Below are 144,179 nucleotides of genomic sequence, written 5' to 3'. Positions count from 1 at the left end.
TTAGCAGTCTGGTCATTTTTTTTATCCTCAGATCTGCCATCATTACAGTTCACTGGAAACTCAAGAGATGGGTGTGAATTAAAATCTCAGAGGATCAGCAGTTCATCAGGACTGTGCTCATGAATCACACCCTTTTTTCAGATTTGCCAAAGTATTGTTTATTCTTTTCCAAGGAAAGATAAAAGTAATTTAAGCCATGTTTCACACCTGTGTTGTGCAGTGAAGCCAGACATATGGTCCCAAATATGGTGACACTCTTAATGAGGCCACTGCATAACGTAAATAAGCCATGACATTAGCTAAAGGCAAGAAACTAATTTATGCTTAAATGCTTTGGTTTCAATACTGATGTACCACCCTAATCTGAACAGTAGGATTGAAGTTAAAATATTCCATGTAGACACTTTCAAATAGAGCTCTAGTGGTACTAGGACACCTATATTTATCAGCTTTGGGCCACACATTAGCTTAATGTGACCTCGATAGGAGGTATAGAGCAAGAATGGTTTCTGGCTATTCAGCTCTCATTGGTGTTTCAAAAATTTTGCATTAATCCATCTTTTTTTGCAACGAGTCATAGTCGTTACAGTGGCTTAACATAGCCAGCAGAGAGATCTGCCACAACCAGAGCTTTCCATTTAATGCAGGCATAAAATTGTTTAAAATCCTTGATTTGTTCTATACAGTATGTTCTCTTACTTTCCTGACATACCAGCTGTAACAGGTTTATTTTACCTCTTCCCCACAGCATCGAGAGCATTTGACTACTCAGAATTTTAAAAGGCAATGAAATAAAAATGTATACAGAGTAACAGTTATAAAGCTTTTTGGGCAGTTCGCTCTAACCCAGACTAATGTGCCTCCATATGCCTTACTTGCTTGCTATTTCATCACGCACATTAGACGCTTTGCACAACACAATTTCTGATATTTACTGTTTTATTTATGTCTACAGCACCAAGATTCTTATAGGAGAATCACAAAGTTTTCATTTCATATGAAGTTGAAAAAGAAGACACACCAAGAAAAGATTCACTCACCGGTAAACAACTGTAAACGAGTTCAAATATCTGAGAAATACAAACCAGTATAGACTGTAGAAATGGAAACACTGCCAAAACACTTTCTTTATGAGAGTAAATGGACAAATATCGAAACGTCCTTTATAAAAGCAGAAGCACAAGTGCAATCCTAGCAGTAAATGCAGCAGAAACATCATAAAAAGTAACCGGATGTGCTTGGAATGTCAAAGACCATTGATATTTCTCCCAATCAACTCCAATGTCCTCCAGAGCTCTCCAACCTGTGAAAGTTTTTCATTTTAGCAGATGGGTAAATGAATTTGCTCTTTTTAATCTGAGCTGTAACCTCTGGTTACATAGCAGTTTAATTGAAGTCCTTTACATAAGTAAACAGTAAACATCATTTGCATATCATTAGGGATATGGTAATTAGAGGATGGATTTTTTTCTTCTTCTTCCAGGTCTGGACGCAAAAGGAGCTGTAGGAAAATGGATTGGAGGTCCCTTGTGAAAGACAAATGAGCTTAAGTGTGGGTTTAAATTAAATAAAACACTGTAGACACATTAAATATATTATTTTAGAAACTGGGATTGTCATTAAGATGCCTGATTAAAATGTACATGCATGTAGATGAGCACTGTAGCAGATTTAATCATTAAAGTGTTATTACATTTCAAGTTGCCATGGGATGGTGAAGGTGGCAGATGCAAGTGCAGATTATATAGAATGCAAACAAAACAGACAACAAATCATGAAAACAAAGCAATAGCATGGCACAAAGAGAAAGTACTACAAAAGCATGATTGTGAGACATGAAAGGACTGGAAAGTGAATAGTGGTTTTAAACAAAGCATAATGAGATTATTAAAGTATGTGACATGCTGGGGATGATGGGTAGAGTAGTTAAGTACCCATTCATGCTACTGTAATAGTGGGGTGTGTGGGTGTTAATGGCTTAATAATAAACTTCATGGACAATATAACAAACTCCACTTTAATCATTTTCTCCTTTTTATTTTGGTACTGCCAACTTCTAGAGACTGCCTAACCCCCAACTCAAATCAACTCAAATGTCCCCCTTTTCCAAAAAAAAAAACAACAGCATTTTCCCATTTAAATAACTGTCTGTCCGAATCTTTATAATATCAAAATAATACAATTCTATATATTAAATAATAAAAGTCTCTTCAAAAATACAATAGATATTCCATAAAAACACTGCTGTATGTTATTTAACTATGCAAGTCATATTTATCATGTTCAAGTTTTGTCTGTTTGACAGGACCATATAAATTTGTGTATCTTGTATTAGAGCAGTTAAAATGTGGTGTTTTGAATACAATTCTCTTATACTGACCACTGGATGTTCAACATGACACCTCATGGCAAAGACTCTCTGAGGATTTGGGAATTAGAATTGTTGCTCCCCAACAAAGATGGCCAAAGCTATAAGAAGATCGTTAACACCCTGAAACTGAGTTACACTACAATGGTCAGGGTCATACAGAGGTTTCAGTGACGGGTTCCACTTGGAACAGACCTCGCAAGAGTCCATCAAAGAAGTTGTGTCCTCGTGCTGTGCATCAGGTAAAGAAGCTGCTTCAAAAAACAGACGCATGAGCGCTGCCAGCATCGCTGTAGAGGTCCGCTTGTCAGTGCTCAGTCCAAACGCCGCACAATGCAACAAGTAGGTTTGCATGGCTGCAGTCCCAGAAGGAAGTTGGCTCACAAGAAAGCCTGCAAAAAGTTTGCTGAACACAACCTGTCCAAGAGCATGAATTACTGGAACCACGCCCTGTGCTCTGATGAGACTAAGATAAAGTTGTTTGGCTCAGGTGGTGTCCAGCATGTGTGGTGATGCTCTGCCAAGGAGAACCAAGAAAATTGTGTCTTGCCTACAGTCAAACATGATTGTTGTAGCATCATGGTCTGGGGCTGCATAAGTGCTGCTGGTACTGGGAAGCTGCTATAATGCTGCTAAAATGGTTGCTGAAATGTGAGGGGTGCACTCACTTTCGTGAAATACTGTATATTGCTATTTATGCACTTATAATTGATTTGTTTATAAAGAGAAGGTAAAATGAAGTCCAGTGTAGGAATGATTTTTTTTAATGAGCTATGCAGTTTACTATACTTGCAAACCTGGAAGTGGTGTTTTGAATGTTGGAAGGATATGATTTTAAATACCAGCACCACTAAGTTGCCAATTATGGGCCCTTGAGCAAGGCCCTTTGAGTGCTTTAAATAGATGTTTTAATATATTCAATGTTCTGAAGACTTCAGTAGAATCTATGCACCATTCTCAGACACTCAGCTGGAGAATTGAGGACAATATGCTTACTCTGCATGGCAGCATATCAAACAGACCTAGTGAATTAAGTGCCAGTAAATAAGATACTCGCGCCCCACTCATACAGTGCCTACTAATACCGAGTTGTTTTTCAGACTCGCAAAAGCAAGAGGAAAAATGCAACAAACGAAAAGAAGATGCATTAAGCAAGACATGAAATGAATTCATTTGTGCTTCACTGCTATTCTGAAATGAGTCAATTGTAGTTAGTAGGATCTTTATTGAACCACGTAAGCAGAATTAAAAAAACAATATGTATAAAAATACAATATTTGCATTTGCCTAGTACAAATTTAAACATGGGTGCTTGGTTTTATTATCTAGTATGTAACTTAATCACTTTACAATTCTAATGAAATGTTTATTGAAACGTTGGGCTGCTAAAAACAATATGTTTTTCTGGTTTTATTTTCATTCATATGTAGAAAAATGCTTTATGATATTGTTACCAATCTGATTTTATTCTCTGGTATTTTTTAGCAAGGTGTGATTCCAGCAGAATAATAAAAAGGTAGGACCTTTTTTTATCTGTCACCATGAGGAAGTATAATAATAAGTCAAATAAAGGCTAATAGAAGTAGAATGTGTCAAAAAAAATAAACATATAAAAGATAACAATTAGCATTATAAAAAAGCAAAAGTTTTAAACAATTAATATAGAAATGAAATATAGGAGCATACCACCCAATGCACAAGACAGATGATGATAAGGGAGAAAATAAATAAGAGCTAAAGTTTCGGTTTATTTCAGTTTCAGTGAAAGAGTTTTCGTAGTCCTGCCACCTCCGATAGCATTGTTTGGAAGCATTGTGTGAAACCTCTCCTGAGAGCCAACCCACAAAACACAGATTGTAAACTTCACCAAGTGTTGTTAAAACTATAATTGGAACCTCGTTTTGAGTTGAGGCTAAGAACACAATTTTGTTTTTTAGTTTTTTATTCTATAAAATGTGTGAACATGAGACATAGTGTAGTGTAGTGTAGCTTGTAGTGTCTTATATCGTACGTTGTGTAATCACATCACGTTCATATTATATTTTTAAAATGTTACTGTAGTGTGCAGGTTGATAACGCAGTTGATAACACAAGTGCAAAAACTCAGTGTGGCATTTATTAAGGTTAATCCAAGTATCACCATCAAAGTTCCAAAGAGGTATCAGAGCACAGGCAGACAAACTAGAGTGATCTAGATAATTGTAAATCTGGAAAAAAAAAATATGGCTGGAAAACAAGGCTTTGAAACACACAATCAACTCTGAGGAAAATTTTTGACAAAGCAAATAAACAGCAGGGTATAAATAGACATGAATCAAGTCCAAGAAACAGAACAGGATAGATGGGGCAGAGACTGTACTACAACAGATACACACATACACTACGATCGTTCCATTCTCATAAACCTAAACCTACTCTGTTAAAGGTATTAGCAATGTTTGCTCAGATAATGTGACAAGAAACCACTTAGTAGTGTCAGTATAGCACTATAGTACTAGAAAGGACTTTAGCTGATGTGTTCTGGACCAACAGGCCCACCCTTACCTTGTATATTTCAGAGACAAAAGAAAGCGATCCTAGTAATATAATGAGCTATAAATGAGAGACTGGAGTCAATAATAACTGGAGTCTTTTCCTGTCGAGCATGATGCGACTGATAGGCCATCCAGGCTTACAATGTAATTAGAAAGCTTGCTTCACTCTGCCTGTGGTGGAAATAAAACTAGTTTTATTTTTTTGTCTGAATTAAGTTTAAGGAATCTACTCAGCTTGCAATGTCAAATGTCCTTTACACGTTCCTTAAATGTGTCAAGCTGGTGTCTTTATAGGTTTGATACAACAATTAATTGTTATATATAAACCGATCAGGCATAACATCATGACCACCTGCCTAATATTGACAGGTCTGTGGCTACACAGCCCACATTGCAACAAACTGTGATGCACTGTGTATTCTGAATCTTTTCTATCAGACCCAGCATTCTGAGCTACAGTTGCTCATCTGTTCACATCAATGCATCAAAGAGCTTTGGCCATCCAGCCCACAAGAGCTGCAGTTTTGAAGTTGCTCAAGCCCAAATGTCCAGCCTTCACAATTTGGCTCTTGTCAAACTCACTCAAATCCTTACGTTTGCCCATTTTTCCTGCTTTTAACACATCAATGTTGAGAGCAAAATATTTACTTTGAGATAATCAGTGTTGTTTACTTCACCAGTCATAATGTTACAATATCATAATGTTATTCCTGGTCAGTGTGAATATATATATATAACTTTCTTTCAGCTTCTCCCTTAGGGGTCACCACAGCAGATCATCCATATTCATGATCCACATGTTTGATTTGGCACATGTTTTTACACTGGATGCCCTTCCTAACACAACCCTCCCCATTCACCCAGGCTTGGGACCAGCACTAAGAGTGCACTGGCTTGTGCAACCCTAATGGCTGGGGTTGGTTCCCTGAATCGAACCCGGGCCGCAGCGGTTAGAGCGCCGCATTTAAACCACTAGACCACCTGGGGTCTGTCTATATATATTTATTTATTTATTTGTTCCAAATTTACCTTAAATTATTACTTCTTAGGTTTTTAATACTCTAATAAACATGACCATGGACAAATATGGATGCAAATGTGTGTTCATTATTAGTGATACTCAAAATATTCAACATAGAGCATTAAGACAAAATATTCTTGTAAATTAAGTCATTATGGTGTTTTAAATACTATAAATCAGCAGGACACCAAACGGAACTTTGCTATATTTCCACACGGAGGGTTTTAATTGCTGGATGTGTACATTGGTGGATTTTGGTGCTTGATATGAGACTTGGCACATCAGTAAAAGAAATGTTTAGTGATTCAAAATAATTTTTCAGTGAAGTTGAATTTTTTAAATATTATTTTTTTTTATGAGTAAAGAAAGGATGTCTTGAATAAATGTGTGTTGCATTTAAGGTTTTAATTTAGCCTCTTTTATATTTCTTTTTTAATATTTTTTATAAAAATGGTCAAACAGAAATGCGCTGCATTAATCGTGTGTTAATAAAAAATTTGTGCTGTTAAAATTCATTTGTGTTAGTTTTGACTGCGATTATATTTATTTATATTAATGCAGTATATTTAAGTTGTATGATGAGGAATGGCAAACCTGAAAAGGCAGGTGGAAAAGTGAGGGCAAAAGGGTGTAAAAGAAAAAGAAAAAAGTGGACAACTGGAAACTAGAAGCCCGTCTTGGCCCATGATTTATATTGCAGATAAAGGCCCATTCCCATGATTAGACACTTTCAGCTATAAATTGCTTCTTAGGTTTAATGAGGCAGAACCGCAAGTTGGAGTTGGTTGTGTGTCACTTCTTTAAAAAAAGAATTACAAAATGGAAAGAAACTAATGTCTCTAATGGCATTTCTCTCTGACTGTGTTTTCTCCTTGGAAAAGTGTTTGTCACATTTTTTATTTAATTGTATTATGAATGTTTCTATCAGTGCATTTTAAACGAATTACTACAGGACAGACAAACAAACAAAGACAGAGAACCAAAGAGAGAGAGAGGTGTGTGTCTGACAGTGTGTGAACAAGATAGAAAGTGAGAGACGGAGAGAGAGCGTGAGTTAATTGATGTGTGTGTGCAATGAAGCATTCTGTGATCTGGAGTAAGAGCAGCAAGAATATACAATGATGTGGAAATTGCATTGGCTTACATCCTAATTGCATGCTGCATAGTTGAATAGTTACATTCAGAAACCTAAAACACCCGCTAAGCCTCTGCAGGATCTTCACAGAGAAAATGTGAGTCCCAACAAAGTTCTAATCTCTAAAGCAGTGACTCTGATTGACAGTTTAAAGACAGTGCTGACAACACTTAAAGTATTGCTCATACACCTAGATGCATATACACTATATTTCCAAAAGTATTGGGTCACCTGGTCATAAGTATGGTGTGATTTCTAAGCATTGCATTCCACATTTAGTCCTAATTTGCTCTCCACTCTTCTGGGAAGATGTTCCACTAGATTTTGGAGTGTGCTTATAGATATTTGTGTTCATCAGCCACAAGTGTATTATAAGGCAGGTACTGATGTAGGTGAGGAGACCTGGGGTGCAGTCAGCATTCCAATTTATCCCAAGGTTGTTCAGTAGGGATGAGATCAGAGCTCTATAGCAGACCACTCAGGATCCACATATAGCAGGAAAGGTCAGGTGACCCAATACTTTTGAAAATATAGTGTTGGTAAATTATTCCTAATTTTTCTTTTCAATTTTTATTTCTATGATAGATTTAGACATATCCTGATATCTGCTTTCACCGATCTGTCTACTGTCAGGTGAGGGATAGCTGCAAGGATTGGCCATGTCAGTATTCTGGCTGTGCACGAGATGCTTTTCTAGCCTTGCAAGGTCCTCTTGTATTTGGCCAAATCCATTCAAACTTACCTCATGGGGCAAAACTATGGTCAATCAGCTGCTCAAAAGCTCTAAAAAGCTAGGGTTAACATTTATTGTACTCCATCTTTGAAGCCACCAAATGTTGAAATCTCAATTGCATGCTCAATTGCTGTTTTCTGAGCTGAATGCCTGGTGGAATAAAAGAAAAATGCAGATCCGAAGCGTTTTCCACACTTCCCCACTTGCATGTTGGTCTCAATGAGCACTATTGTAGAATAAGAGCATGGATAATCATATGTACATGCCTTTCTTGTTCTTTCTTGATCCTGTTGTTTAATGTGTTGCCAGGGCCAGATTCTGACACTGCTGTGACCCTCCAGATCAGCTCTTCTTGAAGCTTTTTTTTTATGAGTTTTTGGTAGTAATCGAAATTATTTTTAATGATTTTTTACTTGACAGTTTACTCATCTTTGTAGTTTAATCCTTAAATAACTCCAAACGCACACAGGTATTGTGCAATTGATGCATGTCCAATGTGCAAGGAATGCATAAACATCTAGAAACATTTGTTTGTTTTAAAAAAATGGCATCAAAATCAGAATTTTTGTTCTGTAGATTTCTTCCTACTCTCTGTTGAGGCAGAGGAAGCCTATGTTTAGAGGGATGGGATTTTAGTGGTCACAGCCTCAATAAATAAATTATTTAATATTCATTCATTCATTCATTTTCTCCCGCTTATCCGTAATTCGGGTCGCGGGGGCAGGAGTCTAAGCAGGCCCCCGCCTTCGACTGCTGCCCAATCCTCACAGCACTGTCCCTTACGGTCCCTCCTGCAGGTGGTGAGCCCACGGGAAGGCGGCCCCACGTCACTCCGACGTTATGGACCTTGATATTTCCCTCGTAAGGGACCCCCGGAGCATAGAGGTATAAGGGCCTTGCTCAAGGGCCCAAGAGTGGCAGCTTGGCGATACTGGGGCTTGAACCCCAGACCTTCCGATCGGCAACCCAGCGCCTTAACCGCTGGAGCCACCACTCCCCCCAAATTATTTAATATCCTTCGCAAAAACATTTTATTGTATGTCCTGCATGCCAAGAAGTTGTGAATGACAGAGACCAAGTCACTTACAAACAATGTTACTAAACTCACTAATTCTATTTATGGGGCTTGACCTTACCTGATTTTCTGCTCATGATTACTTTCACTTCTTAAGAAAAAAAAAATTTTTTGTTAGAACTCAATCTCTTGACCAAATAAACGTATAAATTAATGATATCAATATCTGAGAGTTTAGATTTTGTGTTTCCACATTTGTTTCTATCTTTGGCTTGCCTATATAAGGAAAACTATAGATATTCCTGGCAAGTTTTGCCGTAATTCACGAGGGGGAAACACACCATATTAACTGTAATAACTAAAACAACCCTAAACTTGTTAGAACATTGTCTCAGTGGTGTCAATAATATTAAAATAAATGTTAAGCATCTGTTGGTTAGCCAACCTATTATACAGCAGATGTGAGTATTTACGTTCATGCCCTCCGGTAAGGGTAATGAAAAAATATGCAGTAAAAAACTCCTCGATTCAATGTCATTTTAAAATGACGAGAGGTTCAGAAAGCATTGGAAATATGGCAGAGCAATTGTTTTGTCAGCATTTTGTTAATAAATCATTTAGCTTGTTTTACCAGCAATCAGTAACATTGAATATATATAGTGTAATAGATATAGTGTGTACAGTGTACTTAGCACGAAAGATACATCAGGGAGACCACAAAAAGCTAGAACAGTTGCCAGTTGGCACAGTGTGTTGTTCTGGAATGTATCTATCATTACATAGCACTTATCTCTACACAAAACATACACAACTGTACAAATACGCCCAAAGATTCAGCACAAAGCCTAATTTCAAATTGAAAATACCTTGGATGATAAGAGTGCCATTCAGCTCACTAAACATAGCAGGACCTCAATTGGTTATTTTGAACAAAAGAACTTTCTTTCCATTTCTTACCATCTTTAATTGGTTTTTCTTCTTTATTTTTCCGTTCTATTCCAAAGGCACCACAATGCTTCTATCTATCTATCTATCTATCTATCTATCTATCTATCTATCTATCTATCTATCTATCTATCTATCTATCTATCTATCTATCTATCTATCTATCTATCTATCTATTTATTTATTTATTTTTGGTACAGTTCGGTACCAAATGCAGTTTTTTTATGTGTGGGAAATAGTTACAATCGGAGTTTCCCTCAGGAACGTATTACGTGGCGGACCTCAAGTTTGCTTAGTCTCCGCCTCGCACTTTGAGTGCATTTTTTAAATTATTATTTTTAGATTTGAAGCAAACACAACAATGCCAGGGGTATAAAATAGTAACTTGAGTTAGCGCAGTGTCACTGTGGCTACTCACTCCGTACTAGAAATAAGATTTGTTTCGCGCATGCATTAAAACGTTTAAGAATCCATATCGCTAGGGTAACGAGGGAGTGAATGAATGATGGATGAAAGGAATGAAAATATAGTATATAAATATAGTATATAGTATAATAAAGTATGCTGAAATATGTAGAACAGTTAAGTAGATCATATATTTACTGTTCAAATGTTAATAATGATATTAACTGCGTTAAAAAAACCTGCAAACGATTAATTGTGATTAATCGCATGAATGTCACAAGTGAATTCATGATTAATTGCAACTTAACATTGATATTTTCTCTGTTCCAAATGTAAATTAAAATAATAATTTTCAAGTTTTTAATATGCAATTGTATATTAATTATTAGTGAAACCAAACTCAACATAGAGCATGAAGACAAAATATTCTTTTAATTATGGTGATTTAAATTACCTGAATCATGAGGACAACAAACAGAACTTTTTTTTTTTTTTCCACACGGACCAAAAAGTGTTTTTTTATATCTGTGTAAAAAGATTATATACAGTGAGGAAAATAAGTATTTGAACACCCTGCTATTTTGCAAGTTCTCCCACTTAGAAATCATGGAGGGGTCTGAAATTGTCATCGTAGGTGCATGTCCACTGTGAGAGACATAATCTAAAAAAAGAAAATCCAGAAATCACAATATATGATTTTTTAACTATTTATTTGTATGATACAGCTGCAAATAAGTATTTGAACACCTGAGAAAGTCGATGTTAATATTTGGTACAGTAGCCTTTGTTTGCAATTACAGAGGTCAAACGTTTCCTGTAGTTTTTCACCAGGTTTGCACACACTGCAGGAGGGATTTTGGCCCACTCCTCCACACAGATCTTCTCTAGATCAGTCAGGTTTCTGGCCTGTCGCTGAGAAACACGGAGTTTGAGCTCCCTCCAAAGATTCTCTATTGGGTTTAGGTCTGGAGACTGGCTAGGCCACGCCAGAACCTTGATATGCTTCTTACAGAGCCACTCCTTGGTTATCCTGGCTGTGTGCTTCGGGTCATTGTCATGTTGGAAGACCCAGCCTCGACCCATCTTCAATGCTCTCACTGAGGGAAGGAGGTTGTTTCCCAAAATCTCGCAATACATGGCCCGGTCATCCTCTCCTTAATACAGTGCAGTCGCCCTGTCCCATGTGCAGAAAAACACCCCCAAAGCATGATGCTACCACCCCCATGCTTCACAGTAGGGATGGTGTTCTTGGGATGGTACTCATCATTCTTCTTCCTCCAAACACGTTTAGTGGAAATATGACCCAAAAGTTCTATTTTGGTCTCATCTGACCACATGACTTTCTCCCATGACTCCTCTGGATCATCCAAATGGTCATTGGCAAACTTAAGACGTGCCTGGACATGTGCTGGTTTAAGCAGGGGAACCTTCCGTGCCATGCATGATTTCAAACCATGACGTCTTAGTGTATTACCAACAGTAACCTTGGAAACGGTGGTCCCAGCTCTTTTCAGGTCATTGACCAGCTCCTCCCGTGTAGTTCTGGGCTGATTTCTCACCTTCCTTAGGATCATTGAGACCCCACGAGGTGAGATCTTGCATGGAGCCCCAGTCTGAGGGAGATTGACAGTCATGTTTAGCTTCTTCCATTTTCTAATGATTGCTCCAACAGTGGACCTTTTTTCACCAAGCTGCTTGGCAATTTCCCTGTAGCCCTTTCCAGCCTTGTGGAGGTGTACAATTTTGTCTCTAGTGTCTTTGGACAGCTCTTTGGTCTTGGCCATGTTAGTAGTTGGATTCTTACAGATTGTATGGGGTGGACAGGTGTCTTTATGCAGCTAACGACCCCAAACAGGTGCATCTAATTTAGGATAATAAATGTAGTGGAGGTGGACATTTTAAAGGCAGACTAACAGGTCTTTGAGGGTCAGAATTCTAGCTGATAGACAGGTGTTCAAATACTTATTTGCAGCTGTATCATACAAATAAATAGTTTAAAAATCATATATTGTGATTTCTGGATTTTTTATTTTAGATTATGTCTCTCACAGTGGACATGCACCTACGATGACCATTTCAGACCCCTCCATGATTTCTAAGTGGGAGAACTTGCAAAATAGCAGGGTGTTCAAATACTTATTTTCCTCACTGTATATATATATATATATATATATATATATATATATATATATATATATATATATAAATATATATGTATATATATATATATATATATATATATATATATATATATAACAGCTTTTCACAATAAAAATAAAGAAAAAACTTGAAAGAAAATGTGTCCAAACTTTTCCAAAGCTTGCTCTGTGCCTTTTATTCTTCCTAAACTGCACATTTTGCCTCAATAAATAGCATATCTTTATAGTTCGTCCAATAATATACTTTTTCATAGACTATAATCTTTCTTCACCACATATTTATATCCCTTTTAGAAACATTTCCCAACCCACTGGATTTAATGCCATATAACTGCCATTAACTTCCAGCTAAAACAGCCTACTCCAACTCAGCCTTTTTTGAAAATCATTTACTTTTCTGTTTTATACTATGTGGCTATTAGATTTTTATTAATTCCAAATACAATACATTACGACATACATCAAGGCAAGAAGCGTATTGTTTCCACCCGCTGACCTGGCGACATTTACAGAATTTACAGACAAGCAGGAAATAGTATTATTTATTGTTTTATTTATTGAGATCAATCGAGCTTATTTAATCTTCACCCATAACCACAAAACTCATTTCATTTCCTTTTGTTCTTTTAAATGTCAGATATTGCTGCACCCTGACCATGTCCCTGTTGCCTTGCACTTTGTCTGATAGGCAAAGTCAATTAAAACAAATCAGTACATAATGAGAAAATGATTCCTCTTGGTTCGATATAATTTTCTTTGAGGGTTCACAGAGTAGTCACAGTAATCTCAGAAGCTGTCATTGTTCATTATATTAATTAAGTAATCATTTCTTTGGATTGCTTTTTGTCGATCGTTTAGACTGATGTCCCAGTGTTGTATTTTAGGAAATATTAAATTAAATTAGCCACATAGATTCGCTATTATCTTCGATTGTTTTCCAAAACAAACAGCCACTGATGCTCTCAACTAAATCACTTTGATTAAATTAAATGTAATACTTGGAATGCGAATATAATCTAACAATATAATTATGCATGGCATATACTTTGTAAATTGTCCAAGAAGTCAGCTGATATTGTGTCCCTCACTGAGCAAGGATTAATAGGTGGTCATTTTCTCATCAGTCATAAGGCCTGATGGATGTAAATACTCTATGTGCAATGCATAAAAATCAAGCTCTCTCAGGACATGAGCTCTAGGCAATGTTCACATCAAACATCAAAATGGGATATTGGTTAATTTACCCGTTGCATGGTTGCTGGTGCTACATAATGAGGTATGAGTATGCTAATATTGGGGGATTGTCACAAACAGCAGTCTATAGTTTTTACACAGAGTGGTGCAGAAAACAAAAACACTTAATGGAAATGTCTTGTTGATTAGAGAAGTCTTAGAACACAGATCAAACTTTAAGATGGATGGGGCGGCAAAAGCTGAAGACCAATAAAGTTTCCATTACTGTGAGCCAAGAACAGGTTAAGATTTTTTTTCCAATCTTTCAATTTACACCATTCTATGTAAACACAATGTGAATGTGTATGTGTTTGGTGCACTATAATAGACTTGGCATCTCATCCAGGTTATAATCCCACTCTTAGGGGTGGAAAGTAATGAAGTAAATGTACTTTCTTACTGTACTTAAGTAGTTTTTTTCACATATCTGCATTTTACTCAAGTATTTTTGTTTTGGAAGACATCAACTTCACTACATTTCAAAGTATCATACTTTTTACTCAACTACATTTGATCAAATCAGTCATTCCTTTATATTAATAAGTGAATTAAAAACTTAACTTGTCAAGCATGCAGCAAGCCACCATTCAGTGTAGAACATGCGCTCTGTTTTAAATTAGTTTTGATTGCTTCTCGCAGTGGTGGATTTAGGCAGAGGCGATATGGGCAGCTGCCCAGGGCAGCATCCTGCTGGGAGGTCGCACCGAGCGTCCACTAAATCTTTACTGCTCATTTGCACGGTTGTCGTCAATTATTATATCATGTCACAGCCAATCAATCTGGTTGGGACTCGAAGTGTGCACCCACTGCCCGGAAAAGTTTCCTCAATCATAAACTCAGAAAGGAGAGGTGGGGGTTGGGTGACGTCACCTCAGCCTTCAGGGTTTCCAGTAGGAGCATATGTCTTTATATAGGTAATCACCTTGATTTTTTCAGTCCTTTTCAGTTGAAAGATATAATTTGTTACTATAAAAGTAAAACTAATATATCAGTGAATTACAGTGTTAACTTTTTTATTTTGTTTGTGAAATTTTTCATTTATAAACAAAAATTCTCAAAATATTTTTCACATTTCTTAATTGGAATTGACGTATTTAATAAATCTCTTAAACTGATTAAAAACAAGAAAGGTGACAGATTTTTTAAATCTTACGATTATTATATCGGTATTGTCACTGATACATACAGTAAGTCTTTCCTGTGCAGTTATTTATGTGATTTATTTTATTTCCTTTATTTATTTAATCAATTTTGTGTTCCCTGGTGGTCTAGTGGTTAGGATTCGGCGCTCTCACCGCTGCGGCCCGGGTTCGATCCCCGGTCAGGAAACCAACCCCAGCCATTAGGGTTGAACAAGCCTTAGTGCTGGTCTCAAGCCTGGATAAATGGGAAGGGTTGCGTTAGGAAGGGCATCCAGCGTAAAAACATGTGCCAAATCAAACATGCGGATGGTCTGCTGTAGCGACCCCTAACGGGAGAAGCCGAAAGAAAGTTTATTTATTTAATAAATTTCCATGTATTTTTATTTGTTATTTAATTATTATTATTATTTAATAATTAATATAATATAATAATATCATTTGATGTTTTGTAAAGTTTTTATTGTCATTATTGTTGTTATTATAATTTTCCTGTATAGGTTCTGTTTGTTTAATTTGTACATGTTAGTTCGTTGAAGCATTAATAAAATAATAAAAAAAAATAGATAAAAAAGGAAAAACTGACAAGATTTGTAGTGACGTCATGTCACTATTTAAATTATGGATGACCAAAAAAGGTCTAAACCCTCTTGAGCATAATTCAGAAAAGAAAAGAAACATGCAAAAGATAAAGGTGTGTATGCAGCTCTATCACTCATCTCGTTTTGAGAATAGTGTAAGCTAATGCATTTAATAAAAATAACTGTATATCACTAAGGTAATGCTGTGTTGTCTGCTATGCTTTTACGCACAGAGCAACAATATTTCTCTTAGCTTTCATAACGTTATAATTTATAGTATGTAGTTTATCAAAATATGTGTAGCAACAAAAAAATTACAGCCTAACTAGTCTAGTTGGATTGTAGTTAAATTATTGATTTGGTTACCTTTAACTGAGGTGGTCATGGTTTACTGTGTTTATACTGAATAGGTCCTGAACTGAGATCAGTAAGCGGGAATCTTCAGTAATATTTTATCTGCTGTATCTACTTTTAGTCAAGTACATGCTTTGTGTACTTCGTCCACCACTGCCCACCTTAGAGACACAGTTATCTGAAAAGCATAAAGTGTTTGATGAGGATGAATGAATATTTGAATAGAAAACTGAAAGAATGCAGTGCTGTTTTGTGCTGCATGAAATGAAAACTGCAAAACAGCTTTATCAAAATGTGCATCAATGCTGGAAATAACTTGTAAACAGAAATTCTGTAGAATGAAGCAACACATCATATATTTAGAAGCATTTCAAAGCACTAACACTGATAAACTGTCTCCATTTCAATAGCTATCATTAAAACTGCTGCTCTGAGGGAATGTTGTAAACCAAGATGATTAGCATTTAGTACAAGGGCTTGAAGCAGAATGATTCTTTGTTTATTACACGCAATACAAATTTTACAATATGTTTGTTCGTCTGTAGATTAATGCTGTATTGATCATAAAACCTGATCATAAACTGTGTATGTGCTTTGGAAAGAGTTTCATTTCCAGTTGCTTTAATAATAACCTTTTCTCTTCTGGGAAGATGTTCCATTAGATTTTGGAGTGTGTTTATAGAGATTTGTGCTCATTCAGTCACAAAGGCATTTGTAAAGTGCAGTCAGTGTTCCAATTCATCCCAAAGGTGTTCAATAGGGTTTAGATCAGAGCTCTTTAGCAGGCCACTCAAGATCCTCCACACCAACCAATGTAAAGCATATCAAAGCAATGCAAGAACAAGTTTAAGTCTTCTAGTTTAAGTTAAGGGTACATTTTATGATAGTGGATCCAATGACATCCTATACAATTGGAGACAGTTTAGGGAAGGAACACATATAGCTGGAAAAAGTTCATAATCTACATGGAGTGGGACATTTCAAAGATTAGAGAATCATCATACATAATATTAAGTGAGCATGTTAAGTCTATTAATTTGTAAAACCCCTAATCCAAAGCAAATTAGAAGGGAAGCAAACACATGTATATGGCTAGTGGTTGGAGATTAACAGGCTCCAATCTTTGCGATCTTACTATGTTTTCATTGGGTTCCTTCCAAGTTATATACTATAATCTCCACACTTGAAAAAGACACACCACAGTGGAAAGATTTGTGTATTGGCTTGTTTTGTGCATTTACACAGATTCACAATACGGACAAAACAATTGAAAAGCATTTCATTTCATGTCAAGCATACGTTCTTCTTGCTCCTCTGGTGTCATCTCTGGCTTACTCATTAGGGATTTTAATGTACATTATATGGCATATGATATATAAGTACTAAGACACCTGACATTTCCAGTCATTTTCCCCTCCCAACTAGGAGGCCCAAATCTTTTCCAGCATGACAATGTGCACAAAGATATGCTTTTCATGGGTCAGAGCAGAAAATCTTGAGTGGCCTGCTATAGAATGCTGTCTACAGCCTAGGCCTCCTATCCCTACATCAGAGTCTGACCTTACTAACACACTTGTAGCCAAATGAGCACAAATAACCACAACCACACTCCAAAATGCAGTGAGACATCTATCCCAGTAGAGTGGAGGTTTTTATAAGAGCAAAAATAGAATGAGGTGTCCAAAAATAACATTTACAATGTAGAAATTATGAGCTGATGTCCACAAACTCAAATGAATGGTACTCAAATTAACTACACTGGCATGGTTTTCCAATTTCACATTTCCACAACTGCGTGATTTATCTACACAAACCATAGTTGTATGAAGAGTCTCAAATTACAAAAGTTTAGATAGTAAACATAAAGTGGCATTAATTTGTTAAGTATTCTTTATAAAATATTCTCATAACATATGTGTACCACAGGATTTCTGTAGACACCATGTTAGAAAGAACTTTAAAACATTTCAAGGACATTTTCGAAATGGTCCATGGTAGTTTAGATTTTTTTTTTATGTTTTTTTAAAGGTGAAGCTAAGTGTACAAATCCTGTTCTCTAGCACAAAAGAGCAGACCACAAAAGTCACAAATGGAGCTCCTTTCTGCCTCTTTTACCGTATTGTTCAAGTGCCATTATTTATCATTACATAAAATTTTAGTGTGCTTCTGTTATTGCTTTTTTACCTGGTGTCAAAAAAATATGGGAACATTTTAGCATTCAGCTGCAAGAGATCCAATATATAACATTTCTGCCTTCAAAGCGTTGATGCCAGGTTGGTCATAAAAGGTACATTTGAAAAGCTTTCTTACAAGCATCAGTGCTCTTTTTAGAGCTGTGTGACAGGCTCTGATATGCTTTCTAAGTCAGGAAGAAAGTAAAAAGTTTACTGTAAAGCGAGAGGAAAAAAAACATTCCAACTAATTAAGCAGAGATGTATTCAAATCCAAGTAAAAAATGAGCATTGTAAGGAACTGCTGTAAGAAAACCGCCAAATTCCAACAGTAAAATAAATTTTTTCCCTTGAAACGGTATTGTACTGTAGAAAACAATGCAATTATGGGAAACATTAATGTGCAGCTCACTGGTACCCATAAAATACTGTAATATACTGTAAATAGCATTGCATTCTGGGAGTGATGTTGGAATCAACAGCAAAGATCCCACGCAACTACGAGATGCAGCATTTCTCAAAGTGGCATTCGGAACAGAGGTGAAGGCAACTCCGGACTTTCTTTTCGAGCATTATTTATCTGAATCGTCTACTTTAGGAGCACATTGCATGTAATGTAAAATACATTCTCTCTGCTTATTTCAAATAAGCTACTAAGAAACTGGAACCGACCAGTAACGTTAGCTTACAGTTAAAAATATATATATATAAATAAATATATAATCAAAAAGATAAATAGCTTGAGGTCCTCTTGCTGTGCTGTGACTGGCCAAAAACCTGCAGCACATTGACTTTTTTTTATTGTTTGCTAAGTAAAGCTGTTTACTGAAGTATTAACACAAGCTAGTCATGCTTGTTTGCGGCCAGAAGTTTTATTGTCCTTCAATTTTAGGTTTTTGTAGTTTTTCCCTTTTTTTGCACGTTTTCACGATAACACGTCTGGTCAGCTTTAGGTAGCACTGAAATTGTTTGGTGGTTACTTTGGGTTAGTTGTAAATCAAAAAGTAAAAAGTTATTTCCAGGAAACAATTGTTACAATGCTCTTCTGCTAAAGCCATTTTTTCTCTGTATTGATGTTTGTGAGTTGTGATAGGACACAAAGAACTAAAACGTTTTTGTTTTCGCATTAGCAGCTTTTCTTGCTATCGAAATGTTCCCAGGCCAGGTCTGTGTTGGTAAATGTACCACTGTATGGTCATATGTAAGGCACATGAGAATTCATAGGAATATTTCAAACTTGGTTTTCAAGTGTGCCTTGCGTAACTGCAAAAATACATTTTAAAAATTTGCAACGTTTAAATCCCATGCTTACAGACATCATCAACTATGTCAACTTGATGCTGAGCAAAGATTATTTGGTGTAACTAAGCTAATAATAATGTTGACTTCTGGGGTGCCACTTGTGAGACTTTTTTCCCTTATTTGAAAATGCATATTGAAGAAGGGAAAACTGTTGCTTGTCCATTTAGACAATGTGAAAAGTAAAAAACACAGAAACAGCTCCGAGGATTGTCTGGTTGACTGTTGTGGGAGATTTATTTGGAAAACACTGTACTTCCCAAGAGAGTCAGACATGGACATTAACGCTCCCAATGATGTCTGCCCAGAACATGCTGATGCAGCACAGTTTTGGAAAAATGTAGCCCTGTTTTACCGTAAACTGCAAGCTAAGTTGTTGCTCCCATCCTCTGTTATTCAAGCAATTATTGAAGATTTTTCAAGAAATACATATCAGCCAGTCACACTTACTTTTCAAATGAAAAGAAAAATTGGCTGCATTCAGGGTGCCAGAAGCTGATATAAGCAGAGTAATTGATGTGCTGAAAACTGAAGATTTTTTGAGGGATTGCCACACCAAGACACTGAAAACTGACCAAAGAAGGAAAACTGTGTTCAAAAATAGCTTTAATTATGTTGAGTCAGTGCCCATTTGCTTGGGAATAAATGAAGCAGACAAAATAGTGTTTTGCTTAGTATGTCCCAATCAAACAAACAATAGACAAAACTCTTGACCTGCCTGATGGACCAGTATGCAAAGGAACCATATGTGCAATCGCAGGTGACAACCTACTGTAGGTTCACACAACCTTGGGGGCTTTGTCGATAATTTTAGCAGGTGTCAGCATTTCTGCAGGCATTGTGAAATTGACAGAAAAACGTTTGAGAAAGATCCTCTTTTCATTGGTACTAGCTGGACCATACATAAGATACCAGAGTCATACATAATGGGGATACCACGTCTAGCAGAGGTGTCAAGTATGACTCTGTGTTCAATGAACTGGCATACTTTTATGTCTGTCAGCCAGGACTGCCTCCTTGTCTTGGCCATGATCTTTTTGAAGGCATTGTGTCATCTGCCCTTACATTGTACATAAAGCATTTTATCAGTGTAGACAAACAGTTAATTTTCTTAGTTGAATGGAACAATAAACCAATTAAACTATTTTGGAAATGATGCCAATCATAAACCCTGTAAAAGTTAATATTTGTTTAGAATATTGGCAGTCTTGGTTGGAGAAAAAATAGTAAGTCCAGATCATAATGAAGTATTGCAACTTATTTTACAACTGAGAGAAATTGTGGAGTTGATCTTTGCACCAGCCATTTCAACAGACCAGGCTAGATAAGAGTTCTTATTGATAAATATCTGTACTTCAGACATCAGGTGTTTCCTGATGACCCAATGAAAACATAATTATATCTATCATTATCCAGAGCTTATTCTGCCCTTTGGTCCACTCATTCGTTATTAAGATTTAAAAGCTAACATATATACTTTAAAGTGTTAAAGGAAGTTGCATTACTTCAAGAACCTCTCCTTAACTCTTGCAAAGAAGCATTAACTTCTTCAGACTTTTCTGAATGCTAGCAACTTCTTTCCACCAGCAGTTGTAGTAAAGAAGGGTAGAGAGTTTTTATTGGGGGACTACAATGACAACATTAGAGAATCAGTTGAGATCTGATTGATTGAATATAGAGAATGACTTGAAGTGTTTTCTATAAAGTATCTGGATTTATTGCATATTCAGATTTTCATCTAGAGCTAATATTTAACCTTCTGTATATCTGCATTTTTCTTACATCTGTACCCAAAATTAAATCTCTATGTGAAATAAGACTGTTATCTAGCTTTATGTTGTTTAATGTAGCACCAGGGTTCTGGAGGAACAATGTTTCATTTCACTGTGTACTGCATCAGCTATATATATGGTTGAAATTATAATAAAAGCTACTTGACTTGACTTGGTTCTTGGGATAAGAAGTGATCTAATTGGCTGTAGTTCCTGTCACTGTTTCTTAAGTGTTGTGACTTGCTGAAGGCATCTTTATTTTCTTTCTCGCCCTGATGGTGGAATATGATTGCGAAGTCATTATATGATCTCTTGCTGGTAAGATGTAGCCAATAGTATATAATGTACCAGTGCTTGTTCTGTTATTATTGATCTTGAAGGAGGTCTGAGGAACAAAACGTCATCCAGAAAAATTATTATGGAGCCAATATTTCCCCCTTATTCTCAAGTATATTTTCAATCTCACTACAACCCTTGGTGTGCGTTACTAAGCCCTACTTTCTATAATAATGTTTGTTTAACCTGTAAACTCTGACTATTGTGCTTTTCAAGCGATTCTTAGAATTCAACCAAGACAGGGACCAAGGCAGCGGTGGTAAGGTTGTCTCCAAAAGGAGAGGGAGAGTTGTTCAGAAGAAGTCTCTCACAGTCAACCCCCATGTCTCCACTCTTCTGAAGAACCTCATAGAATTTGAGTGGAATTTTATTAGTCAGTAAGTGCTTTCTACTCAGTTCACACTAACACAGCCATGGTTCACTCCCAATTTATGTTCCAGTTTTATGTTTATATCATTGTTTTCTGTCTACTAAACATGCTACACTCCACAAAAATGTTGGTATTTCAGCTGTAGAATGCTAAAGAAAAACTTTTGTTTAATGTAAACCAGAAGGGAATACACTTGTCCCAGGAGAGGATTTGTATGCACTTTGTATAATGGTCAGCAGAATCTTGGTAGACTTGGTAGACAAATAGACAAATTCTATTTGCTTAAAAATCTCAGTTTAAATTCTTTAAGAATGCTTGCTTCGAACATCTGAGTTAGGATAAGACCACTGCTCTAGTTCAAAGTGATAATATTGTCTTGACACTGTGTTGTGAAATGTATTATTGTGTTGTGATTTGTCAATTTGGGGCACTTTTTATTTTTTTTTAATTTGACTGAATTTTTTTATTTGGCTAAATTTTAATTTAGATAAAAAAGAAAAAAAAGAAAAGGTCAGAGTCTCTTTCCTTTTAGATTATGGATTGGACTGAAATTATTTTTTCAATCATTCATTCATTCATTTTCTCCCGCTTATCCGTAATTCGGGTCGCGGGGGCAGCAGTCTAAGAAGGCCCCCGCCTTCGACTGCTGCCCGATCCACACAGCATCGTCCCTTACGGTCCCTCCTGCAGGTGGTGAGCCCACGGGAATATTTTTTCAATCCCACTGACAAATTGTACCTTTTGTATTAAAAAGGCAGCAGCACTAACAGTGGTGGCAAAATACACCATTCCCCTAATATTACTAATAAAGATGATTATTTATGCATGTTATGTACGGTAATTTACAACTGTAATGGAAAAAAGTGTGAACAAATTAAGTACAGTTCTCAGTTGTTGCTGCCTGTTAAAAAAAATGTTGGGTTACATAATAAATTTTCATATTTTATGCCTCTTCTTTTTATATATTTTTAATCGCTGCATGGTTTTAATTGTTTAATTTATTGTAATTGGCTGTCAAGTGCCATTATTAATGGTCAGAAAAAAACAATAATATGGCAGCCTTGCCACTAGTAAACGGTAATTTTAATTAAATAATAACCTATACGCACTATACTGTATATTAGTACATTGTATTATAACATTAATACTGCTGAATTAAACAGTAATGTACTGTTAACCCTGCTGCCAGTAGTCTACTGTGAAATCAAGAAAATACAGTAATGTACTGTAATTTAGTATTCAGTATAATTACAGTAACATACTGTAAAATAGATAACAGTAGGAGAACTGTTAAATGAACAGTAAACTATTGGCAACCCCTGATGCCAGTATTTTACTGTTTTTTACATGACAATAATTTACAGTGTGTTTGTAATTTGGAGTTGCTTCAGCATTGTAGACTTAAAATGAAATTATTACTCAGCACCACTCCATCACCATCCTGACCAGGTTGAGGATGAATTTGTGACAATTATTCTGTATTATTTAATAGTATAATAGTATAATAGTAATCTGGTGAGTGAGAAGGCCACTTCAGGACACTCCAGCATCTTTTCCCCAACCAAGCTTTGGTTGATTTGGAGGTGTGCTTGGGATCATTGTCTTGCTGGAAGATCCAATGATCACCAAGGTTTAATTTGTCAACAGAATGACCTGGTATTTCTGGGAATCCATGATAGGTACACAATCAAGATTGCCAGTTCCTGCCGCAGAAAAACAGCCCCACATCATTATTGACCCACCTCCGTGCTTGACCGTGGGGATGGTATTCTTCTGGCCTTTTGCATGCCAGACATTCCACTAGTCCATATGTGCAAAAAGTTCCAGTTTGGTTTCATCAGTCCAGAGAACTGTCTCCCAGAACTATGTAGTTTTATCCAAATTCCTCCTGGCATATTCTAGTCGACTCCTAATGTTCCTTGAGGTCAAGAGTGGAGTGCGTCTTGGGGTCCAGCCATGAAGTCCTTGATTATTCAGTGCACGTCTTATAGTTGCCACTGAAGCACTTGTACCAGCCTTAATCATGTCATCATGTAGCTGTCTTGCAGTCACACAGGGGTTTTTCTTAGCTGTCCTGACTAAGTTGCTAAGGGCCCTTGATGAAATTGTGAGCTTTCTTCCATGGCCAGGCAGGTTTGCAGCTGTTCCATAAGTTTTAAACCTACTTATAATGCTCTTAATGGTGTCTCTTGGAATGTTAAATCTTTTGAAAATCTTCTTATACCCAAGGCCCGTCAGATGTAATAAAACAATCTTCTCTCTCAGCTTTTGTGGAAGCTCTTTTGTTTCCCATGATTGCAACTCACCTTGAACACCTTCATGGTCGGGGTTTATATATGCATCACAGCTGAAGAAAATTAAGGATCGTTATAGAGTTCCCAAAGGCTTAATGATGTTTCAGCTCCATTTCAGGCCATAAAAACTGTCAGAAAGCTTTAAAAACAACAATATTATATAGGGGTTAAATAATTGTGACATGGCGATCTTAACAAAATATACTGTTACACACAAATACTACACCATACATTTTCTGTGTTGATTTTATGTATCACTAAACTCATTAAGAAGCCATCCAAAGCAGAATCCTGCACTTTAAAAATATTTTTATTTATGAATCCTTAAAACTCTTTAGGGGTTGAATATTTCTGATTGCAAGTGTACATGCTGTACCTGTACTTTGCAATTACAATAAGGTTGTATCTATCTAAATGTGTTCAAACCAACGTACATCATAATTCTCCAAAAAAAGGAATTAATCATATGCAGAAATATGTAACCTTATATTTATTCATGTATTACTTTTTTTTTTTAATGGGATGTTACTTTTAAAGACTAAAGTGAACTGTTGAGCATGTGCCACATCAAAAACAATCAAAAACAATATATATATATATATATATATATATATATATATATATATATATATATATATATATATATATATATATACAGTACAGACCAAAAGTTTGGACACACCTGCTCATTTATTCACCCTATGAAAATTGTAGATTCACACTGAAGGCATCAAAACTATGAATTAACCCATGTGGAATTATATACATAACAAAAAAGTGAACTGAAAATATGTCATATTGTAGGTTCTTCAAAGTAGCCATCAAGAGAATGCCAAGAGTGTGTAAAGCAGTAATCTAAGCAAAAGGTGGCTACTTTGAAGAACCTACAATATGACATTTTTCAGTTGTTTCACACTTTTTTGTTATGTATATAATTCCATATATAATTCCACATGTGTTAATTCATAGTTTTGATGCCTTCAGTGTGAATCTACAATTTTCATAGTCATGAAAATAAAGAAAACTCTTTGAATGAGAAGGTGTGTCTTTTGGTCTGTACTGTATATATATATATATATATATATATATATATATATATATATATATATATATATATATATATATATATATATATATATATATATATATATATATATATATATATATTAACATTAATTTCAAGTAACAATATTCACTGCATATATTAAGGAATGAATAATATTTTAATACTATGCGAATAAAATCTTCAGAGAGAACTAAAGGCATGATTAATAGTTTTGATCTAAAGCCACTGCACAGGGTAAAGCAAGCCCTTATTTTTATTCTCAAATGGTGAATAAAATTTGCCTAATCCTATAAATCTAGATACTGTGCATATAAAAACTTTGGGTTCATCTTTTTCTTATTCTTGCTAAGCAGCTACACTAATATTTTTATATTGTATTACATTATATTATATTATATTATATTGTACATCAGTAGTAAATACATCATCATCATCAGACTCAACATCGTCAGTTTGTCTTTGTATTCCTCTTTCATTCGACTGGATATTCTCCAAATTCCTATCTGTCTTCTGCTTCAAATCCCACATCCCGACTGAATGGCATGCTTTGTTTTCAGCCAGCATTTCTTCGATTTTCGTCAGGAGTTCAGCGACCTGCGTGCTACTCCTCTGGTGCTTGTTGCTGAGAATATAAAACCTGTTTCCACATTGCTCAAGAATCCACTTTAGTGCCTCACCTTCACTCTCGATGTACAACTCAATGCTCCTGTCTCCCAACCAATCCCCACAAGTGAACAAAACCATGGTCTGGTCCCAGACTGTGTCTCCGAAAAGGTTCAAGTGATCCTTTACAGATCTTTTCTCTTCTTCTTGAAAAGAACAGTCTAGGCGGATGACCAGTAAAAAGCTGACTGGGCCTGGAGGGGTCAGGAAGACACTCTGTAGAATTTCCTGTTTGGTAAATTGTGGTGTTTCTTCTATTGGAAGACGTTTCCACCATCCTGGTGTGTCTATCACAGTTAGTAATCTTCCTTCTACATATTCTTTTTTCTTTACGCACCGGGAAGTTCTTTTGATTCCAAAATCTGTTGCGCCTAGAATGGTATTGCTTGCTGATGTTTTACCGGCTTCACCGTACCCCAGCAAAACGAGGCTGAGCTCAGTCAGATATTGTCCAGCACCTACCAGAACAGAATGATATGGACTAATCAGGAAACATACATGATCTACACTAGGGATGGAAGCAAATATAAATATGAATGCAGCAAATTAAACAGATTTTCTAAGCAGGTACAAATGCCAGGGGGGGAAAAGAAACTAAGGGAAACTAGAATTGTGCATCTGGGACACAGCAAAAATGTTTTTTTTATGTTTTTAATACAAATGCAGGCATAAAAAATGCATTGTCATCCTTAGTACCGATTCCACTGCTTTAAAATAGACTATTGATTTGTTAATATTTTGGGAATTAAAACCGAGCAAACTCATTAGAATATATCACAGGCAAGTGTGAACAACAATTCACTGCATGAACATCATAAACAGTCCCATGGGTTTTTCTAATCCATTGTTGACCATAGTAATCATTCCACCTCTATTTAGTCTTCCCAGGAAATTCAGGAACATGTTGGTAAGATTTGTATGTTATTAAAAAACTATCTAACCTATAAAACAAATCCTCCACTTTTAGGCCATGCCCACTTTTTCCCCCCCCTAACTCAAATATTTGCCATATATCAAATTTGCCTTATCTTTTAATATTTGCATACACATGAATCACAAACATACCTTTCACTGAGCTTATCGTCCTTCTATGTTTCGCCTTCACTTTTATCTTGGATTTTTTTTCTATTAATCTCCATTTCCGCCTCACTTCCTTAGAAGTCCTTGGGTGCATTTCATAATACCGGCCTTGATTTTCTGCCACCATCTCCTCGACCTTCTTAAACAGCTCTGTGACCTGACCGCCTTCGAGCAAATTCTTGTTATTGAGAACGTGATACCGGTTTCTACATTTTGCCGCGAGCAACTTTAAGTCGTTCCCTTCACCCTCAATGTACTGCTCAACCGTCAGGTCACAAAGCAAATCTCCATGAGTGAAGAGAAGGATAGTGTGGTTCCAAGCTTGTTCGCCAAGTAAGCCCACGTGTTCTTCTAATGATTTCATCTCTTCGTTTCTGAATTTCATATCTAAGCGCAGAGTCAAGAGTAATGCATGTGGTCCTGGTGGACACAGACAAGTGCTGCGTAATATTTCTTGCTTGTCCAGTTCTGCTGTATCTCTTGCTTCGAGAGTCTTCCACCATCCTGGGGTGTCCAGGACAGTGATAACTTTTCCAGCAACCTCACTCTGAGTTTTTACACATTGTGAAGTTCTCTTCAAGATAATGTTCTCTCTTCCAAATATATTATTCCTGACAGAACTTTTTCCAGATCTCCGAAAGCCCAACAATACTATTCTAATGTTGGACAGAGAGCAGTCCTGGCCTGGTAGACAAAAAAAGTAATATATAATAAGCTATTTTAGAAATATTACCTAAAAAAAAAAATGCAGATTTTTTAGATTCTTACCTTCATGCAAATTTCTATGTTCCTGTACCATTTTCCTGCTCTTCTCCGCTTTCTCCTCTGCCACCCTCCTTATATCTTTGACATCGCACAAACACTTTTGATCCATTTTATAACATGAGCCGCCATTTCCAGCCACCATATCCTCAATCATCTCAAGCAGCTCCTTCACCTGAGTACCATTGTATCGATCAATGTTCAAAATGTGATAGCGGTTCCCACATTTTCCAACAAGCCACCGCAGAAAGGTTTCTCCTTCACTGCTGACGTGCTGCTCAACTGCTTGATCCTGAAGACGATCACCGTAAGTAAAAACAACTACTGCGTGCTTCCAGACGTCCTTCCCAAGAAGCTCCATGTGTTGCTGCGCTGCTCTTTTGTTTTTGTCGGTGTATGATGCATCCACACGGATGACCAGAAGAACAGCATGGGGTCCTGGTTGACAATGAGCCACGCTTAACACCAGCTCCTGTTTTTGAAACTCAGGAGTCTCATGCAGAAGAAAGTTCTTCCACCAGCCAGGACTGTCAACTAAAGTGACCAGTCTTCCAGCTGCGACTCCACGGATCCTTGTGCACTGAGCTGTACTCTTTGGGGATGAGGTCTCTCTGCACAAAATCATGTTTGCCAAAGAGGTTTTTCCGGCTCCTTTATTCCCAAGCAGCACAATCCTGAACTCAGAGATAAACTGCACACCTGATGGAGCAGAAGATGAAATCATTTTAACCTCGTATTAATATTCAGAGCTTTTTCAAATATTCAGACCGCCAACCTACAGAATAAAGTTAACAAAGTACAGTTTCCTTCCTTAGTCTGCATATTCTATCCCTAATTCCCTAAAAACAGCTTGTAGGTAAGTGCTTGTATATAAAGGCTTCAGGCTATAAAAAAAGCACTGGTTTAGAAATTTGTATTTATATGAAGAAAGTGAGAAGTGGTAGCTCAGAGTTTAAGGCTCTGGGTTAGTGATCATAAGGTTGGGGGGGGTTAAGCCTCAGTAACATCAAGCTGCCACTTTTGGGCCCTTTAGCAAGGCCCTTAACCCTCTAGGGGTGCTGTATCATGGCTGAGGATGGTTCCATGATGTTACAAGTGAAACTCTGCTATAATGTACATATATGTAAAAAGCACCTTTACTTTTTACATACATTGATTGTAGACATTCTTATGATTATTTTTTGGTTAAATATTTTTTGAATATTGTAATGCAATCATTTCACAGGATCAATAAAGTATATCTAAGTCTAAGTCTAAGAGTGACATACAAAAATGCTTTGAAAACTCGACCACTAAATACATTTTGGTTCATTAGTACACAGACTAAGAATATAGATAGCCTGTTTGAATACTTTTGGACTTTCAGTAAACTGGACTTGGACTTAATTTACTAACTCTAAAAAGTCTCTTCAGAGAAGCATCATAGATTCTAATATAGAACTGTGCCTCAAACCTAAAATTCCAGTAGGTTGTATTTTTAAAGCTTATAAAGAGTCCTTGAGCCAACTACAAAAACATACAAAAATAACTGCAAGACACTTACCAAACTGAGGACTTGAACCAAATGAAGCCATTGCTCATACTTCGTCGTTATTCTCACTTATCCTGAGCATGCAGTTGAATATTCAATATTATTCAAATATAAAACAAATAAAAAACTTTTAAATACCTTGTTACAGCGAAGCAATATACGTGAATGCAATCATTTTAAATAAAAATCATAGAAAGGGATTATTTTGGGGGATTTTTCCAGTTACCCTTACTACTCAAGGATACATTAGGAAGTGAAGTAAAGCATGTATGCTTTCTGTACACAAACCACCTGAACCAGCAGGTTAGGTGATAAGATTTTTTTTTGCACATGCTCAGTAGGAAACTTTTATTTACCTAAACAGTTTTTTTGTTTAATGTTCAGCAAGGTCAATGCAAACAAGGCCCTTCAGCCATCACATAAAACATAATGAGTGTTTTGCTTGATAACCTTCAGCCCTCGTCCTCTGCTTGTCCTTTATGTTTTTTGTATGTTGGCAAAATAAATGAATGTTTTTAGCCTTGGTAAATGATGAAATGGCAGTGTTGTTGTTTTTTGTTTGTTTGATGCATTATTACGTGTAGTTATATACGTTCGCTGTTCAATATGATAAGAACACCTGTGCGCTTGCTTATTCATGCAACTATCCAATCATCCAATAATGCTGCACCAGCGCAATGCATTAAATCAGGTCAATTAGCGTCAAGAGCTTCAGTGACTTTGACTTTGTCATGGTGGTTGGTGCCAGTAGGTCTGGTTTGAGCAGTTTAGAAACAGCTGATCTAGGATTTTATCACAAATGCCAATCTGTGGGTGAAAATACCTTCCTGCTGAGGTTAAATGAGAATTGCTGGATTGTTTTAAATAGCTAGGAAACATCATTTACCACCATAGTGAGCAGAAAAGCATCTTGGAATGTCAGACCTGTTTCAGTAAGCCATTTATTGTTCAGCATAGGACTAGTTGAGGGAATTATGTCTCAATCAGGTTGTGTCTTAGATCTCCACCTCTGTTGAGAGAGGGATTTTACACCTAGACATAGATGGCCTCCTCTCTCAAACCATCTATCTTTTTTGTCAAAAAATGGTACCTTTCCGTCCTCAAAAGTGTGCTTCAGATGCAAGTACATGGCGGATTTTGGTCCTGAGGAGTTGCCTCTGCTCTGTTGGTACATCCTGCTATGTAGTGGTTATTTTGTCTCTCCAATGTAGAGCTCTGAACACTCTTTACTGCACTGGACTGAGTAAACTGTACATTTTAATGGCATGAAAAAACAACAAAATAACCTAATCATCGCTAAAAAAGGCTTTACCATATTACAGGTGCATCTTAATTAATTAGAACATCATTGATTTATTTTAGTAATTCAATACAAAAACAAGTGAAACTTGTATATTACATAGATTCATCACACACAGACTGATATATTTCAAGTGTTTATTTCTTTTAATTGTGATGATTTTGGCTCACATTTAACAAAAACCCATCAATTCTCTAAAAAAATTAGAAAACTTTATAAGACCAATTAAAAAAACTTTTGTAGTGAATTTGGTAGGGGCTCCTTTTGCGTTAATTACTGCCCTAATTCGGTGTGGCATGGAGGTGAACAGTCTGTGGCACTGCTGAGTATGTGGTATGGAAGCCCAGGGTTCTTTGACAGTGGCCTTCAGCTCATTTGCTCATTTTTCTTTTTGGTTTCTTGTTTCTCATTTTGCTCTTGACAATACACCATAGATTCTTTATGGGGTTCAGGTTCCGAGTTTGCTACCAGTCAAGCACACCAACACCATGGTCATTTAACCAACTTTTGGCAGTGTGGGCAGGTGCCAAATCCTCCTGGAAAATGAAATAAGCATCTCCATAAAGCTGGTCAGCTTAGGAAAGCATGAAGTGCTCTAAAACTTCCTGGTAGACGGCTGTACTGACCTTGGACTTGATAAAAACACAGTGGACCAACACCAGCAGATGAAATGACTCCCCAAACCACCACTGACTGCGCAAACTTTACACTGGACCTCAAGCAACTTGGATTCTGTGCCTCCCCTTTCTTCCTCCAGACTCTGTAACTTTTATTCCAAATGAAAGGCTAAATATTCTTTCCTTTCATCTGAAAAGACAACCTTGGCCCACTGAGCAACAGTCCAGTCCTTTTTGTCCTTTGCCCAGGTAGGACACCTGACGTTGTCTCTGATTCAGGAGTGGCTTGACACAGGGAATGCATCAGTTGTAGCTCATGAATACGTCTGTGTGGTGGCTTGAAGCACTGACTCCAGCTGCAATCCACTCTTTGTGAATCTTTCCCAAATTGTTGAATTGGTTTCATTTCACCTTTTTCTACCACATTTTTTTACTACCATTCAACTTTCCATTAATGTGCTTAGATGCAGTACTCTGTGAACAGCAGCTTCTTTAGCGATTACCTTTTGTGTCTTACCCTCCATGTGGAGGGTGTCAATGATCATCATCTAGGCAACTGTCAAGTCAGCAGTCTTCCCCCATGATTTTGGAGCCTGAACCAGACTGAGACACCATTTAAAGGCTCAACCTTTGCAGGTGTTTGGATTTAATGAGCTGATTAGAGTGTGACACCACGAGTCTCCAATATTTAAGTTTTTCACAATATTCTCATTTTCTCAGATACTGAATGTTGGGTTTTCATTAGCTGTAAGCCATAATCATCAAAATTAAAAAAATTAACACGAAATATATCAGTCTGTGTTGTCATGAATCTATATAATATACGAGTTTCACTTTTTGTATAAAATTACTATAAGAAATAAACTTTTTAATGATATTCTAATTTATTGAGATGCACCTGTATATACTATACAATACTATGGATTGTATTTTCAGTAACAAAAGAAGGGTTGGCTTCACCAGCCAGCAATTAATTGGGAACTTAAATGAGTCATACAGTCTAGCCTCAGTAATAGCTTTTATATTGCAAAGAAAGAATAACCATGCTGAGGACAGGACAGAGGACTTGGACCTTGAGAGAGTTTAGCATGATAATGAGGCAATAATGAAGTAATGCAAATACGGGCTTTCAGTAAAGCACACCATTTTTTTTCCCAACTCCCTGTATAACATTTGTTTTAAGACTCATTCATTCCATGGTAAAGAACAGTGTTTCGAATTATATTATATATATATATATATATATATATGGACTATATGGATAAAAGTTTCTGGGCACCTGAAAATAGATTTCGTATGTGCTTTATAAACATCCAATATTACATTTAGTCCTCATTTGCTGTTAGGAACTGATGTAGAGTGAGGATGCAGCCGGTGTTCCAATTCATCTCAAAGGTGTTCAATAGGCTTGAGGTCAGAGCTCTATAGCAGGCAATTAAAAATCCACTCTAACCCATGTAAACCAGTTCTTCATGGACCCCCGTAACAATTATATGGTAAATTATTTTACCATATAATTTATTCCTCTATTATATACTTATCCATAACATTTCACTGCTGTTTTCGTGGTATGTACAGTATAGTTATATACGTAACGTTTTCTTTGGCATGCCCTTAAGGGAATTAAATGTAGATTGGTGTAAAGCCACATTGTGAGTGTCTCTTGTATAAAACAGCTTATGGTATTAAACTAATAAGACTTGTGTTGTACTAAATAGAACTCATCCTTTTATGTCTTGGGATCTTGCTGCACTTTTATCCCCTCTTTTTGCTGCCTTCAATAAAAATAGATTAATTAGGAAGGGAATTAGCATTTGTTTGACAAATAATGGTATCATATGCATCAGATAAAAGATTGCAATCAGATAAAAGATTGTAATGATGATACAGTATATTTGATTAACAGAGACTTTTGTCATTATTAGCCTGATAGACACTTCTGAAAAGAAAAACACGAGAGTAGCAACTGATTTAAAAACCCTTTTTAATCCCTGGTGGCATTTCTGATCCATTGCATACATCCCACCATGAAAATATGTATAATCAGGAATACAAAATGACGAATAAAGTCACCATGTGATAAGAAATGTCAACAGATAACACTTTTATTGTCCTCGCTTTTTTTTTTCTTTCAAGAAACTTGACATGTCTGGATAAAAATATATCCATTCTTTCCTTTCTTTCTTCTGTACCTTCTTCTTTAAAAATGACGGGACAAACGAACGGTTGCCCGAATTGTCTGCGAAACCAGGATTTAAAACTGGACACAACAGAATACAAAGTAGAAAGGAACAAGAGACAGGAGTTAAATTATAGATTTGAACTCATTCAGTGCTCCATGGATTCATCATCATCATCTTCATCGTTATCCTCATCCTCACTGCACTGAATAAAGTCATCTCCGATGTCGTCAATCGAGGGCCCGGCTTCGTCCCCATCGTCTTCGGCGACTAATTCTCCTCCAAGTTCTTGTAAGAGCTGCTCGGTGTGCTCCAGCATGGGCGTATCCTCACAATGCAGCTTCGTGTAGAGCTGGAACACACACAGAGATTTTATTTTGAATCGATTTTTAATCAGTATGTTCATCACCAGACACCATACTGGCATAGATTCTGGAAGTCTATGGAATCCTAATGTTCATCAAGTGTTCTTCCCAAGATATTTCATCAGTTGGTGCTTTGAAAGGACACTCTAAATATCTTCAATAGAGGTACAACTAGGTTGAAATCTGGTCACCGTCAACCCACCGCTTCAGGTTTACATTATTTTCATCTACATCAGAGTATCGTGAGCTGTTGTGGCCAGTATATGGGGGTTTGTCAACCAGGAACTTCTATCAGGACGAAAGCGTATCATCAGGGCCTGAAGTAGGGACCTGCACGGGTACGGATTTTATTTAGTTCTGCCCTCTCCTGTAGAAAAACTTATTTTCCTTCTGCCCACAAAAGCCTGAAGGTAAAAAAAAGTAGTTTTATTTTTAATGCACTGAATGCTTCTTCTCACTACTCGGCTTTTTTTTGTTTCATGTGCTTCCCCATTTGAATATGAATTTAAAAAAATTTAATATTTGTTATAATATTTGTTGTTAGTAATTTCTAAAAAATAAAACCACACACACACACACACACACACACACACACACACACACACACACACACACACACACACATTCATTCGCAACCCGAACACACGAGTATTTTACCGCCCGCACCCACATTCACCCATCAAATCTTGGCCTGAGCCACACACAGTTTGCGTCGTGCGTTCTGCTTCAGGCTGAACACATTTTGAGAGCGTTCTAGTACTGGTTTCTCTGTATTGTTATATTGTTTGTACTAAAAAAAAAAAACTAATTTACTTATAAAAAAAAGTAACTCAGGACTTATATGACTCCTGAATTCTTATTAACACCAACCACTGTTCTTCTGACTGTTAGGGTGCAAGGAAGACATGTTTTCAGACTGTTGTACATTCTGGCACAGTAGGTGGTGGAATGAACTTCCACTTGATGTCAGAACAGCTGACTTCTGAAGACCTAACTCCGATCAGGCATAACATTACAACATTATGAGCATGAACAACTCTGATTATCTCTTCATCATGGCACCTGTTTGTGCGTGGAATATATTAGGCAGCAAGTGAACATTTTCTCCACAAAGTTAATGTGTTAGAAGCAGGAAAAATGGGCGAGCGTAGGGAATTGAGGCGAGTTTAACGAGGGCCAAATTGTGACCTCTAGACGACTGGTCAGAGCATCTCCAAAACTGTAGCTCTTGTGTTGTGTTTCTGGTATGCAGTGGTCAGTATCTATCAAAAGTGCTCCAAGGAAGGAACAGCAGTGAACCAGGAACAGGGTCATGGGCAGCCAAGGCTCATTGATGGTGAGCGAAGGCCTGTGTGTCCAACAGATGAGCTAATGTAGCCCAAAGTTTTAGATTGAAGGTATTAAACCAAACGAACCCCAATAAACCAGCATCGGAATTGCTACGTCTACAAGTGCCATAAATGAAAATTAATGAATGAATAACCACTTAATTGAACTTTCAATTAAAACAGAGATTTGTGGCATGAGATCTGGATGGCGGTAATTTAATAAAGAGTACCACCACTAACCAAATCAGAGTCACGCACCGTTGAAAAGCCCCCTACCAAGAGGCGTATGCAAGTATTATGCATAGATAGACCATGATTGATAAAAAGTAAAAAAAAAACGTTTTTGCTAACAAGTTCACTGGCTCTGCATGTTTAGATTTTTGTTACATTCAATGCTTTTGGCACAAATATAATTCCATATGTCCCTTTGCTCACACACATTTCACAGCACTAATGAATTTGGTTCCACATCAAGTCGCTGCCAAAATAAAGGGTATGCCGATTTTCCCTAGTGTGTCCTCTTAGAGCGTTTTTTGTTGAGATGGTAAAGAAACATAATTAACAAGTACAAAAATAATTAAGGGGTGACAGAATAAGAAATTCAGCACACACAAAAAAAATAAATACTCAAAACAGAACATTTCACAACAATCTGATGCACAGCAAAACTGGCTAAAAGAGTTACGACCAATTAGCCTTTAAGATCAAACACATGATTTAAACAGTCCAGTGATGAATGGGAGTGCCATACTGCAGAGTAATAAAACGATCATAAAGACACTCTCCGCTGATCAATCATAAGCAACTGCAGACATCGAGGCAACAGTCGCAGCGTCTCTCATTAGAAAGATTAAATAATGGATAAGGCTTCGAGTTTGCCAGAATGGAGCTACACTGAACACCCAGGTCATCGCTCAAACTCATACACACACACACACACCTGGTCAGAAGTAAAAACTCATCTGCTGTTCTTGCTCATCTGCCTTACTGCATGTTCCAAGGTGCTTTTCTGCTCACAATGGTTCTACTGAATGGTAATTATATATACAGTAATTCCACACTTTACCGCGGTTCGAATCTGGCGCCCCCCGTTTATCCTGGAATTGCATTTGCCACATTACGAATTTCTTTGCCTGATTTTCCCAGTCTCTCGTGGATAGACCAAAAAACATATAGGGAATAGTTTTAATGGAGTTTTATGTTGGAATAATAAAATGTATTAATAAAAATATAATAATTAATTATAAAATAAAGTTTTGGAACGTAACCACCACGATAAACAGGGAGTACTGTATATACGTATATATATATATATATATATATATATATATATATATAGTAGTTTCTTTTCGGCTTCTCCCGTTAGGGGTCGCCACAGCGGATCCTCCGCACGTTTGATTTGGCACATGTTTTACGCTGGATGCCCTTCCTAACGCAACCCTCCCCAATTTATCCGGGCTTGGGACCGGCACTAAGAGTGGCTGGGGATGGTTCCCTGACCGGGAATCGAACCCGGGTCGCAGCGGTGGGAGCGCTGCATCTTAACCACTAGACCACCAGGGGACCCTATATATATATATATATATATATAAAAATAACAGATATAAGGGACACATTATAAGAGACATTCTTTGTCAACTCTAGACAACAATGTGTGTGAAAATTCCAGGAAATGGTTTCTGAACTGGTCAAAACAGACCATATGACACCAACAAGCTCCCAACAGTTACTAATTTTACAGTCCCCCCCCCCCCCCCCCCCGTAATGTTTAATGTATCTTATCAAATGAAGTCATTGCCTGTTTTTGTCAAAATTTCCATACAAGCTTTAAACTTCTATGTATTATTATTATTATTATTATTATTATTATTATTATTATTATTATTAATCCTCAAAAAACGGCTTCACTCGCTCACACACATGCACATATACACACAAGGCCCTAAGGCCAAAGGAAAATTCGCCGATCATAAAGCCTCATACTGTGCATTTAAATGTGTAATTATCCACAGAGACAGCCAGCCCACGCACAAACACACTCAAGGTTCGGCCGACTTCAAAAAGCTTTTCTCGCACATCTGAACATAAAGGGTTAATTGAATACAGAAAGCAACATTTGCTGACATTTAGTGTTAAATTGAATTAGCAGAGAGAGAGAGAGAGAGAGAGAGAGAGAGAGAGAGAGAGAGAGAGAGAGCGAGAGAGATGAAGACCGAACCAGAGCCAAAAAGATTCATCTAACAAAGAGCAAATATTTTTGTAATGTAAGCAGCTTGAAGCAAATTGCCGAAAAATTAAAGCTAAATGTCTCTTCTGTTAATTCCTCAGCCAGTTTAGCTGTAATAAGTGACTTACTAATGGCTCCTGCAAATATCTCATCTCTTTAAACATGTGGATTTAAACTACAAACAGCTTTGTGTGTCTGTCCCACAAAGATAGGCATATTTCTTATATTTCTCATTTCTCAGGTCCTCATTATGAAAACAGCAAGATTGGAATGGAATGGAATAATATAGAATAGAATAGAATAGAATAGAATAGAATAGAATAGAATAGAATAGAATAGAATAATATGGAATAGAATGGAAAAAAATGAAATAGAATCGAATCGAATCGAATCGAATAATATGGAATGGAATGGAATGCAATAGAATGAAATAGAATAATATAGAATAGAATAGAATAGAATAGACTAGAATAATATGTAATGTAATGTAATGGAATAGAATAGAATAGAATAGAATAGAATAGAATAGAATAGAATAATATGGAATGCAATGCAATAGAATGAAATAGAATAATATAGAATAGAATAGAATAGAATAGAATAGAATAGAATAGAATAGAATAATATGTAATGTAATGTAATAGAATAGAATAGAATAGAATAGAATAGAATAGAATAGAATAGAATAGAATAGAATAGAATAATATGGAATGGAAAGGAAATCAATAGAATGAAATAGAATAATATAGAATAGAATGTTATGTAATGTAATGTAATGGAATAGAATGTAATGTAATGGAATAGAATAGAATAGAATGCAATGGAATGGAATATATGCTCTTTCCCCCTGATGGACTATTTGGCAGGAGATTCTTGATCTAAAGCTGACCGTAATGATCGTAATGTGATAATGCACCATCTCTCCCTTAAAGCTATTCTAAGAAGATTCAGATTGATCCTGTTTTCCTGTTCTTTCCTTTTTTTTTATAAACGCGTGTGTATATGCATTTAAAATGGCAAGAATAGAACATAATTAAATAAGAAAATCAGGTCAAATCATTGAAAATTTATATGATGGAATAAAATTTTTAAATTAAAATTAAATTAAATGAAAATAAATAAAAGCGGAAAAGTTTCTGGCTATTGTTTAAATGTACAAATATGGTAAATCTGCTGTATAACTACTTGCGTTAGTCGAGAGTTCTCACCAGGATAGTAATAAATTATATATATATATAAAAAGGTGTACACAGAGTACAGATGACCTTGGGGTTAGAATGCATGTGTAAATCTGTAGACAATGCTTTAAATCGGACACACTTCATTTAGCCGTTGCTATAGTGGTGATAGCTTACTGTGTCCAATTGAGTAATGGGAGCCTTTGTTCACTTTGCACGCCCTAATTCTCTCTGACAGGAGAAGGTCAGTGAAAGGGCTTGCCGTGGATTTAGAACAAGTGGGTGGAATAGAAAAACAGTGATAAATAAATAAATAAACAAAAACAAATTATCATAATTCCCACATTCTAATCACTCATGAGGCAATTTTTGATTTACGTTTTGCAATTTTCACATCAATTTCATTACATTTATTTTTTTGCAGACATTGATGCCTTTCTAAATATAGGTGATATTAATATAGGGATAGAAATAAGCTAGATAGAGAGAGAGCTTGGTACTTTACAAGTATAATTCTGTCATGTATATAAAGGAGATGATGTTTTGTGTATGCATGCTATCAGAGTGTACACTCTTGGATCTATCTCTACAAGCCGCCTGTAAAATTGTAATTTGTTTTTATTAAAGTTTTATACTTATTTAGTGTCTGGGTTGATTTACATAAGGCATTACAGATTTAGCAAAAGGTGTGTGTGTGTGTGTGTGTGTGTGTGTGTGTGTGTGTGTGTGTGTGTGTGTGTGTGTGTGTGTGTGAGAGAGACAGCGAGTGCTTTCAAAATAAAAGTGGTACAATTTTCAAAGAAGACAGCATTAAATTACATACAAGCGCAGCAGAACAATGTATTAATAGTAATAAACCTGATATATGAATTATATAAAAAAAAAATCTTTTTACAATATATTTGAACGTTTTTGATTTAATAGTTTCTTTTGTACTAGTGTACATCTGCATATCTAAACCATTACTGCATCATTATTATTGTTTACTGTGCTGGGCTGCTGTATGGAAGTGGGGAAAAAAAAGGAAAAAAAAAAATATTATTTAGGTAAAAAATAGAAAGAAAGAAATGAAATGACATTTACAGTCTGTGAAAGAAATAAAACTGTGTGTGAAAAGTTTCTCTGGCAGGATGACACCAAAACTGATCCTTTGGGCCTTGGCATAAAGCGTTACATTTACGCCATCTAGACCGTGAAGCATGGTGGTGGCGGTATCATGTTGTAGGGATGGATTTCGGAAAATGGCTGGGGATTTCTGCTTTTTCTCTTTGTGCCTTTCTCGCTGTATTAGGCATCTTGTTTATATAAAAAGATACTTTATGTCAAGTTCTAGTTTGTAAAAAAAATACATAAACATGTTTGAATTTGTAGCGGCTAAAATTGATCTTAAGACCAATAAAAGGAAATAACATTGATCTGATGGCAGCATTTCACTGAGCTCTTTGAGAACAGCAGGTTTAAACAATTTGTCATAGTTTTGAATGACCGCAAATGCAGCAATGCTGTTTAGTTTGGAGATTAAAATAAGGCTGTATTTTAATCTCCATTAAATACATACATCAAATACATTACTGCTCAGTGAAATTCTTAGAGCACAGGGTCAGCCACAATACAGCACCCCTGGAGCACAGAGGGTTAAGGGCCATGCTCAAGGGCCCAAGCGTGGTCAAGCCGATCAGTAACCCAGAGCCACCACCACGTGCCCATGCTAGGAACATGTTAGCAGTGATACTATTTTCTTTATATCCTAAAAACTCCTTTAGGCATTTTTAATAATAATAATAATAATAATAATAATAATAATAATAACTGATCACACCTGCAAGCCTAAAATAAACATATTTTTGCAGTGTCCGTTTTCCATCCTACTCTCTCTGCTTCGATCAATTAGATTAGATTATGATCAATGACTTGTCCCTGACATGTCTCCTCCCTAAATCACCATGTCCAAGCTTTTATCTCTGACTCTCAGCACCTTCCTTTATCGCATGCTCTTTCACTCCTCTACTGATGGACTACTTGGCAGGAGATGCTTGATCCAAAGCTGACCGTAACGTCATGCACCACATGTACACTGGTGTACAGGAAGTTATTCTAATAACACAGATTTCTCCTGTTCTCCTGGTCTTTCTTTCTTTTTTTAAACGAGTGTGTGCACTTAAACCTTAAGCAGAGTGTGTTTCCTAGAGATGCAGAGAAAATGATAAGACAAGATAAAGATCTTCGTTACTATTATTATTATCATTATTATTATTATTATTACCACTACTACTTTTAATACTGTTTTGATTTATTTGTTCATTTATTAATTTATTGATTTATTTGGTGTTGCCATTGTAAAATGTTGATATAATTATCATCATTTTATAATGTTTATGATCATTTAGACTTTTAAATTGTAAGAATTGTTAATAGGAAAAATGACAGTCTACTTTGAGTAATTAAAGTTGCAGTTTTTTAAGAAAACTTTCTGGATAAAAAAAATAAATAAACGGGGTAAACAGCATGTGCTCGCCTTTAATAAGAACATCTGTACACCTGCACATTAATGAAGTTTTCAAATATGCCAAACGTGGCAGCAATGCAATGCACAAGATCATGCAGATCCATGTGCCAGACTAGCTGGTTCGAGTATTTCGAGTAGAACTTCTCTCCAAGGATTTTCAGATGCAGAAATCTCTAGAGCTTCCACAGAAAAACATTTTCAGCAGTAGATCAACACATCTGGATTCATTCCAGTCAGAAAAAGAAGGAGGAATCTGATGCTAAAGCACAGGTTATCCAAAACAAGGCAGTTGAAGATTGTAAAAACATTACATGGCCGCCTTCTATTGTTCAGTCACTGTGCCCTAAAGCATTACAAAGCCCTAGTCTTGAAATTCTGTTACTGTGCACTGACTGATCATAAAAAAACCTGTGTAAGGGGAATATGGACACTAAGAATACATGTTAAAAAATCCTATATGTATATATTTGCAAGAACTTGCATTAAACGAATTATTTACTATATTATAGTATTTGGAGCAAATTATATTTATACAATTCTGTATTTAATTTGAGCAGTTGAGGGTTAAGGGCTTTTCTCAGGGGCACAGTATTGTCAGCTTTGAAGTTTTATCACAACTTCTCATCAGAAATCCAACATCTTAACCAGTAACCTGAAACCTTAAGAACCCTTATTCAAGAATTTCAAGAAACCTTAGCAATATTCTATAAAGGAAATGCACATTATTTGTAGTGTATATAACATTTAAATGTTTTTCTTCATTATGCAGTCTTATTAATAAACAAAAAATTTATTTTTAAATTTTTATTATTTTTACATTTTTTCTAGCATTTCTAGACTAATGGCCAATATCATTTAGATATTTACATAACCGTTGAGTGTCTCTTCTTATCTTCAGACTTTAACTTCTCACTTGCTGAAAGTCTAACAATAAATGCTACATTTTGTCCAACACATATCACATGCATTATCAGGCCAGTGAAGTTCACAAGAGAAGATTCCAACGTACGGACCTCATCATGCCCACTTGCAGCATGCATGCTACTGGCACATTTCACAACAGTTACGCCGACAAATTTCTCCGTTTGCCCAGAGAGCAAACGAGACATGGAGATGGAGAAAAAGAGACTTCAAAGTCGGTGTCGAGCAGGAGGCAGAAAATCAATGGCGGATAGCAACCGAAGTTGAATTTGAACTGCGCCGGGAGCCACAGACTGTGACGGAGAACAGAGAGAGCAGCGAAAAAAAAACGAGGAAACAGGAAGGGAAGGTACAAAGGCAAGGTGAGACATTGAATCTGTGGGGTGAAAAGAGAACTGGCAAAGAAAAAAAGAAAAAAGAAAAAGAAGACAGAGAGAAAGAAAAACGAAACATCAAATGAATATCACCATACCGCATACATGCTAAACGAAGTGGCATTGTTACCTGCCAAAATGATTACATTATACATTACATTATTATAATTGAAAAGATACGAAAGTATGCCATGAACACTGCTGAGTTCAATATACAATGGAGTTTAAAAGCTTGTAAAAACTTCAGAATGATCTAAATTTCTGCACAAATGCAATCTAATATGACCCCTAGTGTAGCATAGATGATTCTGAATGCTTCCTCTAGCTGTCCTGCACATTGGAGGAACTTTAGCCCATATCTCAGACTAGAAAAACAGCTTTTGATGCTGATGTATACGTGTTTAATTCTAGAGCGTTCACTAGCTTACAGGCACAAGCATATACAATCATCATAATAATCACTTTACTGTATAAGTAACTAAAATCACCATAATTTGACTCATAACCATTAACTGAGTACTGTGACAGTCAAGTGGAGTGCATTAAAAACGTGTGCTGCGCAGCCTGCTGTGGATTAAATCCTACACAGGGATGAAGTACTGCGATAAGATGACATTTTTATGAATGAATAATAATTCCTAGGGGAAAGAGAGAGAGAGAGAAAATTATGTGCATCTGTGCTACGTCTTTACTAGTAATTAAGCAGATGATGTTAATTCTTTGTGCCTTTTTTCTATTATTATTTATCTTCTTTAGTTTGTTACTAAAGTTGTGTGTGGCGGAGAGTACACGGTCAACCGGCAGCATCCTAAGTCACGGATGAAGGCAATATATAATCCTCATCGTGTGAAAATGATATCGTTTAATGAAGTGCTATTATGTAAACTGTGTGTTTGCTAACTTCGTTCTGCGGTGACTCAGTAACAGTACTATACGTTTAAATGGTTGTTTTTAATGTTTGTATATTTCATGTATGCACATATTTAATATTTTAACTTACACACTAATTTTTTAACCAACATTGTCAATACAATGTTGTATTATAATTTATATTGATTTTTTTTATGCATGGTTGTCATCTTGCAATGTGCAATTATCATTAAAAACAATACAAATGTTGATTTACACAAATTAGTTCACATTGCATACAACCCAGTATGAGGGGAAATCCAGCATGCACTCCTCAACAAGCAGCTACTATAAGCTTTATAAAATGTCAAAATCTATGAAATTTTAAGTCAATATGTGGCTTTAGCATTTTTTTTTTACATGCTTTTATACATAAATACCCTGAATTAGGGTTTTATATAGTTATAATAAGCAAAACATCGACCGTAATTTCCGGACTATGAAGCGCACCCATATATAAGCCACACCCACTGAATTTGACTAAGATTTTTATTTTGAACATAAATACGCCGCACCTGTCTATAAGCTGCAGGTGTCTACACTGAAACTAAAGAAAGTCATTGTTCACTGTCTTCCTTCTACCTTTCACTACAATTTCCCTCCAAAGTTTTTCTTTTCACAGTCCGAGTGAGCGTCAGGTCAAACGTTAAAGGAACCTTATCCATATTTATGATGTGGTGCGGCTCAATTCAGTGGGAGCGCATCTGATTTAATATAAAGAGTTTCATTGGTTCACCTGAACCTGTTCGGCAATTTCATTGGTCTAATGTTATGGGGCTCAGTTTTTTTGGCTTGAAGTTTGTGAAACCGGGAAAAATCCAGAAAAAATTCATATATTAGCCGCTTCATTGTTTAAGCCGCGGTGTTCAAAGAGTGGGGAAAAAAGTAGCGGCTTATAGCCTGGAAAATACGGTAATTAAATAAAAAATTTTATCCAGTTAAAGAAAATCCGGAAAAGATTCATCGTCCGCTTAATCGATTATCAAAACAATTGTTAGCAGTTAATTTCATATTAATAATGATGGCTCTGAAACATACACTATAAAATCACTCATATAAAAATATTTCAAAGAAGTATCGCCTCGATATCGACGATACTCGTCTTGATAGCACTCGGTATCGGATTGAAAATAAAATAATTGCCCTCCCTCCCACACACACACACAAAATTACACAAACCATTGCATAACCTTTTGCAAAGTTACCTTTATGTCTTTAATAGACATTGTTCCATTTTATAAGTCATTTTATAAAATTTTTTTATAGTTTTTGAACAAAACCCTTACAACATACAACGTTATGTATAAGATAAGGAAAATCAGGCTTTGTGCACTGAGGAATTCTCATGCTGGAACAGGTTTGGGCCTCAGAGTTCAAGTAAATGGGAATATTGAATGATACACATTCAAAGCCATGTAATACGGTTGTGTGCCTGCAACTCTGAGAAAGAAGCAAACATGGCTGGGAAAGTTTTTTCCATTATTTTTTATTCATGTAGTGTATTTGTCAATCTAATTGAACAATTATATGATCAAAACTATGAGAAAAATCAATAAGAACAGAAGCAACTTAGGTGCACATACCACAAATTTTGTTGTTACACTAATATCTTATTTCTGGTAAAAAGTTAACTGAACCCTTGCTTACTTTGCAAAGACTTTTGCCATTTAGTCTTCTTTCTGAAGGTCATGAGTTCTAAGTCAATTCTAGTTTGCACTGCTGGATGACTAACAATGCTTTGGCACACTATTAAAGTTGCTCTATTATTTTATTTTTTTTTCATCAAAACAAATGAAGGATGCCTTCCAGAGGAGTCGTAGGTCACTTAAAAAACGGTTGGAGTCTAGAGTCTAGAAATGGACATAGAAACACTATGTATGTGCCAGTGATTCATTGTATATGGCTCAAGGATAAGAAAGGAGCAAATCCTCCTTTAGAAAGACAGACGAGGTGAAACAGAGTGACGGAGCGAAGGACGGAGCATGACTGATCGTACAGGCGTAGGAAGTGAGGCAATCGAAGAAACAGAAAGGGGAGGAGGGGTGGGGGGTGGATATGTGAAAGACGAAGAGTGCACATGGTGTCTTCACAGGGAGCTGAACTCCAATAACATCAAAAGGCCATTACAGGAATTGAAAAGACGGAGAACAAGAGGAAGAAAATAAACTAGGCTTTCACTTTATATACCTCTCCCTAGAAACTCTCATTGCTTTTCTCCATCACCCCAACTTTTGATTTTCATTACCCATGTCTGTGTCTCTCGACTGCCAGCGGCGCGAGAGACATTTCACCACGGTGTGAAAACAAAGGAATCGAAAGAAGGCCAAGAAAAGTGCGTTAAAAAAATAAAAATAATAATAACACTACAAAGTGCAAATATCAGCTGAATAAAAAGAAAAAAAAAAGATGACCTCAGATGTTTTCGTCTGTGTGATTACCTTTTTTGCTTTTGTAAGGTAGATTCTGGAGGATTTTTTCAAGCTATCAGAGTCTTCTGTACTTCCAGGCTTGTCCAGCTGCAGATAATACAACCATCCTAACAAATACCACACCTGAAGAATGAAGAACCATAAAAAAAGAAAGTTATACAACGGTTTATAACCAAAATAATCCAAATTATTATCTCTTTAGCATGGTGTATTCAAATATGTGAATGTGTATAAGAACATGTACATTGTTGCTATAGCAACAGCTCATTTACAAGGACGTATGATGGCTAAGGCACATAATCTATGGCTATTAATAAACAAAATGTTTTTTCTATAAGGATATATTCAATAATTATAAATGGAGTCTCCAGTTGCAGCATTTTATAACTTCGCCATAGGGCACAGGGAGAAAAAAGGTGAAAAAATGTAAACAAATATCAGGAAGCATGTTGTTCATTAAAATAAAAAAAATAAATAAATAAATAAATAAAAAAAAAAGCAACATCACACTGGCACACTCGAATGATCTGAATAAAATAAAAGTAAAGCAAATTTAATGTTAAGTTTTGATTATTTTCAGAGACTAACAGTGGGTGGATTCTTTCCGGCTTGAACATTGATGGAATGCTTTTGAGCTTCAATTTGTCTTCATTAGGGAAAACTATGTATAGACAAATTTAAACAAAACAGAGACATACATTCTTCAACCATGCATCCATCCATCCAACCATCCATCCATCCAACCATCCATCAATTATATCATCAATCAATTAATACACCTGTACATCAATTAATTTATCCTTCCAATCATCCATCAAACTATTCAATCACCCATCCATCACCTAAACCATCCATCCATCCATCCATCACCTGAATCATGTACCCATCGTACAATTCATCCATCATATAATTAACTGATTAATCCATCAATCTGTCCATCAATTAATCCAACCATCCCTTAAATAATTCAATCATCCATCCATCCATCCATCTATCCATCCATCCATCCATCCATCCATCCATCCATCCATCCATCCAGCCATCAATCAATGAAATAATTAACTCATCCATCCATCAAAACATCTCACGGATCAATTAAATGATCAATTAATGATGAACCATTCACCCATCTATTCATCAATTAAAGCAACCATTTTCTTAGATTTTTAGGATGAGGTTTTCATGTCTCAATTTAACCCAAATTTTGGTAGCAATTGTTCGGTGTAATGTACAGTGGATATTTAGTTTTAAATCTTTTGTTTTTTACACACCATTTAAGCAGAATTTATTTATTTGGAATTGACTTGGTGATGTAAAGGTACATGAAAACAGTTAAGAACACACAAAACCATTAAACATAATAGAGAAAACAACAGTAGAGTAAAGAATATTGCTGATTTATGAGTGATGTCTTCCAGTGCTGGATCGCAGAGTGCGGTGATTCTGATTTTACATATTGTACATATTGCATATACGTAGTGATACACCAAGCAAGATCAATCACTAGGCCTAGAAGATAACTTTTCTTGACAAGAACACTAACTCATTTGTGCAGCAAAACAGGAGGGAAACGGGGTGCTGGAGGAGGGGGATTGCTCCACAGATAACCGACACTTGTAACAACGATTTAGTGCAGCAAGCAGTGAGCAATTCATCAATTTCCATTAAGACACACTAGATGCAAATCTCTCAACATCAGCATCATATCACTAAAGAGATATTTTTCAGACTCTGACTTGTGTTTTCAATTTCTGACATGTTTACGCTGCACATATTTGCTGAAATTTGATACATACTGCATTATTTCCACACAGAGAATAACTTAAACTGCATGTGTGTTCCTTGTACAATGCCTCATGGCGCAGGTCCACACATTATGTTATACCTCACATTTGGATACCTAAATACCTCACAACACAGTTGGACACCCGTATACCTCACAACAAATTTGGACACTCGTATACCTAACACAGTTGGACACTCATATACGTACATCCCAACACAGTTAGACACTAAAATACCTGACAACGAATTTAGACACTCGTATACCTAACACAGTCGGACACTCATATACGTACATCTCAACACAGTTGGACAGGGAAATACCTTGTTATGCATTTAGACACTTAAATACCTCACAACGCATTTGGACACTGATATATGTCTCAACAGTGTTAGACACTAAAATACCTGACAACGAATTTGGACACCCGTATACCTAACACAGTTGGACACTCAAATACCTCACAACGAATTTGGACACTCGTATACCTAACACAGTTGGACACTCAGATACCTCACAACGAATTTGGACACTCGTATACCTAACACAGATGGACACTCATATACGTACATCTCAACACAGTTAGACACTCAAACACCTCACAAAGAATTTGGACACTCGTATACCTAACACAGTTGGACACTCATATACGTACATCTGAACACAGTTGGACAGGGAAATACCTTGTAATGCATTTAGATGCTTAAATACCTCACAACGCATTTGGACACTGATATACGTTTCAATAGTGTTGGACACTGAAATACCTCACAACGAATTTGGACACTCGTATACATAACAGTGTTGGACACTCATACACGTCAACACATTTGGACACTCATACGTCTTAGCGCAGTTGGACATTGATATAGGTCTCAACAGTGTTGGACACTCAAATACCTCACAACGAATTTGAACACTCAAATGCACAAAGTTGGACACTCATATACATACATCTCAACACAGTTGGACACTTGATTACCTCACAACACAACTGGACAATTATTAGGTACACAATAATTTTTCTGTTTTTTTTATTTTACATCTTACACTAAAATAGAGTCCAAATCCTGCCAAAATCAAACAGACGAAGCTCAGATTATATGCTTACATTTGACTAAGGCAAAATGAATCTGTCCTAAAGGCAAGATTTCAGCAGGAAGTCATGTGACATGCTTTTCCCATTCATTTGGGTTTACAAGACTGTATATTTTTTTCAACAATTACCTCAGGGATGTTCTGTATGTATCATGGTCATAATCACAAGTGCTTTTTTTTACACAATAAAATAAATAATAATATACTAAGAAATATCAGTAAATAGGTTGTTATCAATGCATTATTTTCCCAGGAAACTTAGAAAATGAAAACAAATGTGGGAACATTTCAAACGATAGTAATAGCGTCGACTTCAGTGCAACTTACTCACCTGCACAACTTCATCGTCCTCCTCTAAGAGACCCTCCAACACGTCTGTGGCCATCTGCGGAGAGAAATCCCATTCGTCATCACAGAATAATCTCAGTCACATTAACATTAACATTATAACAACTCATGTAAGGTGACAGCTTTAAATACTCAATTCTGATTGGTCAAGCGGTGTATCGTTTTCTACAACTGCACAACTCCGGGAGCGATTCCAGCTAGCCAGGAAAGTCACATGGTTTATCAGTTTATAGTAAAAAGTTATCAACGTTTTTCAAGAAATGTTTAGTCAGCATTTTTAGAAGGCATCTCCAGTGACCTAACATTCAGAACTAAAAAAAAAAGGTCTGTACTTGGAAAACATTTATGGGATATTTGCAAAAACAATACGTGTTGTGATCTTGGGATTAACAATGTTTAAATTTAGAAATTAAGATAAAACAAATAAAGGGGAAAAAATTGCTTGGGCATACAACAGATTCCATAAACAACTGGTTATTGCTACAGGGAGGTGGAAGCTCAGTGGTTAAGGCTGTGGGTGACTGATCGAAATGTCAATGGTTTTAGCCCCGGCATCACCACCGCTGCCACCCTTGGGCCCTTGAGCAAGGCCCCTAACTCTGTGCTTCAGCGATGCTGTATCATGGCTGACCCTGTGCTCTGACCCCAGCTTCCTAACATCACTGAGGTATGCGGGGGAAAAAAATTCACCTTTACCTTTAATTAATCTGAAACAAAACTGAATATGAAGGTAAAATGAACAACGTTGATTTGTGGTCATTTACAGCTGATCTTTATCAGGAAAAAAAAAAAAAAGCACTAGTAAACTCTTTCCACTCTGCAGCCAACATGCATAGGCAGTTATTTATAATCATATATGACTAAACCCTATCTTCTGATGCTGATATTTTACACAAGCATTTAATATGATACGTTATATATTTTTTTTTTCTGTTGCCTCGAGCAGACATCTCTGGAACAAAAAAACGAGAAAAATCTTTGTAAGGCCAACCATCTTTACAAATCAGAATCAAATCCTCGAACCAGAAAGCAGGCTGAATTTAAAACAGTGTGCTGCCCGTTTAGTATTCGCTTTGCAACTCAATTTGGAGGCAAGCAGCCCTGAAGTTTTCACCGTCCTGGCTTTTAGATTCATGTTCAATGACGGTTCACAAATCCGTCTAAGCTAAAGATGTATTAGTCAATATATTAGCCAGGACTCTACCTGCTAAAGAATCAAGAACGTATGTGAAGCTGCTCTATTACATGCTTGGCTGTCTGGAGCTAATCCACTAGAAACCATATAGCCTGCTGATTATCGTAATGGAGAGGAAATTAAAGGATTAAAACTCTTATAAGGGTTTTTTTCATAATGAAAAAAGAACGGTAAAGAACTGGTCAGAACTGCAGCTGAAACAACTTCTGTGTCTGCATTAATCTAAGAATCTAAGCCATTGCTTTTCCTGTTTACACCTATGGGCATCTATTTGTTTGCCACCCTATTCTTTTTTCAATCACTTAACACTCACAACTGACTACTAAGTCTGGTTAAACAAGAAGGTATTACAGACCTCATTAAACTTATTTTTCAACTTCAGGATGACCAGTTTTGACCAGACACCCCTACCTAAACTGTCCAATTGTGCAGTATCTAATAAAACCAACTCCTTAAATCATGGCACTATGAGCAATATTTAAGTCCAATGGGGACTTTTAATTTTAGAGGAATAAAAACGCATGCTAGCATGCTAATGCCTCCTATTACTAATAGGCAGAGCACGTTATTCAAGATGGCAGCCATCTTTTGAAAGAAGGCATAAAACCACCGGATATCTACAGAAAACTTCATGCACAGTACGGAGATAAGACACTTGAATGGTGTAAACGTTTCAAAGATGGCCGTACGTCCATCAGTGCATATTCCGTTCAACGGATATCCGAAAATGGTTCAGGCGTACTGGCAAATCTTTCTGTCGGATCTTTCCAGGCATCAGTTAAACTCTGGGATACGTGTATAAATGTAGCAGGGGAGTATGCTGAAAAAAATGTTTTATTAAATGATAAATTCCACTCCCTCGTATATACAGTACCCTCCACTAATACTGGCACCTTCATTAAATGTGAGTAAAAATGGCTTTGAAAAGTTTTGTCTTTGTGCAAAATATATATGTCCCACAATTATTGGCACCTCTATGTGTTAATTGGAGTAAAATATATATGAAGCATCTTCCCATAAATTTTTTGATCGTTTTAGTACACCTTGGTTGTGATAGAAGAGTATCTGCAAGAATTAAAGGGAAAGTTTATAGGACGGTGGTGAGATCTGAGATGTTGTATGGTTTAGAGACAGTGGCATTGAGTAAAAGACAGGAGGTGGAGCTGGAGGTAACAGAGCTGAAGATGTTGAGGTTTTTTCGTTGGGAGTGATGAGGATGGACAGGATTAGAAACGGGTTTATTAGAGAGACAGCGCATGTAGGATGTTTTGGAGACAAGGTCAGGGAGGCGAGATTGAGATGGTTTAGACATGTGCAGAGGAGGGATGTTGAGTATATCGGTAGGAGAATGCTGAGGATGAAGCCACCAGGAAGGAGGAAAAGAGGAAGGCCAAGGAGGTGGTTTATGGATGTGGTGAAGGAAGACATGCAGGTAGTTGGGTTAAAAAAAGCAGAGGAAGGGGTGGGTATGGAGATGGATGATCCGCTGTGGCGACCCCTAATGGAAGAAGCCAAAAGAAGAAGAAGAAGCAGTACACCTGGTTGAATAGAAAAATATAAGTATAAGGTTATATCTTTTATATATATATCTTAGTTATTCATCAAAATGGACCACTGAAGAACTTCCATGAGCATACACCTGATGAGCTGAGGTAAATGCTTTTATAAGCTGCCGAATAATGAAGCCAAAGGAAGCCAAGGTAAACTCAATTTAGAAACCTGAACCACAGGTTGATGTAAAGAATATAGAGCCCAGAAAATCAACTTAAGTGCCCTTGCAAGGCATCCCTGAATAACTGCAATCTCTCCATGTATATACTAAGCTATCTTATGAACTAAGTACAGCCTTAGTTATTATATTTCCTATTAAAATTAGCAGCTTCCGGATGTCATTTTCTTTTTCTTCTTTAGACACAGCATACTTTTCATATGCACACGGGGTCGTTGGTTATAAGGGGAATTAGGGTAAAGTCTCACGGGCTGTTATTTAATTAAAATATTTTCATTCATATCGTGAATTAATTGCGATCCCCTAGAACTTGCAGCCAAAAATGAACAGTTCACGCAGTTCCTTCCTGTACGTTAATGCTGGTGTGAGGTCACCTCTACCGAATATCTACTTGACAGCAGCTGATTCACCGAAACGTGGAGGGAATGTCATTTTTTATACCATTGTGAAAAAAACTTTTACAATTTCAAAGACAGATGGAGAAAAGAGTGGGTAAGTGTGAATCAGTGAGGGATGCCGGAAAGAAGAACGAGAGCAGGGGACATCACTCAGTGGTTACCTAATTTAAAGTACTGACCAGCCAACTTACGATCCTGCAGGGCCATAAAATTTAGTCCGGGCTAAATAACAGCATATTTAATGTGACATTTCTGACAGATCCAATGTACCAAAACTGCACTATCAACCTCCCTGGTACGTGCTGGTTTAAGTCAATGTGTGTGTACGTGTGCAGGTGTGTAAGAACTTGTTCACAGCCATACGTGCAAGCTCATAACACAATGAATATTTTACATTACAACATTAATCAAAGACAACATGGCTACACGGCTGCCGCAAGAGAGCTCGGAAAATCTTCAATTAAATCTAGCCTTCGGAATTATAGCGACATAATAATTACTTTAGGGAATGATTTTTATTCACACACACTCTCGCAGGTCCCTGTGCTGTTACTCAAAAGATGTTGCTGATAAAAGCAGGAGAAAAAAAAAAAAATGTGCAAAGAGGCAGCAGGAAACTGATCATAAGAGACACCCAAATCGAATGTCTTAATCGGCTTTAAAAATGTATGTGGCTACAAATTTAACACTCAATTTCTTTCGGTATTGTCGGATTCGCGACTTCACATAATGAATTGCGAGTGTAGTCTCTGTGAGCCAGTAGAGATAAATATATTATATACTATTTATCTAAAATAAAGATTTAAGAGATGAGTTGCAAGGAGGTAGGTGGGGTTCCCAAATCTGAATGGTCACAACGTATTCTCAATTGTCTCCAATAGTATAATTTAATTGATATGTGTTTGCTGGGGATGTGTGATCTCCATAACTGAGGCTGATGCGATTTGCATCTCAATGCATAGCCAGCAATATAATACATCAATGACGCGTATGAAGCAGCTACCGATGCGATACGATTCACGATACAGTGATCCGATTTCAATTTTATTCCACACGATATGATTTAATGCAATACAATGCAAAAAAATATGATGCTTTGTGATTCAATATGGTACTGATAGTTCGCTTTTATTTCTTGGTTCAGACAGACAGCAAATCATAAATTTCCTTAAGACTTTTAACACATGGCCCTTTGACAAACAGGCCTGTTTAATACACAACAACAAAAAAAAAAAAAGAAAGAAATCCAGACCATATTTTTCTGTTGTGTCTACAGGAAGATGCAGCTCTACCTCTGCCATGTTAATCTATATTCTTTGTGACTCTCAGGACACGCCTCAGTAGTGTTGATACGTGATTCACGTAGCAGCAGCGGTGCTGGGAGAATGCGCTCGGGGAAAGGGTTAGCGAGGAGAAATCAATGTACATATAAAATTTGGTCACTTTAAATAAAGGTTATGGCATATTTACATTTACATTTGCGGCATTTAGCAGACTCCCTTATCCAGAGCAACGTACAAAAGTGCTTTGAGTCTCTAGTAATGAATACATTTACACTGGTACGCAAGATTACAAACTTAATATAAATATAACCCTAGAATTCTACGAAATGTAAAAAAATTTTTAGGAAAGTGCTAATTTAAGTATCTACTATTAATTATATATAAACAGTTTTTTACTGATGCAAATATGTTAAAAACGAAGCATCACGATGCAAGTGCTAACTTGTGTCTGACGCAAACTTTTTTAAAACAGCACATAGTTCACACAATTTTAAGCTGATGCATCGATGCAAATCAGTGAATCTTACCATCCCTAGTGTTTATACAGTATTATGTGCCTGTACTAACATTATCATTTCTACAATAACAGCTTATTCACAGGAACTTGTATTGTGGACATACACTGATCAGCAATAACATTAAAACCACTGACATGTAAAGTGAACAACATTGATTTTCTCAATAAAATTGCATCTGTCGAGAAGGGTGTAGATGAGGTAATAATCCAGACAAAATTGTTTGACAATTTCTCTCTTTTATTGGTTAACATTTCTGGTCGATGTGCCCAGACTTCAGAAAGCAGTTTCACTTACAACAAAATCTAGTCAAGTCAAGTTAAGTCAAGTCAAGTTTATTTGTATAGCGCTTTTCACAACAGACATTGTCTCAAAGCAGCTTTACACAAATCAACAGTTAAGGTGAATGGTGTGAATTTGTCCCTGATGAGCAGCCGTGGCGACTGTGGCAAGGAAAAACTCCCTTAGATGTTATGAGGAAGAAACCTTGAGAGGAATCGGACTCAAGTTTGACCATAAATCTTTCAACAATACAGAACACTGGAGAGTGAGAACCAACACGATTACTGGAGTATAAGATTATAAGTGATGTTCTTTCTGCAGTCTTATTCAGTCTATATGGTTAGTAGCTCCTAGTTTTATAAGCTTAGCATTTGTGATCATCACAGATCCAGCATCAGCTTCTCCATGCCAGAGCCTTTAAACACTCCAGGAGGTCCAATGTCAAACTCCACACATGTAGCGGGATCTAGCATTAATTGTGAAATCTCAAAGAGAAAACAAATCTTCATCTGATGGCCTTCTCCTTAGAGTTCTTGCTGCTACAATGATTTTTTTATTCCTGCAAAGCTTTCTGCATGATGATCTATGATTTCATGGTTGCTTGCAAGCGCCCCTCACCGGGGCTCCAATTCGTTGTATTCGAAAAGTCAAAAAGGGCTCGATTTCTTCATTTTATTCATCTATCTCGATTAACTAGGTTGATAAAGATATATTATTCAGAAGGAGATCAGTCACTCAAATTCGACTCAACTCAAAGCTGATTTGTTGGAAACAAGAAATTTGAATAAGCATAAAAATCGTAGTGATTTTGAATAGAACGAAATCGTGACGGCTAGAGGACTGGGTCTAAAAAAGAGGGCGAATTGAACTTGAGCGAAGTGAAGACTAACCATTTGTGTGAGAACTTTTCTGTTGATTGTTACAAGTTGCTGGCTCTGCATACAGCCATTCCTGGTAATAATGTATCTAAAGATTCTTGTTCAAGAACTTCATATTAATTTCTCTTAGTTTGCTAAAAGCCTGTGTGATCTCAGGTCTGTACTGCTAACAGGATGCTCACAGAATTGATCAATAATATTGTTGTAGAACTTTAATCAAGTGTGCAGATCTGGAATGTATGATTTTAATCCCAGTTCCTGGAACCTAGCATCAGTGTGTAGGAATAGTTTTGTGGGTACGCTTTTCTACGCATCAAATAGAATTTAACATTGAGGGTGTGCATATATTTCAATATGCTTATGACCATGAGTATAGTAAAAACAAAAACAGTGCAAAAAGTGCCATTGCAGGAAACTGACAATGCATACTAATTATCATCTCAGAATAATTAAGTAATTACTGTTTTTAGTGCTCATAATGTAAAATGCAGAAAAAATGTGTATACAAGAAAGATTGAATTTCTTGTGATGGCTTGTTTGAGAATTTAAATTATGCAGCTTTGTTTTTTTTTTTTTAGGACCAACCAAAACCATATGCTGAGAACTGTAATGAATGGACATTCGTTCCCGCCAAGATGAGGATGGGATCGCTTTTCAGTCGGTTTCCTCACAAGGTTTTTCCCCTCACGTCTCGGGGAGCTTTTCCTTGCAACGGTTGCCACTGGCTCGCTTATTTGGGACAAATGTACAATTATAAGGACCAAATGTATACATTCTTTTCTAAATCTCTTGAGACAATGTCCATTGTTAAAAGCGTGATACGAATAAAAATTTATTGAATTGAACATGCTGAGAAGTGGGTAATCAGTCAATTTTGTTTGTCCAGTTCATTTTTACTTGATTTCTATTTATAGGCATTCCAAAGAGAAATTACAATTAAAATAAAGACTTATCTTCAGACTGCATTTCTGCATTTTATTAAGCAGTCTGCTCATGCTAGGTTGGAGCCCCTCTGATTCATTTGTGTGCTGGTAACAACAGCTGCTGATGCTAGTGTTTTATGGTGAGACAATATTTTAAAGGATCTTAAATGGAGAGGTTCGGAAAAAACTCATAAGCTAAGAAAGGTGAGGGAATACAGGAGAATACAGCGAGGTTATATTCTAAACTGCACACTTATCAAGACAGTCAAAGACATTGGCGGATTATGTTTATTGCCTGATCCCCTGATACCAGTCCAGTCAATGTACAGATAAATGACCTTGGGATCTACTTTGGAATCATCACCCTGACCAACAGCATTGGGAGATGCATTCACAATTAATATTAATATTGTTCATTGAGGTCCCCTGGTGGTCTAGTGGTTCGGATGCGGCGCTCTCACCGCTACGGCCCGGGTTCGATCCCCGGTCAGGGAACCAACCCCAGCCACTCTTCGTGCCGGTCCCAAGCCCGGATAAATGGGGAGGGTTGCGTTAGAAAGGGCATCCAGCGTAAAAACGTGCCAAATCAAACATGCGGATGATCTGCTGTGGCGACCCCTGATGGGAGAAGCCGAAAGAAAGTTTATTCATCTGTGATTATTTCTATCTATCATATATCATAGCCTTACCAACCGGGACATATGTAAATATATAATGACAATGACAACGGTTTAATCTGATCTGATCTAATGCTTTGATTGCATACGAATAGATTTTTGTATCTGCACCAAAAACTTTCTTTCGGCTTCTCCCATCAGGGGTCGCCACAGCGGATCATCTGTATTCGTGATCAGCATGTTCGATTTGGCACGTTTTTACGCTGGATGCCCTTTCCAACACAACCCTCCCACTAAGAGTGCACTGGCTTGTGCAACCCTAATGGCCGAATCCTAACCACTAGACCACCAGGGAACATTTTTGGATCTACACTATACGTGCAAATGTTGGGGACACCTGACCACAATATCCGTATGTTATTCTTGAACATCTAATACCAATTTTAGTCCGCATTTGCCTTTATAATAACCGCCACTCTTCTGGAAAGATGAATTACCTGTATTCCTGTCACTCACACTGCTAAACATTACATTTCTAAAACCAGCAGTGGCAAGAAAGCATGCCGAGTATAATTTGGAAAATAGGATGAACACACTTTCTTCACAGCATTCTTTTTAGATTATTTCTCCCTGAAAAATGGCTTTTATATAAATCATTTTGTTTTGCTCTACTTCATGCAACAGTATCTTTATTTCATTGTCGATGATGCACATGTTTAAGACCTTCTTGGAACCGAGCAGCATCATATTTATGCTGTTAACCATATATGGTGATCTAAAGCTGTTTCTTTATGCAAATGAGCATGGCAATGCACACGTTTGTTTGTTTGTTTGTTTGTTTGTTTGTTTGTTTATTAAGCTTCAAAGTCATGTTAGCTTTAAAGCTATAAACATGACAAGACATGAGTAATCATCAAATCCATTACATTTAAATTACAATATAAGAAATTCCAACTTCATATGAGACAAAAAACTTAAACCACATTCAGGTGATACATTATGAAAGATCCCTCGTAAACATGTTTCTGAGTAAAATCGTTTCCTGGCAGTATCGTAAAAGTTACAGTGCAACAAGATGTGTTTAATTGTCAAGGAAACTTAACATGAGAGACATAATCGAGGAGCTTCAGCCATCAGTAGAAACCAAGTTGGCACCTTGATTTGAAACTATAACAAACATTAGTACTAAGGCTAATTTCATACAATTTACTGTTTTTGTGCAGGTCCTATTCCTTCTGCTATTTGTTTGTGATGTATTGGTTAATAAACCTTAAGGTCTGAGGTCAAAAGGTAATATTTCACAGTTAGGCCATGCACAAGTACATGAGAATGTATGGGATTAACAACCAGTAACAGAACTCAAACACACTCAATACATACACATCCATGTCTACTGCACCACCCATATTATTTTATAATCACACTATAACTGTTTACGTGCTGTTTCTCTCGATTGCTGCTCTTGCTGTTTTGCACAATATTGTGTGTAGCTTTACATATTACATCATATACAGTATACAGTAGGTGCACCGGTCAGCGCTATTATGTGATTTGTGTATCTGTCCCGCACTTTCTTGTATTGTCTGTTGCACTGTTTGCACACGATGCACTTTACGTGGCTCGGACAACGTACTTTAGTTCTTAGCTCTGTGTTGTGTATGTAGTTCTATATTGTGTGATGAAGCTCTATGTTGTTTTAGGTAGCAATAGGGTTCTGGAGAAACGTCGTCTCTTTTCAACTGTCAAGTGAAGTTTATTTCTATAGCGCTTTTCACAACAGATTTTGTCTCAAAGCAGCTTTACAGAATTTAACAGTTAAGGTGAACGATGTGTACTTATCCCTGATGAGCAGCCATGGTGACTGTGGCGAGAAAAAACTCCCGTAAATGTTATAAGAAAAAAGCATTGATGGCAACCAGACTCAAAAGGGGAACCCATCCTCATTTGGGTGATATCAAGAGTGTGATTATAGTCTTTAAACAATACAGAACACTGGAGAGAGAGAACTAAGATGAGCACTGGAATGTAAGATTATAAGTAATGTCCTTTCTACAGTCTTTTACAGTCATTTGAGATTATGGAACCAAAAGCTACTGAGCAACTCATAAAATAGCTCAACATTTGCGATCATTGTAGATCCAACACCAGCTTCTTCATGCCAGAGCCAAACACTCAAAGAGGTCCAATGTCTAAACTCCACATGAAGTGGAATCCAAATGGCGCTGATGCATCTCTAGACGTTTCGGGATGTTTGCTGTTGGGCTATATAAGCTTGAAATGACAATAAAAGCTTTTTGACGACTTCTCAATTGCCACTAATTTTGATGTGCATTTCATGTGCACTAACAGAACTTTTTAGACACTAATATTACTCTCTTTACACGTGTTGATAAATGAGACTGTCCTGTGTTTAGCCTCTCAACTAATTTATGCCAGGTCTGCAGACACATGGTGCACTCTGCAATTTTTCTTTAACACGTTCTTATAAACGGCGGTAAAAAAAAAAAAAATAAAAAAAGATCCATCAATGAAAGCCGCTACAGCTAAAAGCAAATTCGCTTGCTCTTACAAAGACTGCCGAAGTGCAACAGAAGCGAAACATGAAAGAGCAGCTCAGTGAATAAACTAGCCAATGTCTATTTATATTCTCTCCATTTTTCATTTAGATGTGGTAACCGTCCAAAGGAAATCGTTGTGGGATTTTGTCACCGTTTTAATGAAGAAAAAAATCCTTTATTTTAACTGGCCCACGTTTGTCTATTTCACAATGGTATCGGTCAAGTCAACATTTCTGTCCAATGTGCCCAGACATCAAAAAGAAGTTTCACTTACAATGTAATCTAGCTTTAATTGTGAAATCTCAGAGGAAACATTAGGACAAAAACAAATCGATCTTCTTCATCTGAGCTCTTTCTTCTTAGATTGTTGACCCTGATACCGTTCCACAGCCACTGTATGGATGAATGACCTTTAAAGCACCGTATGACTGTACACACTGTCTAATAGCATTAGGAGTTAAGTTATAGTTTCACCACTGCCCAAGTATATAAAATTTGTATGTGCGGTTTTTAACATCCATTTCTATAATAACCCACCAGTTGCTGTTTTAATAAACTTCACTCTTTTTGTTGTCAAGGTTTGTGTCAATCTATCAACAAGGGTGTTTGTTCAGTCAAGTACTAATGTAGGATGAATAAATCTGGGGTACAGTCAGCGCTACAATTCATCCCAAAGGTGTTCAAGGGTCGAGGTCAGAGCTCTACAGAAGGCCAATCAAAATCATCCACCACAACCGATGTAAACCATATCCTCATAAAGCTGGCTTTGTGCACAGGGACATTCTCATGCTGGAACGAGTTTGGGTCTCCTGGATTAAGTGAAGGGAAAATGTTATGCTAGCGCATCCAGAGACATTCTATATAATTGTGTGCCTCCAACTCTGTGGTAAAAATTTAAAAAAGAACAATATATGGCTGTGTGCCAATACTTTTGTCAATATATTGTATAGCATAAAGTGAATAAATATAAAATATTGATCACGTGACCAAGTAATTTAACAGAAATTATCTTTTTAGCTAAAAATACATTCCTGGTTATAGTTAAAGCAAGATTTTGGGACAAATTTTAATAAATTATTACAAAAATCTCTCTCTTTATGGACACTAATTAAAGTTCCTAAAAGGCACTAATGCAGTGGTGTCTCATCTGGAAAATTAGGTTTCAGGAATTTTATGCCTTCCTGCTCAAAGGCAGAAATTTGATAGAATATGTCTATAGTCTAGTAAGTATAGACTATGTTAGATCTACAGGAGCTTCAGGGATATTTTTATCTGCCACATTCATCTCTGCCCTTGGTAGTTCCATCTTAACTGGTGTTAAAGCTAAGAAGTCGGGGTCTGTGCAGCTCCATCTGCAACAGGTATTGGTCTAAAGGAACTTAATCAAGAAAAAACTGGTATCAGGGCATAAAAACGTATGCAGTTAATTTAGGAACACCCCACGGAGGCTGTCTGATTACCCTTGACAGTGCAAAAATATCAAATTCACAGATGACTCCACAGTGCTCAGGCTCAAACCCAATATGCTGAGCCTTGCCTAGAGAAAGTAGATTCTTGGCTTAAACAACAACCTAGCTCTGAATGTCAGCAACACCAAATGGCTAATTAAAAAAAACAAGCATTAGCGAACCAAAGCAGACAAATTGGTAAAAGACTGGGACTAAAGTAGGGGTATTTATACACGCATGAAAACGAGTCTCAGCTAAAACGATCAGCGTTCGTCTTGGCTGGAACCGAAAATTCACAGACGGCATTACCCGGGAAAATCCCCCTAATCCTGATAAGTTAACTTTACAGCAGAGCAGTGATTTTTGTTGTACTTACTTAAATACTTCAGTTGTAAATAATAAATACCCTGTCCTTTAATATATTGTTTCAATTTATCTGTATACTATTGACATTGTAAAAAGGAGCAAGCGCGGAACTCGCGAGGGTTACGTTCCAAGACCTCCAGCGAGTTCCGGAAATCTGCGAATTGTGGACGCACCCCCGCAGTCCCTATGGTACCTTAGTGAATTCATCTAGACATTGTCACTTTATTTCAATAATTAGAATGTAATAATAAAATAATAATAATAAATAATGAAATTAAAAATTTTATGAATTTGTTAGTGAAAATATAGTTTAAAATGTTATTCCTAACGTTTCTGAACATTCGGTCCCGCAAATTTTAAGATTCCGGCAACTTGCTTTTAGTTAGGTTCCAAATGAGAACCCGCAAATTTTCTGAGCCGTGAGTTCGAACTGTAAATTATCGAGGGTTGACTGTATAAGAAATTTACAAACACATTTTTTTATTATTTATTATCATCTGATTATCAGCGAAATCCCAGAAAACAGAGATATATCTTCTTGTCCAATATCGCATACCCTTCCTCACGCATTACTGTTAGCTTTACAATTCGCCTATAAAATCAGCAGTAGCGTTAGATCAACTGTCCACGATTCTATCAGACCCTCAAAAAAAAATGTGTTGAGACCAAAGGGCTATGAGAACTGCTTAAAAAATCACCAGCACCCGTAAAAAAATACAAACATGAGAGCCCAGACTATAATCATGGACTCCTCTAATGCAGCAACCCCCCCCCCCCACCCCCACCATCCCATTTTAGAAACAGCTACTTTCCCCTTAGGCAATAATGATTCTCAACAGCAGCTTTAACAGACGCTGGCTTTTCCCTACCTTGTTAGACTAATCCACTCAATTGCAATAAACCCCTCATCTTACATATCTCACCTTATTATCAAAAGGAAACCGAATCAACATACAACATGCAAATGACTGCTGATGTGGCATCATCGTACCCGACAAGAAAAAAACAAATACCCTGCTGTTTTTCCATTGCCTTAAACTAGTTAACAACTCCCCACAGTGTCGAGTAGTGAATGCATTTGCTACTTAATAAAGAATGATACCATATGGTATTAATGTTGCATTGCTGAAATAAAACCAGTTCTTGGTAATGGCCTCGAACCGTGCTTCAAAAATGGATACTGTACAGCTCTTATACCTACAGATATTATTAAACCCCTCATTAGGGCTAAAAGTTCTATGTTCCTCCACCTCTCTACCATAATCTAATTGCTGCACAATGCTTCTTTTCCACCCGAGTTTAATTAAGACCTACTCGTCAAGAAGTCACGCGGGCCAGCAAAGTCGTTGGCATAGAAACCACGTCGGTACAGAGGCCACCCAAAGTGAAAAATACTTGATGTCTGGCATGACTATGTGGTTTTCAGCTGATACCAAAGTTGCTGAGAGCTGCTGCACAGCATACTAACATTTTGAGCAGTTATCTTATTAGAATTATGCTCCACTGGTGAGATCACAAATGTAACATATTCTATATGGATACCTGACCATATGTGCATGTTGTACATCCAAATTCAGAATTTAAACCCCCTTTTGCTGCACTGACAAAAAGGGGACACTTTTATTGAAAACCTTTTTACTACATTTTGAAACATGGCTTTCGAGATTTGCCCATTCAGCCACAAGGGCAGTAAGGAGGTCAGAAACAATTGTCAAGCATCTTGTCTGGTGTGCTTTCAGTGTTTCAGTTCATTCCAAGCAATTTCCTTGAGGTTGAGGTCAGGGCTCTGTGCAAGATAACTTCTTCCTTAGCAGTCTATCAACTGCGCTCTTCTTTATCAACTTTGCATCTTTATTCATTTCTGCTGGAACGGGTAGGAACATGGCCCACTTCGTTCGGAAACCTTAATACTTCAGCATATTAGGCCATTCTAGACAACTACATAGTGACAGTGTAAAGATAACATAGATATGCAGGAGTGTAATGATCAGGTGTCCAGATACTTTTGGTCATAAAGTGGACATTTGCACAACCACAAATTTTTACTCTGAGATTAAAAACTAAAATACAACTTGAGCTTCTGGACCTGCATAGTTTCACCATTTCTTACAATTTTTTGACATATCTGTCTAAGAGGATGTTTTGGCTCTGGCTGTTTTGAGACATCTTTCTTGGCTGAAAAATCCAGCTCAGTCTAACCACCTGCTGCCAGCTGCCAGAGCACATGCCACACTCGTGAAGCTAGTAGACAGTATTTGACAGCTACTAAGTTATTTACCATCTTTCTGATTACTTGGCAATAGATGACTGAAAACTTCTAATCACTAACGGTCATGATACTTTATTTTAAAACAACATTTCCATAAAGCTGCATTAGTAACCATTATTTGAAAAAATATTTTTTATCTAAAAGCTCGAGAGATTTTTTGGTGCACAAAATAATTCATTTACTCATTTTGCATACTGAGGCTACAGTTTTTGGTCTGAAATGCTAAAATCTCCTCTGATGTCTAAATTTAAAATGGCAAAATATTACAGGGAGCTAAAGTACATACCAGTATATCCTGCTTTCTTTTAACATTTGTTTTATTTTATACTTTATTTTTAATGTGATACACATTATAAATCAACAATTACATGGAGTGAAAGATCTAATCTGACTAGTGGGTGCATGAGGCCTTGTAATGAAACAATTAGGCTAGGGTTGCCAAAAACAGCACAAGGTAAACCAGTCTATTACGATGCCTCAGGATCATAGGTTACATTTAATCGCCTATTACGCCTACAACACCTTAAAAATGATCAGCTGTAATAAATAGATTAGCACCACCCAGATGAGGATGAGATTCCTTTTTGAGTCTGGCTCCTCTCAAGATGTCTTCTTCAGTTTTTGCCACAGTCACCACTGGTTAATTACCGACAAACTTTTACAATTAAATTATAGGAACAATTACAATACAATTATAAGGAACAAACCTTTACATTCTTTAATCACCATTATATCTGTGTAAAGCTGCTTTGAGACAATGTACATTGTTAAAAGCGCTACACAAATAAAAATGAATTGGACCTAGTACTGGCCCAGTGGGGGTCCCAGATAGCAATAACAGTTTGCTGATTGATCCAGATTTCTTTTTACATTATTTACAAATGTTTAATTTACAAAGGTTTAAATGTGTCTTAATGTCTATTATCACTTTATTAAAGATTTAACACTAAGCTCTACCAACAACTGCATATTTCTTTCAAATTAAAAACTGGCACATATTAATATCGACTTCATGTCACAAATTAAAAATGGCATCTTGTTTCAGAGCCTCTTATTAGTAGATTAGCGATTTGCATATCTGCAGGCTGACATTTAAGCAGGCCGATACAAATGCCAATTATATTAGCCTTGTGCTAAGAGAAAGTGATGGCCGGAGGAATAGAGGCTCATTTGGGGCTTTCGCTCATCTCGGAGCCGATCAGTGGCACAAATAATGGATAGTAAATCCACCCTCACATTACATGCATTCCTTATGCGGTTTCATACAAAGCATATTTCCCTGAGCTCTACGTCACCCCAGGTGACATGCGACTTGGTAACACTGTTGGTCTGTTCCACAAATAACAGTTTAAGGTTAATTAATGCCACAGTGAAAAGGAAAAGACAGAGAGAGAAAGAGAGTTGTAGGGGGAAAAAAATCATCAGGGAGTCTGTCATTATAATTATATAATACAGCTCTCTCTATAGCATTTCAGGTGCCAGACTTTAAATTGAATCATTTTCCTTATTTTGGTCTGAGAAATATCTCTAGCTGTACAGCATAAACATGATCTATGAAAGTTTTTCTACAATGGCATCCTAACCCAATAAAATATGGCTTAATATAATAAGATTGGGATTATAATAAGATTCATAAGTATCTAAGGAAATGCCACTCAACTGAATTATAATTAATATAGAGGGTTGGTGAAAAGTAACTAGGCATTAAAAATGAGCAATTAAGTCCATATTTCAACGTAGATTCAATTAAAAAGTTAACGTAGGCATCAACCAGTTTCCTCAAATGGCAGGAATAGACAGCACAGTCAGTCTTCTGAAAGAAGTCCTTTGGGATATTGCTGAGAACCTCCTGAATCCGTGCCTTCAAGTCCTCAAATGTGCAAGGCTTTGTCCTGTACACCTTCTCCTTTGTGTAGCCCCACAGGAAAACAAATCACATGGAGTGAGACCTGGGCTTCTTGGAGGCCATTCATGATGTCCCCGTCGTCCCAGCCAACGTCCCGGAAAATGCTGGTCTAACCATGTTTGTACAGTAAAAGCAAAATGGGGTGGTGCAACCTCCTGCATTAAAATAAGGTCCCCCAAGTTCTATAGCCATTCAATATAGCTTAGCTACTTTTCACCCACCCTGGATAGTATCATACAATGCATGAATTCTCTCCTCAGCAAAGCTCAAAAGGGCTTTATCTTCATCTCATCAGCAGTGATAAGCACTCTAATGCTGTCTCTCCTTTTACTGAGATAAATATGCACTTCACTTTGGATGAGTTGTAATTCTTACAATATAATACGATTAACATTTAATGCTATCCATAATAAACATACTTGTGAGAGAAATAAAGCCTTAGGAACGATTCTACTTGCCCAGTTTCCTTTCAGATTTCCTGAACACATTGTCCCGATCACCTTTTGTACATATTGTGTCTGGGGAATTCAACATATCAAATGTATTAATACAGCCTTAATACAGAGTTTAAGTGGTTTACCCAAATAAAGACTGTCACAAAAACATGGCCAACAGGATAAATTCATTAATTAAGAGAAAATTGTAATATAAATTGACTGTAAGGTCTGTAACATGGTGGTGGCAGTGTGATGGTCTGAGGTTGCTTTGCAGCTTCAGGAACTAGACGACTTGCTATAATTGATAGAACCATGAATTCTGCACTCTACAAGAAAATCCTGAAGGAGAATGTCCAGCCATCAGTTCATAACATCAAGCTCAAGCTCACTTCGGTTATTCAGCAGGACTATGATCTGAAACACACCAGCAAGTCCACCTCTAAACGACTCAAAAATCTTTTTTATTTTGGATTAGCCTGGTCAATGTCCAGACTGAAATCCAATTCAGATGCTGTGCCATGACCTTAAACAGACTGCCCATGATCAAAAACCCTCCAATATGGCCGAATTAAAACAATTCTGCAAAGAAGAGTGGGCCAAAATTCCTCCGATCTGAAAGACTCATTGGCAATTATCACAAATGTTTGATAGTAGTTGTTGCTGCCAAGGGTGGCACAAAGAGTTATTAGGTTTAGGGGATAATTACTTTTTTTCAACATAGAGCCAGGGAGGTCTGAAAAGCTTTTTTACGCTTAATAAAATAAAATCATCATTTAAAAACTGCATTTTGTATTTACACAAGTTATCTTTGTGTAATATAAAAATGTGCTTAATGATCTGAATCATTTAAGTGTGGTATATTTAAGGAAACATATTTTGGGACAACCCGAAACCAAAGTGCTGGGACGGGTCCCCCTCGATTAAGTATTTGGAAAAAGGTCCCTCAAACCTGAATATTTGGGACATGTCCCACTAATTTGAGTGTTGGGACACATCCTCCAGGTCAAATTGTTAGGACACATCCCTCAGATGTGACTATTTGCTGCAGGTTTCCCAGAGATAAGTATTTGGAGCAGGTCCCCCCAACACATCCCACAGACCCAAGCATTAAGACAAGTCAACCTGACCCAAGTGTTGGGAAAGTCAGATCATAGTGTTGGGACAGGTTCTCCAGACTAATGATTCAAGATAGGCTCTCCAAACTTAGTTCCAGAACAGGTTCTCCAAACCAAGTTTTGGGACAGGTTTTCAGAAAAACTCGTAACTTAAGGTTTGGGACAGGTCCTCATGACCCGAGTATTAAAACATGTCCTACAGAACAGATTGATTGAACAGTTTATACAGAGCATAGGGATACCTACTGGATGGACTGCATAACTAGTCAAAACCCTTAGAGCAGAAACTAGATCACTAATACATTCTCTAGTCCTACAATTTGTGTACCATGTGTACCATTCTACAAATCCTTCCTTTAGATCGCGGACTTCACATTTTAATATTGTACAAATGATGTGAAATGGAAATGGCTGTGTTCTGCTGTGCGCTGCTCTGAAAGGGATGTGCAGAATGTTAGTTCGCAAAAAGGTGAAACCCCAGATGGAAAACGGTTAACACACTCCAGAGGGAGTGTAAATTTCCACCGTCGCATTTTGTGATGCTGCTCACACATGTTGCACACTTTAGACTAATTGAAAATTGATCCGCTTAGCTTGATGTCTATTCTCTTATCTGCATGCCCTCTGCTCTCCGGCTTTCTTAACTTGACGCTTTCTTAAAATGCTGCTCGAGGCTCATGCTTCAACAAAGGAAATGTAGATGGATTAGCTTAGATCAAAGGTGGCAAAGACGAGATCACACACACACACACACACACACACACACACACACTCGAGCGTGCATGCACACAGTGCTGATTAGGATGGGCTAGATAGTGATAAATGCACATCGCTGCTTTACCTGTGGCAGAAAGATCAGCAGAAAATGATGCATAAACAAACAAGAACACATTAGCCCCTTTTCGCATAAAAAGTAGGTCAAGCTAGGTATACAATGAAACGTCCTTTATCCAGTTTGTTTACTCAAAGCAAACACACAAATAACAAACAAATCAATTAACATTCCATTTAAACAATGTGCAAGAGAACACCTTTTTAAAAAAAGACCTGCTAAAAATTACTCAACATTATTGAATTACAACCTGAGTTCTGGAAACGTTGGGACGTTTTTTAAATTTGAATAAATTGAAAAACTAAATGACTTTTAAATCACATGAGCCAATATTTTATTCGCAATAGAACATAGAGAACATAACAAATGTATAAACTTAGAAATTGAGCTCATTTAAAATTTTAAAACTGCTGAAGCCTTTGGCGTATTTTTCACTTAATAATGCGCCAAATGTTCTCTATAGGTGAAAGATCTGGACTGCAGGCAGGCCAATTTAGCAAATGGACTCTGCTACTACAAAACCATGCTGTTGTAATAGCTGCAGTATGTGGTTTTGCATTGTCCTGCTGAAATACACAATTTCCCTGAAATAGACGTCGTCTGAAAGGTATATAGAGGTTTTAGAGCAACATGTGCTCCTGTTGCTCTAAAACCTTTATATACACCTTTTAGCATTCATAATGCATTCAAAACATGCAAGCTACCCATACCATAATAGATACTGGCTTTTGAACCGAACGCTGATAACATGCTGGAAGATCCCCCTCCTCTTTAGCCCGGAGGACATGCTGTCCGTGATTTCCAACAAAGATGTCAAATGTTGACTCACCTGACCATAGAACAATTTCACTTTAAAACAGTCCATTTTAAATGAGCCTTGGCCCACAGGACACGACGGCACTTCTGGATCATGTTCACGTATGACTTCCTTTTTTGAATGATAGAGCTTTAGCTGGCGTCTGCAGATGGCGCGGCAGATTTTGTTTACTGACTGTAGTTTCTGGAAGTATTCCAGAAGTTTGTGTCATTGACATTTTCTAATGTCAATGACACAAACATGTCGATGAGTGATGCAGTGTCATCTGAGGGCCGGAAGACCACGGGCATCCAAAGGTCTTTGGCCCCGTCCCTTACGCACCGAGATTACTCCAGTCTCTCTGAATCTTTTGATGATTAGGTTTGCAAAGCGTTTGCAATTTGACAGTGAGGTTGTATTTAAAGTATTCCACAATCTTTTTATGCACTCGTTCACAGATTTAAGAGCCTCTGCCCATCTTTACTTCTGAGAGACCCTGCCTCTCTAAGACATCCCTTTTATAGCTAATCATGTTACAGGCCTGATGTCAATTAACTTGATTAGTTGCTTGATGTTCTTCCAGCTAAATATTTAAAAAAGATTTCTGGCTTTTGCAGCCCTTTGTTGCCCTGTGCCAGGCATTACATTTCGAATGAGCTAATTTTGTGCATAAAAGTGTAAGATTTCGGAATTCGGGTTGCATATTCTAGTAGCAAAATCAAATAAACAATAAAGATTTGATTGTTTAACTAATTCAGATGTTAACTAAAGAAAATAGAGCAGTGTTGAGAAAAGCAGTAGTATAATACGTGGTCCCTGAAGTAATGTTCTGTTCTAAACCTGACAATCAAATAATAGCAATCCATAGCTCGTGTAGTCTCATGGCTGTTGGGACAGATTTGACAGGAAATTTGTATGCGCAAGTCAAATGCCAACTCAGGTATGTCAAACATCATCATGACTCGATTGTATGCGCAAAAGAAATCCAGATACGCAGTGAAGGACAATGAGTAATGAGGGGAGAGAAAGCAAGAAGAGTGGAATACAAAACATATCATATAGCACTCAGAGTGTGAGAGGGAAGTGTTTCCACTATCAAACAGATAAAGCATTTATGAGTAGCTAGCTAGTAGCTATCCTATTTATAGAGTACATGTCTGTGCCCAGTTGTATAGGACTCGAGTCAAATTGCAAGTGACATTTTAATAACATTTTAATAAGTAGCATTATTTTTCAAACTTGGCCAGAGGTTCTCGGGGCATCCAGAAGCCCTCTGCACTCTTAAGCTGTGTATTCTAGCAAAAAAAGATGCACTCAACCGTAAATGAGTTTGGCTTTGGTGATCAGGCTTCAGGTCCAACTCACAGGTCACTAAACAAGAAATACAATTAAAATGTCCATCCAAAGATGTCGACCTGATTTTTCTTCCGAGCTACGAGAGATCACAAATACCTTATACAGTATGTTCAGACCCCGAAACAAGCGCGGATTCTAAACACAAGATACGTTGTTTATTTTATTTTTTCATTAACATGCCTTCATCTCTTCACACTGTACAGTGTATTTATCTTTTATGTAACAATAAAAAATGCTTCTAACAAAAAAAAATTATAATTTCTCCCTCCCTGCCACTGCCTCTACTTTCCGTCTCTCCCTTTCTCTCTTCGTCTCTCGCTCTGTCAGTCTCTCTCACTCAGTCTCTCTGTCTAACTTTTTAATCTTTGTAAAGCTGCTTTGGGACAAAGTCCTTTGTTAAAAACACTAAACAGATAAAAACTAAATTGAGCCAAATTATTGCATGTAGCATATTTAGTTTTGACATCTAATTGTAACAGCATTGATAATTTAGTGTTTTATGACAATTGTCTTCGACAATAAAGTATAAAAATCAAATAAAGAACAATTCATTTATACTTCCTTCCATATACTATAGCTAGTGCTAATGGAGTAGTTTGGGTTTACTGGCTTCAGGTAAAACACTAAAGATAAATCAGTGGACAAAACAAGAAGTTTTGCTATTTTGACTGGCACTCAGAAACTATATACAGTGAGGAAAATAAGTATTTGAACACGCTGCTATTTTGCAAGTTCTCCCACTTAGAAATCATGGAGGGGTCTGAAATTGTCATCGTAGGTGCATGTCCACTGTGAGAGACATAATCTAAAAAAAAAATCCAGAAATCACAATGTATGATTTTTTTGACTATTTATTTGTATGATACAGCTGCAAATAAGTATTTGAACACCTGAGAAAGTCAATGTTAATATTTGGTACAGGAGCCTTTGTTTGCAATTACAGAGGTCAAACGTTTCCTGTAGTTTTTCACCAGGTTTGCACACACTGCAGAAGGGATTTTGGCCCACTCCTCCACACAGATCTTCTCTAGATCAGTCAGGTTTCTGGCCTGTCGCTGAGAAACACGGAGTTTGAGCTCCCTCCAAAGATTCTCTATTGGGTTTAGGTCTGGAGACTGGCTAGGCCACGCCAGAACCTTGATATGCTTCTTACAGAGCCACTCCTTGGTTATCCTGGCTGTGTGCTTCGGGTCATTGTCATGTTGGAAGACCCAGCCTAGACCCATCTTCAATGCTCTAACTGAGGAAAGGAGGTTGTTCCCCAAAATTTCGCAATACATGGCCCCGGTCATCCTCTCCTTAATACAGTGCAGTCACCCTGTCCCATGTGCAGAAAAACACCCCCAAAGCATGATGCTACCACCCCCATTCTTCACAGTAGGGATGGTGTTTCTTGGGATGGTACTCATCATTCTTCTTCCTCCAAACACGTTTAGTGGAATTATGACCCAAAAGTTCTATTTTGGTCTCATCTGACCACATGACTTTCTCCCATGACTCCTCTGGATCATCCAAATGGTCATTGGCAAACTTAAGACGTGCCTGGACATGTGCTGGTTTAAGCAGGGGAACCTTCCGTGCCATGCATGATTTCAAACCATGACGTCTTAGTGTATTACCAACAGTAACCTTGGAAACGGTGGTTCCAGCTCTTTTCAGGTCATTGACCAGCTCCTCCCGTGTAGTTCTGGGCTGATTTCTCACCTTCCTTAGGATCATTGAGACCCCACGAGGTGAGATCTTGCATGGAGCCCCAGTCCGAGGGAGATTGACAGTCATGTTTAGCTTCTTCCATTTTCTAATGATTGCTCCAACAGTGGACCTTTTTTCACCAAGCTGCTTGGCAATTTCCCCGTAGCCCTTTCCAGCCTTGTGAAGGTGTACAATTTTGTCTCTAGTGTCTTTGGACAGCTCTTTGGTCTTGGCCATGTTAGTAGTTGGATTCTTACTGATTGTATGGGGTGGACAGGTGTCTTTATGCAGCTAACGACCTCAAACAGGTGCATCTAATTTAGGATAATAAATGTAGTGGAGGTGGACATTTTAAAGGCAGACTAACAGGTTTTTGAGGGTCAGAATTCTAGCTGATAGACCGGTGTTCAAATACTTATTTGCAGCTGTATCATACAAAGAAATAGTTTAAAAATCATATATTGTGATTTCTGGATTATTTTTTTTTTAGATTATGTCTCTCACAGTGGACATGCACCTACGATGACAATTTCAGACCCCTCCATGATTTCTAAGTGGGAGAACTTGCAAAATAGCAGGGTGTTCAAATACTTATTTTCCTCACTGTACGTGGCACTGCTGAAATGTTTTCTCTCAGAAAAAGTATTATTTTTTTTAATATTGAGGAAACTTGAGTAGATGATTATATCATCAGAGGCATAAATGTTTGGCCCGCATCCCAAACTACACAGGAAATGCATTAAACACTTTGTCAAGATGCAATTAATGTAATTTCTGTTTAGGTAAACTGTTTACTTTGGAACACTGTCATGAATTCTCTCCAAATGTGAATTGCAGAAAAATGTATCTGAGTAAAATGTACAATCTATAAGGAGTAACACATACTGACAATTATCCACACATCAGGGTAACTGTTTTCCTGAAAGGAAAGGAAAGGAAAGGTAAGGAAAGGAAAGGAAAGGAAAGGAAAGGAAAGGAAAGGAAAGGAAAGGAAAGGAAAGGAAAGGAAAGGAAAGGAAAGGAGATGGATGGATGGATGGATGGATGGATGGATGGATGGATGGATGGATGGATGGATGGATGGATGCACATACACACTTGGGGATTTGATGGACAGATGGATAGACTGATGATAATGATGGATAAACAAATAAACTGATGTATAGACCGATGGATGGATGGATGGATGGATGTTAAAATATGATTAAAAATGATCTCTCAAAGATCAATGACACAATGACAGAAGTTTAATGCAGTATGTTTCTTGCAATGTTCCATGTAAACATGGGTGCACGTCTACGATGTCCGGCTAAATACGTAATGTCGTGCTAAATATTATACACAAAACCATCCTAATGTAACTACAGAACTATAAAACTAGTTTACATACAAATGCACAGCAACTTAAACAGCAGGTTAGTAAAAGGTCGAGCCTCCAGAAGAAGCGCGACAGCAGCTGGGTTTCACCCAACTGACAAGCTTGTCGCCTTGGCAATAGTTTAGCCTGGTGACAGGTTTGCCGTTGTAACGGTTACCTGGCGACAGGTGAGGGCTCACCAGGGATCCCCGAGACTCATTTATCACTGACACATAGCACATAGAACAACAGATGCCTTCACACACAAGCAGGCAGACAAACACTCTTAACTGGTCCTTGTCAAGGGGTGTGTGTGTGTGTGTGTGTGTGTGTGTGTGTGTGTGTGTGTGTGTGTGTGTGTGTGTGTGTCAGGGTGAAGACAAAGTGCAGGTATCCCAAAGCCAACTCTGGCATTACACAGATTATAGAACAACACATCAGATCATTATCAACCTTTGCTAATAGAGATATTGATTATAAAAAGAAAGAAAGAAAGAAAGAAAGAAAGAAAGAAAGAAAGAAAGAAAGAAAGACAACAAAAGCACCCTGGTGAGAAAAAAAGGTAATATAATTTACACTCCCTTCTCATCTCAGTAAGCCTAAGTAACAAAGCAAAGCCTGGCTTTGTACTTTTACTTTTCTTCAAGTTCCCTTCTCTTAATATTAATGTGCCAACAGATCTCTGCTGCATTTACACGCTCTCTCTGCCCCTCTGTCTGTAATAGAAACAAACTTCCTGGCCTTATTAAGAATATTATTGATGTTCTGTCAACCTGGAGCCTTAAATACACCGACCTCTCTAACCTGAACACTGTGGGTGTGCATGCCTCTACGCATCATTGTGTATGTGTATGGGAAAGCCAAAAAAGTGCATGCACCAGGTTTTTGAGCCAACTTCGAACAAACCTGTCATGTTTTTTATTCCCTTGGCATTTAGGTGCCCTATTTTCCGAGTACATCCGTGCTGCAGGAGGTCAGCATCTTTTCGTGTGTGCTGGACGGAGGAAGCAATTCCGTTCCTTAAATTTTGGTCAAAGGACAGAACATAACTGAAGAAGAAGCAGAACTCCAAATGTCAGTAGTTATGGGATTCAAGCAGATTAAAAAAATAAATAAAAATTCTACTCAAGCAAAGAAGGTGGAATTCTAAATCTCTCTGTCTGCATTTTCCTGGACTGAAAAACTTTTAAACCCTTCTTGAACTTTGGAACTTTCAACAGTTTTTGCAAACGAAATACATCAATACGTGTATACGAGTTTGCAATCAGACATTTACTATTGCTGACTTTCACTTGACACGCCACCTAGAATTAATCATCATCTCGTTTTCTTTTCCATTATCATGTTTGATGAGTGAGTAATAATCCCTTTTTTGTCCATCATTTTTTGTTTTCTCCGAAATACTGTGGAGAAAGTAAAGCACACATTGTGTAATCAAAGCATAACACATTGCTCAGTCTCAATCAGTGCTTTGTCAAGCTACTGATCGATATTAGATTTGAGCCCTCCCCTCTAATACCCCACTAGCTATCGATATAAATAGCTTTCGAGTGAAAGAAAACAAAAAAGTTATACATTTGTCTACAATGGTTTAGCATCGATTTTGCAGCTTTGATTACGCCTTGGAATTATAAGACACGGGTGCAAATAAGCTAGCTGAAATTTCTTCTGTGATCTGCTACTGTATGTCTAGGCTTCAACAGTTGTACAGCATGCAAAAAACAGAGTGATATTCATTCACAGATTCAAACTGAACCAAATAACCAGAAGTCAATCGTGTGGGGACGCAAGCATCTACAATCATTTGGCTTTCTCCCGTTAGGGGTCGCCACAGCGGATCCTCCGCACGTTTGATTTGGCACATGTTTTACGCTGGATGCCCTTCCTAACGCAACCCTCCCCAATTTATCCGGGCTTGGGACCGGCACTAAGAGTGGCTGGGGATGGTTCCCTGACCGGGAATCGAACCCGGGTCGCAGCGGTGGGAGCGCTGCATCTTAACCACTAGACCACCAGGGGACCAAAAACTTTCTTTTCGGCTTCTCCCGTTAGGGGTCGCCACAGCGGATCCTCCGCACGTTTGATTTGGCACATGTTTTACGCTGGATGCCCTTCCTAACGCAACCCTCCCCAATTTATCCGGGCTTGGGACCGGCACTAAGAGTGGCTGGGGATGGTTCCCTGACCGGGAATCGAACCCGGGTCGCAGCGGTGGGAGCGCTGCATCTTAACCACTAGACCACCAGGGGACCAAGCATCTACAATCATTTATCTTTGTAAAACTAAACTTAGTTGTGCATCTACTCTTAGATCTTTAAATTACATGTTTCTAATTATTGTTTCTACTCTAACAATGCAATTTACAATTCATACGGTTTTCTACTCAATAGCTACTGCTACAGTGATTCTTATGCTTCAGCTGGCAACAAGTCATTTATCCTTAACTGATGCAATGATTAGCTTCTCATTTCTTAAACAACCATGTCAGAAGACATATCCTGTGTTCATGTCAAAAGTGCTGCTCTGTTTTAGAAGGGTCAATATTTTGGCCTGAAACAAGCCAAAGAAACCTACTAAAACAGATGCTGTTTAATGCATTATTAAAACCTGAAGAATAGTGGTGAACCATCATCTTGAGCTAGGGAGGTGGTAGCTCAGTGGTTAAGGCATTGGACCTTGCATCGGAAAACCGTGATTTTAAATCCCTGCACCACCAAGCAAGGAGATTAACCTTCAACTGCTCGAGTGCAAGACTCGCTGGATGTCAAATGCTATAAATGTAAATGTTTATCTTCATGGAAGAAATTTGGTCAGAATAAAAATCTTGAGTGATCGGGATCGAAGATCGTTCAAACGTTTGGTGAAATCAAATTGGGGGAAAAAAGAAAAAAAAAAAAAAAGTAGAGCTTGCATCTAATGTTTATTAACGTGGGTAAGAGCATTTTACATACAAAATGTGACCCTTACTGAAAGGAATTGAGATTAACAACTGTGTAGCTTTAAGAAAACCACTTGATTGATTGATTGATCTTTGTCATTGCATTAGTAGTAATTGTGCAATATAAACAGTACATTTATTAGTGATGCTAATCAAAAAAAAGGCTTCATTTTGCAAGGGCACACAAACATTGGACTCTAGAGCAATTGCAAAAGATCATGCGGTCTAAGAAGTGCGAATTTACCCTGTTCCAGAGTAATGGGTGCATCAGAGTAAAAAAGGAGGTGGAAGAAGTGATAACCCCTTTTGTGTAATGGCTGCCCTACAAGCCTGTGGGGGCAGTGTAATGATCTAGGGTTGCCTCAGTTGGTCAGGTCTAATGTTCAGCAATATTTTGTGCCCAAAAAATGCGATCAGCTGACTACCTAAATTTACTGAATGACCATTGTTTCGATCAATGCATATTTTCTTGCTTGATGACAAGGGCGTATTTTAATATAACAAAGCCAGGATTAATCAAGCTCAAATTATGAAAGAGGGGTTCAACGAGCATGAGACATTTTGACATCACTGGAGGCTTTGCAACAAGGTCCCACTCTCTAATCATCAAAGATCTTAGTCAAGAAATGAATTCAAATCTGGACAGAAATAGATGTTGTGAGATTGAATAAAACAAACCAAGATTTCACTACCAAGTGTGTGGATGCACACAACCGTAAGGATGTCTCTGGATGTGAATTACATTTTCACTTCTCTTGAACTAGGAGACCCAAACCTGTTACAGCATGACAATGCCTTTGTGCACAACACCAGCTCCATGAAGACATGCCTTAACCTAATGAAGACCGTTGGAATGAATTGAAACACAAGCTAAACCTCAGGCTTCCTCACTTAAATCACTAGCTGACTTTATTAATGCCTTTGTGAATGAATGAGCAACAAATCTTTACAAACACACTCCAAAATCTAGAACAACATTTTCCCAAAAGCAAAGACGATTTTTTTGTTTGTCAACTATTTGCATTTTTAGAGATGGCAATGTTGTAGAAACGACTCAGAGTCAGGACTTTTGCTTCCAGAAGTTAACGGCTTTTATTATCAATCAACAAAAGTCGGAGGTGGTCTGCGGAGCAACTAACTCTCCAGTCACGTCTCCACACTATATATGCCTGGACCACAAATGCATTTCAATACATCCCAGTTCTCCATCCATACATTGTCCCCCCAACATCTGTGTCTAATTTGGGTCCTCTCTAATACATACATTGGTGGCGCCAAAAATTGCCAGGTACAGACCCTCACACATAACAAGCTATAGTATTTCAGGCATATATACCACACATTGCACATTCCTATACGCACACACATTAGAAGAACGTTTTAATAAAGTTACATATACGTTATTTATATATATTGAAATAACTTTATCCTTCTACAGTAACCAGCATTTCTCATTGCTGTCCTCTGCTATGACAAAGTTGTACCTACCTAACTGTCTTAAATCGATTACAGAGACTAAAGACAAATACACACAAGCCAAGCAAACCAACTAAAACTTTGTTTCCATTCCTAATCAAATATAAACAGTGGGTTTTCACTGGGACTCATATAAAAACAAAGAGCCACTGCTGATCAGGTCATTAAGCTGAGTAAACAACACATTAATGACTCATTAAAGCAAGTGCTGTTGATAATTAAACTCAAATTGAAATAGACAGATCCGGTTTAATTGTTCTCTTTCAGACAACACTCTCAGACAGAGAACACTCAGGTGCCCTCCACAATTTATTGACAATCTTCATGAAAATATTAGTATTGTCTTGTGCTCATCTGGCTTTGTTTTCACTCCTTCCTTCCTTCCTTCCTTCCTTCCTTCCTTTACTTTTCTTCCCTTATCTTCTTTCCTTCCTTGCTTCATACTTTCCCTCCTTTTGTTCCTTCCTTTCCTTGTCTTCTTCTTCTTTCTAACTGATGAAGTGTTCCATGTTCACCTAGCATGTGTCAGCCTGGAATTACTAAAACATTCCATTTTAAGCCTAATGGTATAATATTTGTATGCTTTAATTCAAAGATTTCATGTAGTTTAGCTAAAAATATTGAATATTTTGATATACTAGTCCAGATCACGAAAGATCTTACTGTGGTGTAAAAGTTATTTTGAAGAATTTGTAAAGGAGGCCAGTTTACAGCAAGTGTAAATAAAACAAACAAAAAAAACCTCAAGTGCCAATTTAGACCAAATTTTTTTTTTTTTTTTTTTTTTTTTAAATGCCAAAATTTACTTTTTGCCAAAAAACTTGTCACTAATGTTTCAGAATTTAAAGTAAACTGTAAGAAGATCATTTTAAGTTACTGATTATCTCTTTCCTAGACAAAATTCGTTTATATCGGACACTTCCCTTGTAGCTTTGTGAGAGCAACCTGTTTGACTGTTTAGGACGGAACAACACATTTACCCCACTTCTATTTTTATCCTTCCGTAACAAGTCACTTCTCTCAATGGTGATAAGAACAGCATTTAATTCTTACATATACATTACAGGACAGTGAAATTCTTTCGAATATATACCAGCTTGTTAGGAAGTTCGGGTCAAAGTGCAGGGTCGGCCATGATACAGCACCCCTGCAGCTGAGAGGGTTAAGGGCCTTGCTCAAGGGCCCAACAATAGCAGCTTAGCAATGCTGGGGCTTGTTTGTATGCCTTCAACAAGCACTGCACACTATACACAGCAGTAAATTACTTACTAATTATTTTACTCTACTTAAAACAAGCTAGTTATACCAGCATATGGTGCTTATTTAGCAAGAAAATCAACAGTTGATCTTGTACCTTTAGGCATCAGAAATTACTTCAATACAGTCTGCAAAAAATTCCCAGTCGCTTAGTTCGCCTTAACGCACACAGTTCAACTTCAATTAATTGAACACAGTTCAACTTTCCTTTTCTCCACACAAGATTTCATAATCAAATCCGTTTCGGCAGATCGTTTTGGACTGTTTTTTAGAACCAAACCCAACAGCTACGCCAATGGTCATAGGAAAAATACAAAGAATGGTATTACAATAGGGGTCTGGGGCTGATTTTTGTCTTTAAAAAAAAATCTATAGAATTTACTGTACGTCCACCATCAGGAAACTGCTGTATAGGTCTGCAGTGCCACACAAAATCAAGAAATTAAGAACAGCTTTTTCCCTCCAACCATATGCAATACTTAGACACTTAGCATTTACTGCCAATCTCCAGGCAATACCAGAACAATTGCATTTGACTGTAAATATCAGTTTTCCTACAACAATTTATATAATTTTGCACATTTGCATTCTCTGCATGTGTCATACTGAACCTCAAACTACTCCACCATAGTTATTTGACCTTAATGATATGCAACATACCTGTTCATTCTTACATAACTATTGCAGTATAGATTTACTAATAAAACTGAACAAGGCTGTCTCTTAAAAAACATAGACCAAATAAGACTTAGACCATTAAAAAAAAAAAGCCACAGCGAGGCCAAAAACGAAGTACACTGGTTGAAAATAGAGTAAGGATGCAATAATTTGATTTTATTTGCTATTCACACTAATGTTTGGATATAAAACAGCATTTCATTGTCTCTTGTACTCCGATAGTGATAGTAAAGTTAAACTTAACCTACAGTAACTTAACCCAGAATTAAGCAGCAGGTTAATGACCCTTTGGCCATTATAACACCTCATTTTGCAGTTGTGTGGATTTGTATTTACTAGCCAACCCTGTTTGTTTTATGCACCACAGGCATTATTTCATTGTTCCTGGGAAAAAGTAAAGAGTTTTAAACAGTAAACGGGCATGGTTTAGTGAAGCTGCGCCAATGCTGGGCTAATGTGTTAATGTGTTTCTGGCCTAGCAGCATAGAAAATGGCTCTGGGAGCAATTTGGCTCAGGCCACTGGCCCCAGTTTGGCTTTAAACCCTGGCGTATTTGTGCAAAAAAAGAAAAAGTGAGAGAGGAGGAGATTCATTGTAAAAAGGCCTAATGCTATGGCTCAGCTCCGCGGAGAATGTCTGAAAAGGTTACCGCATTCACACATACCCATTAACCTCATCTTTGTGACATTAAGGCAGAATGCTCTGCATCCATTTGGCCCAAGACTCTGGAATTGTCATGTGGTATGCAAATGAGCACAGTCTACGCATATTTTAAAGCACCCATATAAAGATATCTGAGAGTGGCAAAAATTTGCATATGCATACACTGATGAGCACAATCATAGTTAGATTGTTAGCTGACTGGATTACATTTCCCAGAGGCGCCTCTGACCTTCTGGAGCGGGACCCATTATATGCTTGAGCGCACGTGCATACAAATAAAAACCCACACACGCACGCATCCTTCTACCCAATCACGCAACTCTCAACAATACACAAGCCTGCTGTAATTTATTATTTTTTCCCTTTGATCCTATTACCCACCTCTGGCTCCAACAGAACATTATGGACCAAATGAGCTTTCTCAGAGAAACACTGCCCGAGACAAAGGAAGCAACCGGTAATTAATGACCACAGCCAGCTCCCTTTTATTAGCGAGGCTTCACAATCAAACGAGAATTTATGACTGTTGCCTTTAATAAAAAGCTGGATATATTAGCGCCTATTTACTAAAAAAAAAAATGTAGGTATTCTCAGAACAACTAAATTACTGATAAAAGGACAGGCCACTGGAATCACTAGGGGTAAGGTAATGAGATTATGTGGTAATGGAGATCAAAACCAATTTTTTTTGTACTCGTATTTACTAATATGGCAGAAGATACTGAAATGTATAATCTGCTTAGCATTTAGTAATAACAGCCTGAATTTGCTCAGTTTGTAATTCCTTGGTTTGCTATATATGATTTATATTTGATTTTAGTTACGAATTAGTAAAACATCATATTTTCTGGACTCATTGGAACGAACATTGAAGAGACAGTCAGTCAAGACTTGAGTGGAGACTAAGAAGCATTCTAAGGTAATACAGTTCAGAAACAGTGCTCAGTGGTTAAGGTGCTCAGTTACTGATCAAAAAGACCGAGGGTCAAGCCCTGGGATCGCCAAGATCCCACTCTTGGGTCTTTGAGCAAGGCCCTTAACCCTCTGTGCTCCAGGGGCTCTGTATCATGGCTGATCCTGTGCTCTGACCCCAGCATCCGAGCATGCAGGGATATGCGTAGAAAAGAATTTCGCTGTGCTGTAATGTATATGTGACAAAGACTATTCTATTCTATTCTATTCTCTTCCTAGACAAGGCTATCTATAAAAACCTGTAAAAGGAAGCCACATTAAGGCAGCCACTCTGAAGGAGTTACAGACTACAGTATTCAAAAAAGTGGATACAAGTTGCACTTAACAACCAATTCAAGGACTCTGCAACATTGAGGATTGTATGGAGGATAACTAAAAAGACATTTTTGAAAATGTAGGTTTGGGTAAGAGGAACTCAAGATCAAGATATACAAACACACTACAAGCCATAACGCCATTAACATTAACATCCTTACAGTAAAATATAGTGATGACAGCATCCAGTAGTTTTCATTGTTAGAAGATTGTTAAAAATAACGAGAGAACTGATGAGAAAAAGAAAACAAAAAAAAAAAGAATGTTTAGTCACCTTTCAGCAGGACAATGTTCCCAAACACAAGGACAAAGCGGCACAGGAGTAGTTAGAAATTGAAAAGTCTACAGTGGCCAAATAAAAGACCAGATCTGAATCCAATTGAGACGCTGTTTTAAAACAGTCAACACACAAGCAACTAGCCTCCACATTGAGAGAAAGATCAACCTACTGTATAGTAACCAGGAGCAACTCTGCCAGGACAAATGAGTAAAAAATTTTCTGCAGAAGAGGTTGTAGAAAGTTAAAAAGGGGTCTTCAAGTTAGGCATTTTAAGCAGCATTATCTTAAGTACATTTAAGTACTTTAATTATCCAATAAAACACATTTTAAGATTTTTTTTGTGAATAATTGCCTACTTTAAAGATAATGTTTGGCAGTAAAAAGAAAGTAATACTGTCTGTAATTTGAATTCTAGATTAATCCAATGTCTATTATTTTGCAAGGCATTTGACATACCAGCAGCTATTAAATAGGGTAATTTCTTTAAAAAAAAAAAATTAAAACAGAAGAAAAACTAAGTTGCAGTATGGCAGCTAAAATGTAGTGAGAATGTGAAATATATGAAAATAAAATCCAAAGTTTATAAAAAATAGTTACTACATTACTTTCATAAACTACTGAAAAGCCTCCTTTAAACAAGACTCCTTTGGAGAAAAACAAATGACGGACATTTTTTATAGCTGAATGACTAAATGCATGAAAATATCAAGTAGCATTCAACCATTCAACTTGGATATATTTTAGAGTAATCAATGTGCAGTTTTTATAGTAGTACAGATTTACTGTCCTTTGAAAATAAAACTCAACATACAGCCATTATTGTCTAAATAACTGGCAACAAAAGTGAGTACACCCTAAGTGATAACAGCTGTCAGTCATTTAACCGTGCAAAGCCACATGTCCTATTCATCCAGTTCATGCAGAACTATTCATGCAGCCTGTACTCCTGAGCCATTGTAGTAGACTGTTGATATTGATTACAGTCTGAATTCATCCTCATAGTTCTTAAGTTGATCAGTGTCTTCATAGATCTTTGGTTCAAGATGTGGAACCATCCTCAGCTGCCCAGAGTGGTCTCCGGTTGAGGAAAAACTCCATCCAGAGGTAGGACAAACTTAGAAAGAGCTCAAAGCGCATTTAATCCAATATGATTTCATTTATTGCAATATGATGTGATGCAGTGTAATTCAGTAATGAGCAGAAAAGATGGATTTTAGTTCCTTTCTTACACCAATTACAATAAATATAGTCGGTATAAATCAGCAAGAAAGGGAAAAAAGGTCCTACATCACAATGGGCCTCTTCACAGTTTGACTATTTTGGTAATACTTCAACTTGAAATCTCATTTTGTTATAATGTTTCACACCTTGATCGAAAGGTCGTTCAATGGTGAAAAGAAAAAAAAAATGATAGCTTTAGGGAGTGGAATATTTCATTTACGGGGACCGACACATGCAGAGATGCATAGGAGTGTGGAGAAGGAGTGAGGGCAAGGAAGAAACGCACAGTTTGAAAGGAAAGTCGTTTCCTAAAATGACTGAATTCTATTAAAATAAGAATCTCTAAACCTCTAAAGGTTCGAACAGAGATGTATATCTGATTCTGTTCTGTATGAAATTATGGACTGATGCATCAAACAGTCAATACATTTATTTCTCTCACAGCTCTGAGTGCACACAAAAATGACAATCCTTGATGGAAAAAAGATGAGTCAGTTGACTAGATATATTACAGTATATATATACTAAAATATATCAAAAATATCTTAAAACATTTATTTTTAATATATTAATTTATATATTCATATATTCATTTACAAGCAATTCGCTATATGGAAAAAGCTTGTGCTTTTTTTATTCGCATATCCTGCACTCTTCTGACTTTTCCAGCCATTTGTGTTTCTTTTCCAATGTTACCACAAAGCTGGAGGCTCCCAATTGTATGAAATGTCCAGCTCCACGAAGATATGTTTTACATTTATGTTACTTTTTCCATATTCTTTCGTTCTTTCTTTCGGCTTCTCCCATTAGGGGTCACCACAGCTGATCATCCGCATGTTTGATTTGGCACGTTTTCACGCTGGATGCCCTTCCTAACGCAACCCTCCCTATTTATCCGGGCTTGGGACTGGCACTAAGAATGGCTGGGGTTGGTTCCCTGACCGGGGATCGAACCAGGGCAGCAGCGGTGAGAGCACCGCATCCTAACCACTAGACCACCAGGGGACCTTACTTTTCCCATATAGGTGTTTTTTTGTGCTGGTAACTTAAATAAATTAAAACCCTTCCCATTTTGCAATCTAATGCACAAGATGTTTCTAAGTAGATGCTGGACAGAAAATAGCTTTACTTTTTGCATATAGTAAAGCTATTTTTTTGTCCAGCATCTATTTAGAATCATCTTGTGCATTAGATTGCCAAATGGGAAGGGTTTTAATTTATTTAAGTTTCCTGCACAAAAATACACCAGTAAAAAATAAATAAATAAAAAATAAATTTAAAAAAGATTATTAGAATATTTAATTGGTCATAGTGTGCTTAGTGTGCTTCTGAACAAGTCTTTTACCCTGAATAACTTATCACATTACGCTCATACTTTTTAATTTGTGACTCAGGCTTGGCTCAACCCTGGTGACTTTTGTCCTCCAGACATCTTTGGTCATTGTGCTGGTGTTTCCACAATGTTTTGAAACTGATTAAAATCCGAAAACGATCATGAGTTTTTTTTAATTGAACAAGGAACATCAACAATATTTACAAAAAAAAAAATTTCCATATTATCTTTATTACAGGATACTTGGTTAGAAACAAATCACAAAATTTGGTCAATAGCCTCCATCCCCTCTACCTCAAATCTGCTAGTTATTAATGCCTCGATATGATAAGTTGCTGGTCTGAAATGTAAACTTGTGATAAAAGATTTTTTTCTTCCAGAATTCTTAGATCTTGTGTAATTCTTTTCTCTGGTTCTATTTATAATTGAGTTGAAATACATAATATATCATGTCTAATCTTTAAGTAAATGATGCTGATATTTCTGACTATGATTCAGTTCTGTTTAAATTTATTTGTTTACCTCCTTCATCTATTGTCTCTCTTGCTCTGATCATTTCTCGTGTCATTCATATATCTATTGCTAGCCTTTTTTTCTCAGATTATTATCCGGCTCACGTTTCAGTAATGCCTGTAATACCGATATGAATGGTATAGAGCTGTAGACTTTTTAATAAAATCTGCTTCTTTAGAAGCCTAGGAGAACTATAAAGAAATGCTTTTCAGCCTTGGTTTAATGATTAGTCCATTATCTCTCAGGAATACAGCAAAAAGTGGAAGAAAGACAAACTTTAGGTCTCCTATGACATGTTTAAGTTGTGCTTAACCTGAGGTCAGTGGAAGAAGCCAAAACTAATGACCAAGAATAGGAATAGGCCTAAAGTAAGTTAGATATTATCGACCAAATCCTTTGCAAGCTGTCCCAATTCTTCTCCCCAGACCCATGATGAATTTCTCAATAATTTCATTGAGTAAACTCAACAACTTGAGTAAAATCAATAAAAATTTTGATCCATCACACAAATGACCTCCGCTCAGGAATTTTTTAACTTTTTTTTTTTTTTTTTTTTAACCAGTTTTAACCAGTTTCAAGAAAAGTTGCTGATCTACTGTTATAAGTGCTTAAGATGCATAATCAATGTTCTTCCTTCATATCTTCTAAAAGTTTTTTTTTTTTTGTATTCCATTTGTGACAACCATTACTACCACACTATATGGACAAAATTTGTGGACACCTGACCACAAGCTTTGTACTGTATGTGCGTTTTGAACATCCCAGTCCATATTTAGTACTATAAAAACACTTTTATAATAATGTATCTACTACACAAAAGCAACAATGGCAACTAAAATGAAATAAAACGATTTACAGGCACAAGGTCGAAAGTGAACTCTCGCGTGGTTCATGCGCGGTAACTACTAGAGCACACAGGCAAAATGCCTGAAGCGCAAGACAGAAGAGAATCACTGAGTGCTACAGATATTACTACATTTTTAAAAAAGAAACATATAACACAACAAAACCATGGGCTGTTTTTTTTTTTTCTTTTTATATAAGATATCGTTTCAGTTCTATGTTCTGAAATGTTCTTTGTTCATGTCCATGTTTTTCATTTACACAAAAAGTCAAACTCAAAAAGAACCATTTATTTTCCTATTCAAAAGGGAAGCAAGTGAAACTAAAAAGTAGCGGTTGGAATCCAGGGTCTGGCTCTGTAGTGAATTTTTTTCCTCTACATCAAGGTTCCATCTTTATCCCTTTGTCGTTTTCATTTTACGTGCCTTCCTATGTCATTTTTCAAAAAATATTACATTTCCTATCCCTATTAGGCAGGTCAAATAACAGCAGCACTTTTGAGTCCCCTACTAAAATGTTTCGAAGGCATAAAATGTTGAATGGCCAACAGCTGAATAGCAGTTGAATGAAAGTTAAACTAAAGATTGTAGTTAAGGTCCACTTTTCCTCAAATACACAAAATAGAAAAGAAACAAAAACGCAAAAATAACAAGCAAAAACATATGACATTGAGAATTGAATCGTTTTGCAGGAATCTAAATATTCCTAATATTTATTATTTCCCTCAGAAAAAGATCAGACTATAAAAGCCCCAAGCTACCTGAATACACACACCACTGATTCTCAACCTCTTTTGAGTTAACAAAATAGAACGTGCATCATAAAGCATTGCCATTAAGATCAGCTTTACAGAGTAAAAATGTCCACTATAAGCAGTTTCGGAGGTAAAACACTAAAGATAAAAACCCACAAAAGAAAATTAGGTAGTCAATTAAAAATGTGCACAGAATGCAGTCTGTAGTGAGGGTTTTTTTTTTTTCTTAATTAAATGCCTTGCTCTTTAGAGATAATTGGATCTCACCAATGCCATTACAAACAAAACATTCAATTCTAGTTAGTATAAGCGGTGATGAGAGAATGTTCTCTTCTCCACTTTTTTTTTTTCCATCTTTCTTGCCCTATTTCTCTTGTTCTCTTTCAGAGCAATACATCAATCTTCCACTGTTAGTGGGTATGCTGGGCTTTGAGCAGATGGTGTCGATAGGGGAAAAGACTCTTCTAAAATTGAGTTAGAACCTGTTCCTGAGGTTTGACATCTATAAACACAAAGATCCAACAAAAGATTCTCTTAAGAGCCTGCACAAATAATGCCAATATCTGCCAGTTATACTCTGGTTTATGAAATCTCTCAAGAACAGTGAGTTTGCTCAAGCGAGGCAAAAAAACCTAAAGACAGACCTGCCTCTCACAAGGCTTGCGGTTGTTTTAAGATGCCTGACTGAACTGATATCTATATTATATGCTGCTTTTCCACAGCAATCCAGGCTGAAAAACAAATCCAGACACAGACCTATACTTATCCTGTCTGAACGTGTGTCAATTACTTCACAACTTGTGCAAGTAGGAAATATTTTTCTCTCGTAGTTCCATTTAAATGCAAAATACGTCAAGGTTTATTTTATGAACATCCCAATACCAAAATATTAAGTTTGTTATTTAAGCGTGCACAAAATGGCAACTACAAGTGGGATCTATGACAAAATAATATTATGCATTGTAAAAGATATACAGCATGGTATATAGATTTACTACAAAATCTTTTTGATTTTAAAGTTGTAAAAAATTCAACCTCCATTTTAAAGATTCGGGAGAATATGTTCTAAAAAATATATGCTGCTTCTACTCAGTTTGTAATATTTGAACCTCCCAATCTGCACAACTAATGGAGTTACAGTTTATAGAGAGCTTAAACGACTGCTCGAATTACCAGTGGCCCGCAGCTATAAAAGGTTATTTGGCTACAAAATCTTACTACCACTTTAAAAAAAAAAAAAAAAAGCTCTTATGTTGATTCTACATTACCTGAGAAAAAGCAGGCATTTTAGCCCATTTTGGCGCTCTATTTCCAGTCTATTACGTTCCAGTCTCATATTTTTTAGGAGAAAGTGACGTTAAACAAATGTGAATTCATTTCTAGCTAATTGTTGAAAAATAAACGTGCAGCATTACAGCTCTACACTGGGATTGGATTCTAGTTTTCCCGATTAGAACTTTAAATAAACCAACCTGCCAAAAGAATGCAAATTAAAGTCGTACAACTACTTGGTGATCTGACCATCTCCTAACTCTCTCTCGCTTCAACTTTCTTTCCTTTCCTCAAAAGACCAATCAAAATGTTTCATGCTGTGCAGAAGCTTGGCTGCTGTCTAAGCACCGGCTATCAAAGTGATGACCCCATGACCTTCGGTGCAGCTCTGCCAGGCAGCCAGGTGACCGGTATTAATATTAATGTCTCCCCTATGGCGCGAAGAGCTTTCAGCCATGCTGAGGCATCCAACAGCTTTCGAGTCATGCTGCATTCACAAACACGTTTCTCCACCGAGATGGAAATACAAAACAGACGAAAAGAATGAAAAGAACAACAACGCTTTTCAGGTTCTTCCCAATTCTTCCTTGAGTGAGAAAAAAACTCTGATTCCTCATTTATATTTCAAAACCTCCCACAGCAGTCATCCACATCTTTTTTTTTTTATTCTAGAAGCCATTATATACCTTTCTCTGTGGGATCTGTTCATGATTTTCACAGGAGTCTCTCTCTCTCACACACACACACACACACACACACACACACACACACACACACACACACACAGTAAAGGTCAAGTGCTGAGCAAAATACAATTCTTGAATTATTCAAACGCAACGTTCCATGGAGAAAAGAAAAATGCTGTAAAAAAGGAGGGGAAAAAAAAAAAACACTTACTATTCACGTGAAGCAAAACACTCATACAAGGAATTTAGCAACAAACCTCTTTAGCCATCACACGGAATAGAAAGTGGCTTTGGCAACTTTTAAAGTGCCTTTTAAAACTGCCCACTCGAGATATCAAAACTAATGTCACTGTACACTATTTTAATGCTATTCAAATGTAAGTAGAAAAGACAAACAAAAAAAAAAAAAAACCACAATCCACAACAAAAAAAAAGGCTTCTTAAATGTTATGTTAAAATGATATTTCACAATGGTGGAGAATTCAATTCAACTTTTTTTGAATGGCAATTCTGACAAATAGACATTGGCACAAATGATCTCATCTCATCTCATCTTCTCCCGCTTATCCGGGGCCGGGTCGCGGGGGCAGTAGTCTAAGCAGAGATGCCCAGACTTCCCTCTCCCTAGACACTTCTTTCAGCTCTTCCGGGGGGACACCGAGGCGTTCCCAGGCCAGCCGGGAGACATAGTCTCTCCAGCGTGTCCTAGGTCTTCCCCGGAGTCTCCTCCCAGTGGGACGCGCCCGGAACACCTTTCCGGGAAGGCGTCCAGGAGGCATCCAGAACAGATGCCCGAGCCACCTCAGCTGACCCCTCTCGATGTGGAGGAGCAGCGGCTCTACTCTGAGCTCCTCCCGAGTGACCGAGCTTCTCACCCTATCTCTAAGGGATCGCCCAGCCACCCTGCGGAGAAAGCTCATTTCAGCCGCCTGTATCTTGTCCTTTCGGTCATGACCCAGAGCTCATGACCATAGGTGAGAGTAGGAATGTAGATTGACCGGTAAATCGAGAGTTTCGCCTTGCGGCTCAGCTCTTTCTTTACCACGACAGACCGGTACATCGACCGCATTACTGCAGAAGCTGCACCGATCCGTCTGTCAAACTCCCGTTCCATCCTTCCCTCACTCGTGAACAAAACCCCAAGATACTTAAACTCCTCCACTTGAGGCAGGAACTCTCCACCAACATGAAGTGGGCAAGCCACCCTTTTCAGACTGAGGACCATGGCCTCGGATTCGGAGGTGCTGATTCTCATCCCAGCCGCTTCACACTCGGCTGCAAACCGTCCCAGTGACTGCCGAAGGTCTTGGTTTGATGAAGCCAACACAACAACATTATCTGCAAAGAGCAGAGACGAAATCGCGTTGTCACCAAACCGGACACCCTCCGGCCCCTGGCTGTGCCTAGAAATTCTGTCCAACATGCACCGGGAACAAGTCTGACTTACTGCCGGCAATGCGAACCAAGCTCCTGCTTCGGTCGTACAGGGTCTGCCATCTCAGAGGCACTGTCCCCAACCGCCACGCGATGCTGCAGAGGCGTGTCAGCCAAGACAGCCCCACAACATCCAGAGACTTGTGGTACTCAGGGCGGATCTCATCCACCCCCGGTGCCTTGCCACCGAAGAGTTTCTTGACTACCTCGGTGACTTCAGCTTGGGTGATGGACGAGTCCACCTCTGAGCCCTCAGCCTCTGCTTCCTCAATGGAAGACGTGACGGCGGGATTGAGGAGATCCTCGAAGTATTCCTTCCACCGTCCAACGACCTCCCCAGGTGAGGTCAACAGCTACCCACCTCTACTGTAAACAGCATTGGTAGGGCACTGCTCCCCTCTCCTGAGGCGCCGGACGGTTTGCCAGAATCTCTTCGAGGCCAGCTGATAGTCCTTCTCCATGGCCTCACCGAACTCCTCCCAGGCCCGAGTTTTTGCCTCCACAACCACCCGGGCTGCAGTTTGCTTGGCCTGCCGGTACCCGTCGGCTGCCTCAGGAGTCCCACAAGCCAACCAGGCCCGATAGGACTCCTTCTTTAGCTTGACAGCATCCCTTACTTCCAGTTTCCACCACCGGTTTCGGGGATTGCCGCCTCGACAGGCACCGGAGACCTTACAGCCACAGCTCCGAGCGCCCGCTTCGACAATGGAGGTTGAGAACATGGTCCACTCGGACTCAATATCTCCAGCCTCCCTCGGGAACCGGTCGAAGCTCCGCCGGAGGTGGGAGTTGAAGATCTCTCTGACAGGAGACTCGGCCAAACGTTCCCAGCAGACCCTCACAGTACGCTTGGGTCTGCCAAGTCTGTCCAGCTTCCTCCCCCGCCATCGGATCCAACTCACCACCAGGTGGTGATCAGTTGACAGCACCGCCCCTCTCTTTACCCGAGTGTCCAAGACATACGGCCGCAGGTCAGATGAAACGACCACATAGTCGATCATCGACCTACGGCCTAGGGTGTCCTGGTGCCACGTGTACTGATGGACACCCTTATGCTTGAACATGGTGTTCGTTATGGACAAACTGTAACTAGCACAGAAGTCCAATAACTGAACACCGCCGTCCTCCCAATCACGCCCCTCCAGGTGTCACTGTCGCTGCCCACGTGGGCATTGAAGTCTCCCAGTAGAACGACGGAGTCCCCAGTCGGAGCACTTTCCAGCACCCCTCCCAGAGACCCCAAGAAGGCCGGGTACTCTACACTGCCGTTTGGCCCGTAGGCACCTCCTTGAACTGCCACCTTAACGTGGTGGAGGGGTTTGAGTACCCGAATGACCCTAGGAGCTATGTTGTCCGGGGCTATATGCCCCTGGTAGGGTCTCCCAAGGCAAACAAGTCCTAGGTGACGGGTCAGACTAAGAGCGGTTCAAAAAACCCCTTATGAGACAGAACAGATCAAGGACCGTGACGTCGCCCGGTATGGCGCAGCCGGGGCCTCACCCTGGAGCCAGGCCTTCGTATGCGAGCGCCTGGTGGCCCGAAGGAGCGACGTTCCCGTGGGCTCACCACCTGCAGGAGGGACCGTAAGGGGCCGGTGCGAAGAGGATCGGGAGGCAGTCGAAGGCGAGGGGCCTCGACAACCCGATCCCTGGACACGGAAGTTAGCTCTAGGGACGTGGAATGTCACCTCGCTGGCGGGGAAGGAGCCTGAGATTGTGCGTGAGGTTGAGAGGTTCCGACTAGAGATAGTCGGGATCACCTCTACACACGGCTTGGGCTCTGGAACCACACTCCTCGAGAGAGAGGATGGATTCTTCACCACTCTGGAGTTGCCCATGATGAAAGGCGTCGGGCTGGTGTGGGTTTGCTTATAGCCCCCCAGCTCAGCCGCCATGTGTTGGAGTTTACCCCGGTGAATGAGAGGGTCGTGTTCCTGCGCCTACGGGTCGGGGATAGGTCTCTGCCACAAATCAGTTCCACAAAAATCTGGATGTACAGTGAGGAAAATAAGTATTTGAACACCCTGCTATTTTGCAAGTTCTCCCACTTAGAAATCATGGAGAGGTTTGAAATTGTCATCGTAGGTGCATGTCCACTGTGAGAGACATAATCTAAATAGGTTTCTGGCCTGTCACTGAGAAACACGGAGTTTGAGCTCTCTCCAAAGATTCTCTATTGGGTTTAGGTCTGGAGACTGGCTAGGCCACGCCAGAACCTTGATATGCTTCTTACAGAGCCATTCCTTGGTTATCCTGGCTGTGTGCGTCGGGTTATTGTCATGTTGGAAGACCCAGCCTCGACCCATCTTCAATGCTCTAACTGAGGGAAGGAGGTTGTTCCCCAAAATCTAGCAATATGTGGCCCCGGTCATCCTCTCCTTAATACAGTGCATTCGCCTGTCCCATGTGCAGAAAAACACCCCCAAAGCATGATGCTACCACCCCCATGCTTCACAGTAGGGATGGTGTTCTTGGTATGGTACTCATCATTCTTCTTCCTCCAAACACGTTTAGTGGAATTATGACACAAAAGTTATATTTTGGTCTCATCTGACCACATGACTTTCTCCCATGACTCCTCTGGATCATCCAAATGGTCATTGGCAAATTTAAGACGTGCCTGGACATGTGCTGGTTTAAGCAGGGGAACCTTCCGTGCCATGCATGATTTCAAACCATGACGTCTTAGTGTATTACCAACAGTAACCTTGGAAACGGTGGTCCTAGCTCTTTTCAGGTCATTGACCAGCTCCTCTAGTGTAGTTTGGGGCTGATTTCTCACCTTTCTTAGGATCATTGAGACCCCACGAGGTGAGTTCTTGCATGGAGCCTCAGTCCGAGGGAGATTGACAGTCATGTTTAGCTTCTTCCATTTTCTAATGATTGCTCCAACAGTGGACCTTTTTTCACCAAGCTGCTTGGCAATTTCCCCGTAGCCCTTTCCAGCCTTGTGGAGGTGTACAATTTTGTCTCTAGTGTCTTTGGACAGCTCTTTGTTCTTGGCCATGTTAGTAGTTGGATTCTTACTGATTGTATGGGGTGGGCAGGTGTCTTTATGCAGCTAACGACCTCAAACAGGTGAATCTAATTTAGGATAATAAATGTAGTGGAGGTGGACATTTTAAAGGCAGACTAACAGGTCTTTGAGGGTCAGAATTGTAGCTGATAGACAGGTGTTCAAATACTTATTTGCAGCTGTATCATACAAATAAATAGTTTAAAAATCATATATTGTGATTTCTGTTTTTTTGTCTCTCACAATGGACATGCACCTACGATGACAATTTCAGACCCCTCCATGGGTGTTCAAATACTTATTTTCCTCACTGTAGATGTAATTTGCTAATAAACAACCCAGAGGTGGCATTAGCGAGGGAAAAAAAATCCCTTAGATGACCTGAGAAACAAACCTTGAGAGGTACTATACTCCAAGTAAAACAAATCCTCTTTAAACAGAATCATTTATATTTTGAGCATATTGTGAATAATCCACAAAAGCTCAAAAAGTGTGTGGACTACTTCAGAACATTTTCAAACTCTACCTTTATTACTGAAGGACACTATGTTTACTAGACAAATGGTGCTACAGATAAAGGCAACACATACACATGAAATAAACAGTGCTTTATTGATCCTCAATCAATCAAAGCACATGATAAGAATTTCCAGAAAACAATTATGCTAACGCAAGAGCACAGTGAAGAGGAGGATGTAGTTATTACAGCTTACTCCTGAAATTGTCCAACAGTCACCAACTCTATGACAGGTAAACAACCCATTTACCTTTACAGCATTTGGAGACACCCTCATCCAGAGTGACTTACAAAATGCTTTGAAGTCCCCATCCATATGTTCAAATTCTGATTCTGGATTATTATTAGGTTAGAGAATGCTAAGAACTAGAGCAAAAGTTCACTCTACAACAAAGAGCATGCATACTTTGTTGACTACCACAGGGTAACGGTAGCATTAGTCCTAATCCCAGGACCACCAAGCTGCTTCGGCTTGGGCCCTTGTGTAAAGGCCCTTAATCCTATATTGAGATTAACATAGGTCTCTCTGGATAAGGAATCGTTCGAATATTCTAAGTGTAAATGTACCCGGAGAAATGGTGGCACTCCTCAAGAATACCAGCAACTTACTTACAATGAAATAAATACTGTACAACAGTATATTAACTCTATTATAACAGTTTTAAATGTAAATAAAAATATGAATTATTTGAGTTGAAACAACTCAACTTTTTTAATGTTAAAGACATGAAATGTTGAGTTGACAACTTGTATTTACTCGGTAGACTCAATTGGTGTTCTGAATTTTATACATACACACACACACACACACACACACACACACACACACACACACATATACACATATACACATATACACATATACACATACACATACACATACACTATATATATATATATATATATATATATATATATATATATATATATATATATATATATATATATATATATATAATGTTATTTATATATTATAACATATATTCATGTATATACAATATAACAAAGATATTTTAGATAATTTTACATAAAAACTTTTGGTGAATTTAGTTGAAAAAAGTGGGCTGCAAATTGTTCATATGTATTATATGCATATAAGTAAATCCAACACAGTTTTTACCAGTGGAGTTTACTTGGGGATGGGTACATTCTAACGACAGCACTGTGGCGGTGTCATTCGGGATAACTCATCCTATTACCTGATTTTGCCCATGTACCGCATACCCTTATTTATCATGCTGCTCTTTATTGTAAATAGGTCTCTTATGCACTTCTGGTTAGATGCTAATTGCATTTCATTGGCTCTGTACAGGTACCTTGCACAATAACAACGTTGAATGTAATCTAATCTAAAATGACTGTATATCATGTATAGCATGAATGAACATTTCCTCATTGTAATAGCAATAATAAAAGATGGTAGAGCTCCATCCATCTCCATCTCATGTACTCTAATTGAGTATTACTATAAAAAACAACTTCTTTAACCCTACAAAAAGATCCAGTTTGAGTATCTTCTGGATAAATATTTTTCTATGTACATTGAGGGTTTTCTAATGGAGATGCAAATCATAAATCACAGATTACAGAACTTTCTAAAGAAGTACAAACATAAAAATATAGTGTGGAGTATAACATTTGATTTCCTTTGTGATTAAGCACATAGTGTTAATCTATTGACTATTAGATGCAAGAAGAGCAATACATTTTTTTAAAAACCCGAGAAGGTATTTTTGCCATAATGCACAGCAGGACAAATGGTACTTATGTAATACACCAATCACATATTAATGCTAGAATTAAACAAGGTAGTACCATCTTACCTCAAATTCCTCAACTTCTATCAGCAGTTTGGCTGTTGTAATTCGGGACTCATATGGTGGGATATTACTCTGAAAAATAAATGAAAATGAATGTGTTATGGACAAAATTCTCATTACCTTATGGGTACATTATACTAAAACAATGCAACGATATGCACCCAGAATTCACACACACACACACACACACACACACACACACACACACACACACACACACACACACGACTTACATAAGGACAATTTGCTATTAGTGATGCAATGAAATGAAAATTCTTAGCCAAAACCCAAACTCAGGACACATTTAAGTGAAAAAAAAACTAAAACTAAATAAAAATGTAAATAAGTGTTTCAATTGTAAATTTTCACAAAGAAATCCGGGCATCAATAGTACTGGTATTAGAAGTAGTAACAATAGCAATATTAATAATTGTGGTAGTTTTAATAGTTGTCACGGAGGCAGCGATAGTAATATTAGTATCAGTAGTAATAACAGCAAAAGTCATAGTAATATAACTCAGTCACTTTCTTCTTCCTGAACCTGCCCAATTTATCCTGTTCCCCTACCTCAGGATGGAGTTCTTCTCAACTGCAGACCACATGCTGTAATTAATATAAATGGTCTGCTACGACGGCTTAGGACTACAGTTTCCATAGAACAGTTTTTGCATTTAAAAAGTCCATCAGTGAACAGATGATAACCTCAACAATGATGGAATTAAAATGACTGGACATTTAGTGTCACCTGGATGAGGATGGGGTCCCTTAGGTTCCTATTAAGGGTTCTTCCAAATACCGGTGTCAGTAGTAAAAGTATTTGGGATGTGCCCGAAGTGGAATACCTTAGTCGGAAAAGCACCGATAATGGCTTCAAAACAAAGAATGAATTCTACTGAAGAATAGGAAAAATATTCAGCAGACACAGTCACTCCTCGTCAACTCTCTGATCTCCGCAATCAAAAATTCCCTTTTCTTCTCCTCTTTACACAGGCCACTCAGATGCTTCTTCAGTGCTTCCTCGTCATCCCAAGACTACACTACTGCAACTCGCTCCTGGCAGGTCTGCCTCTGAAAGCTATTCGACCTATGCAACCGATCCAGAATGCAGCTGCATGACCTGTTTTCAACCCTCCTAGGTTCTCCCACACCACTCCACTGATGCGTTCACTCAAATGGCATACTGTAGCTGCCCGCATCAGATCATTGATTGCCTACAAAGTCAAAAATGGACCAGTACCCTTTACCTCATAGCACTCATCTTACCCTACCCTGTACCACGCTCCCTCCAAACTATTTTCTTTCACTGCACAGTTTTAGACTGATGGGATTCTTAGTGTGTCCTTATAAGCTGGTATTAGAACATATTTATTGATGGAGACATCAAAGCACGTTGTAAGTCATTCTGGAAAAGAACATCTGCCAAATGACAAATGCAATTGTATATTTGACATATCATGCAGCCATATAGAAATAGTAGTACCATTAGTAGAAATAGGTACAGTAACATCAATAAAAATAGTAGTAATAATAGTGCTTATTAGCATTTTATATAAATCAATGCCTAATTACACCGATCAGGCATACGTTTATGTCCACCGGCTGGGACCATTAACAGCATTAAGTTCTTTGGCAATTTAAGTTACAGGAGCTTGTCTGTTGGATGAACTTTTACCCCCCTACGTGCATCAATGAACCTCCGCCACCCATGACCTTGTCACCGGTTCACCACTTTTCCCAGTTATCTACACATCAAAATGTATCCCTTGTCAAAATCGATTAAATCCTTATGCTTGCCTATTTTTCCTGCTTCTAACACATGAACTTTAAGGACAAAATGTTCCCCTGCTGCCTAATAAATCCCACCCACTAACAGGTGCCATGATGAAGAGATAATCAGTGTTATTCACTTCCCCCGGTCATATTGTTATAACGCCGTAATGTTATGCCTGATGGGTGTATGACTATAATTATACTTATATACAGTGAGGAAAATAAGTATTTGAACACCCTGCTATTTTGCAAGTTCTCCCACTTAGAAATCATGGAGGGGTCTGAAATTGTTATCGTAGGTGCATGTCCACTGTGAGAGACATAGTCTAAAAAAAAAAAAATCCAGAAAATCACAATATATGATTTTTAAACTATTTATTTGTATGATACAGCTGCAAATAAGTATTTGAACACCTGTCTATCAGCTACAATTCTGACCCTCAAAGACCTGTTAGTCTGCCTTTAAAATGTCCACCGCCACTACATATATTATCCTAAATTATATGCACCTGTTTGAGGTCGTTAGCTGCATAAAGACACCTGTCCACCCCATACAATCAGTAAGAATCCAACTACTAACATGGCCAAGACCAAAGAGCTGTCCAAAGACACTAGAGACAAAATTGTACACCTCCACAAGGCTGGAAAGGGCTACGGGGAAATTGCCAAGCAGCTTGGTGAAAAAAGGTCCACTGTTGGAGCAATCATTAGAAAATGGAAGAAGCTAAACATGACTGTCAATCGCCCTCGGACTGGGGCTACATGCAAGAACTCACCTCCTGGGGTCTCAATGATCCTAAGGAAGGTGAGAAATCAGCCCAGAACTACACTAGAGGAGCTGGTCAATGACCTGAAAAGAGCTGGGACCACCAAGGTTACTGTGGGTAATACACTAAGACGTCATGGTTTGAAATCATGCATGGCACGGAAGGTTCCCCTGCTTAAACCAGCACATGTCCAGGCATGTCTTAAGTTTGCCAATGACCATTTGGATGATCCAGAGGAGTCATGGGAGAAAGTCATGTGGTCAGATGAGACCAAAATATAACCTTTGGGTCATAATTCCACTAAACGTGTTTGGAGAAAGAAGAATGATGAGTACCATACCAAGAACACCATCCCTACTGTGAAGCATGGGGGTGGTAGCATTATGCTTTGGGGGTGTTTTTCTGCACATGGGACAGGGCGACTGCACTGTATTAAGGAGAGGATGACCTGGGCCATGTATTGCGAGATTTTGGGGAACAACCTCCTTCCCTCAGTTAGAGCATTAAAGATGGGTCGAGGCTGGGTCTTCCAACATGACAATGACCCGAAGCACACAGCCAGGATAACCAAGGAGTGGCTCTGTAAGAAGCATATCAAGGTTCTGGCATGGCCTAGCCAGTCTCCAGACCTAAACCCAATAAAGAATCTTTGGAGGGAGCTCAAACTCTGTGTTTCTCAGCGACAGGCCAGAAACCTGACTGATCTAGAGAAGATCTGTGTGGAGGAGTGGGCCAAAATCCCTCCTGCAGTGTGTGCAAACCTGGTGAAAAACTACAGGAAACATTTGACCTCTGTAATTGCAAACAAAGGCTACTGTACCAAATATTAACATTGACTTTCTCAGGTGTTCAAATACTTATTTGCAGCTGTATCATAAAAATAAATAGTACAAAAATCATACATTGTGATTTCTGGATAATTTTTTTAGATTATGTCTCTCACAGTGGACATGCACCTACGATGACAATTTTAGACCCCTCCATGATTTCTAAGTGGAAGAACTTGCAAAATAGCAGGGTGTTCAAATACTTATTTTCCTCACTGTATATACTGAGCTGAAAAAAATTACCTAAGACAAAAAGTATCTATCTTTCGGCCTGTGATTTTGTTTGTCACTGTCTTTTTTTAAATCTGGCTTTATGTGAATAAATGTCAGTGGCCAAAATTGTAGGGCAGTCCTCATTTCCAATTGTTGCATCTTTCCCCAGAGTCAAGAGCTACCACAGGCACTGCGAGTGCAGGAAAAGCTACCCTGATATTACACGCCACTCTTATGCTCTTTGGTAGCTGGAGCTTGATGAGCGCGATGCAAATACACAATGCTCTTTTATGCGCCGCGCTTTCACGAGTGCTGTGTTTTCCGAACCCCTCGGCTCATTAGCACTTCATCAGAGCCTTGTCTTCTTTTCTGCTGACTGCACTCTTCCCCGCTGTCTGCACCTTTCTCGCCTTTTTCAACTGCGTCTCCTCATTAACCACTCTGGCCTTCCATCTCATTCTGCGTGTTTGCGTGTGTGCGTGTGTGTGTGTGTGTGTGAGCACTGCAATGCAAGAGTGCTACCACATCAGATTTTCATCATGATGCCATTGAACCAAATCTGATCCCAATTACACTGTGGCTTTTACATCCTGTTCATTTTGCCTTTCACAAGAAACAAGCAGAACATGAAAGAATGATGTTTAATTTGTCGTCGCATTATGCTCACAGCTATTAAATCAAATAACAGAAAATGAGCCAAAAAAATATATTTTTAAATCAAGCAGAGAAATTCGTTCGAATCCTCTGAAAGAGCATAATGTTTGCTAGCTTAAAGTAAAATATCTGGATTTCAAGTTACAAAGAGGGATGTTAAAGTACAGGGTCAGTGTAAGTGGTGTGTGTGTGTGTGTGTGTGTGTGTGTGTGTGTGTGTGTGTGTGCATGCACGCACATGTCTGCCTTGCAGTCCGGTGAGACTGAGAGCGAAATGAAAGGATTAGTCTCTCCAACTCCCACTAGCTTTCTTTATCCAAGAACTCATTTTAAAGTTCGAGGAAGCTTCACGCAGCTCTGCTTTTAGTCTGGCCAATGGAACGGAGGTCAAACAAGTCCCTCAATCGCACTCTCGCAAAACCAAACACAAACGCACACCTTGAAATCTCTGGTGCAGTACTGTAAGTAGTTTCACCACACTTTCCTCATTCCCAAAGAAACATCTCTGACTTCTCCGGAAAGAATTACATGAGCATGTCATCATGTCACATGTTGCATATGCACTGGAACTTCCTACAAAGTCAACTCTTACCGGCACACTTTTGGACCAGACTGGAACTGTACAATTTAGGAAATCGGGTCTGAATTGCTAAAAAACTGTACAGCGGGGTCCTCCAGCAACAAAAACACAAGCTGTGTTTTTTTCTTTTAAGTGCTAAAATATAAAAGAAGATAAAAATACTTGTCCTGCAGGAGTTCCATGACAATAGCTTGACTACAAACATTGTTATTTATTTATTATTAAAAGCTTTGTGGTGAGAGTAGGGAGCAGGTTGAGAAGAGCCTGGAGAGGTGGAGGTACGCGCTGGAGAGAAGGGGAATGAAAGTCAGTAGGGGTAAGACAGAGTACATGTGTGTGAAGGAGAGGGAGGGCAGTGGAGTGGTGCGTTTGCTGGAAGAAGAAGTGCAGAAAGTGGAGAAGTTCAGGTACCTGGGGTCAACAGTGCAAAGTAATGGAGTGTGTAAGAGAAGTGAAAAAAAAGAGTGCAGGCAGGGTGGAGTGGGTGGCGAAAGGTTTCAGGAGTGATTTGTGATAGAAGGGAATCTGCAAGAGTGAAAGGGAAACTTTATAGAACTGTGGTGAGACCTGCGATGTTGTATGGTTTAGAGACAGTGGCATTGAGTAAAAGACAGGAGGTGGAGCTGGAGGTAGCAGAGCTGAAGATGTTGAGGTTTTCGTTGGGAGTGATGAAGATGAACAGGATTAGAAATGAGAGTGCATGTAGGACGTTTTGGAGACAAGGTGAGGGAGGCGTGATTGAGATGGTTTGGACATGTGCAGAGGAGGTACATGGGGTATATCGGTAGGAGAATGCTGAGGATGGAGCCACCAGGAAGAAGGAAAAGAGGAAGACCAAGGAGGAGGTTTATGGATGTGGTGAGGGAAGACATGCAGGTAGTTAGTTTGAAAGAGTAAGGAGGAAAAAAAAAACTGAAAACTGCTTTATTGTTTCTGAGCAGATAAAAAAAGAAGGTTCAGGGTCGTTATGCAAATAACATTGTAAGAAGAGGATATGTGACTAAATCCTATTTATTGTCACTGTCTTGTGTTGCTTTTGGATGGATGGACGGACAGACAGACAGACAGACAGACTGTTGAGCAAGTACAACAAATAAATATAAGGGCGTGCAGCATGTGGTAATCCATATCAATTTCTCAGAGCGAAGCTGAATTTTTGGATGAAGCCACTGATAGATTAAGAGCTGATGGTTGATCAGTTATTTTATACCCAAGTTGTTCAAGAGTACCACAAACCGTATGAGCAAAAACATATTTCAAAACATTATTTTATCATTTGGTTTTCATTCTTAAAACTTTAAAGTGTTATGCATCACAAAACCTTAGTTCTTTGTCTAGAATTGTACGAATGATTTATTTACAGGTTTATAGCACTAACAGTGTTTGTAAGATATATCAGACAATATATCCCTTTATTACTACACTTCCCTCAAAAACTTGTATTATATAGCAGTAGCAGATCTTTAGTTTATCCCTCGCTTGAGGGTAGTAAGTCATAAATAGTAATAAAAATAATCGAACATTAAAAAAATAAAATGAAGACAAAAAAAAATGTATACTGTTACAGAGACAGCAGAACAGAATAGAATAAAATTAAATAGAATAGAATAGTAAAGTGCAGCTAAATAGAATAGAGTAGAATTAAATATAGAAGAACAGAGTAATGAGGAAAGTTGAGAGAGCAGAATAGAACAGAACAGAATACAACTGTGTGTGTGTGTGTGTGTGTGTGTGTGTGTGTGTGTGTGTGTGTGTGTGTGTGTGTGTGTGTGTGTGTGTGTGAAAAAGTCATTAGAAAAGACAAAATAAAGTAAATGCCACTGTTACAGAGACAGCAGAATAGAAAAGAATAGAAAAGATATACTGAAGAATACAAAAGAATAAAATAGAATAGAATAGTAAAGGGCAGCTAAATAGAAGAGTATAATTAAATATATAGAACAGAGTATTGAGTAATGTCGAGAGAACAGAATAGAATAGAACAGAACGGAACAGAATACAAGTGTGTGTGTGTGTGTGTGTGTGTGTGTGTGTGTGTGTGTGTGTGTGTGTGTGTGTGTGTGTCAAAACGTCATTAAAAAAGATAAATAAAATAAAAAATTCAAATGCCACTGTTACATATACAGCAGAATAGAAAAGAATAGAATAGACATACTGTAGAATAAGATAGAATAGAAATACTGAAGAATACAATAGAATAAAATAAACCAATACTGTAGCATAGAACAAAATACAATAGAATTATGTACTGTAGAATAGAATAGAATAGAATAGAATAGAATAGAATAGAATAGAATAGAATAGAATTTTAGTAGCTGTTTTGCGATTAATAATATATAATGGTTCTTTCATGAGACACTCATCCATCACTGGAACACTCGCTCTCTCTCTCTCTCTCTCGCTCCCACACACACACACCTGCGCTCGTTCCTCCTCCTCATCATCATCATCATCAGGTTGCTCTGAGCTTGCTAAAGACTCTTCCTCCTTCTGTCGACTCGGTAACCATGACGACGCACTCTTTATCAGGTAGTCCCGGCCCTCCTGGGGGGAAAATAAAAAAAGTGAGGTTTGCATCAGTTTTCTTTTTATTGTATTGCATCACATTCTTTAAACTGGTCTTTTAGTTCTGGAAGAGCTTCTCCAGATGAGTAAAGAGAGCAGGAGGTTCGAAGAGAACTTCAAAAGTACTACAGTGTTAACTCCGATCATGTAATGCATAAAATCAGATGTAAAACAAAATCTGATGAACTCCTGCATTTTAATAACGCGGTCAAACCGGGATCATTACCAAAATGGCCATGTTGTGAACTTTAATATCTTGTCTGACCTGCAACGGGCAGTTTTGGATGCAACAGGGAAACTTAAAACTTACACCAGTTTGCCACCTAATGGTTAAGGTCGGAATTGCTGCTCAAAGTTTCACCTCAGGAAAGCACGTATTTGTTACAAGGGCACAATCTCAATTAAAGTGTACAATTACCCAAGTTGTACTTTCCTGTCCAAATTTTCTTCGTCTTTTACACTTGTTTCTCAGATCTGGTTTGCTGATTAAGTTTCTTATTGAATTTTCCCGTCCAAATTACTCATGTCCAGTCTGAGCTACATCATTATATCATAACGTCACTGTGCACTGTGAAAAATTTGTACAGAACATCAACAACACAGCTGATGGATACGGTTCAAGCCACTGGTGGACTCTATGGATGGACTCATTATAAAAAAAAAAAAAAGAACTATGTTTTCTTGTATAGCGACGGTAGTGTACCTCAGGTTTCTCGATGCTGAAGAGGTAGCTAGCCATTAACTGCAGCGCTTCAGGGTTGTTCTGGTCATAGTGCAGCGCTTTCTCAATAGCCTCCTTACACCGCTCGGCTGCTCCCTCCTCCATACTGGACACACACACACACACACACACACACACACACACACACACACACACACACACACACACACACACACACAAAACACATTATTGCAGTTACCCAACACTGTTTCTAGTTATCTTGGGATACACCTCTTGTGTAGTTTTTAAATATCACAGAGCATTTCAACTCACCTAAACTATAAATGTTTTACCAAGAATTATATTATTATTAAGTATTATAATTGGTGTATTTGAATATGCTAGGAGCTAATGAAAGAGTCTAGTGAAAGCTTGTGGTGAATTAAAGTTCTCTTTAATCTAATCCTACCCCATTTTATTTATTATTAGTAGTAGTAGTAGTAGTAGTAGTAGTAGTAGTAGTAAAATAGTGCATAAATGATGAATTAGCATTGAACGAACTAAAAGCTAAAATTTTGTTTCGTGAGACGGCTGAGGAAACGAGAAGTATGTTTGTATGATTTCATGGGCCAAAAAAATTTTTGGATAATGATTTCTTCTGCACTCACAAGCATGTTTCGATGAATGCCTATTACACAATTGGCTTTTTGGCATTAAGAGCCGCAAAACCTCATAATAGGCAAACAAAAAAAAAAGATGCGAAGAGCTGAACGAAATAACAGCTAAACATCTGAGAGAAATAGAATTTCTTAAAGCCAGAAGTGGAAATAATTTTGACTCATGTTTACAACTACTACATATATAAACTGTCTGGACAAAAGTATTGGGATGCCTGACTTTTCCCAGCCATATGTGGTTCTTCCCCAAACAGTTAACACAGTGTTGGATGAACACGATTGTATAGGATGTGTTTGGATGTGGTAGAATTTTATTTTTCATTCCACTTGAACTAGAAGATCCAAAACAGTTCTATTGACAATACCCCTGTGCACAAAGTGAGCACCATGAAGATATTTTTTTACATGGGAGTGGAAGATTTCAAGTGACCTACCATAGAGCTCTCAACGCTATTGAACACCTTCGGCATGAATTGGAACGAATGAATAAATAGGGAGGGCAGCTCAGTGGTTAAAGCATTGGATTTTGGAACAGAAGTTCACAAGTTTAAATCCCAGCACCACCATGTTGCCACTGCTGGGCCCTTGAGCAAGGCCCTTAACCTTCAACTGCTCAGTTGTAAATCACTCTGGATAAGGGCATCCGCCAAATGCCATAAATGTTATTAAAATATAAATGGAACGCTGACTGCACCCCAGGCCTCCTCACCCTACATCATTATCTGACTGTAGCCCTTGTGGCTGAATGACCACTAATCTCCGCAAGCACACTCAAAAATCTAGTGCAACAGAAGAGTGCAGGTTATTATAATATCAAATGAGGAATTGTTCAAAAACACCCTTTGTCCCAAACCTTTGTGTAAAAAAATCTATGTACACATTATTTAGTGGCATGATTACACACTATGCCAAGTCATGGTTGATATTGGAAAGTCTCCTTTCACATCAATTTATACAAACTCTCATAGGACACAAAACATTTCTTTCTGAACTAACAAGAGTTTCATGAATACCAAATATCTTGTGTAAAGCCCTTGTGAACAATTTCTGAAGAAATTTGTTCATATGCTGCTTGATAAAGGAGGATTCTGAGGGATTCTCGTTGGTTACTAACAATATGTTTGCTAGAAATCATTTCTCCTCAGCCTCCAAGAAGGACCAAGCACATCATTTCACACTGGTGCAAAGGTCATAATGTGTTTTTCTTAATATAAGTACTACAAATAATCTCAGATACTACAGATATTTGTTGGATATTTGATATTTATTATTTTCCAATTTGACAAAAAAAAAGACAGCGTACATTTGCTTTACATAAGTGTGTTTTGTTCAAGTGCCATGATTTGTCATTACATAAAATGTCTGTGTGCTTCTGTTGTTGCTTTTCTACTAGGTGTCAAAGAAGTATAAGAACACTTTAGCATTCAGCTGCTAGATATCCAATATATAAAAGTTCTTCCATCAGAGAATTTTTTTTTTGCCAGGTCGGTCACAAAAGGTACATTCAGAAGCTCACTCGCTACATTAGTGCTTTTCAAAGAGCTGTGTGACAGGCTCTGACATGCTTTCTAAGTCAAGAAAAACGAAGCGATAAAAGACAGCAAGAAAGTTGGCTGCTGAGTGGGAGGGAAAAATCATTCAAACTAATTAAGCAGCAAGAAATCTGTCATTTGAATTTTTTTTAATTCGTCCTTTCAGCTTTGTAGGTTTATAAGAAACGTATTACCCAGTACTGATCGATCATGAGCCTGACCAGGATAACATGTTGAATGAAAATTAATGAAAGAATAAACTGTTGGCCATCTAGCCTTAGGGGTTATACTTTTTGTTACTCTCAAAACATTAACTAAAAAATCTGAACTTAATGTCCACTTAATGTACTTAGTGTAATTAATACATATATACACATATATACATATACACATTTAAAAAAAAAAACAAACAAACAAAAAAAACATTATATATATATTATATAATATATATATGTGTGTGTGTGTGTGTGTGTGTGTGTGTGTGTGTGTGTGTGTGTATGTATGTATGTGTATATATATATAGTGTATATGTGTGTGTGTATATATATATATGTGTGTATATATATATATATATATATATATATATATATATATATATATATATATATATATATATAAAATCATTATTTATTTTTATCCTTATATTCTATTTCTATTTTTCAGGTTTACATGTTGGACTAATTTCACTACAATATATTCTGCATAAATATGTATGTGACAAAAAAAATTTGAATTGGATATGAAGATATGCTTTACATGGGTTGAAGTGAAAGATCTTTAGTAGCCTGCTTTAAAGCTCTGACCTCAACCTTACTGAACAACTTTGAGATAAACTGTAATGACTCCTGCACTTCAGGCCTCATCACCCTACATTGGTACCTGACTTTCCTGATGCCTTTGTGGCTGAATGAGCACAAATCTCTGCACCCACATTTTCCCTGAAGAATGAAGGTATTTATAATAGGAAATGAGGACTAAATGTGGAACGGGATGTTCAAAAATCACATATGGTCAGGTGTTCACATTAGATTATTCATGAACAAGAGAAGAAATATCAGAACATAGAGCTACTGACGAAATATGAAAGCATGTGAGAGACGATGGCAAGAAGGAAGGTGTTAATGGGACAAGGACTTACCAAAGGTCGGTGAAGAAGATCTCAGCAATAGAACAGAAGGCCACAGACACATCCTTAGGAGTAATGGAAGATTCTAGAGGTAAAGCGGCAGCTCCCATACTGCTAACCTGTCACCACACACACACACACACACACACACACACACACACACACACGCACACAGACACAGACACTAATAATTCCTTAACGAAATAGTTAGGTAAAACAAAATAAAGCACATAATAAACATCATAAAGCATTAATCACCCACATCTCTGTATATATGGACCTCATATCCTATTTATCTTACTGTTATTTATTGTAAATAGGCCACTTATTGGCTCTGTACAGGTACTTTGCACAATAAAAATAAAGTTAAATCTAATCCAATATATGCAACAAATTTCAATATGCAACACAAAAAATATTATCCTTTCCCCTGAGAGGGCTAAGTAAGACAGCTAAAGAAAAATTGTCATTTTATCAAGTGCCTAATACATTTCAAATGCAATTAATATTTTATGTCAGAAGAATATACTGTTTAGCTCTAAAGCTCTGTCTAGAAAGAAAAGTTCCTTAAAAACAGTTCACAAACAAATACATCCAAAAGAATTGATTAGCGAGTTCGATCAGTTTTGGACCAGTGACAGGTCTTTTCCATTATTTTTTCTAAACATATTTTTTAAAGGATGCTGAGAGACAGATCTTTTTTCCCCACTTAAAAATAAATAAAAAAAAAATTTTTAAAGACTTTTTCTTGCTGTATGTTCTTGAGAGAAATGTTCTTATGTGATCTGCATTAGGGAGGATGCATTGGTCCGAATAAAAATAAAAAAAATAGTACCCCTAAACAGGATTACATTGTTAGTTTATTGAGTCTTTATTACTTTGATAATGAAATATGCAATAAAATGTTTCTTGAATTTTTATATTACTCCAGGTGTGGAATGAGTACCTTCGAATTAAGTTTTCAGATTTAGGGAGTTTTTGTAACTGAAGAAAATGTAGATTTTTGTTGTTTTGTTGGAAGTTTTTTTTGGTATAAAAAAAAAATAAAAAATCAATTGCATTTAATCAAAAGCAGAATACAGAAAGAAAAAGAAAACATTAAGAAAAATGGATCCCATTATACAAAGCAATTTGTACGTACGCATTTGAGGGTAAAAGGTTTTACTTGAGAGCCCATGGCTCTGAGGTAGTCAAGATTTAAACCCACAACCTTCTTTTGTTAACCGTTGAATCTAAACTCTTTATCTAAATCTAGTCAGTGCTCAAACTTTTATTTTTTTTTACCAATGTACTAATAGCTTATCATGCATAATTGCATAATCATTTAAATGTAAATTGACACTCTGAAATTGCCATTATTAGATTATTCTATTTACTCTATTGCTGTTTGTATAAATGAAACTTTAGAGTTTGTAACATCCCACAATCAGCAATTAAAAATGTAAATGAGAATGCAATCTTGATCGAAATCAACTGAAATCGATTCCGTTAACAGCAGCAAGAAACAGTTACGATTTAGTTTGCTAATGTTGCAACCCCACCTAGTGCTAAAACACTGAACTGCATCTTTACATGCAAAAAATACAAAACTTCATATATACATATATATATATATATATATATATATATATATATATATATATATATATATATATATATATATATATATATACATACATATATGCATACTATTGTTTTTGAAAAAAAAATCTCTTCCTATGTGTGTGTGTACGTGTGCATGTGTAAGTGTATGGTGTTAATACCATATGTGTGTGAGAGTATGTGTGAATGAGTCACCAAAAACCAAACTTCGTCTCTCTTTATCTTTCCTTTGTGTTTGCTCAGCTGCTGGAAATTTCTTTTTGCAGCACTTCTTTCACTGCCAACTCATTTTACAACTTTCTGCTTGAATTCTTTCAATCGTGAATCATTTCTTATAAAAATTATATACATAAATTATATACATAAATGAAAAGTAAAAAAAATTCGAGAGATGAAAATGAAATAAATTCTTATACTTATATACTTATATATAGATATTCTTGTATTCATATATTTTTCTCTTATACAACAGAATTAATATCAAAGAAGTACCCTTACACAAGTCAACACCACAATTATTGTAATTCTTCATTTAAAAAATAGCACTACAGTACATATACAGTGAAGTCAGGAAGTATTCAGACCAACTGATTTGTAATACCTATGTATTATTGAGCTGTGGATCTGCTCATAATGATGAAGTAACAATATGTTTTTTAGAGATTTAAAAAAACTGAAATATTATGATATTCAAAAAAGCTTAAATCTGCCCTTATTCAATACACAGTAGAAGCCACATTGGCAGCAATTACAGCTGTGTTGGATACACCTTTGCCCACCTGGACTTGGACAGTTTATCAAATTTTTCAGGGCTAATCCTCAGAAACCCATTCACATTGTATGATTAGCATTTATGAACTGCCATTTGTAGGTCTATCTACAGATATTTAAGTTCGAGTCTGGGCTTTGTGGCGGAAATGTAAATGCTTTTGATTAAAACCACTCCAGTGTTGATCTGCTCATATGCTTAATGTTCTGTTGAAAGCTGAACCTTCATCCTGGACTGAGTTTGTGTAAATTTCTTCAAGAGTGTTCCTGTATTTTGCTTCTTTCACATCTTTCCTAATGGTCCACTTCTCCCAGGCCCTGAAGAAGCACCCTCATAGCATTATGCTGCCACCACCATTCTTCACAGAAGGAATGATATTAGCTAGGTGTGGGTTTTTTTTTTGTTTAGTTTTGTTTATCCAACAGGTCCTTTCATCTCTTTGCAGGACTTTCAGATCTCTTTTTAAAATAACTGCTGGAATATTTCTTTCTGTCCTGACCAAGGCCCCTTTTTTGATACCAAAATGGGTATTCAATATTTTAGGTTGTTTGCTGTCCGTTGTTTCACATTTCTTCCATTTCAACCTGATGCAGTCCTAGGAATACTTAAAGACTTAGAAATCGGTTTACAATTAAATTGGTCTTGGCCCTGTTCTGTTCTTTGTAACAATTTGACCATGGAAATCCACAGACAGTACCATGACTTGGTTTCTAGGGTGGCAATGCAGTGTTAATGGTGGGTTCTAAAAACTTTGGTGTTTGCTGTGTCTAATGTCCTGTTCTTAAGGTTTATAGTCTATAAACGTTTTGCACAGTTTCCCTTGCTGATCTCCTGATGCAATATATCCTATATATTGGACATACAGTATATACACCACCCAGGCATATCATTTTGACCACCTGCCTAATATTGTGTTGGTCCCTCTTTTGCTGCCAAAACAGTTCTGACCCGTCAAACATTGACAACATTAACCTCTTCGGCAATGTGAACTACAGGAGCTTGTCTGTTGGATCGGACCACACGGACCAGCCTTCAATTTTCACGTGCATCCATGAGCCTCAGCCGCCCACGACCCTGTCGCCAGTTCACCACTGTTCCTTCCTTAGACCACTTTTAATAGACACTGACCACTGCAGACCAGGAACATCCAACAAGAGCTGCAGTTTCGGAGATGCCTTGACCCAGTCGTCTAGCCGTCACAATTTGGCCCTCGTCAAAACTCAAATCCTTACGCTTGCCCATTGTTCCTGCTTCCATCACGTCAACTTTGAGGACAAAATGTTCACTTGCGGCCTAATATATTTCACACACTAACAGGTGCCAGTAAAGGGGGACAATCAGCGTCATTCACGCATATAATGTCATAATGTTAGTCATAATGTTATGCCGGGTCGGTGTATACTTTCCCGTAGAATATTAAACAACATTTCTAGTGTTATTTCGTATTATGCCCTTGCATGTTAATATGCCTTTATCTTGATATTAAATTTTTTTAAGGATTTAGTCCCTAGTGTGCACTAGAAAGAATATTATTAATTCACCAGTGAATTAAATTCCTAAAGTAATTAATTTCCTCACTAATAGTAAACATTTTCAGACTTGCAAAAGTCACTTTGACACATACCTCATTGACATGCTTCTCCGTAGCTCTCAGCATGACTTCAATGCCTTTGCTGAAGTACTGCACGGCCTCGGCACCTGTGTGAACCTGACCCAGGTACATGTACTTGCTGTGGCCTTCCTCAGGACTCAGTTCTACTGCTTTCAGAAATACGTACGCTGCTATTAAGGGTCAAAACGTTTTGAATGATCGCATACACACAACAATCATTCACAAAAGAAAAAATAAAGAATGCGGTACCTTTAATCAAATACAGACAAAAACCTTCGATATTTTCTTTACGGGGCGTATTAAATATTGTAATTACCTCATATTTCTTTCGGGCAGTGCAATTTTAGAGCATCCGCACTCTCAAGATTATCGCAGTCCCATTCTGAATACCTGACTCATAGCTATTCTTTTCCTTTGTGGTTGGAATCATGTAATTTTCATGGCATTCATAAGTAGTGCTGCATAATATGGATAAATCCTAGCGTACAAAAATGAACAAATTATATTTGTAATTATTGTGAACTTTCTGAATTTGTTTTACTTCAGAATTTGCATTTCTGTGTGTATTTTGACAAATTCTATTATTACCATAACCAAAAAAAAACTTTTTTCTTATAAACAAACATGATTGAATGAGGCTATATTTTCCACATCATCCATAGACTTATCGGACCAGAGCGCCGCTGGATTTTTGATTCGGATAGGTCAAAGGGTCTACCAAAAGTAGTCCTGAATCTAATTTTTAACCAGAAATCGCAGGTTTTCAGGTAGCAGTGCAGTGGTTAAGACTCTGAGTTACTGTTCAGAAGGTTCAGGTTAATGCCCCAATATCGCCATGCTGCCACGCTTGGGGCCTCTGAGCAAGGCCCCTAACCCTCAGTGCTCCAGGGGCACTGTATCATGGCTGACCCTGTGCTCTGACCCCAGCTTCTAACATCGCTGAGATATGCAAAGAAAGAATTTCACTGTTCTGTAAAATACATGTGACATGTATAAAAGCACCCTTTTCACCTTTCTAATCAAGTCCATATTAAAAGCTTACACACTTTTACACTTCAACTGTAGAGAGACAAATAAAAATGCTCACCAAGCTCATGTCCTTACATACAATAAGCCAAAAGCGTAATTGCTGAAATCGTTTTTCAGAACATTTTGTTGGCATGACAGCACCATAATAAAGTAACACAATTCAAATCCCCTAAAACTGTAGTTATGGCAGAAATCATACTATCGTCATTCCGAGTACTGCTGCTCCACAGACTTCTCTCCTGAACAGTGTGTATAGACAGTCTAATCTCAAGCTAAAGGATATTTGTTTGGCTTTATCCATTTCCCCCAGTTCAGCACAGATGTTTCCCAGCATGTCCAGAACTGTTAGGTTGGTGGGCTCGATATCCAGGGCACGCTGACAGAACATCTTTGCCATTGGGAAGTCGAAATTGTCCATACATTCTTCTGTCTAAACAGATCAGAGGGGAAAAAACAATGTTACAAAACTCAAATCTTACAATCTGTAAAAAAAACAAAAAAAACTAAGCAGTGAGTAAGTTTTATCATAATGTTTTATGCATGCCCTTCATAATTGCCTTAAAAATCACGAGTGGCCACTTTTGTATTATAGTCAGGATAACTCTATGGGGGAAAAGGTACTATAGTTAAAAAAACTATTTAAAAAAAAAAAAAGAAAAAAAAAGAAAAAAAAAAAAAAACTCCAATCCTTTGCCAATTCTTTTAAGATTAATATGGATATACAATATACCCATTTCTTTTTTTATTATTATTCAATCATCATTGGCACACAAATTATTTATGTGTTGTACATTCAAGAGCCACCTACCCAAACCTTCTAAATTTAAATACTCGAGTTCAACACACACTTTTGTAGAGAGGAGCACAAAAAAGATATTAAAAGCCAGCTTACTTCAACTCAGCTTACTCGTGTGCATCTAACTTGTGTGGTAACAGTTTGGAGAAGATCCACATACAGCTAAAACAGTCAGGTGTCCCTATTCATTTGTCTACATAATTTATGACCCATGACCCTGTCACCGGTTCACCACTGTTTCTTCCTTGGAGCACTTTTAATAGATACTGACCACTGCAGACCGGAAACATCCCAAAAGAGCTGCAGTTTTGGAGATGCTCTGACCCAGTCGTCTAGACATCACAATCTGTCCCTGGTCGAACTCGCTCAAATCCTTACGCTTGCCCATTTTTCCTGCTTCTAACACGTCACCTTTGAGGACAAAATGTTGACTTGCTGCCAAATATACACCACCCACTAACAGGTGCCATGATGAAGAGATAATCAGTGTTATTCACTTCACCAGTCATAATGTTATAATGTCAAAATACTATGCCTGATCTCTGTGTGTGTGTGTGTGTGTGTGTGTGTGTGTGTGTGTGTGTGTGTGTGTGTATATATACACACACACACATCAGACACACCCCCTTCAGTGTCCCATCAGTATAAGGATTGCTGAAGAGCAAACATTTCATCAGCCATGTTTAATAGCTTTATAAATGGAAGAGGAATATATTCGTGGTCACCTTTTCCAGTAACTGATCGATGGTGTATTTTCCAGCTGTCTTCTTTTTGGCTCTCTCCTTCATCTTGGCTTTCATCCTGTCCTGTGGTGACATTGCTGTTGCTTCTGGAACTAAAAGAGGAATTAAAAAAAATATACAATTAAATAAGAACCCACTTGCTATATTGCTATAGACAGAGATGCTCAAACTAGATCCCCAAGCCAAAGTTGTCCCATGGTGACCTTTGATTTAGCCATACAATACAATTTGCAATACAAACTGAACTCTCTAAGTTTCACTGTACTGGGATTTTAAATATAATACTGCTTTAGTTAAGCAGGTGACAAAGTCGTGCCATCTGCATATTAGCACTTCTATATACTGCCACTATATATTGGAGAAAAACATGTAGAAGTTTGGAAAAACTAGTCCTTTATAGTTTTTACGAGACATGTGCATCTTTTGTTTACATGCAACAAACGAGGAAATGTAAGTGTATAAAGATTTTTTTTTTTTTACTAGAAACAATACCAGATTAAATATACAGTGTCTTTAGGACAGTTTTTTTTTTTTTCTTTTTTAGTTCAAGCCAACGTGCTATACCATACAGTGCCTGTCAAAAAACCTAGAAACAACTGGGCATTTACCATTTTTGAGACTTTTGAGACACATACATGTTCCTCTTGTTTATATGCAACAAACAGTAACAGTATAAGGAGTCACTTCGACCGAAAAAATATATAAATGTACAGATGTTGCACTTTGTTTTAATTGAGAAATCCTCTCTTAGCATGAATAACAGCTTTACACACTGTTCGCATCGGGACAGTTCACTTCTCCAAACTTTCAGCTGAAATACTTTGCCTTATTTCTGACCTTGTGATCCAGTTCATCCCAGAGCAGTTCAATAGGATTTAGGTGCGGTGACTGGACAGACCATTCCATGATTGATAACACTGCTGTTTGCTCACTAAATATGTTTTGCTTTGGACATAAAACTATTATTAAGCAGTTTTTCTGATATAGTGTTTAGTATAATGCAATATTTAGTTTAGCCTACAGTCCTCAATGAAGTTGAGAATTTCTGGTCCTTCATAAGAAAAAGTTTGGGCACCTCTGGTCTAGACATAGTTAAGTGTCCAGTCTGTCCAAGTCTAAACTCTGTGATATAACATACAGCAATATAACATGACGTCATACCCCAGCCTTTCTGTCTGATTTGATTAAATCTCTTATTCCATATCCCCATCAGGAAACCATGTGGGATTCAATAACTGCATTTAGGACAGTTCTAGTTTAAGGACTAGGTATTTACCTCTGCGATTCTCTTTTCGTTGGGGTTTCCCTTTCTTTTTAGCCTTTGCTTGTCCTCCCATTGTTGTCTTGCGATGACAGCAACTCTGTGATGCCTTTCTTTTTATTTGTTATTATTTACTGATGTGTATACGCTTGGAAATGGAACAGGCATAGGATTTAAGCACTCTGAACCTTTTTTTTTACTATCAGCTTGAGACAAATCCAGCCTTCCACACTAGGATTGGCTGTTCCAAACAGAATCGTGTGTCAGGATTGGCTAGTTAGAGGCAGACACGAAAGATAACCAATCAAAATGCGTATTAAAGAAGGGGCGGGGATTGTAGGGAGGGGGGAGGAACGCACATGTTAGCATGTGGAGTAACGTGAATGTCTTGGCTTCCACTTCCGGGAGGAAATTGAATTACAAAATAAAGGCACTTGTGTGTGTTGTGGGTTTATATCAAATCTGCTACGTGATCACAAGAACACGAAGGGGCTTGAAGAAAAACCTATTTGATTTATGCGTAAACTTTTTTTTACAAGCCAGCGTGAACTGGACAAGTCGCTGTCGCGTAATAATGACGCAGTCCCCGCATTGTGGCTTACGTCAATACCCTGCGCCTTCCAAGGCTAATTCCATGTGAATGTCGCCGGATCTGAAATTTTGATCCAGAAAACGAGCAGGTAAGATCTGATCATGGTTTGTGGTTCTTTGTTAAAATCTTGTATTGTATTTAGTGTTGAGTATTTGTAATAAACTGCATTGAAGGTTGATAATTGAATTAGTTTAAGGTTTACTGGAAGCACCTGATTAGTGACAAGGTCAGAAATCTTCCTTACAAGGGGGAGTTGTTTAAAATCTGCAATCTAATCTCAATGGTGTATGTTAGAAGGTTTTTTTGGGATCTCTTTAGGAAAAAGGAAGCTTGATCGTGTTCATTCTGTGCTTTAAAGGAACAGAAATCAGGTTCACTTGCAGTGTTCTGCCTGATTGTTCAGGAAGTGTGTGTAGTGAAGTGGTTGTCATTCCCAAGCAAAACATGATGATGGTGGGGTTTTTTTAAAACAATATAAATTTTTCCACTTGATAAGATTTCTTTTTAGTAGAATTGCGTTTGTAATAATATTCATTTATTCACATTTGAAGAAAAAAGAAAACCATTGATTTGGTTATACTCTTTGTGAAGGGATGTTTCTGTATGATTACAGTGTCTTCAAGACAGAAGGTTTTTTCCTTTTAATTAATTTAATTAAATGCAAGCTAAAAAAAAAAATGCTATAATGTACAGTGCTTGTCACTGTTTTTGATAGACTTATGCACGGTCCTTTTTGTTTATATGCAACAAACTCTGTAATATAAGGATACGAAGAATGATGCTGACCAAACAAATGTATAAATGTACAGATGTTGCACTTTGTTTTAATTGAAAAATCCTCAACATGAATAACAGCTGTACACGGTCTTGGACAGTTCATTTTCCAAAGTTACTTTGGAAATGCATCCAGTAAATCTTGCCAAAGGTGTTCTTCACTTGTTGGAGATCACTTTCTGACCTTGTGATCCAGTTCATCCCAGTGCAGATTAGTAGGATTTAGATGTGGTAACTGGGCAGACCATAACAAGATATATAACACTCCAGCTAGCTGTTTGATCTGTAAGCAAAACTTGCAGAGCTTGGACTTGTTTTTCAGGAGATTGTCTTGTCCAGTCCAGACAGAATTAGTGTTGGAAGTATGGAATGGTAGCAATGTTGCTTTAGTATTCCTTTCTGCTGGAATAAGTTTCCAACCTTCCCTGCTGTAAAACAACCATTAAGCTTTCACGTCATTGTTTGACTGTGGCTGTAAAGCATTCAGCTCACCTTTTCTCTCCTGTCCTCCGTCTCACATAAGTTCTTTTAATAGAGCCACAAATGTCAAAATTAGACTCATCTCTCAACAGAACCTTTTCTTCCAGTCATTCACTGTCCAATTCTTGTGTGTTTGTTGCATAGAAACGAAAGGAGCATAATGTGCCAATAAATAGGCTGAGGAATCGTAACAGACCTCTGGATGATTTACTGTATCCATTTTTTCAATTAGTATTCCTCATGCTTACCAATTTACTCGTTTGCTGTCTTTCTTGTATCTCATGGTTTCTTTCTCCTTGTAGGTTTTAAGCTTCATCTCATTCTTTCTGTCTCAACTTCTTGTCGTAGCTGCTTGAGCGATATATGGATGCCAAATCTTGATTTCTAGCCACTCAGTTGCTGCGCTGAAGATTCTCCCAAATGGCCAGCAGGTTTCTGAGCCGGTGCGCTCGCCTCTTGGCTGTATGCCCCCAGGCCTCTTCAGTCACCAGCCGTTTTCATGCGCTCACAGCTCATCAAATCGCTGAGTATCCACTACGGTCCCAGTCACGATTCCTACCCTCCGTCAGGCCCCTGAGCCTGGGTGCTGGTCCAGCACAGGAAGATGAGCCAAACATCACGTTCACACGCACAGAACTGGATATCCGAGTCGAGAAGGCGAACTCGGCGCAGGAAGTGTTGTGTTTGTGGACAGAACAAGGCGGCTCGGCCAATCAGGCAGGCATGTGTCTAAATCAGCTCAGCCGATTGGCAGTGGAAAAGAAAGATATCGACAGGGCGAATGTCCTTCAGGACCCTCGCTGTGAGGATCTGATCGATACTTTGAACTCTCAGGTAAGTGTTGGTACAAAGAGATGTGCAGCAGAAAGCGAACTCTAGCGCTGTTTAACTTCGAGCAGCTTCAGATATTTATTTTTGAAGACTATATAGATTATTCCGGCATTAGAAGATATTTAGGAAGTAAAATCTCAAATTGCTTTTTCCCCCAGGTTATTCCAGGTGTGTGTGTGTTTGTGTGTGTGTGTGTGTGTGTGTGTGCCGTCCAAAATCCGATTAGCTGGCTGCAGCCATTTTTATTCTATAACCTGTATTACAGAAGAAAACCCCTTGCAGATCTCTAGATGAATGTTTCCAGCTCAGTGTTGGAGCACAGATGTGTTGTACTTTTCCCTCGCTGTGGCAGTTAAAAGGAGCTTTATTAGTAGTATAATTTTGTTTGTTCTTGTTGTTTTAGGTGAACACAATATGGAACGGAACACTGGTTTCTGTTTTGCGAGCTCTCTCCATTCTTGGTGTCCCTTCCAGCGCTCCAGTCATGTGCTCGCTTCAGACAGAGGCATTGTGGAGGCTCCGACGCTTCAATTGCCGCCATCTTTCCTCTTTGGCTGACTGGGCATCAGGCTGGAAGATTCAGGGGTAAACATGAATATTACGTACAGCACTATTAAAATAAGCAAGGGATAATCCATGGCCAAGTGTGTCTCATATCATTTTGCTGCATAAATAATTAGCCGAAAAAACTATACCTCCAGCCTCGGCTCATTATGGTAACGCAACACTTATAAATCGATTTAAATCGATAATTTCGTTCTGTGCCATTTTCAACCTATTTCTTGTAATTGCGTGTTTTTTTTCTACCTACCACCGGTGTATCATTTCCTGTCTCTCACACACCACAGACGTAGGCTAGTCTTTAACGCTTACAACGAGTAAGAAAGAAGGCAACAAGAAGTCTGGGGTTAACGTGAATGAGACAGAGGAAGTCAGTGATGTAAACATGACTGAAAACAGACACATTCCTGATCAATATTTTAGTATGACGTGAGATCCAGTTACCAGCATGACACTAAAACCAGTAGTAGTAATGACTACTTTTTACTTAAGTACAAGGCAGAGCCCAAACTTCTTTACTTTAACTTGAGTGAAAAAGTGTAGTCAGTTTATCAACTTTTACCAGAATCTTTTAAAACATACGTATCGTATTTTCCGGACTAGAAGCCGCTACTTTTTTCCCCACGCTTTGAACCCTACGGCTTAAACTATAAAGCGGCTAATTTATGGATTTTTCCTGGGTTTTTCCCGGTTTCACAAACTTCAAGCCAAAAAACTGAGCCCCATAATATAAAAAAAACTGAAATTGCCGAACGGGTTCAGGTAAACCAATGAAACTCTTTATATTAAATCAGATGCGCTCCCACTGAATCGGGCCGCACCACGTCATAAATATGGATGATGTTCCTCTGATGTTTGACCTGCCGCTCACTCGGACTGTCAACAGGAAAAGCGAATCATTCGTCACGCTGAAAACAACCGGGCATAAAAACACACACTTCACCTGTGTTCTGAGCTGCACGGCATCGGGAGAAAAGCTTCCACCGATGGTGATTTTTAAACGCACGACGATGCCAAAAGAAAAACTCTCGAGAGAAATTGTTGTGAAAGGAAGGAGGAAGACCGTGAACAATGACTTTCTTGGTAGGCTACTGTTTAGATACAAACCGTGTAACAGACACTGTCTTTCGTTAAAGCCTGTGTAAAGTTTATTAGTTTCAATGTAGACATGCGGCTTATAGACAGGTGCAGCTTATAGACAGGTGCGGCTTATTTATGTTCAAAATGAAAATCTTTGTCAAACTCAGTGGGTGCGGCTTATATTTGGGTGCGCTTAATAGTCCGGAAATATCTGTACCTTTTACTTTAGTGAAGGATGTGTGTACCTTTGCCATCTCTTGTAACACTGAACATTAAATAATGTCTAACATTTTAATAGTAATAAAGAAAAGAAAAACAGAGCATTAATAGAGACAGTATATAATATATAGGTCATGTGTATGCTGAGTAGTAAAGAAAGAATGAATCCCTAAGACATTCATTATGGCAGCTGGAGTCTGAATAATGAGCTCTGCTGTCTTTGTAGCATATTATAATAGGGATGGGATAAATTTCAGGAATGGATTAGTGTTGTATTACATTCATATTACATTTAAGATGTTGGTGTAGGTTGTTTGTGTTTGGTGTAATCATTTCTGTCAGATCCGTCATTAAGATTAGGTATAACATTTCTTCTGGAAATGGATATTTACTATTTGTGTAGATATTTTGTAATGCAGTTAGTTTTTGTGTGTGTGTGTGTGTGGGCAGACTGGGAGATGAATTACTGAATTCAGTGCTGAAGCAACTAGAGCTGCGCTGGACAGAGCTGAATGACCCGCGCACAGTCACCATGCTGATGAACCGAGCCGCAAGACTCTCGCCTCCACTCATGGAAAAGCTGGAAGATAAGGTGAACACACATTCAATATTAACAAATATATCAATTATTTGTAATTTAACATCCACCCTAATTGGTCATTCCATTAAGGTATTAGTCATTGTGATGGCGTTCCGAATTATGCATCTTGGGATTTGATTGCCGTACTTGCATTTCACTTCAAGTACAGTTTTAACTAGTACAAACACCTTGCATTCTAGGAGTAGGAACGACTTTTAACATGAACAGTTTTGCACTCAAGTGTCCATGAGTGAACAGTTGATAACGTGAAAAGAAGTTGTTTTGGTTCCTTTCAATCATCTCCGGGAGATTCTTCACCATTTTCACCTCTGGCTTGCTCATAAAGGGACTAATGTATGAATTTATATTCTTAATCTCTTTATTTCAAGCCAAACATTTCTGCATTCTGCAGTTGACTATAAATTCACCCGTGCACTCATAAATAATTGCCTAGTAGTAGTCCGTGAAAGCAGTAGAACCTGAAGTGACTACCCGCCATCTGTCTTGTATGTCTAATGTTCCAGGCCCTGGAGTTGGCTGAGAAGTTCAGCAGTGAGGACATCCGCAAGGCGATGTTAGCCGTGGCGTTGCAGGGGCGCCGATCGGTGCCTCTCCTGCGTGCGCTGTCCTACCACCTGCACCAGAAACCCTCTTCTGAACTCAATACACCGCTGCTCCTGGACATCGTGTTTGCTTATGGTCAGTTCATAAAATGTAGTTAGCATCTCTTTTATATTTCAATCTTCTACTTTCAGCTGCTCCCATTAGGGGTCACCACAGCAGATCATCAGTCTCCATACTCCCCTGTCTTCTACATCTGCCTCTTTCAAACCAACTACCTGCATGTCTTCCTTCACCACATCCATAAACCTCCTCCTTTTCCTGGAAAGAGGTTCCAGGGTGTAACACTGACAAACTCTGTCATATATTCTGATTTTTCTTCCCTGCAGGTAAGCTCCATTTCCAGCAGACTCAAGTGTGTCAGAGGATAGCTGCTGAGCTTTTGCCCCGATTACCCGAGATGAGCTCCACCGAAGTCATGCGCTGTTCCAAGTCTCTCGCCTTCCTAAAGTGGCTCCACCTGCCCCTATTTGAAGGATTTACCCAGGTTTGACTAATTTTCATTCACCACCTCTACGTATTGGGCGTAATAAGTGAGTGTTTCATGTATTACCATATACGAAAAGTTACAATACAGCAAAGTGCCAGACCATTTTATCTGTTCTGATTACTGAATGAGTGGAGTCGAATGGAAGAACTGCTGAGAAAGTGTTTACAGTAAAAGTCACTGTTTAGACATGTGAAAGAGCCCATAATTGGAATATTTTTATTGCTATTGGCAGTATTTTGGCAAAAATGTATTGGGCTGCATCAAGCAATGAAACCAACTTATTCAAAAAACTGTGATCAGGGATATTTTAGAAACAATTGGTATTTACATAAAATAAAATAAAAAGAAGTTAGTGAAGCTATTTGGGAGACAACAACTTAGGAAGCATAAATATTGGATAACCCTGGTCTGATAAGTCCAGGTTATATCCTATTCCAGTGCAAAGGACACAAAAAAATACAGTGCCCATAGTGTTGCTATTTGTAATTGCTTCACTTGGCTCAGCAACATTATGTGGCAATAGAATAAAACTTTCTTTCGGCTTCTCCCATTAGGGGAACATGTCATCTGCATGTTTGATTTGGCACATGTTTTTATGCTGGATGCCCTTCATAATGCAACCCTCCCCATTTATCCGGGCTTGGGACCGGCACTAAGAGTGGCTGGGGTTGGTTCCCTGACCGGAGATTGAACCCGGGCCGCAGCGGTGAGAGCGCCGCATCCTAACCACTAGACCACCAGGGACCTGGCAATAGAATGAAGTACCTAAATTACTATGTTATATCATCAGTGGTGTCACAGGCATAGTTCAGCCTCAGATTGTGAAATAGTGGTTTAGGGAGCGTGAGGAATAATTTTCCTACATGACCTGACCACTGCAAGTATTTCTAAAATGAACTTCTTTGGAAGTCTTGGGATCTGCTGAAGAAGTCTACAGATTGGTTCAACTCTTCCATCATCACTAAGATTTTAGCTAGAAAATGAATGCAACTTGGGATAGATGTGAATTGTCTAACGTTCTATTAGGTCGTCGAAAACAAGGTTGCCAGGTCTGCATTTTCCCTGTGGAATGTAGCTGTTTACCCTTGCTTTACATATTTTTAAAGCTTAACACACTTATTAAACGGTTAATAATCAGATGCGTGGTATCTGCTAGTAAATGCGCTGTTCCATATAGAAACCATACCAAGAGCACTTCAATATAATAAAATATACACCTTAGATTCGATGTTCTGAGCAGCACTGTGGTAAAAAAGAGTATATAAATTACGCATATTTAAAAGAATGCATTATTATTTTTTCTTTTTGCCCTGTAGCACTTTGTGAAGAACAGTGAAAAATACAGCGTGTTACAGATGTGTAACCTCCTCATGGCTTTTGCCAAGCTCAACTTCCAGCCCAGTAACAAGGAGCCATTTTACACAAAGGTAACCAATCAGAAAGGCGATAATGGCAATGTAATGGTTTTCAGTGATACCCATGCAAATAATTTGATTTCTCCTGTGTGTAGGTTCATGAAGCTTTGGAAAGCTCCTGGCAGAACTTGGAACCTTTTGTGCTGATCGATGTAGTCTGGGCCCTCTGCGTTTTCCAGCAGGCCAAGCCTGAGTTTATTGCTGCCGTCACAGATCCTGCGTTTCAGGGCAAAGTTACAGGTGAGAGCGACTGAACAACAGAAAACACTGTGAATCTGACAGTACTTTTTAATTTCGTTCGAATATATGAATAATATTTAAAATTCTCCGTTTACTTTTCTCATATATGATATTAAGATAAGATAAAGATAAGATATACCTTTATTCGTCCCACAGTGGTGAAATGTCTGTTACAGACATTGATGATATGAGACATAATACAAGTATATACAACACAGTGTACAAAATAAATACAAAATAAACAGAATAAGAGACCACCAATAAAATAGTTACACTTTGAAACATTTTGCACATGGGTAATATTGCACACTTTAAGTTGGTGTTATTGCCCAAGGGATGTATAGGCATATAAGCTATGTACATTATGTCCAATAGTACAGAAATTATATACAGTGTATACACAAATAGTACACCAGGCACAACAATGACAATATAACATTTGAGTGGTAAAGTGAATAACACTGATTATCTCTTCATCATAGCACCTGTTACTGGGTGGGATATATTATGCAGCAAGTGAACATTTTGTAGTCAAAGTTGAAAGTGCAAGGATTCGAGTGGAGTTTGACAAGAGATTTGTGACAAATGTGATTGTGATGTCTAGACGACTGGGTCAGAGCATCTCCAAAACTGCAGCTCTTGTGGGATGTTCCTGGTCTGCAGTTATCAGTATCTATCAAAAGTGCTCCAAAGAAGGAACAGTGGTGAACCGGGAACAGGGCCAAGGCTCATTGATGCACTTGGGGAGCGAAGGCTGGTCCATGTGGTCTGATCTAGCAGACTACATACTGTAGCTCAAACTGCCAAAGACAATGCTGTTAATGGTCAGGACTGTTTTGGCAGCAAAAGGTGGACCAACACAATATTAGGCAGGTGGTCAAAATGTTATGCCTGATCGCTGTATAAACTAACAATATGGTATAAGTACATATTATGTCCAACGGTATATAAATAATACACGGTGTATACACAGATATATAGAAGATAATCTTCCAAATCTATGGTTTGTACTGACAGGTAGGCAACAGTAACTCAAATAATTACTCATTGCAACCTTGATGAGCAGAATGCAAAACATTCCGAACAGTGAGGTGAATCAGCTGCAACGGCAGAATACTTATGTTTTCTGAGATCAGAATAAACTCCCGTCACCTATGATTTTCTGCCTTAGACTCCTGCCACTTGATTGGGTAGTTAAAAAATTGCATAAACGAACAGAGGTATATGAGTTCTTATCAAATTTGCCAGTGAATGTATGTGTACATAAATATTTACATTTTTAATCCATAATCAGGTAACTGATCTGCAGTATGTTCTTACTTGCTGTTACTCTTTCAGCCACATGAGGGGAGCAAATACCTGTTGCAGGAGGGGTTTTTGTTTGTTTGTGGGGTTTTTTTGTTTGTTTGTTTTTTTAAAGAAAAGTTCTTTGAACTACCATGGGTTTTAGTGCCAATTTTTTAAATCTTGGATTCCGAGAATAAAGTCGTAGCAATACAAGAATAATGTCATAATGTTTTTTCCGGAAAAGGTCAAAGTTGGGTAAAAAATGTCGTAACAGTATGAGAATAAATTCGCAATTACAAGATGGAAAAATATTTTATAAAAATGTAGAATAAAATACAAGTTTAAAGTGGTAATATTCAGAGAAAAATCACAGAATTGCGAGAACTGTGTCTGTGTTTTGTATAAAACGGATGTGGAGGATTTAGTTATATTCTACTTTAGGTTAGAATTTAGCAATAAGGAAAGTCTTTTGACGCATCAGCACTGAGTTATAATTAGTAAACAGACACTGCAGCGATTATGTGGGAAACTTCATTTATTCATTACATTTTGGACATTTTCATAAAAAAATTAGACAGACGTTGAGAAAAATTGCCTCTTTTGTGCGGTTGGATATGCCGACCAGTGATCTATGAGTCTATGAGGAGGATAAGCTTTTTCTGTAATGCAAACTGCTGAGAAAAATGGTGTCGTCTTTTCCTTTTCACATTCTTCATAATCTGTCCATTATTCAAAAGCACTAAGCGTGTCTTGGGTGTTATGCGTGGCTTATTACCAAGCAAATTTGTTTTATTTCCTGACCACTAGGTGGGGGTGGTGCTCGTGCCGAGGCCTACGCATTGAAGGTGCTTCATATTGCTGCCTCGGGACAGCTAGAATCTGGCATCCGCGTCACTGCGCCCCTTCCAGCAGTCCATGAAAAACATGGCAAGCCCAGTGTAACACCCATCCAGAGCTCCCTACGCAAAGCCCTCCAGATCCTCACGGAAAATCGCACCAAAGCCTTGCGCAAAGATGTCAGCACGGTGTACGGCTGGAATATAGGTCCGTGTGTGTGTGTGTGTGTGTGTGTGTGTGTGTGTGTGTGTGTGTGTGTTTTAATTGTCATTCTGTTCTGTAACAAATGAAAGTGTGTATATTTTAAACCAATTTATTCTGTCTCTTATAAGATGCTGAAATGGTTGTGGATTCAGAGAATAAGCCTATAGACCTGGAGAACCTGAAAGCACCTCACTTACCTGGAGGAGGCGGCAGCGAGCGTTTACCTCAGGAAGCACGACGGTGAGGGAAACCAAACTTATTCAGATCCTCAGCCTTATGTTAAACTTGACTACATTTGAAATGTATTTCCATATTGATAACCATGTGTTACTCGTTTCTTTGTGACTTATGATGAAATTAAGTACAAGACATTTCTGCAACTGTGTGGTATATTTATGTACCAGGCTTTGTTTAGCTGGTAAAGCAAAACCCGTCTGCTTCTTTGTCTGTCTGTCTGTTTTTGTACGATATTACTTGTTCGCCTCTTTTTTTTTATCTGAATACCAGTCTGTCTTTGTCCTTTTGTTCTGTCCTTTTTGGCTCTGTGTGTGGCACACTGTTTGTCAGAGCATCTGGACCTGCCTGTCTGTTTTTGTCTGTCATTGTCTCTTTGATTTTGTCTGCATGTGTCTATGTATATGTCTTTCTGCCTGTTGTTCTCCTTCTGTCTGTCTGTCTGTCTGTCTGTCTATCTATCTGGCACTGTGTGAGTTTCCATTCTTTCTTTTCGAGAATTTCTGTTGTAGTATAGAAAATGATAGGTGCTGATGACCAAAAGATTATTCCTAGGGCTCATTTCCTGTGTGTGTGTGTGTGTGTGTGTTTAGGTTGGCTTTCATAGCCTGGGAGTTTCCTAATTTTACCTCCAAAAGCAAAGATCTCCTGGGTCGCTTCGCCATGCAGAAGCGCCACCTTCAGCTTGCCGGGTTTCTGGTAGTGGAGGTAGGTCATGAAGTAAAAGAGAAACCCAGAAATAACTGAAAAGCAGCAAAACATAAAGGAATATATATACAGTGTGTGTGTTTTTTTTATTATTATTTTATTTTTATTTTTTTTTTTATTTATTTTTTTTTTTGGGGGGGGGGGGGGTAGAACATAATTCTTTTCCATCCCCTTACTTTTTAAGGTGTTATTAAAACCATAATTGAACCATCTACAGAACTGCACACACATGCTAATCTGTAAATTTGGATTGGATTTAATACCAGATGCTTCTGTATACAGGCAGCTAGCATGCGCGACCACGTTACTAAAGCGTTGAGGTCACTGATGATTTTCCTGCATTTCTGTGTATGTGACATTGCCTTCAGCCGCGGCTAGCACAAGTTAGCTACGTTCCTGCTGCAGCATCTGGTAAAGCAGATTGTTCCATGCTTGGTTTAAAAATAGCAGCAGTAGCATAGAGCTGCAGAACAGGATTGAGACACACCGTCTCTCTCTCTCTCTCTCTCTATCTCTCTGCAGCATTTAGGATTTTCCTGTTGGAACGGGATTGACTTGGATAGTTCTTCTGTTAGTTAAGATTAGGTTATATTACTGCAAATAAAGAGATGGTTCCCATCTCTTCCTTTTAGTTTCTCTGTGTGCAAACTTCCCAAGGCCTCCCTTTTCATGCATTTCGGTACCTTTCATCCAGATATTGGAACAAGGAAAATGACAAAGTTTGAAAATAGAAATTTGGGATATATATATAATATTTTTATATATTTGTATTTGCATTTGGTGTAATATGGCAAATAAATGCACTAAATAGGTTTAGTTTTCACTGATAAAATCAAATTTTTTAAAGAATAAGTATATTTTTTTTGCTTTTTAATGGGAAAAAAGTATTTCTTATCCGATTACTAAATTAATCAATCGAATAATTAGAAGAATACTCAATAACTAAAATAATCGATAGCTGTAGCCCCATATGCAAGTTAATTTAACGGTATGATTTCCTTTGGCCAACCAAATATATAAATGTATAGATTTTGCACTTTATTTTAATTAGGGGGGAAACCAAAAAAAAAAATCTGGAGATTTCCGACCTTCAATCCATCCCACAGCAGTTCATTCCAACCATTCCATGCACTCCAGCCGTGGGTGTGTAGCAGTCTGCTAACATCTTCTCTCCTGTTCTCTGTCTTGTGTGAGGATTTCTGTTTTAGCCAAACACGTTAAATTTGGACTCATCTGTCCACATAACTTTCTTCCAGTCATTCACTTTGTTTCTATGCAACAAACTAAATAAAGCACGTGTCTCAAAATCCGATAAAGAACTAGGTGTTTACATACTTTTGACAGGCTCTGTACACCAAGCAGGACATTATACATTATGACTAGTGAAGTGAATCACAGTGATTATCTCTTCATCATGGCACCTGTCAGTGGGTGGGATATATTATACAGCTAGTGAACATTTTTATGGTCAAAGTTTACATTTTTGAAGCTAGAAAATGGGCAAGCGTAAGGATTTGAGTGAATTTCGACATGGACCAAATTGTAATGTCTAGATGACTGGGTCAGAGCATCTCCAGAACTGCAGCTCTTGTGGGATGTTTCCGGTTATGTTTATTTCTATAGTGCTTTTCACAACAGACTCAAAGCAGCTTTACAGAATTTAAGAGTTAAGGTGAGCGATGTGTATTTATCACTGATGAGCAGCCATGGCAACTGTTTGAAGGAAAAACTCCCTTAGATGTTACGAGGAAGAAACCTTGAGAGGAACCAGACTCAAAAGGGGAACCCATCCTTATTTGGGTGATATGAAGAGTGTGATTATTGTGGGATGTTTCCAGTCTGTAGTGGTCAGTATCAATCAAAAGTGAAGTGGTCCAAGGAAGGAACAGAGAGGAACTGGTGACATACTGGTGTCATTGGCAGCCAAGGCTCATTGATGCAAGTGGGAGCGATCCCTGATCGGTAGCCATAAAGTTATGCCTGGATGGTGTACATAACATAAACTTATTAAAAAAGCAGGGGGGGGGGGGGGGGTTGTATACACTATTTTCTATTAATGAGGTAACCATTAAAAGGAACCCCATGCACGAGTGTTATGCCGTGGAAGCCAATTAATTTAGCTCGGCTGATGCATGATTTTGTTTCCTCTTTGAGTGAAGGGTTGTTGCAAATCACTAGAAACTTCTCTCGCCTGATCACCTCTGTCCTACGATGAAACATTTATATCTTGTACATAACCCAGCCCATATTTACAGAGCACAAGGGCTCACTGAACAGTTCGACATGTGTGAAAATGAAGTAAATCCTTCATTATGTCTCTCAGTTGCCAGATTTCAACAAAAAAAGAAAATCTACACAAGAACTTTAGTCAAATTCAAATGAATGACTGAATTCAACAGCAAATGGGTGAAGGGATGATAATGTTTTTTTATTAAACAGCATAATTCAACATTTTCATTCAATGTGTGTAGATGTAGATCAAGTAGATTACGTTATAAAGGTAGAATTAGACGAGGCGTCTTGCCAAATCTAATAAAATCTTTTGATTAAATAGTTTGAATGAAATGAAAAAAAATCTCTTCATTATTTTAGACTGTTAAAATGCTATAAATTTGACTTCTGATTAAGATGTATGTATGTACTAATTTATTTTCAGGAAGACCTGTGTGTGTGTGTGTGTGTGTGTGTGTGTGTGTGTGTGTGTGTGTGTGTGTGTATATATGTGTATATATATGTATATGTATGTAAATGTATGTAAATGTGTGTGTATGTATGTATGTGTATGTGTGTGTGTATATATGTATGTATATATATGTATGTATGTATGTATGTTTCCAAGGGCCCACATTGACGTCGTCCTGTTGTGTCTCACTTCAGGTCCCATACTTCGAGTGGCTGGAGTTAAAGACGGATTGGCAGCGAGTGTCGTATCTGAAGGATAAGATCGGGAAGGCTGTAGCTGAGGACATGGCTAAGTGAGCTTATGGACATGCAGCGCCTCCACAGACTAAAGCAGAACTTGACAAACAAAGAGCAGGGCAAATAAAATTGGGCACACTGTTTAGATACAATCTGAAGTACAATGAAGAACATAAATTATTCATTCACTCAACAGTAATAAATGTTCATGGACACGGATCTTCGGGGGTTTTAATATAGAAATATTACACTGAACTCTAACTCATCCATATCAGGGCTTTCAGGGGGTTCTAATTTATGCAAGTGCATCACCATTGTTACAAGCTGTAATCAAAACATGGTCATTATACAAATCAATTCTGGTTGAGTCTTTTCTGTGTGTACCATTTTTATGTGTATATGTGCATGGCCTTATACTCAGATAAACAGACTCTCTACTGCTTGTAATAACCAACCACACAAAATGATCAGTTCTGCAAGTCTTCTAAAAAAAAAAATATCTTCAGAGAACTCTCCTTCCACGAATAATAAACTCCCACTTACCAGTTTTGATGCGGTTGCCTAGACAACAGGATAGGGCTTTCCTTGTTGCCAAGGAGACAGGCATTAAGGCTGCTGAAAAGTGAGTGTTCAGATGTAAGAGTTTGAAACAAATAAAACATGCTTTTTACAAATAAAATGTCTGATTGTGAAGAACAGAATAAAATGTTATTTAAGCGATTGTGTTCAGTTCATATCTGGGTATTTCGTGATCATGAATCTGCGAACAGCATACCCATAAAGATGTTCAAAGTTAGAGGATGGGGATCGTCTCAATAGGGGGGAAAAAAAAGCAGTGGGCGGAGCTAAAGAGTAGCAATCATATCAATCATATGCTCTAAAATAAAACAGTACCGAAAACTTTCTAGTTAATATTAACTATGGCTCAGATCCAGACATACGTATTTAATCCAGAATCGGATCACGAGGATGAATTTGAACATCAACAACAACTACAGCAGAACGTATTTATATGGAAAGTATCAAACAAAGTGATCCTTTCCTTACATCCAAAAACACTTCTTTTAAGACGGGCTTCTCCACCCAGTCCTGTGCAGGGCTGCTGATGACTTTCCTAACCGAATGAAGCAAAGTGACGGGTTGCCCATACAAGGAATTCTGCCTTTCATGACATCATGAAGGGGCACACAAAAAACTTTTTGAAACTAATCCAAATCCAGAAGGAGTGTATTCGACACAGAAATACTCTTTTATACATCCAAGGTTATTTTTTTGGAGAATCTGCCTCTTTAACAGTGTAAAAAACTTAGAATGCATGAACTGGCGTCCCCCCCCCCCCCCCCCCCCAAATGTTTCTATTCACACTTTATGACTGAAACTTTATGACAACATAAAGAAGAAATTACACTGCTCAATACTGTTTTTTATACAGCTGACACTCTTATAGGCTGATGATGTAAAGATGAGACTGCATGTGACTATGCTCATTGTGTGTTATCTGTGTGTGTGTTTAATTTCTCACAAAGCTAATTGACTTAGCACTGCAGAGAATTCAGAATTGGCATGATAGGTGAGAATTTAATCAATATCGCATAAGAAAATTTAGGTTTAGGCAGGCCTATACATGTGGTACAATTAATTAGATCTGTGTGTGTGTGTGTGTGTGTGTGTGTGTGTGTGTGTGTGTGTGTGTGTGTGTGTGTAGTGAGAGAGAGGGAGAGACAGGGAAGAAGTCTAGGGACTTTCCAGTAAAGCTGAACCAAGACTTCAGAACAGAAAGCTGTCAGAGCTCTGCAGATTTCCTCTAGAAAGGTTTCAGAAAAGAAAGTGAAAGACAGGGAGTAAAAAGAGTTCTTGGGGAAAAATACGGATTTTCCACATACGTATTTTCTTTTCTAAAGATGCTGTGAACGCAGCTCAGTTGCTGTGGAAACATGGAGAATGGTTCAGTGGCTGGACTACAGCGTCCCATTGCGACTGCATTGAGGAAAAAGATATGTTTTGGCCACATTTAGGTGGCAGGTGTTTTAAAGGAATAACTCAGATATTAGCAACAGTGATGGATGATCATGATATGAGATCAGAAAACTTGAATATAATATAAAGCCTGGTTCATAGATATTTAAACAGAGATGCATTTTTCATACTTTTGTTTCTGTCTAGAACTACAAATTATCTGAAAATAAATTGTGAGGCTTTTGCAAACCAGTAAGTGCATTTCTTAATACAATTTGTGCAAACAGCACAAAACATTCAATTTCTTGCAAACGCCTGTACTTTTCTCAAAATCCTTAGTTCATCTCAGAAATATTGAGAACAGATTATTGCCATCAGAATAACAAGTCCTTTTGTCATTGTTCACAAACAAAATCATTAAAATGTTTAGTCATGTTGTCAGTATGACGCTGCATTTTCTGAATTTCTTGATATAAACTACGGTTTGGATCACAATGATTGTAAAATGCACAAGGCTGAATTTCTTCTGTTTGGCATCTATGAATTTCAGCAGCACAAATGTATTTATTTGATTGCATATTTGATTTATATTGATTGCAAGACACCAAACAGGATTCACACTTTTACTGTACTGTAATATTGTTTGTTTGCTCCTAAGTTGTTCGTCCATTTTCAGAAATTGTAATTCTTTGTTTTGCTCTGTCTATATACACTCTCCAATTGAAGTTTCACAAGATTCACCTTTGACCTGTTTTAGAGAAGCAGTTGATTGGTGCCCAGATGTTTTAGGGGTTAAGACTATTTGGGTGAAACCTGTATAATATATTTTGATCAACATGAACATAAACAACTGATAATGTAGGAAACAGCAGACACTTGTACACAATCGATTAAATGACTGTACTAAAGCAGTCGCAATTTGCTCAAAGCAACAAGAAGTTGTTTTCATGATGTGCAAAAGTGACTAAATGATGTGGAGGTTGGACAAGTAGTTTTAAGAATTTCATTTCTGATCTGAGAAACTCTCCAAAGAAACTGAGAATAACTGTAAATGAACATTTGCAATTTGATCAAAGCAACAAGCTTCACTTTTATTTTTCATTTTAACGCTTGGACAATCGTTTTCAAAAATGCATCTAAAGACTAAATTAAATGTTCCTTCTCAATCCCAGTTGATGATGTGCATAGAAGGTGAATGGAAAATATTAACGTAAATTAAGATCATATTTAGGAGGTGTATCACTCTATAATAACCTGCCTGAGAACAAAACATTAGGTAGCAATCCTATGTTGCATATCAAAAATATAACTTTCACATGAATTCTCTGTATTGGAGATTGTGCCCCAATATTAACAGATATAACATTATCCATTACATCTTATTTAAACAGCTTGATTGAACATCTTGTAATATGTTAATTATGTTCCCCATATCAGAGGCGCTTCAGAAATTATATGGACAAAAGTATTGGGACACCTGACTTTTCAGCCAAATGTCATTTTTCCTCAAACTGTTACCACAAATTTGGAGGCACACAATTATATAGGATGTCTTTGGATGTGGTAGCATAAAATTCTCCCTTTGCTTAAACTAGGAGGACCAAACCTGTTCCAGCATGACAATGCCAGCTCCATGATGATATGGTTTACATGGATTGGATCTGAACATATTGAGTGGCCCGTTATAATGATCTCAACTCTATGAACATCTTTGGGATGAATTGGGATGATTTTACCCCAGTCCTCCTCACCCTACATCAGTACCTGGCTTTGCTAACATTGTGGCTGAATGAGCACAAATCTCCACAAGCACACTCCAAAATCTAGTGGAACATCTTCCCAGAAGAGTGGAGGTTATTATAACAGCAAATGGAGACTAAATGTGGAATAGGACATTCAAAAAGCACATGCCAATCTTGTGATCAGGTGTCCACAAACGTTTGTGCATATAGTATGATGCCATATAATACCATATGTTAATATTTCTGTGAGACTGGGTTGATGATAGGCTGCATAAATATGCTGGCAAAAGAGAGATCAGCCCCAGATCCATGTCTATCATTCTGTGTGCTTTTTTCCCCATATCTATTGTGCTTAAAGTCAGTAAGCTTTGTAAAAACCCTAAAAAATACCTGTAAACATTTATTTACAATAAATAATTGAATGTATTTGGCAAAAAAAGTCATAATTTATTAATATTTAGTCAATAATAATCAAATGATTCATTGAATTGTAATAACTACAATATAATGGGTTTCTATGATCATTCATTTGCTTATAAATGCGGAATCCTTTCATCCTTATCAAACTAATTAAACTGTTCCAAACCCAAACCTTCCCCTTTCTTTTACTTGCCATTGTTTTACCAAACGTAGGAAGATAAAGTTTTTCCCAGACTCATGTTTAATACTGTCATATACATCTTCATCATTTTTCTCTGTGTGTCCTCCAGCAACACAGCAGCCTACATACACAGTAGAAATCTGCTGACATCATCGTCCAACATCCATTTGCTTAAAGGAGCAAAAGGGGGGGGTGGAAGAATTGAGTGATAGAACAAGTGAGAAGAGAAGGACGAAGAGGCTGTAGAATAGCAAAGCAGAGGATATGCAGAAAAAAAAGCAAGAGACAAGGAGTAGAAAGTAAGTGAAAGATAGAGTGAGGGGAGTAGAGATATAAAGTGAGGGAGGGTGTTACAAAAGGAGATAGAGGTTGTGAGACTGCAGGTGGAAAGGGAAAGAGAGCGAGAGAGAGAGAGAGAGAGAGAGAGAGAGAGAGAGAGGGAGAGACAGAGAGAAAGACAGAGGGAGAGGGGTTGGGCTGAGGACTCGCTGCATTCAGTGGGAGCACTGCAGCTTTCTCTCAGATTCCACCCATCCTTCTGCAGCCTCTCTCTCTCTCTCTCTCTCTTTCCCACACACATAAACACACTCAGCAGCCAAGCATCTCAGCAACATACCCTGCACTCATTTGCAGCCTCGCGAGCTCCTGTCCTCCATTTCTAACAAGTGCGTCAGAGGCTGGGTAAGGACCAACATGCCTGGGGATACACAAGGCATGCTGGACACGGATGCAGAGCTTCCAGGTGAGACATATGAAACAACATGAATTAGGGAAAGAGAAAAAAGAAAGCGATAAATCGAAGAAGTGTGTTTGGCGTTCATCATGGATTGCAGAGTTTGGGATTATGGTAATGTTTGTGAAAGTGTGCAGCTTGTTAGTGATGTGAGCAGAGAAATGTCTTGTGTCTATAAGGGAAGAGTGGATGCTTTCTATAGGAAGTGTGCAGTTTCTGGGTAAAATAAGAGAGAGAGAGAGAGAGAGAGAGAGAGAGAGAGAGAGAGAGAGAGGTTGGGTTTGGCCGCACCCTGAAACAGCATCAGCATTGTCCCAAAAGAGATGCTGTAATACATCCAGAGCATGACACAGCATCACTGAGGACCCCTCGTTTGAGAAACAAGTGGCCAAAACAAATGCCTGCTGTAAAAATATGATGTTGATGCATAAAAATGGCTTTTTTTTTGCATAAGAATTATTTGGGGCAGTAGCATTCTTGCTTTATGCTGTTGCTGCAGTGATACAGCATCTCAGATGAAGTATATTTAATATCTTTGTGTAAATGATATGTACGTGACGTGAATATATATATAAATATATATATATATATATATATATATATATATATATATATATATATATATATATATATATATATATATATATATATAAAAACACTAGACTCAAAAATCTCATTATGAGATTTTTGTTTTGCAGTAAACAACAAGGGAGTACTTTCCGAATGCAGCTATAATTGGGGTTATCTTAAAGATGACCAGGGTGTATAAAGCATCCAAAATGATGGCAGAACACAAGCGAGTGAGTGTGTGAGTGTGTGAGGTGGCCTAAAAAATAATCTCTCTTGTGCCAGTGTGTCACCACTATCTTTAGCGTACTGAGCAAATTAGATGAGATGAGCAGATAGTCCCCAGTGGAATAACACAGACTTAGAGTAATGCATAGCACTAATGCGTCTTCAGTAGTTCTAAGATGAGATGGTTTAAAAAAAAACAAAAAAAAAACAATCAAGCATTTAAAAGAAATGAACTATACTAAAATAAAAAACAGCAGCTTCTTTCAATCCATGAAAATGGCTTCTTTCGAATTTATACTGATACTTGGGAATTCTTTCAGCATCCTATTTCATCCAAGGAAATGTGATCTGAACATACATCCACATATTATGTTGCATTGAAAAGACCAAAAAAAAAGCTTTTAGCTTTTTTTAAAGCAAAGGGGGTCTTTAAAAGGGGGCCATTATGACGAACTAGAGTGGAGTGACAAGTGCAACGTAAATAGATCTTAGCTGCTTTTGTTTGACCTTCTAATCTAACGTCGCTCATTACATCACACAGTCAGTTGAGGACGGATAGATTGGAGGATAATCTGGAAGCTATATTTGGTGGAAGTGTATGCTGGGCATGTATGCTTTTTGCTAATTCTTGCTGAACATCCAAATAACAAATCGCTAACAACAAATAAATCATTATTCAAATACTAAATAAATAAATCATTATGTCTCAATCGTCTACTGTAATGTGAACACAGTATTTCACAAAGTTTTACAAAGGACCTGTAACAGACTCACATCACCCATTAATAATTATGGCATCATATGAATACATTTATTTTTTCAAAGCAATATTCATTTCTGGAGTGAAATTTCTGGAGTGCAATTTACATTAATGTACGTTACATTTACATAAATGTACATTAAACCCAGATGCCTGAAATATTGTGAGCTCTTTGTAGGGATTCAATGACTCCTCCTCCTTCTATAAACCTGTTGGTACAGTATGTGTTTTATTTTTGGAGCCACACACACATTAGGTTTAAGAAGCTTTATGAAATAGAAATAAAATAAAATTGTGGTTATTTTTCACATACACAATTCACGTACTATGACTGTCACTGTCACTGTCAAAAAAAATTGCAGAATGAAAACAGAGCTTACAACATTCAAAATTAAGGAAAGAAAGAAATATATATAGAAGATATTAATTATAAAAAATAGTAAGAAAAATAGTAAGAAAAGGTAAACATTGAGGAATCTAAATATCATGTGATACCAGCATAATGTTGATTCTCAGTGGCATGCAGGGGACTAAATTATTTTTGTAATGTTTTATTTGTAATTATGGGGTATATTTAGCAGAGATGGGACTAATTCGCACAGCAGCACTTCAGATATAAGAGAAATACGCAGAAGCTGGTGAAGAAGGGAAGCTTAAGCTGTTATTTCTCTAGACGTGAGAGAAACAGCCATGTCACATCAGAGTGACATGCTCCCAAGATGTGATCTCAGTTGTTGTTGATAATTTTCAGTCTGCTTTGTAGACACGTCATACGCAGTGTAAAATAGAACTGTGCTGTGTAAAAGGGATTTTTCATGGATCTATCATACTTTTTTCACACAATATCAATGGAAACACAGTATTAAGCTGGTAAAGATGGACAGACTTTGAAACAGCAATCATTTCAGTGTGTTTGTGTGTGTAATATTCTCACAACATTCTTAATACGCTCTTGATGAGACCTGGTGATATAATGCACTGCCCAACCCTAAAACAGTCTTGAGATACTGCTAGAGCTAAAAGTTTAATCTTTCCATTGAATTTCACAACCAGCTGCTATTTATCTTTTGTAATCAGAAACAACGAGTGAATAAGGCATACTTCCATGCAGCACACAGTTTTTTGAACTATGGGTTGCTTTCCAACACATTAAACCTGACACATTTTTTGGGAATATTATTACAGCATAAAACCAGTTTCTTTTTTTGTCTTATTATGGATGTAATTATAATTTCTTACTTAGAGTCAAGCCTAACATGTGCTTTCCCTAGGCTAGGCACCCACATTTCATTTTTTCCCAACTGATGCTCATTCTGCATCATAGCACAGCACAGTCAAACTTACTTTTCCTCATACTTTTGCTCCCAGGTGACTATGAATGGTTATGAGTGTCGCAGGCTGTCGCTGTGATTGACAGGGAGGAGAGAATATGTTACGCCTACACAGCAGCATATTTACTAGTGAACTAAAATGTGTGGGTTTTTTAATGGTTACTGTTTTATAAAAAAAAAAGATTGCAGTTACGATGACTATGCAAAAAAAAATAATAATTGCCCAATCAATGCAGTGCTGAATGTCAGAGAGATTTGACTGAGTCTAGTTTTAATATTTATGTTTAGGTTTGTGGACAGAAACAACGGAAATCTTTTTTTTATTGCCTTACACCTTGTACACATTCTGTTTTGTAAGCTGCAGGGGTTTGGTAGGGAAGGGCATCCAAGAAAGAGGTCATGCATACAAAGAGGGGAAGAGAGAGAAGAGAGAGAGAGAGAGAGAGAGAGAGAGAGAGAGAGAGAGAGAGAGAGAGAGAGAGAGAGAGAGAGAGAGAGAGAGAGAGAGAGAGAGAGAGAGAGAGACTGCTGCATCTGTTTGTGCACTCCATGAGCAAATGTAACCCACACATTAGCAGTGTGGTTTTATAAGAACAGGAAGTCTTTTCTTTTATTCTTTTGCTACCCCTCAAACATACACACAATCTGGCAACAACATTATACTGTTTTTCATGCTACGAAATAACAGTTGCTCCGTGTGCCGGGTGTGACAGAATGATGTAATCATTTCGCATCATGAGTAAGCACAACAAACAACCCATAGCAAACATACGTATACACTGGCAGAGCTGAGAGGCTATCTGGCTCACATACGCACAAAGACACACACTAGCTGGGAGAAACAAATAGCAACCTGACAACCACAATCTGAATAACCACAAAATACGTAAACCCGAAAAACATTGCTGGTGTATGATAGAACACTAAGGTAACATTATTTTGTTTGCCATAGCCTAATTTTTACACAGAAATTTTCCCACTGTGGGACGAATAAATTTATATCTTATCTTATCTGATCTTATTTTATTTGGCAGAAATTTCATTTAGATCATTCACTCTAAAACAAGATCCTGGCAACCCCTGATTATTTTTAGACTAGCCCAGAAACTAGCTTGCCTGCAGACTTCTGTTTCCGCCCGTGACCTTGTTCTAAATCTCACACGGAGGTGTTGATTGTGTCTGTTCATGTTTGTGTATCATATAAATACCGCGCAATTATTCAGGTATCTGCAGGTCTTAATGTTAGATAAACCAAAGCCATCAAACCAAACAAATTACATCTTTAAATTACTAGCCTTTGTATGTGATCTGCAACTTGTTTTAGAGTATATTGGGTAATTAGTTTACACATAAACAAGACATAAAACTCTTTTCTAAGAAAAGATAGAGTTCTTCAACCAGATCTCGATTCAGTTAAACATTTATGGGAGATTTTGAATTATCAGATGATGCTCCACATCAATATCACTGGAGGCTTTGAATAATACACATCAAAGTTGCATTGAAGCCCAGAACCTTACTAAACCACTTTATGTTGGTTTTTCCCTCTGTACACACAATAAATTACACTGTCTGTGTGTGCGCTTGCACAACTATTCTGCTGATGGTAAATTAGATTCCTCCTTTTACTGTCAGTACTGTCAGTCTAGGTTTGCCTTGCAGGCAGAATGAGGAAATACTTCAATGAGGCAGTTCTTCAACAGGCATTTTAATTGCTGTTTCTCACTATCTAACTAAGCTCCTTACACAATCACTACCCTTTAGAGTGATGAGATAATTCAAATAGCCTTCTTTAGGAATTATCGCTACAAAGCTGCTGGTGTGTAGCCCAAATTCATACGTAATGCCTGGACCAAAATTGAAAGAATGTTGTAGGTTTTTTTAATGTTACTCTAATATTTATTTAGTTAAAAAAGTAAGGGTCTTGAGACCTTTTGAGTTTTACATTTACATTTATGGCATTTGGCAGATGCCCTTATCTAGACTTACTTAACTTATCTAAGCATTTGAGGGTCAAGGGCTTTGCTCAAGGACCCAGCAGTAGCAGCTTGGTGGTGCTGGGATTTGATCTGATCCTTCCCTGAGTCCAATGCCTGAACCACTGAGCTACTGCCTCCAGAGCTTTAAAACCCCAACTCCAAATTTAGGCTGTAAATTTTAAAATGTATTAATTTTTAATTTTTTAAAGACTGAAATCATTTATTTAAATCCTATCAACATTAGTCATCGTGACTGTTAACAAAATAGATAACTACTAAATGCTATACTTATATAGTAGGTTTGTAAATAGATTTAGTTGAATGGGGTTATGTGGAAATGTGGCATCAGGTCTTTTGATCATTGATATTAATATGTTGATTTAATGTTCTATAAATTGAAAAACTTAGTGATAGTACAAGAAAGTCAGTAAATCTAAAGAACGTTTGTGATTTACTATTGATTTTATTTTTATGAAATGCCGAAAGTACTTCAGCGAGACTTCTTTCATTGTGGCTGACCTTTCCAAGTAATATACTGAATATTTGATGTGACATTTTGGAGGAATTCCTGAGTAGGCATTCATGTCTGCAGCATCAGGAAGTGATAAAAATGTACAAGACCACATATAGCGTTATCCAAAGGAATATGTTATGATTTACCAAATATGACACATAAGCAAACTTATTGCTTATGTATTTCCTAAATGTTGCATCTTCCTCTTTTTCAGATTTGTCCAGGCAAACCTCAAGCTCAACAGCCTCAACTCCAACTGACAGTGCCTCCAGCCCATCACCGAGCACTCCACCCAAGCTCTCTCCACAATGCACCTCTCCCTTTGGACCTCGCTTAGTCATGTCTAAACCAAACACTTCTACTCGACCTCAACCAGAGGGTGCTAGCTTTGAATCAGATAAGCGCACAGTAGGCTGGCTAACCGGGCGGTTTGGTAAAGGTGGATGCAGAAGGGGGCCAGTAAAAATGGAGAGGATTAAAGTTCTAACTGGATCTGAAGTGGAGAGCGACTACCAAGAACCTGAGTCCATGGATGCAAGGGTTGTTATGGGACAAGAAGCATTACTGAAAAACCTGGAGACACAGACTGGTGTGCCTCAGGAAAAAAAGACAAGCAAAGAATCAGCCAGTTTAGAACCACCACACTCAGATACCCTTCTGGTAGGGAGACAGATGATGGTAGAGGAAAAAATTCAACTTGATACTGGTCAAGAGATTGAAAAACCGGACCAGATTAAGACAGCCCCTGAGCAAGAGAAAAGTCTAGATCAGCTACTTGAATGCCCAATTTTAGAAACCAAATCAGCAGATACTGGGCTAACCGAAAGCTGCACCTTTTTCCCAGATGATGAAGGAGACACAGTGTCACTATCTCAGGGTGAAGTGCCTTCCTTGTCCTTCTCCGAGCCCTCCTATCCAGTTGATCCTCAGCGCATTGGTGTTCTTCCTGGACTTGACCCAGATCGTTATTACACAGCCCCATCCACCCCGATTAAGATGGCCTATTGTTCACATCTTAAGCAACAATGGCAACCAGGCAATCCAAGCACAGGTCCGGGTTCACCAACAGATGAGTCTGATCTGTGCTCCCCTCCCACTTCTCCCTCCGGATCCTACATTACTGCTGAAGGTGGCAGTTGGACTTCCTCTTATAATTCTGGCACTTCTCACTCTTGTTCGCCTAATCTAACTGCTGAAGCTGAATTGCAGGAGGTCCCTGCCTGCTATGTGGGCTCTCTTTCTGAGATTGGGGATGAGCTGGGAGATGAAAGGGAGCACTGCCTCTGTAAACCTGTCATGCCAGAGCTAGATGAGAGTAAGGAACATGTGGAGGAACGGATAAAAAGAGAGAGTTGCAGGCCTCACTGGGTGACAGAGAATGTTTCACCACACAGAAGCAGCAGTGGTAGAACCACAACCACATCAGAACTTGAGGGAGGAGGATCCGAGGTCACCTTAGTCAAGGCCGAAATTCCAAGTGCCACTGACATATTACAGTCTTTAGATGACACAGAACAGGGGCTAGAGATGGACTTCAATGACTGTATCTCAGAGCACTTTGCCAGACACAATGCCCCTCTAAGCCTTGAAGAGGATTTTCCCTCGGATTTGGCATGTTCTTCTCCCTTCAGTCACCAGCAGGCAGCAGCTTCAACCACTTTTGAGACAGGCAGTCTAACCCCAGCCACTTGCTCATCAGAGATTTCAGACACTGATAATAACAGCCTGTATAGTGAGATGGGCTCTTCTGCTCTACTTTTCCATGGGTGCTCCAGGGATGATGGACCTTTAGGAGAGGGGATGATTCCTGCATCTATGCTACCAGTTCATGCCAGCTTAATTTTTCAGGCAGATTCAATGGAAATCACCTTATTCCCTACAGAAGATGAACCAGAAAATGATGTTGATGCATATGCTGCTGGAGAGGAAGAGGGAGATGTGGATGAATATGATGATGAAGATGAGGACATAAATGATAACAGTGATTTGGAGCAGCATGTTGACGCCCTGAAGATTGTAGCAAGGGGTGCTAATGATCCAAATGAAGAGGATACCTCGGCCTCCTTCCTAAATTCACTTTCTGAGATCTCAATAAATGATGGTGTAGATGAGTCATTTGCTTTTCAGGATGACACCCAGGAGTCAATTGATTCAACGTCTTGCAATGGAGATGAAGATGATCAGCTGTACAGTACAGAGAGACATGCCGAGCTTGCACAGCAATTTCCTGCACAAGAAGACCTTGTGCAGTCAATAAGCCATGCACGACCAGAATCCTCTGGAAGTGAGAGTGAAATGGAGATTTCCTCTGGATCTTCTGGGCCATTGAATGTATTAGTTCAAGAACATATTTCAGTGTGCACAGCGCATGCTGAAGACTTAAGCACGACACGTACTGAAAACATAAGCACACTTAATTTAATGGCAGAATGTGCAAAGAAACTCGATTCTTCAAGGGATTCTTTAATTGAAGAGAATAAGCAGATAATGGTTCTGAAAAATGAAGAAACAGACAATGCATTCTGTGTGGAGGCTCAACAAAGTGTCCATACAAAAATTCAAAGCTCAGGAAATCAGGCGAGCTCAGAAGAAATAGCTTCAGTTTCAGAGACCTACATTAAACCTATACTTTGTGTGCTTGGTGCCACAGCAGCAGGCACAGACAATAAGATAAATATTCAAGATGACAAAGATCTAGATCAGAAAAATGGAAATAACTCTGAATTCATTATTACCTCACTCCAGCTTAATGAGACAGCAACTAATGATCTCAACAAGGGAGTCCCTTTGTTGTCCTATCCTAAAGATGATTGTAGCCCCACAAACATACCAGTTTGTGCCTATCCCGAACTGTCTGAAGTACCAGATAACTTAACTCCGGCTGATATTTCCCCAACTGAACAGTCTCTTGACCAAGACAACCTGACCGAAAATCAACCCAGCACAGAGGATATAGGAGGCGTTGGCTCTTTAAATATGTCCTCTTCCACTTACAGCATTCTCGCCATCTCACCAAAGAAGGAGAACTCCCGATATAGCATAACAGAAAAGAGTGTTTCTGTTGAGGATTGGGTGCCAGAAGAGCCCTTGTCTTTAGACACATGCTGTGACTTTAGGCCTGAGAATTTGCTTATGTGTGAGATAGCTGGAACGCTGCACAATAAAGGGCTATCTGTAGCTTCCAACCTTTCGGCTCAAGATAACATCATGGGTGACCTTGAAGACAACAACAGCTATTGTGACTTGCCAGAAAAGATGGAAAATAATGAGGCTAGTATGCTGGAGTCAAATCTGTCCACTTGGAAATCCATTGAGGACCTTTCAGAAGCAGGAGGAGGTGAAGATGATGCAAACAACCTCCAGAGTCCAGACAATAACGCACTTATACAATGCCATCCAGAAAAAAAGCAGGAAACCTCATGGAACAACCAAGAAAAGAGCTGTTCGCCCAGTATCCCAGGTGTACAATCAATGTGTATACCTTTAAATATCCTTTCACCCAATGAGAAAGATGAAAAAGACCAAATCACTGACACAGAGTTTAACATACCTGGGAACCCTACATCACAAATGTTTATAGATGGAAGTCCTGACATTTTGCCTAAAGAGGAGCAAGTTCTTGATTCAGCTCAAGAACACGATGAAGAACTGATTGCAGGTTCTACCAACTCTTACAAACAAAATGATCTCTGTGGGCCCCACACAACAAATAAAATATCAGACAAACCGAGGGACACAAAAATTCCAGAACCCTCAAAAAAAATGTGCATGGAAAATACACATTCGGTAGTATTAGAGAACAAGGCTGTATTTAAACTCGAAGGGGGCTCATTTGGCAAATTTGAACACAGAAGGAAATCTTCTGACAAGTCTCCGATACACAAGGAAACAGCTACCTGCTCTAATAAAGGGGTTACAAGTGGCGTGGCAAATCTAAATACCAGACAATTACAGTCTAACATTACAAAAGATGAAAATCAGCTTAATTCTGGTAGTCAAGTGGCTTTGGTTCAAGAAATTGAACCAAAGACTGAAAGAAAGGGATGTACTTCACTCAAAGAAGAGGAGGATAAGAAAGATGTGGAAAAATGTCCTAAAGAGGCAGAAAATGAAATTGTCACAGAAAAAAGTAATGTTTTAGAAGTGAGCAAACAGGTGACTAAAGTCTCACAGAAATCAAATAACTCTGAATCAGAAAAAATAGAACCGAATACCACTATTGTCAGCTCTGGTCCAGAAAACACTGACAACAGCAGAACAGTTGCTGCCCTGGAGAAAAAGGAAGACGTCAAAGACAGTACTCCGGAACCCCAACAACAAATACACACAATTAATGCTAGAAGAGAGAAAACCAATCATCAAACACCAGTACAAACTGTACTCCACCCTGCAGTCTCCAGCTCCAATACTCTTAAGACAAACCCTAATTTGGGAGAATCACTGAGTTCTACTGACTCAAATGTTCTTGGTGATTCAGATAAAAAAGAAGCACTTAATCTTGGCCCCTCAGAAGGACTGGAATCAGACAAAAGCACACAAGATGCCAGTGAAAATGAGGTCAGGTCTACTTTTGTAGAAGAAATTTTCAAACTCAGCAGACCTCCGGCTCCTTCCTCATCCGCAAATGTGCTGGATGAGGACCTTCCTGCACCTATACAAGAGTCCCAGGCTTCATTTACCAGTTCTCAAATACACAGTCTCCTCACTCATACCAAAACAGCACTAAATGATGGACATGCATCACAGACCCCTCTTCAAACGATAAATGTGGAACAGCCAGATGTTGAGTCTGAGAAAGAATCATCGGGCTCACTTAGAATACAGGATACGCATCAAAATGTAAATGAGCAGTCAGGCTTACAATCAAAAACTTGCAGACAAGAGAAACCAGAAGGTGTGTGGTATTTGAAATCACTGCACTATTGTTTGTTAAATGTACAGAAGCAATATTATGCCGAATTAATATCTGGATATACATGGTTACCCTTAACAATAAAACAACTGATGCATTTTTTTTTCTTTTAAGCAGTATGTATGGAACACTGGCCAGAGTCACCTAAACGTACACAAACCCGCCCTACTCGATGTATAGGACACAGAGAGTGTAGTCCTGCTCACAGACAATCAAACTTGAGCAATGACAGAGAGATATTACCATGTATCACCTCTGCTTTAAATATCCCAGTGCAAGCAAGGCAGACTCCACCTGAAAAGCACATCGATCACCAGGATGGGAGTTCAATCCACTACAGAACAACAGACATAAAAGAAGAGGATCTCTCCTTAAAAAATACAAGTATTAATTTTTTTTGTCTTACTGAAAATGCATGAGCTCAATATTTCATTTTTAATAATCATGCCTTTTTAACTTGCATGAGTCACTTATACTAATTCATTGATTACAAAAAGTTTACTCTGTCTCTATCTATCCCTATGTTTCAATTACAAAGTGGGCTCATGTAATGAAACTGACAGTGATGGATCAATTCCTGAGCTGGAAGAGCCAAGCAGAAGCCTCTTAAAAACCTCAGACCCAGAAGTATGTCTATAATATGACTTTATTTCGTTTATTTATAATATGTGTTAATATACATATGTGTAGATGCCATGTATGAAACAAGTTGCATGCAAGAAAAATTTATTTATAACAAAGTGTATCTGATTCGCCCTCTCAGATATCACATGCTACAAATGATGAGTCAGTGAGCAAAACTAAGCAGAGCCGAAGTGAGAAAAAAGCACGAAAGGTACACGAAAGGTTCAACTGTTAGAGCCTTATAACAATATTTCTCTTACAATAATGCCTGTTCTTGTTCTTTTTGCTAAAAATATATATATTTCTGTTTTGGTTCGGGTGTCTTTTCTAGGCTATGTCTAAGCTTGGCTTAAAACAGATCCACGGAGTTACACGGATCACTATCCGGAAGTCCAAGAATATCCTGTTTGTTATCACACGCCCAGATGTCTTCAAAAGCCCTGCATCAGACATCTACATAGTCTTTGGGGAGGCTAAGGTTAGCATTTTGGTTAGCTTTTAATCATTTT

General features: G+C 38.0%; 4 protein-coding genes across 5 annotated transcripts in view; 2 read left to right on the top strand and 2 right to left on the bottom strand.

The window, feature by feature from the left end:
- Nucleotides 1–25,057: 25,057 nt before the first annotated feature.
- On the bottom strand, nt 25,058–29,698 carry LOC310720037 (GTPase IMAP family member 8). The gene is made up of 4 exons (XM_083530337.1): nt 28,979–29,698; nt 27,442–28,134; nt 26,659–27,357; nt 25,058–26,051 (listed from the first exon to the last, which is right to left on the bottom strand). Exons 1-4 carry the CDS (start codon nt 29,007–29,009, stop codon nt 25,318–25,320), a joined length of 2,157 nt encoding a protein of 718 aa, XP_083386463.1. The 5' UTR covers nt 29,010–29,698; the 3' UTR covers nt 25,058–25,317.
- A 3,152-nt stretch (nt 29,699–32,850) lies between these two features.
- On the bottom strand, nt 32,851–113,865 carry LOC310719836 (uncharacterized protein). The gene is made up of 11 exons (XM_083529996.1): nt 113,667–113,865; nt 112,373–112,482; nt 111,135–111,281; nt 109,835–109,984; nt 105,852–105,958; nt 102,547–102,670; nt 101,697–101,822; nt 94,472–94,540; nt 48,513–48,566; nt 45,310–45,423; nt 32,851–33,415 (listed from the first exon to the last, which is right to left on the bottom strand). The coding sequence occupies exons 1-11, from the start codon at nt 113,725–113,727 to the stop codon at nt 33,212–33,214; spliced, it is 1,266 nt and encodes a 421-aa protein (XP_083386122.1). The 5' UTR covers nt 113,728–113,865; the 3' UTR covers nt 32,851–33,211.
- A 160-nt stretch (nt 113,866–114,025) lies between these two features.
- On the top strand, nt 114,026–128,439 carry tbrg4 (transforming growth factor beta regulator 4). The gene is made up of 12 exons (XM_083529947.1): nt 114,026–114,331; nt 115,800–116,331; nt 116,732–116,913; nt 118,639–118,780; nt 119,293–119,467; nt 119,719–119,876; nt 121,196–121,306; nt 121,390–121,534; nt 123,629–123,865; nt 123,991–124,102; nt 124,690–124,804; nt 127,682–128,439. Exons 2-12 carry the CDS (start codon nt 115,918–115,920, stop codon nt 127,781–127,783), a joined length of 1,893 nt encoding a protein of 630 aa, XP_083386073.1. The 5' UTR covers nt 114,026–114,331; nt 115,800–115,917; the 3' UTR covers nt 127,784–128,439.
- A 3,790-nt stretch (nt 128,440–132,229) lies between these two features.
- nacad (NAC alpha domain containing) overlaps nt 132,230–144,179 on the top strand; it is a 15,369-nt gene continuing 3,419 nt past the window's right edge. Inside the window, exons 1-6 of one of the 2 annotated variants that reach the window (XM_083529589.1) lie at nt 132,230–132,764; nt 138,349–143,028; nt 143,164–143,430; nt 143,585–143,673; nt 143,810–143,881; nt 144,002–144,148. In XM_083529589.1, the coding sequence (XP_083385715.1) occupies nt 132,716–132,764; nt 138,349–143,028; nt 143,164–143,430; nt 143,585–143,673; nt 143,810–143,881; nt 144,002–144,148 (5,304 nt within the window). In that variant the 5' untranslated portion in view covers nt 132,230–132,715. Of the gene's footprint in view, nt 132,765–138,348; nt 143,029–143,160; nt 143,431–143,584; nt 143,674–143,809; nt 143,882–144,001; nt 144,149–144,179 lie in introns of both variants that reach the window. The other variant, XM_083529588.1, reaches the window with a different exon arrangement.

Source organism: Silurus aristotelis, assembly GCF_946808225.1.
Source record: "Silurus aristotelis genome assembly, chromosome: 25".
Taxonomy (NCBI): domain Eukaryota; kingdom Metazoa; phylum Chordata; class Actinopteri; order Siluriformes; family Siluridae; genus Silurus; species Silurus aristotelis.
Note: the sequence above shows the minus strand (reverse complement) of the source record. Positions and strands in the feature narration are given on the sequence as shown.

Bases quoted from the DNA above. Each gene is read 5' to 3' on its own strand.
- LOC310720037 (XM_083530337.1), bottom strand. From the start codon at position 29,009: ATGGCTTCATTTGGTTCAAGTCCTCAGTTTG. The intron at 27,358-27,441 runs GTAAGAATCTAA...TTTGTCTACCAG, and splicing joins ACATAGAAATTTGCATGAAG to GCCAGGACTGCTCTCTGTCC. The intron at 26,052-26,658 runs GTATGTTTGTGA...CTGTTCTGGTAG, and splicing joins GACGATAAGCTCAGTGAAAG to GTGCTGGACAATATCTGACT.
- LOC310719836 (XM_083529996.1), bottom strand. From the start codon at position 113,727: ATGGGAGGACAAGCAAAGGCTAAAAAGAAAGGGAAACCCCAACGAAAA. The intron at 94,541-101,696 runs GTGTGTGTGTGT...TTTATTTTTCAG, and splicing joins AGGAGGAGGAACGAGCGCAG to AGTAATATCCCACCATATGA. The intron at 33,416-45,309 runs GTAATCACACAG...TGTGTGTTCCAG, and splicing joins ACCTTACAAAAGCAAAAAAG to CTCTACACGAAGCTGCATTG.
- tbrg4 (XM_083529947.1), top strand. From the start codon at position 115,918: ATGGCCAGCAGGTTTCTGAGCCGGTGCGCTCGCCTCTTGGCTGTATGC. The intron at 118,781-119,292 runs GTGAACACACAT...CTAATGTTCCAG, and splicing joins TGGAAAAGCTGGAAGATAAG to GCCCTGGAGTTGGCTGAGAA. The intron at 124,805-127,681 runs GTAGGTCATGAA...GTCTCACTTCAG, and splicing joins CCGGGTTTCTGGTAGTGGAG to GTCCCATACTTCGAGTGGCT.